This window comes from Pleuronectes platessa, chromosome 16, assembly GCF_947347685.1.
Source record: "Pleuronectes platessa chromosome 16, fPlePla1.1, whole genome shotgun sequence".
NCBI classification, from domain to species: Eukaryota; Metazoa; Chordata; class Actinopteri; order Pleuronectiformes; family Pleuronectidae; genus Pleuronectes; species Pleuronectes platessa.
The window spans coordinates 15,673,969-15,795,864 of record NC_070641.1 but is presented as its reverse complement, the minus strand read 5'-3'; the positions used below and the strand labels follow the sequence as shown (position 1 = coordinate 15,795,864).

Here is a 121,896-nt window from a genome sequence, read left to right as displayed (position 1 = left end):
GACGTCTGTTGTAACATATGGCATGTACTTTTCCATTTGTAGCCAAGCATGGTTAAATCTACACTTCCCTGGCGTCGTGCATTATCTCACCTGCTTCCCCACCGAACATTTCAATTAGTATGAGATAGTATGCCTACTTATATTTTGAGCGTATTTCTTTTAAAAGCATTTGAATTAATTAAAACTCAGCGTAAATGAACGACATGAAAATATGAATATAACAAATCTCCATGACTTCTCCAAAACTTTTGGGATTTTTTTCAAGCACTTTTCCAGGACTGGAAAATAAACATTTAACAATTCCATGACTTTTCCAGGTTTTTCATGACCGATGTCCTCGATCCTTCTCGTTACGTTTCGTCCGTAAGAGTCTCTCCGTGCTTTGTCTCGTAATGGCGGTTCAAATTGTAATCCTTAAAAATAGCGATCTTTTCTCCACAAACTAAGCACACGGCTTTCCCATTGACTTCAGTAAATAAATACTTAGCAGTCCATGTCTCGTTAAAAACTCTATCTTTCTTCTCTTAACGTGGGCTGACACTTTTGCGGACTTTAACAGCTAACTCACATCTCTTCTTAACTCCGTTCGCCAACACATCATCCGCTCGCGGCATTCAGGATGTACGTCAGGTAAATGTTAAAAAAGGCACCTTCAAAATAAAAGAAATGTTGTTGTATTCTCTGCATGATGTTCACTTATTTACATGTGATTCCTAATATTCCGTTGACCTCACGCGGGCCGGTCACAGACAGCCAAAGGGCCGGATGCGGCCCGGGGGCCGTACAATGCCCAGGTCTGCTGTACAGTGTTGTGCGGGCGAGTGTGTGCGTGTGTGTCCCCAGACATCACACACACACACACAGGCCCCGGGGCTCCGCCCTCTCACATTCGCTCAGAGACACAGAGATAAATAAGACGAGGCCCCCTGGTGGCCGAGGCCCTGGGCAACTGCCCGACTTGCCCAATGGGACGCGCCGAGCCTGGCAAAGTTCAGAGGTTGTCCAGTGTTATCCATTACCTATATATTTAACTACTTCAGGAGGGGTTGACAGTTCCTGTGTCTGACTTGTCATTAGTATCACAAGTGAAAGAATGGCTGCGATGGAAGAGCTCCTGCTGCACTTCACCAATACAACCACTCTAATCAGCACATTGCTGATCTTACTTATCCTCTATCTGGTCTCCTCAGGCTTCAGCCCTCAGGGGCAGAAGCCTCCAGGGCCCAGACCACTGCCTCTGCTGGGTAATCTGCTGCTTTTGGATCCCAAGTCACCTCACACAGCGCTGTATGAGGTAAGTGAACAAGATATAAAGCTGCAAGAATTTACATCAGTATATTGGCTAAAAATCACGAAGAAAAATAACTTTTTATTGAAGGTTTTATATGCATATTTAAGCTCTCCAAGAAGTATGGACCGGTTTACACCATGCACTTTGGACCTAAGAAAACCGTGGTGCTGGCAGGACACAAGACGATCAGACAGGCTCTGGTCCAGAATGATGCATTTGCAGATAGAGAAGCTTTGCCAATTATAAGTGACCTGAAATTAACACACGGTGAGGAGCAGCGACAAAATGTTTCATTTTGTATTTTAGAAATTATATTAAATACGTATTTTGTTGCATTGTATATATTTTATTTCCTTTTTTGGATCACTTATTGTCTTCTGTTAATTAGAAAACTAAAACCCTGTCTTGTGCAGGAATTGTGTTCTCCAATGGAGACACGTGGAAAGAGATGAGGCAGTTTGCTTTGTCCAGCCTGAAACAGTTTGGAATGGGAAAGAGGTCGAATGAAGAGAAGATTATAGAGGAGGCTCAGTACTTGATTGAGGTCTTTCAAAGAAACCAAGGTGATAAACCTCTGACACATGATCATTTGGTTTTGTTTGTCGGATTCAAGCATATTCAAATGTATCTAATCTTGGATATTATATATCTAAAGTTGTTAGTTATATGAGATTAAGCCAATATCTTTTTTTTCCTTTTCAGGTAGAGCCTTTGACACCTCCCAGCCAGTGAGCTACGCTGTCTCCAATATCATCTGTTCTTTAATTTACGGTCAGAGATATGAATATGATGACAAAGAGTTCAGATTGGTGGTGGATCAAGCTATAACCAACACTAAACTCATGGGCTCTCCGTCAGTCCAGGTACTGGAAGTTGTACTTTGGGCTTGTATTGGAAAAGTTAACTAAGAGTGGTTGAAACTTTTTGCAGACCTGTCTAAGACTCCATGACCTTAGATGTTTATGACCTGAAACCTGTATGACCTTCTATATACCTGTTTGACCTTTCAATTACTTATTGACTGTCCAAAGATCCCAATGGAAATGTATGTAAATCATTTATTACTGTGCTTTAGTTCCTGTCTTAAACTACCCTACAGAACCAGTCTGAACTGGCTCAGGCAAACTTCCTTGTCCTCCTATATAAGACCCTTGTATTTGACTGCTCTCCATCTTCACTCTGAGATCCTTAGGACTCTCGGTGTGTTGATCCTTTCTGCAGAAAGCCCCTTATTAAATACACGTAGATAACGTTGTTGTTTCCAGACTCTTGTATCTCCAGATTTCCGTCACAGGCTCTTGCATTAACCTATTAAGTGAATTTGCTCTTTTTTTTCGTTGAACAGTTGTACAACAGCTTTCCAAGGCTGTTCAGTTGGGTTGGAGCCCGAAAGAAACTGCTGGAGGGTGCATCTGCAAACAGGAAACGGGTGGCGGAGATTATCAAGAGGTTACAGGAGACTCTGAATCCACACATGTGCAGAGGTTTCGTGGATTCCTTTCTGACACACAAGATAAAACTCGAGGTATAAATTTGTTTCCCGTGTGAGTGTGGAAATAAAAAGTCTTGATATGTATCCATCTCTAGTAAAAATCTGAATTATCTAATTAATTAATCAAAGTAATAAATCGGTCAGTCAGAAACAAAATCTGTCGTTGTGACTGGTGGAGGCAGTCCTCAAAACAATACATTTTTTTCATTAGAAAATTGTAGTGAAGTAAAAGTACCACAATAACTTTTCTGCATCAGTAAAAGAAAGTTTATAACTGACACTTCTGTCACAAATTGGACAGCAGCACTGTCTGACAGCACATCATCGACACTAAGATATTCCTTACTGATCATGGCCAAGTACCCAGAAATCCAAGGTAAGGAAGGTTACACTTAGTTACAGACGGGTATTTCATTTAAGTCTTGTTTGAATAGACTTGGTTAATAATTCCTGCACGTACCCCTAACCCTAACCCTAACCCTCTGTGAGAAAACCATTCCCACAATGCTTCCCCCCACCAGTTGGTTAATTGGGACCTTCACCAGGGAGTTTGATTTCGTCTCGGCTTGTTAGTAAAATTACTCAAACTGCCAAACAGATAAACCTGAAACTCGATGAAGGGACATTTTTGGTGCGGATCCAGGATTTTTTCCTCTCACTTAAAAAATGCACGATAGAGGTCTTTCAAAATGTTTGTGTATTTCTAAAGAAATAACGATATTCATGAATAAACTTTGGCATATTTAAGGAACTCCATGTGTGTAATTTACTATGTCAGTTCAATTTAAGGGGACTGTTATACCTCTGCGGATGTGATTGAAGATAAATGTGTGCAGCTACTACTTTTCCTTAAAGAAAATATTGCATTTTATAACCCCCTTTATTTAGTTAGCAAAATAAAAAAAGAGTCTACAGGTTTGACAGGTAGCTTGTGTTAAAGTTTCCCATTGAATGTTAAAAAAAAAAACGTCATCCACTGCAGTCACCCATCACTGTCCTGTCATTCTTTGCAAAACATTATTCTGCTTTTGCTGTTCCCATCCCAGATCGGGTCCAGATGGAGCTGGCCAGGGTGATAGGAAGCCGTCAGCCCCGGGTAGAGGATAGAAAGGTCCTGCCATACATTGATGCTGTCATCCATGAAACACAGAGAATTGCCAACGCTGTGCCTTTGGTTGTACGTTCTGCCTCCAGAGACGTCACCTTCCAGGGCTACTTCATCAGGAAGGTAAAACAACCGTCAAAAACACAGTGTTGAACACCTTTTGAGTTTTTATGACAACTGAAGGCTACCACAGATTCTCTTTCATGTCTGGAAGGAGGGGGGTTGAGCTGCAACATGTAACTAGACCACTAGATGTCCCTCAATTCTACAAAGTGAACCTTGGTGGTGGAAGGATGGGACGCGGGTCAGGAAAGAACCCATTGCATTGGCTTTAGGCTTTAACATTGGTTTTAGCATTCTATACCTGTGATAAAAAATATTATTCTGTCACCAAACAAACTAATAAAGATGTATCAGGAACTAGGAATTGTAGTTGAACTGGTTAGATTAATTGTACTAAGGACAATTGAAGCTATTATTAAAGCAAAGTGTGGTCACTAAAAATATTGGTTTTAGTTACTTAGATTTGGTTTGAAGGTTTCTGGAACTGTGAAAAACATTTACAATGGAGCCTAAGCCTTTCCACCATCTCCTTCATGTTGTAGGACACCCCAGTGGTTATTCTACTGTCGTCTGCTCTTCAAGATGAAGCTGAGTGGGAAAAGACTTACTCCTTTAACCCAGGCCATTTCCTAGAGGACGATGGGAATTTTAAAAAGAGGGATGCATTTTTACCCTTCTCTGCAGGTACCTTTGATTTGGTTTAATTGAACTACGAAATGACAGAACACATTAACTTGTAGATGCAACATTGCTTCGTGTCTTCTTTTTTTTTCAGGCTCAAGAAATTGCTTAGGAGAGAGTCTGGCCAGGATGGAGATCTTCCTCTTCTTCACCTCCCTCCTCCAGCACTTTCGTTTCACTCCTCCACCTGGAGTTACAGAGGATGAACTGGATCTGACACCAGTTGTGGGCTTCACCCTCAACCCTGCAATGCACAAGCTCTGTGCTATCAGCAGACATCAGCAATAAAACAGTTATTGATTGGTCAGCTAAGCTTGAGTTGTACACCGTCAACATGCTAATCTCGTTATAACTTTATAACATGTATTAAAGCTATGATTAATATATAATGAAAAATTATTTAATGAAACACTCACTAACTCGTGTGTGCCTTCAATCATAACCGGCTCTTTATTCTTTTTTCAATCAACAAGCATAGAGGTTTGAACAGTAACAGTTCATGTCAATCATACTGATACAAAATAGGTTAATACAATATAAACAAGTTTTTTTACAAAAACGTGCCCGCACATAACTTATAAATAATCTAAATCCAGTCATGTCCACATTTTCCCTAAAACATTGTAATCCCCTCATTCTATTGCTGTATTTTCTTCTTAAAATGTACTTTACAATAAATGGAAAAATGCTACAACTACGCTTATTGTAAAAACATGTGCATCTTAAATTACTACACTAAAGTAACTCTTAAAAAGCAAATCCAAGCCCTTATGGTCCAAAAACATTGTTGAATCAGAGGCCCTCCACTTTGACGACATTGAGCCGCTGATCTTGTGCAGCGTGACTTGAGTTCACCAGCGGCTGCGTGGAAACGCTGCAGCTCTGGAGGCTCCTCGCTGAGCAGCTGCTCGGGAAATCAGATGACTTGCTCTCTGATATTCTGAAATTCTGGGAATGTGTCTGGGTGAATGTAGAGGGGTAGGATTGTGTGTAGGGTGGCATCAGATTTTGACTGGTTTGCTGTGTGTATGCAGCTGCGTATGGTTGCGTTTGAGGGGGAGTGTGAGTAAGTGGAAAGTTCTCAGCATTGCTACATGGCGGAAACCCATTCATACTTGTGGGGCTCAGTCCCGGCAGTTTAAAGGCCTCTACATTGTCCAAACTCTCTAAAGAGTTGTAGCTTGGCTGGGTTTGACTGCACTGTGTGTATGTGCCCCGACTAAAGCTGAAGTTGTCTTGGCTGAAGGAGGTAGATGCAGAAGCTGTTGGCAAAGCAGAGGGTGATGGGGTTTTGTTGTGCTGCTGTTGAGAACTGCTACACGGTCCCAGTTTGAGGGACAGGCTCTGCAGAGTGCTGAGAATCTGCTTCTGAATGTGGGTCTGCTGCACCTGCTCCCGCTCCAGGCGGTACTGCTGCTCCACAAGCATCTTCACTGCCAGGCCCAGGCCGTGCACCTCAGAACCCAGAGTCTGGATTTGATCCTGCAGACCACCTTTCCCCCCCGCGTCCTGAGCGGCCTGCTGAAGGTTTTGCTCACTATGAGTAGCAACTTGGCCACCAGGGGTCTGCAGGCGGATGACGGAACCCCCGGGAGCTGAGGATGTGAAAGGTGCTCCCAGGCGATTAGGAAGACGAATGCCAACCCGAGGAGGAGGGTGAGGAGAACGGACAGACAGACCTGGTCTCTGTGTCAGAAAGCGCTTGGGGGGACCACTTCCTCCAGACTGACCCTCCATAACAGTCTGTTCAACATGCAAAAGAAATGATTCAAGTTTAAATGTAATCCTTAGTTGGTCAGTCTCCCTTATTCAGATAAAAAAATCCACTATGAAAGATATATGCTGGAACACAGTTCTACCTGGAACCAGCTATAGGCGTAGAAGCAAAAAAACTCAAAATAAATGACAGTCTACTTTTATAAAGGAACAGGAACACACTTCAGATCTGAGATCAGTTATGCTGTTTGACGTTGGTGCTTTTCTCACCTTTTCAGTAGTCAGATCATATGTTTCAGGCAGCTGAGGCATTGCACTACTCATATTCGACCCCTGGACACTTGGGTGATCTCTTTTGAGCAACGACGCCACCTGCTGGAATGACTGTTGAGACACAATGTATGTAAGTTAGACTTTACCCGGACATCATGAGTGAAAACACCTAAAAAGAAAATTTGATAGTTATAGTATTAGGTAAATTACACAGCTTTTTGCAACTGGAAACAATAATTACAAAAGCTGTTGACACATGAGGGAACTTAGGTAGGTACCTTAATCCTATGTGACAGCGCTTTATCCAAAAGCCTCTTTCGGGCTGCCAAAACTGAGTTGGAGGCTGGAGAAGGTGCGACTCTCTTCCTCATGAAGGCTCCGGCGCCTGTGGGTGTGGAAGGCACAGCGCCCATCACTGCCTGTGGTGCATTGCACTGGGGACCTCTCTGTTGGCTGTTCTGTGCAAGGGAGGTGACGCTAACAATCTGGATGTCATTTTCTTCCTTATCTCCTACGCGTTGCTGTTCTGACCTGCTGCCGCCGCTCGACTCCCCGTACCCAGGTGGCTTTCCACAAGCCTCTGGATTTGTGGAGGTTTGTTTGGCAAAGTCCGCCACTGCTGTGAAGCCAGCGTGGTGAGATGCCTTCCGTAGGAGGTTTTGGAGATGAGCGTTACTCCAGCCCTCTTGTATTGTCGCAGCTTGAGCTTGCATGTGTGCTACATTTGTTGTGCTGCCTCCACCCTCCACAGGTCTGACCCGCCCCGGGGGCCTCCCTTGGAACTCCCTCAGGAACAGGTAGATGGCCTGGGCCGACACCTTGATGTTCTCCAGCTCCAGCACAGCTTTGATCTTACGGAAACTCAGACCAGCTTTCCTCAGCTCCACCACTTTGTGCTTGGCGGCGTCATCCAGCCGGCCCATGGTCTCTCAAAGGAGAACAGCCCTGGGAGTTAGGCTGTTTATCTTCTAGACAATTGAAATAACAAAACAAAAAACGTCATCAATACTCAATCAGCAATATATCTCTGCCACCATAACAAGAAGAGAAGGGATCAGTCCAGAGATCCTTTGCAGGTTTTGACAGTTTCATATAAAAATATTTCTCATTAGAGCAACATTTTGTACAACAACTGGAACCGATTAAAGTGTCTCTTGTACAATTTACCTTACACTAGTCATGTTAAAGCGAAGTTTATTCCAAATGATATATCACTGATCAAATCCATATTTAATCAAATCTCATACTCAAATGTCGCATTGAATTGGGACGTGGTGAATTCGAATTGAACAACGTGTCATTAGTTAATCAGCTGCTCGCTCTTTATATGGTCTGATTAAGCTTACATGGTATTTATGAGACACACCAATTATATAAGATTAAAATATAATGAAACAAATGAAAAAAATTGTATTTCGACTGTGTTTTTTCTCCAATCTGCCACAAGATATTACATTATTATTATATACAGTGTGAATTATTAGAAACTAGTTTTACTTTAAAGTGGGACAAATCAAACAATGCTCGGCGCCACTAGTTAACATTGGTATATCCTGGCTACACATTAATACACACGATACAAATATATATCCCCCCCCCCCCCCACGTCAGGTAAGGGACGCTAGCAGAGCTGGCTAATATCAACAGCTATCACTATGATCGGTCTATAAAGTGATGCGTTTACCTTGCTGTCAGGAGGTGCGCTGGATTATTGTCTCCTGTCAGATTTAAATCAATTCAAGTGTCGAGATGATACATTTCCACTTCGCGCAGCTACGATGCAACTACACGCGCAGAAACCGCACATTTCTCTTTTATTTTATCGATAAGAACTATTACAAACAAACCACTTCAGTGGGGGCGCTCAGTTTCTGACGTCACGTCCGCTCACTCGTCATCACCGAGCGACCAACGCGCCGTCGGTGTTTGAAGCGGATTCCCTCGTTTGAACGAAAATGTAAGTTCAGGCTTTTAAATGAATCAAAACGAAGCTCGGGTTATTTGAATAATGTCGATTATCACGAAGTGGAACCACGCGCCGTCTTTTCTGACACCGTGAACATCTCATTAGAGGAGAGTTGTCGACAAACGGGGACCAGGCTGCCTGCTTCTGGTCTAGAGTGGAAATCAATGGCGGCGCGTTTATTCTGTTGGTCGTAATGTTAATTTACGTGCGACGTTTCAGTGGTTTAAACGATGTAACTTTCTGTTTTTACCTAAGACAAGAAGTTTACATTGAATTTCTTCGGCCATTTGATTTCCCCCGTTTGGTTTAAATGCGATCTTTGACCCAAACACACAGCTGGTCCTGCGATGCAGGAGAAACGATTTACTTTGTTTTGTTCTTTGTTGTTTTGTTGTACATCAATTCACAGAAGTTTAGTGGTCAAACATTTTGGTTATCAATCAATTATTGAGTTATTTATCATCCCAGACTCAGTTGTTGTTTATTGTGGGTTACATCTTCTTATAAGCAAGGATTGGCCTGTTTTGTATCATTGTAGTTTTAATATTTTTGGCTTTTGTTCTGTAGCTCCGACCAAGTTTTAATTCAAAGACAATATTTTAAGGTTTTATGGCCTTTACAGATTGATTGACAATGAAAATGATTGACTGTTGCAGCCCTACATCTTTCACCATTCATAGGATCTCACTCACATTTTTCTCTCCTGACTTTAGGGCACCATCTCCCACGAAGCGGAAAGATGAGGAGAAAACTAAAGACCGAGGTAAAGACAAGAGTGAAAGGAAGGAAGGAGACAAGGAGAGAGGACGGGACAAAGTAAGGAAACGACGCAGTGCATCGAGTGGTACTAGCAGCAACAGGTTTGTTTTCTAAAACACACATTTGTAACCATGTCTGTGAAAACATTGTTCTTGACTTTATATACTTTGTACTAAAGCTTACCTATGTTTTGAATATGACCAGATCGAGCTCTGGATCAAGCAGCAGCTCTGGTTCTAGTTCAGGTTCCTCAAGTGGGTCCAGCTCATCTGGTACCAGTCGCTCTGGTTCCTCCAGCTCTCGCTCCTCCTCTTCCAGCTCCTCTGGCTCCCCGAGCCCCAGCCGCAGACGGCACGACAACCGCCGGCGCTCACGCTCAGAGTAAATCACCTCATCGAATTCAGCCGCACAGAGTTTTTGCAATATTTATTACATTGCTCCTTTAAATTGCTGTGAAGTTAATCCATGTTTGATTTGTGATTTCTGCAGGTCCAAAACACAGAAGAGGGGAGATGATAAGGAAAGAAGGAAAAGAAGCCCGAGCCCCAAACCAACTAAACTCCACCTGGGCCGGCTGACCAGGAATGTCACCAAGGTTAGCAAAAAATAAATTGTTACACATTTCCAACCCAAGCAAGTCACCAAGTGGTAGCTCTGCTGCTTTCAAGCTGCTACTCTTTATTTCAAGGTTTTCTAAAGGATTGAATATCATTTCAAATTAATACATTACCTCGGTCAGTGAAAATGAGGGAAAGAAAAAGTTCTGATATGCGCGATTATGTTTTAATAATATGAATGTTGTCCAATTTTAAACTGTCTATCTCATAGCATGATATGGACTATTTTCCGCGTCAATATTCCTCCACAGATGATCAAGGATGTTTGTTTCCACACTTGTAATAAGTATCTCTCTACCTTTTTTTGCACAGGACCACATCCAGGAGATCTTTTCCACTTATGGGAAAATAAAAATGGTCGACATGCCAGTGGATAGGGTCCACCCACACTTGTCCAGGGGCTACGCCTACGTGGAGTTTGAGACCCCCGAGGACACCCAAAAGGCCCTGAAACACATGGACGGAGGTGGGCTGGAGTGCTTGTTTCCGTGCTTCTGTCTCCCGAGATTACTTTGGGTATTCATTTCGATGACTTTTATAATCTACAGGTCAGATTGACGGGCAGGAAATCTCCGCATCTGCCGTGCTGGCTCAGCGAGTCCGCCCTCCACCTCGCAGACCCTCTCCCCCTCGCAGAATGCCCCCTCCACCACCTATGTGGCGTCGCAGCCCGCCACGCATGAGGAGAAGGTCAGTGTCCCAATCTAGTGAAATTTATTCAACGAGTGATTTCTTTCAGTCAGTGAAATGTCTGCCTGTACTCGCTTTGCACACATTTGCACTGTGTGATATTTTTCTATTGTATTTTTTTCCTTCTTGCTTTCAAAACACAACCGTTTTCTTCCTGTGTTCTGGCAGGTCCCGCTCACCGAGGAGGCGGTCCCCAGTACGCCGCCGCTCTCGCTCAAGATCTCCTGGTCGCAGGCGCCACCGCTCCCGCTCCAGCTCTAACTCCTCCAGATAGACAGGTTTCCGGCCTCCAGATGCCAAGTGATCACCCTCCTGCTTTGACTGATATTGTGGACTTACCAGAAATAGGTTCATCTGATTTGTAGCCAATATAAACATCTGCCTGCATGTAGGAAGTGGATTTCTTGTTTTGTTTTGTGTTTATTCGGAAAAGTTGGCACAAGGTTTCGTCAGGCCCACCTTGGTCTCTTTTTAAAGAGTTTCTTCTTTTTACCATGATCTGATTTTTTTTTTTTTTTTGATATTTTGACAAATAAAGGTTCTGAAACATGTACAGTCTGTCAGTTCTGTCTGTAACAGCCAGGGGGAGATTCGGCTTCAACTCCCTTGGCTTTGTGTTTGCCTTGCTCAACGCAGCTTTACACAGTCTTTAGAGAACACAGAAACATTTAATGTGTCTGCAACTGTTACAGCTGCTAAGGAGGTTATTTCTTCATCCCTCTCCTTTTGTTCTTTGGTTGGTTTGTTAGGTTGTTTTGAAGCAAGATTACACAGAAACAAATGAGTGGATTTCCTCAACATGAAGGAACAAGGGAAGAACACATTTCATTTTCGTGCATGTCCGGATCATCTTGCCTTATGTTGGTGCGAGCCTCTAGAATAAGTTGCATAGATGATTGATGGATTGATTTGGATCATATAGGGCATTATTCAACATTTTTACTGTTTGCCCAAGAAGTACTTCAGTGGAATAGATCATTTCAGGATACTTCAAAGTACTGTAAAAACACATTGCTCAAGAGACTGATATGCCTGTGTTCAGGATCTCTCTGACTACCTACATACTGAATATCAAATATTTTTTCCTTATAAATTTGGAGATTTTCCAAAGTAAAGTCCAAATCCATAACTCCAAATCTATACAGTAAATATGTTTGATATTCAGTATGTAGGTATTCAGAGAGGTCCTGAACACAGGCATATCAGTCTCACTCTTAACTTATTGAGCAATGTGTTTTTACAGTACTTTCAAGTATCCTGAAATTACCTACTTGAAGCTAAAAAAAATAATTGATATTGTCAAAATTCTATTCATAAAAATGACACGGGTAAAACAATATATACTTCTTGTGAATTTAAACCTAACTTCGAGTACTCCGTTGCCGTCCCCTTTCTGGGCAGTTTGGATGCGTTTACCATAAGTGTCAGTATATGAGTGCAGTAGAATTTCCGTGTCGGCTGATTTGACCACAGAGGTGCGAGTGTCGGCTGGCTTGACCGCAGTCCTTTGACCTACAGGTCTTATCAGCTGTAAAACACCAGTGTGCTGTCATATATCAGACAGATTCATTATACTATAATACAAAACGATACAATATTTTGTATTTATTTATCTATTGAATAAATTCTCAAATGTTTTTTCAGAGCTCGTTCTGTGGCCTGTTGTGTTTTTTGGCGCGTGCACGACATGTGTGCGTTTTCCGTGTCTGGAGAGTAGGGAGCGCGATCCTCCGCTGGGTGTCTCACTCCAGTCAAACACCACGGAGAGCAGGGTTAGATGAAGTCATGACAGGAGCACTGACATCACACGCCCACCCTGCACTCCCCTGTGTTCCGGCGCGTCATGGCGCACTCTGCCCACTGAGTCCAGCGCGTCCGGCCGGTATTTTAAAATCTGCTCTGTGTTGTAACTTTCGATCCACGAGAGTTTGACGTTTTAAGCCGCTGAGGATTTTTTTTTTTTTTTTTTTTTGTCTTAGAGCAAAGTCTGTGTCATCATGGCTTCGGATCCAGAAAATAACAGAGGGCGAATGAATCAGCTTCTGGGGAAACCCGGGAATGGAGAGTGTGCCGACTGCGGAGCTGCAGGTATGTTGGAGGACGGGGAGTTAACAGATGCTGGACATTCATTTGTCATCCACTGCGGGGTGTTATAAATTGTAAACTGCCTCTGGTACAAGGTCATTCGGTTTCTCTCCTCGGATAGTCCCGATGTGGTCTCAGCACTGTTATGAAATATACAACAGTTGACACAATCCTCACACAGGAGAGTGATCTAACTAACTTGAACCCAGCATTTAAATAAGAAACACTTGCTGAGCTGTAAAGCCTCTTCAACTTGGTGGAAATGTGTATCGAACTGTTGGCTGATTTCCTTCACGGACTTTTCGCACGTACCCTCGTGCTCACACCTCGGTTGGCCCTTGTCATATCTGCAGTTACTTACATGCAGACAGGTGTGGCTTGTTAAATAAGGCTTGTCCACTCGGAGTGGAAGTGAGAAAGATCTTGAAAAACTGTGTCCTTTTGGATTACTTGGCACAATTTTTCTGATTATTAAACATTTTGAGTAATTTGAGCTCTATTGTGAAATGTGATGACCGAACAAATACACCAGAGCATCCAATCAAACTTCAGTAAAATTAATCCTGCAGATCTCTTTGAAGGATTTGGTTCATATCTTGATGACAAACACTCACCCTGTTAAAATTCTCTTCCAAATGGGTCTGTTCACCCTCTACCTGCTAACTGTCTGTCTGGATCACACATAACACACACAGAACAAAGTGTTTAACCACATCATGCTTTTTTCTTTCGTACAGATGCTCGTGTGCATCTTTGAGATTATGCACAAGGAAGTCTTTTTTTTTTCTCATGGTGCTATTTTTGCCCTGAGCTGAGACCGTTTTCCTTCAGTCGTCATTAGCGGTTAAAGGGCTGCAGCCCACTGATAGTCTGCTTCACACTGAGCGTGAGATCTTGCGAGCTGTGTGTGCATGTGTGTGCAGCGGTTCACACGTTGCGTCTCTGTTTTTTCTTGACAGGCCTGAAGTGAAATGGATTCGTTTACTGCATCTTGTGATCTAAAAAAAAAGAAAGACACAAACATGTTCTATTGATCCAAGGAACCGATGTTTGCTATGATGCACTTTTCCCACACTTTGCAAACATTATTTAAGAGACACATGATATACCTGTGAATTGGTCTAGATGGAATATATGTGCTTACAGAATAGATAGATTAATAACGCAGTCTGAAAGGGTTAATATTAAACTTTATTTGACCCCCAATACTTTTTACTAGAATACTAGAAAGTAATTGTGGTCTATTGCTGCAACAGACACTGTATTAGTAGTAGTGTCAAACGCCTAAGGGTCATTCAAGGTAAAACGACCACTCTCGGGAATCTTGTTGTCTTTCCAAGTTGGCATCATCTTGAGACACACAGGAATACTCGCGTTTTACCCAAATATTGATCATCTGTGGAGCTAAGCTACGATATCATCACTCTGAGGAATTGGACTGTTTTACAATCCAGTTTAGTGTCAACCTTTGTGCACTAATATGCAACATTTGCAATGGGTTTCACGCATGTACAAACAAGTCTGTGTGTTGCTCTGCAGATCCGGAGTGGGCGTCCTATACCCTGGGTGTGTTCGTGTGTCAAAGCTGCTCAGGCCTCCATAGAAACATTGCTCAGATCAGCAAGGTGAAGTCTCTCCTGCTGGATCCCTGGAGCTCCTCAGAGGTGGAGGTGAGAACGATAACGTCTGGAGGATTTTGCTCATACACACACTGCCCTAGTTGTTTTATAAGAGAAGAGCAGGCATTGATTGTAATCTAAAACTTGGCTTGAACGTCTGCAGCCTTTGGCCTCAAGCACCCCGCCCTGTTCCGCTGTGAGCGTCACTCTCTGCCTGTCGCTGCAGCGGGAGAACGAAACAAGTCTCAATTCACCACGGCCTGAAAGCCATGAGCCAGCAGCTGGCAGATGAAACTAGTATCTCTGAATATGTGTTTGTGCTGCTGAATGCTGTGACTTTCAGACTTCAAGTCACAGGTTTATGTCATGCTGATGGTGAATTTGGCGCAAGGAAATTGGTTTGTGGTGTGTTTTTATCATCATTCTCTCCGTGCTTCCCCCTTTTTCTTTCTTGATTTGTGGTGTACGGTGGCCCTGAGAGCTCAAGAACAGCAACTTAAGAAAACACATGCAAGTTGACAAAAAACAAGCAAAGTAAGAAAACATCTTCATCAATTTCACAACACATTACAGAAACGCGCAGCAAATAGACAAACGCCCTGCAAATAGTCAAACGTGCTGCAAATAGACAAACGCGCTGCAAATAGAGAAACCAGAGCAAATAGACAAACGCGCAGCAAGTAGAGGAGAAAACACAACGGAAGTGTTTCCAGAGGACAGCTAAAAGTGATGGACACTGCTGCCACAAAAACGTCCAATACACCATACAAATTCGCAGCGCTTTTCTCTATTTGCAGCGCGTTTCTCTATTTGCAGCGCGTTTCTCTATTTGCAGCGCGTTTCTCTATTTGCAGCGCGTTTCTCTATTTGCGGCGCGTTTCTGTAATGTGTTGTGTTGGGAACTTGATGAAGATGTTTTTCTTAATTTGCTTGTGTTTTGTCAACTTGCATGTGTTTTCTTAACTTGCATGTGTTTTCTTAAGTTGCTGTTCGTTGAGCTCTCAGGGCTACCGTAGTACGGACCCCAAAGAAGCATCTTCATGGCAGCAGCATAAATGAGAGGAAAAGAGACTGACCCATAAACGCAAGCACCACATCCTACCTCCCTTTGTTTTCTTGTGTGTGGGAGAGTGGCTGTTGTAGGCATTGCTAATGTTGTGGGGACCTTCATCTGTTTATATGGGGACAAAAAGTGAGTTTCCATAAAGTTAATCAATACAAATCTGAAGGAAAGGACATTTCTTTTGGTAAGTATTAGGTTAGGGAAGTAGCAGCCATGGCTAAGATCTGAGCAAGTCTCCAGGAAATGAATTCAAAGTCAATGTAACTGTGAAGATGAAATCTCTCTCTCTCTCTCTCTCTCTCTCTCTCTCTCTCTCTCTCTCTCTCTCTCTCTCTCTCTCTCTCTCTCTCTCTCTCTCTCTCTCTCTCTGTCTGTGAGTTTGCAACCCGCCCTCATCAGAGCAATGTGCATTCATACACTCACCAGCCATTTGGCAACTTAAGTGTTTGTCTCTCGCCTCTGCAGTTCATGGACTCTGCTGGTAACAACGCTGCCAAGGCCAAATATGAGCAGATAGTTCCTGCCTTCTTTTACCAGCCCAAACACAAAGACTGCATGTAAGTGATGTGGTCCTCCACCCTCCTTAGATACCTTATAGAGGAGCTGCCTCCACTTCTCTACAGGTGGTCCCCCTCTAAAAGATGGATGAGTAAACATCTGCTGCTCAGGTGGACACTATAGAAACTGTTATCTTTGAATGACACATGACACCAACATGAAGGTTCAAATGGATAAAAGTAGTTCATGTTGATTGTGCTGAAGGACTTAATTCCTCATCTGTTAATTTCTATAGTAAAAAATGCTTCTTCTAACAACTACTAACAGGAGGCCACAGTTCAGTAGGATGGTTTCTCCTGAACTCTCTTGGGATATAAGTAGCAACATGCAACTCTTAAAACAGATTGTACTGCGTTGAGAAAAAGACAAATCCATGAAGGGCTTGGAGCTGAACAGAGCTACGCCATTAGAGAGTGATGCAGATGAAACATGTTGAAACGAGTTATCTTAGTTCAAAGCATCCTGAAGATGCTTTGTGAGTATTACGTGAAAAGTCTGGAGAAATAAATATGATAAAGATAGATATGAGATATAAAAGAGCTGTTTGATCAGAATAATCAAAGTATCCAACACCAACTGTTCTGCAGGCTCCTCAGGGAACAATGGATTCGAGCCAAGTACGAGAGGAAGGAGTTCATGTCAGTGGAGAGGCAGGAGCCCTACTCTGCAGGTGAGGAATATATGTGTGTCTGCACGGTCAAGACCCAAACACACAATGCTATGGCTTACTCGGGAAAACAAGTAATAGTCTGTGTCCTGCACAACACCTTCTGTTCAGCATTGACTGAATACTCAGCAGGAAAACAGCATCTTCCATTTATCATTGTCAACATTCTCAAAACAGCCGATCCCATCCGAGGTAATGATTGAAAGAGGGTGAGGAGGCCGCCACTCACCTCCTACTCAGCTGCCTTGCAAAAAAGGAAAAACATATATCGAGCTTTAAGCTACATTTAAAACCTGAAAATGTTTTCATTGCATTACAAAACAAATCCGAAGTCTCCGAAGTTCCTTCTCAAGTTTGACCAGTTAGTCGATCCTTTGAGAAAACAGCAGCATTGGTATCTGCTGGGGTTCGGTGTGTGTTGAAGATTGTGCTGTTTGGTCCTGTAATGGCATGATCCTTTCAAAGGGAGTAATGTCAAGCAACTGATTGCACAGTATGCACCATTGCTATTATAATCACCATTTCCCAGCCCAGTTATCCAGCCAGTCAGACTGCATGCCTGTTGTTACTGCTGGGATAGCTGCAGAGACAACGAAGGGCCTGTCACCAACGGATGAAGAAATTTAATTTCCGCTGTGTGTGTGTGTGTGTGTGTGTGTGTGTGTGTGTGTGTGTGTGTGTGTGTGTGTGTGTGTGTGTGTGTGTGTGTGTGTGTGTGTGTGTGTGTGTGTGTGTGTGTGTGTGTGTGTGTGTGTGTGTGTGTCCTCATTTCTTTCTGCTCCACATTGCCACAGTTGTCGTCTGTACCTCTACCCTTGTTTCTGCCCAACGGCAAAATATCCCACCCTCTTGTTGCTGTGGACTGTGTGAAATAATTTTGTCTTATCAGCGTTTATTACACATCACCATGTTATTATCATTACTACGTTTGTCCCTCATCACAGATTTGGGTTTTGCGAATTTCATCGTTTAATGCCACTTACTAGTCTTTAGCTCTGTTATAGAGGAAATGTGAAGCTGTCAGAAACGTCTCAATGTTGTGCTGATAAAACCTGATGGCCACTGACCACGCTCTCTATCAGCTCTTACTGTCTGTTTCCCTCTGTAACATCTGAGCCGGAAACAGGAAGTTGTGCAAAATGAAATCAGTTAAACCCAATAGAAGGCCTGGTTTGTGACACTGCTGTGTAACTTCTCCCCCACCTCTCTTGTGAGAGCAATTCTTGGGAGTGTCTTGATACATGAGAAGGAAAGCGACGTCATTGTCAGAGCCACATATTCAGGTTTACTTATTAGTATTCATGGAGACGAGGAAATAAATCGTAAGGTTAGAAATCAGCCCAGTTTCCTATTACTCACAGAAATTCTTGGTTACTGCTGTCAACACCTCATCAGGCACATTAAGAAGTGCCTTTACGGTGCATTTAAGGGATGAAATATGACCTGGGATTTCTCAAACACACTGATTTGTTTCAATTTTTTGTAAAACGAAGCAGTAAGAGTAAGACTAGTGGAATGCAAGAAATCCGAGAAAGTAAATTTCTTGTGTTTTCTCATGCAACAGATGATACCAACATAATAAAAATAAAACAACCACTATCTCCCTTTAAGGTGGAGAAGATGAAGCTCTATTATCAGAGTCTCATGACTGTCGAGCTCGTCCTCCGTCTCCCTCCCTCTCTTTCAAAGGCCTCTTGTGTTGTTCCGGGCTGAGGAGCATGTGGGTGCCTCGGCAGTGGAGGAAGAATGGTGCCTCTTGTGTGCAAATATTCAATATAACCTTGCTCAGAAGAAAAGCAGGAAAAACAAAACCCCAGCAGCGATCGGGAGGAAGACAAATGCTGTGGTCTGAAACTGACTCTGCTCTCCCGTGTGCTTGCAAATACTTTACAGCCTGTAGTTCCAGGGAATGACTCTTCTCCTCTGGTGTGGGCCGATGTGTGGACGGTCTGACCCCCGCTCCTCCGGGTGGTTAAACAAAACATTCCCACTCATAAATAATTGATGAAGCCAGTGCTGTGGCCCACAACACACCATGATAACTTTATACAGTACAGCAAATCTATAAACTGCAGGTGGACAAGCAAACAGTTAAATTGTCCAGTTTCATCTCCATTTTCCTGAGGAAAGTGATTAATCCAGAAATAAAGTTCATGCATTTGTTCTTCTCAAATTTCCTCTATTCTCTGCCGTTTATGGCGTTGCACTTAAAGCTTGATACTATATCAGCATCTGACGGAGACAGCTCCTGATGAACTCCTTATCTTGTTCAGTTACTTGCAGGGGAGGTGGTTTTATCAGAGGTTTCTACGTGTATTGGTGATTTGCATGTAATCCCGTGAAAACAAGTGCTGTTTATATGGGCAGCACCGAGGTTTGTTTTTGATCTATTTACCTTACCCGAGAGCAACGCCACTATTACAATTGTGGAACTGAGACCGCAGCTGAACGAAACGGAACAAGAAATGGAACAAGGCAAAAACCACCTCAGGAAACCATAAATAGGATGAAAAAGTACCTCGATGCTCTACGTTTTCTTGCAGCATTTGTTATTCGTGAATATTGCAGTGTCACAGTCTTGCTGGAATGATGAAAGCTATGGAACTCTGTTTAAAATTACTTCGTGACTTCAAAGAAGTTTTCGTATCAAACCAGCGAAACTTCTCCTTAAGACAATGTGACATTTGGACATAAAAACTAAAGAAACGTTCAAATCATGACTAATATGGTCGGTGTGAGTATGCAAGTGTGTGTCAAGGGGCAATGATAGTGCACTTCTTTCTGCAAGGCTGTTTCTGGTGGCTCTCGCTGAATATGTGCAGAGAAGCTGGTGTCAGGATCAGGCCAACAAGGGCTGTGTGTGTGTGTGTGTGTGCATGTGTATGTGTGTGTGTGTGTGTGTGTGTGTGTGTGTGTGTGTGTGTGTGTGTGTGAGAGAGAAAGAGAGACAGACTCTGCAGATTGTCGGAAGAATACAAGTCATGAAAATGAAGGTGCTGTGCTGGTTTTTGTTTACAAATGATTTGATATAGTGTATATATATATATATATATGTGTGTATATGCATAGGAGCTTGGTTTCAGTGATGTTCACACTCGCAGAGGAAGCTCATCTGATGGAGGTGAATTATCGATGTGCAGTCAAAGCAGAAGTACTTCCTACCACCCTTGCTGGGCGGCTTGGAGCAGTGACCACATAAGCTAAAAATGTGCACATACACTTATACACACACACACACACACACGCACACACAGTGTTACAGGACTTTGTAACGCAGGGGCTTTCAGGGATTTTCCAGCAACAGCATAGTTTCTGGTTACTTAGTTAAAGATCCCTCAGTAATCTGTGATGCATTATGTAAAGTAGAAAACAGATTTTTACTGCATGAGTTTGTCATAACCACTGCATAAACAACACACATGCAGTAATAAGTGGTTTCCTGCCTTGATAATATCATAAAAGAAGCACTTGCAAAATGGTTTTGAGGGAAAAGCTCTGATGGTGCACACGGCCTTCCCAGCACCTAATGGTGACCAGTGAAAGAAGTGGAGACCTAAATCCATCAAGTGGCCAGAAACACATCTCTAAATAAATGACAATGTTTTTGAATTTGTATATGAGCAACTGTTTTCTAACCCCTTCACCATATTACACAAAGCTTATAAGGAGATAATATGCCAGTGCTGTTTCCACACTGCTCTGCTGCCTCCAAATGGTTTGAACCTCTATATTATCTACATGATAATCATTATTAATATGACAGCTTTATTCTCCTCTCCTCATTATTTTTGGTTTTATTTCTGAAAATGCATGTTTGTCTTAGATTTTAAGGTATAGTATTTAATATTTCTTGTAAATGTCTGCTGTGTCATCTCTATATTTCCATCCCATGTCGATGAATTGGGACCCTCAGGCTACAGAGAGGGGTTCCTATGGAAACGAGGCAGAGACAATGGACAGTACCTGAGCCGAAAGTTCATCCTGTCAGAGCGGGAGGGGGTTCTGAAGTACTTCAACAAGCACGATGTGAGGGTTCTCTCTCTCTTTCTCCTCTGGAGCTGAAGTTCTGATCTCACTTCATTCATTCTGTTATTCTACCTCAAAATGTTCCAATTTCAAGATCTGCATGTTTCCCAAATGTGCTTTTTACTATCTGAAAACACCACAAATGGCTCTTATTGCCTGCATTGAGCACAATCAGGGTATTTTCTACATCTTTTTGATCTACCACATTATTATTAATGTCCTCATTTCAGGACATAAAGAAATAAGACTTTCTTCTCTCTCAAACATGCATTTCCTTGTTGCAGGCCAGGGAGCCCAAAGCGATAATGAAGATAAATACAGTGAATGCCACTTTCCAGCCGACTAAAATCGGAACACCTCATGGCCTGCAGATAACCTATCTGAAGGACAACAGCACCAGGAATGTCTTTGTCTACCACGAGGATGGAAGGGTGAGTGGTACTGAATGTCTGTTGGGAGGTTTAGACTGGAAATAAAGAGCAGGGGTGGGTCCAGGAAAAGCATGGTTGTGTGTGTGTGTGTGTGTGTGTGTGTCCATCTGGTGGAGATAGTTTGTCATTACAAATCCATGTGTACTGACGTGCGTCGTATTTGTAGAAAAGTCATCACCTACACAGCTTGATTTTTATGATAAGTGACCATTAGAGACTGTCTTATGATGAATACAACTGAGAAAACACGGGTTTAACTGCCCTTCCTGATGTTCTGTTTTCAAAGGAAATGGTGGACTGGTTCAACGCCATCCGAGCAGCCAGGTTTCACTACCTGCAGGTGGCCTTTCCTGTGTCCCCCCTGTCTGTTGTGAGTATATGCACTTTGCACCAATACGGGCACATACACACGGGGTGTACAGCTGCCACTGAGTACACCGACATTGAGTGGTTTGAATAGTTTATGAGTTTTTAAAAAGCTTTGGGATTAAATTGTGAAATCAAAAAAACATCAAATTCATATTTTATGACTTCTAAGTTAACAAAATAAAAGAAAACATAAAGTTCTGTATAAATTGAATAAAGGAAATATGAATCTTAATCAAGACTTTTCTCAAGGTGTGTGGTCACAACTTCTCAGATCAGCATGCACACTGTTAAAATCCACAGTTTAATCAGTGAGGTATTTGCTTGGTGTTTCTCTAGTTGTTGCCGATGCTAACCAGGAACTACGCAAGGGAGGGTTACATGGAGAAGACTGGTCCGAAGGTGAGGTTTACCACAGCAGAGAAATGTGTAGAGCTCATGATATCTGCGGTGAAAACATGAAAGCAGAAGGAACTTTTTTTCATTTGTAGCTCTGTGTCTGTCCCGCAGCACACGGAGGGCTTCAAGAAGAGGTGGTTCACTCTGGACGACAGGAGGCTCATGTACTTCAAAGATCCACTGGTATCTGAAACTGCCCCAGTTGCACACTTTGACTGGTGCATTCTATTTTTAGACACAGCCTAATACCTCAAAACTCAAAACATGCACCAGTACAGTGCACTCAGTAACATTTGGTCTGTCGTGAACAACATATAAAAACAGACAAAACAAAAAAATATGTCATATGTGTCGGTGTTCTCTGTTTAAATCAGTTAGACTGTTTCTCCCCCTGCTCTCAGGACGCTTACGCACGAGGCGAGGTGTTCGTGGGCAGTAAGGAGAACGGCTACAGTCTGCTGCCCGAGCTCCCGGCCAACACTCAGGGCTACCACTGGCAGTTTGGAATCACCATCGTGACCCCGGAGAGGAATTTCCTCTTTGCGTGCGAGACCGAAGAGAGTCAGAACGACTGGATGTTTGAATTTCAAACGGTTATCAACAGACCAATGCTGCCTCAGGAGTATGCAGGTAAAATGAAAAAAACAACAACAGCTAAGATAAGTCTTTTTTTTTTTTTTTTTAGGGTTTTTCTCTCTGAGTTGCTGATTGTTTTTATCTTCTCTCTGCAGTTGAGGCCTATTTTAAACACAAACCATGACTCTTGTAGTGTTTGAGGATCTTCTGGTGCAGGATGATGAGCAGGAAGTGGAGCCTGAAGAAGAAAAGGGCCGGACAGAGATATTTGTGCTCGACATCTCTTAATAGGTTTTATAAAATCCAGGGGGACAGTGAGATTATCATTCCCACAATTACGGCTTTTACTCAAAGCGTGGTCCTGCTTCGTTCCACTTACATTCGACCCATGTCTTAGTGAATCCAAATCTGAGCAGAATTGGCCTAAATCTCATTTGTCATTACCTGTAACTCACACACTTGAAACAGTCATCCTGACCTGAATGTGCCATACCCGATGCATGTGTAAATGTATGAATGTTTGCCTTTTGTGTACGAGTGAAAACTGTTGCTGCTCAGACTTGGAAGAGATTTAAATGTGGTGTTTTCCAGTCTTCTAATAATAGCACGAGTCATTGTCTTGAATTTCAACCAAGTGTACAAACTGTGCCATTCAGGTCAGTTACAGGCCGACTCAAACCAACCGGACGCAGGAATGAAATATGTCAGTAAGAAGAAATAATACTATTACACATGTTTATTTCCATATGTGGGTATAATATTTATTCAGTTATATTTATTTGTTTGTCTCATCTGCTATCTGCAAACCTTCAAGGTTGTGATGCCAGGCAATGCAGGTACAACATAACATGTTTACTTTTAATACACATTCAATCAGCTGCATGTCAATGTATGATATGTGGTTTATTTGGCCGGAATTCCCATTCCTTTTTTTCTAACAACAAATTAAAATCATTTCATGTCAAGGGTATTTATCCACTAGAGGGAGACAAAGGATGTTTAAACTTGTGATTTAACCCACAGCCACCACACTCTGTGACGTTAACCAGGTGTGCGTGTTAAATATATTTGATACAATGACTGAGGAGAAAGGCCTGAAGATGTTTTGGAGCAGCGATCCATTCATTCTAGTGTAAGAGGAGGATTTGGGTCAGTGAATCTGAAATATGCTCATGATTAAAAAGGCTCGAGGCCACGTTACCCGTTTTTTATTGTGTTTATTTTCCGTTACAAGAAAGAAGCTGCACATTGAAATCTAGTAAAACCATGTTAAGTAAATACTGTATATTTAAATTTTATGACAAAGGTGAAATCTACTAAATCAACTTACTGTTAAATAGAGGGTTACGATCCTTTATAAATAGGATTAATACTGTTAGCAGATGATAAGGGCAAAAAAAAATTTGTAGACTGTGGCACTATATATTTAATCTGTGTATATGAATGAATGCAAAACTAAAGCAGGAATTATTGAAGCAGTCTAGTAACATTCCCACCGGCTACAACTAAAGCAGTGAAATAAAAACAGAATTATCCATGTTTCATTTACAATACTTCAGGCAACATTGTCAACAGACTCCAGATCTTTATTCCCAAAATCCAACTCACAGCCATTATTCACCTAAAGTGCTACTTTTCTATCTACTTTTTTTCTAACGTGCAGAAATAAATGTGATAAGTTTTTACACATAAGGTGTTTGACCATCTGTTTTAGAATATTTCCAAAACAAAACATTGCATTATCATCAAGACCGGTTGAATTGGAGCTTGCCAGGACTCAGAACTGATCCTCTGTCATAGAAAATATTACGATAATGAAAACTGTTGGAGGTCGTGGAACCCATGCACTGTCATGTTTCTTTAGATCCGCTTGAACTACTTTTTAATATTTGCACTTAGCACAAATCTATATCTACTAAAACAAGCGAATGCTGCTATACTCAGTATCTTTTGAATACAAAAACATTGATTTGCTTATATTCTGTTGACGTTATACATGATCCCAGATATCCACAGCTGAATCCTGGAAATACTTAGACTGAGTTTATGCTGGTGAGCTAAACCTGGCTCCGCGGAGCTTAAAATCCAGATGTGAACACTGAACCGATAGGCAGAAGACAAATCGCTACACATCTGTTACATGGACACTCATCCGTACATGGAGCAAGAAGAGAACTTTTTCCGCAAATAGTTTAACTTAATCCTCTTCACAATAAAACCACTACACACTTTGATGCAGAGATTTTGGCAACGTGTCACATTCTACGTCCGGGGGTTAAAAGAAAATGACAGACGTACGAGATGGAGGAGGACAGGACAACAGACCGACGCTGTGACAACTGAGAGGTTTGACAGTAGAGAATCAGAAGGACAAACAGGTTAATGCCTCGCTGGAGCTGACTCCTCACATCTGATCATGTCAGGCATAAACACACACTTTATGAAGATGAGTGATACACACACACAGACACACACACCAACACACATATCCAGAGAGTGAGTGCAGCAGGCTTTAAGATCTGCAGCACCCAGTGCCCTTCATCTCCTGGTTGACGTACTCCTGCAGCTTGAACTTCTCACTGGGATCCTTCAGGGACCTGTGCTTCAGCTCCCTGAGACAAAAGGAAGAGGAGGAGATGAGGCTAATAACAAAGGAGCCCCCCCGACATAAGCAAAACAAATGCTCAGGTTTGACTCCATTATTATTACTTTACCCGGATGTTTGACCTTCGCTGTGCAGAATCATGTGCGTCCACTGTGTGAGACTAGAGGACTGTTTTCATATTCCTCCGCTGCAGGAGGAAAGTTTCTCGGCGCTCACCTTGAGTATCACCCTATGTGTATGTATGAGAGCAGGACTTTTTGACAACTAGTTTGGAGGCCAATCGTGATCCAGCTCCTGTCTGAGATTCAGTGCACGTTGAGACCATGGTGCCGACAAATAAATAAAAAAAGAAGCGACATTTGATGAATTTCGATGGGGGTTTGGATGATTTGTGGTTAAGGTGCAACCTGCACATCCTTTCAACCCAGAGAGGCTGTCGTGGAAACCTGCCGTCAACCCACGGTGTTCATGAAATTGTTCCAGGGAAAGAACAGAGGAAGTGCGACGTCATTCTCCACTCAGGATGCTTTTACTCCAAATAGTTAGTGGCTGCTTTATTAATGACTAAAATCTTATTTGTATAACCTTTAACCTTCAGTTAAGATGGTTTAGGTCCTAATTTATCTTCAACATTAATTCATTCGTCAAACACAATATCTCAAGAACATCTCGAGGGTTTAAATTTGGTTCAAATGTTCACTTGGATGCCAGGATGACCTGATAAGAATTTTGTGGTCAAAGGCCAAACCTCAAAAGACACATTTTGTGTTCTGAACCAATATCTCAGGAACGTTTAAAATTTCTCACAAATGTTTTTATGGTTTTGTGAACGCAAATTTCTGGGATCATCTCGAGTGAATTTCCTTAATTTTGGTACAAACATTAAATTGTTGGAATTTAATTAAACTGATTAGATATTTAAATAAATTCTCAGATGAATTCCTTCAAATTTTGGCTATAGTTGTCACTTGGACTCAATGTAAGTGGTTGGATTTCATGTCAAATGTCTTGCTGACGTCATGAGTCTGGATTTTTCTTATTGTATGACTCAAACCACATTGGTTTGCAGAGGCATTCAACAGCAGGGTGGAAATCCTAATGATAAAAAATTGTTGTTTTATTATATTGACCTTTAGGTAGATATTTAGTCGATTTAACTTCAGAAAACCTTTCGTGATTGGACCAACAAACATTACCTACAGACAGGATGACACTCACCGAGCCACAGCAGTGAACGCCAGCTCCACGTTGAGACCCGACCTGGCGCTGGTCTCCATGAAGGGAACTCCAAACTCCTGCAGTGTCAGAGCGGTGACAGTTACAAGGGAACTTCACAGAAACATATGAAAACATAACTCATAATAACAGGTTGGCGTTTCTGCATTGAAAACAAATCACAAAAGAGATTCAATCAGAATTTCTCAGCTCAGTGCTCGAGCTCTGGAATTGTTTGTGTCGGATAAATTCTGCTCTGTAGTGATTCGTCTGGCTGATGATAACTGATGCTCTTTCTTCCCCTTTAGTTACTCACTGGCACTTAATTGCTCCCACTTCTGAAGACAATAACTGAGCTGTTTGCTGTTTGTTTTGTGGGCTGTGTAGCAACAGTCCAGCACATTAATAAAAATCGTTTTCTCCTGCTGTCAGTGTGCAGTGGTTTTATTTGTCGCTGAAATTGTCACTATTTGAAGAGTGTGTTGTTTCTTTGTCTCATCTTTTTAGTTTGCAGGCGATACACTTTCTTTAGAGCAGGAGAGTCTGGGATAAGGAGCCCGAGTGAAACGAAAAGCGATCAAGACAATTCAAACTGTTCTGTAATATTCACAATCTTCTAATCAGAAATCCAAAAGGTCCAATACAGGGAGTCTTGGATTTAACTGTAATTCAAATTCGTTTTTTTTTTTTTAATTCTCTATGCTGCTTGGTTACAGATTATCTTAGCTGTGGCCACTAGGGTGCGGAGGCTGTGGGTGCTTAACTTCTCAATTCCTCACCTTAGCAAGCCTTTCTCCGTCTTCCCTCTTCACCACCCTGTTGTGAGTGGCATCCGCCTGGAGAGACGTGGAGGAGGAAGATCAAATAGAACGACATCAGATGTAGACCCACAAACAAACAAACAAAAACGCGCACGCAAAATAACAAATAACTAACTAAAACCAAATTTACTGCAAAAATTTACACTGAAACATACATTGTGTGATAAGAACATTCAATTCACAATTATTTTTTACTAAAGTATGGGTCCATGTTCCTTCCACTGACATAGAGATGATTTAGCTTCACTTAAAAAGGAGCTTTCATGTCACACGTCCTTGTATTTCATCTACAGTGTATACCCACAGTCACAAATAATTCCCATAATGCCTTGCCTTGTTTCCGAGCAGCATGAGCACCACGTCCTGTTGGGCGTATTCATGGATCTCGGTCAGCCACGCCTGGTGACAGCACAGAGACAAAAGACATGTGGCTGTTAGGAAAGCAAAAAATAAATAAAATAAAGACATTGTGGAGAATGAAAGCTGTAAAAAAAGAACAACTCCAGTTAAAGGGACAAGAGGGGGGGGGGGGGGGGGGGGCACAGAGAGCGCTTCAGGAAAGGAAAAGGTTGTCTGAGACTTGACAAGGACGACACGCAGCATTAAATCTAATGACGGGAATAAACAGGAGGATTAAAGTGACAACGACTGCAGCGTTTAGATGAATATGTGGGAAGGTAGAAAAAAAGGGCAGACAGGAAAATAACGGAGGAAAGGACAGAGCGCTACAGTGACTAACAGCGAGAGAGATATAGAGTGGGAGCGTTAGTGTAGTGGACACAGGGACGGAGACTGGGTGAACTATGACAGCCCCTGACCCAGCGTCCACTGTTAATGAATGATCCATCAGTGCAGACGGACGCCTGCAGCATCTCCTGCTGCTGAAATAATAATCCTCATCTCGGCACAGGTTAATTGTACCAAACTACTCCACATTGGATTTCGGATTTCCTGGTCATTAATCCTGCTTTTTTTTCCAGAGTGGTCCTGCTCAAGAGGCGATGACCCCTCCGACAGCTTCCCGTTTTTTTCTCTAATTAATGCTGCTGATGACTCTGTGTTTGTGAAGGGATGTCAGTGGGGGGGAGGTCACCTCCAGCCAAAGTCTCCCGTTAATTAACAGGACATGAGATAGGCATAGTGTTGACACTGCTGCCCTGCACATAACAGAAATGATAAGTGTGTGAGAGTTACCTCCTCCACCGAAGGACGTTGTGAGTCTGATTGTGAGCGAGATGACACAAAGACTCCTGAACGGGTGATCAACAAACTTATCATTCAGGATTCCCCCCCCCCCCCCCGCCACTTTCTTTAACATTGCAAGATTTTCCCAGAGGATAATTCATAATAAGAAATTCTGGCATATTTGTTCAAGATTCAAGATTCAAGATTTTTATTGTCAAATGCACAACAATAACATTAAGCTGTCACTGGCAAGGAAATGCTTGAGTCACAGGCTCTCTTCTAGCAATGCTCAAGTAATTACAACCTTAAAAATTTAAATAGAATGAATATCAACATTTAAAATAGAAAATAATATATATATATATATATATATGCATATATATATATATATATACAGATGAAGAGAGAAATAAGATAAAACAACAATAGTGCAATTTGTGCAATAGTACAAATATGCCACGGTGCTAGTTTGGTGGAGTTATCGCAGTTCAGAGGAGTTTAAAAGTCTTATGGCCTGGGGGATGAAACTGTCTCTGGGTCTGGTGGTGCGGGCCCGGATGCTGCAGTACCGTTAGCCAGACGGCAGCAGGCAAAAATGTTTATTTCTCGGGTGAAAGGGGTCTTTAACAATTCGGCTGCTCTTCTTCCTGCACCGCTGGGTGTAATGGTCCTCCATGGAAGGTAGCGCCGTCCTGGTGATGTGCTGGGCGGACTTCACCACCCTCTGTAAAGCCTTACGGTTCAGGGCGGTGAAGCTGCCATACCTGGCGGTGATGCAGCCAGTCAGGATGCTCTCTATGGTGCACCTGTAGAAGCTGCAGAGAAGTCCATGTGGAGCTTCCGCAGCCTGCGGAGGAAGAAGAGTCTCTGTCTGGCCGTCTTCCTGATGGAGTCTGTGTGATGGGTCCAGGTCAGGTCATCACTGATGTGGACCCTGAGAAACTTGAAGCTGCTGACTCGCTCCACCGTGGTCCCGTTGATGGAGAGGGGGGGGGGTGTTCCACTCCTTGTCTCTTCCTGTAGTCCACGATCAGCTCCTTAGTTTTGCTGACACACTATGGAAGTGATATCTATGAGTGTATGAGACTTGATTGAATTTTAGGGGATCATTGGCGGTATGAGCTCTGCAGAGAGCCATTCTAGTCTTGGTAAATAATATATTGTCACATAAAATGTATGAGCACACTCATGGTTCTAATGTAATTTAATCTAACGACTTTGGTTTTCCCAAACTAAACTTCTCTGAACTTTTTAATAATACTGTATAAATTAACAGTCGAGCAGGACTGAATAATGAAAGCTTCGGTTTTATACTTTCACTCTTTACAGCTATTCCTTCTACCATGTTTTTCTCCCATTTAATGACAACATGTGGAAAACCCCTACAAGCCCCCTCATGCATCTCATGAATGTTAGAGGTTTGGTTGAAGACTTGGTTGAAGATAAAGAGCCCCCCCAAGTCCCCTTTTACCTGGAGTCCCACAAATCCCTTAAAACGCTCCTGCCTGTACATGCCTCTGTTGCCCTCTATCAAATGTATGTCGATTCTCTTCAAATCAATTCTGAATCACATTTGCGTTTTGATGTGATCCGGAGTCAATGAGGTCAGAAAGATCAGGAGATCCAAGCTCTGAACTTATTTATTCAGATAACTAGAACAGCAATCGGAGAGCATATATAACCCAGCCTGATTTATCACCATATATACACTACAATTTTTTATCCTTTCATAAAAATCTCAATCCCAAATCACACCTTTCCACCTAGTTTTCTACCAAGCTCAAGAAAGCTGGCTCAGAAACAGACAAACAGCAACATGAAAACTCAACCTCTCGAGTTTAGAGGAGCGTTTGGAGAAAGGAACTCAACCCTCTGCTATTCTGAGAAAACTGGTAAGGATTAGATCGAGTCGGGTCGTTTGAATTTGCATCTCCTTTGCTCTTCAACATTTGTGCTGACTGAGCGGGTGAAACTTTGCTGGAGAACATTTTGCATTTGGCTAATTGCTTCATACATAATTCAACTTTCAACAGTGTTTCCCATCATACACATGTTGCTTAGCGAGGCCGACTGCTGTTGTGGCTTCTCATTAAATCGTGTGCATCTTTCTCAAGAAAAGTTTTGTTAGTATGAGGTGACACCGACTGAAATATTAGCATATGTGCTCTTTATGATAGACAGGAGTTGTTCAACTACTTTTCCCCTCGCACAGGAAATCAAACGACAAATCCCCCCTGAGCTGAAATGTCGAGAATATTCAAAACACTGCTGCTGCTGCTTTTTACACTTTTCCTTTTTCTATAAGTGTCAGTGTATTTTACTGTGTCTGCCTTGACACTATAGGTAGCATCATACACTGTTTATAAAAAGGGATGTAGACTCTGGGTCCGGAAAGTGAAGCCAAAGCAGAAATGCCAGAAAGCTGTATTCTCTAGAATGACCAGTAGAGGGCGACTCAATAGTCTTCTGCCCTACAGCATGAGGTTCATTTAGTAAATCAGGATCTGACTGGGTGCAGGTTGCAGGTGTAGGTGGGCGTACAGTGACCTCAAGCTCCCAGTCAAGGCAGACCTGGTCGCCCAACCATCTCAAGTATATTATAGGTTAAACCAAGCAGATAAATAACGAATGTCCTCAGTGGCCATGGCTGTAGGAACTGGGCTTCATCCTTTAGCCTAATCAAAAAGCCAAATCGAATCAAGTCGCCCTGTTCCTATTTCCCAAAGAGCCACTTTACTTTCTGCTCTCTGATGAATTCAAATGTCAATTTAGAAGGTTTAATAAAACCTCCCAGTCGAGCTCCCTCTAAATATTAAACCATGGAAAATAACTGGTTGCTACTTGCTCTAAAATATCAAAACCCCAAAAAGCTTAAGCGCCAAACGTCCTGCTGACATTCACACTGCCTGCTCAGCTGTAGAAGTAGGAGATGACAATATGAAGGCACAGAGACGGATGTGATGGAGGCAGAGATGTGACAGAGACAGAGAGGGTGCCGAGAGGCAGCAAGATGGAGAGACAGACAGTGACACTGAAAGACACAGACTGAGGGATCTGTATCAGAGAGGAAGGAAGATAAAAGCCGGGCAGACAGCAGCTGGCGGCTGCATCCTGACATTGCAGAGACAAGATGTAACAGGCGGAGGTATGTGAGGCTACTTCTGATGTTGCCTCGTATCCCATCTCCCTTTGTTGTCTCTGAGAAGAAAAAACAGGGCACGACTCCAAACACAGCACGAGCCAGGTCAGCTGGAGCGGTTTGCTTGTTTGTGATTGGCCGGCAGGTGTCCTTTAAAACTGTCCTTGCTGATTACGTACAATTGAGGATTAAGCGCACTGCTTCATAAGTAAAGTTAGATATGTGAATGCATGTGTCAGGTGGAGCTCCTCTCAGACGGATTAATATCTGACACGGAGGTCACAGCAGTTCAAATTGAAGACAGAAGAACATGGAAATCACAACACAACAAATGCTGTTATTCCTAAATAACAATCCTCACCCTAAAGGGGAGAAGCAGGAAGAGGCAGGACATACTGCATTCATTCCACTGTGGAGAGCACGTGATTTTGTTTGCAGCACACAGACACCAGCATCCACTCTTACCACCACAAACCCTCTTCGACATCTTTGTTGGTCCATGAGTTTGGCTCAACCTTTTTCCTTTTTTTGTCTGTTGCATGTCATCTCGTGAGAGCAGCTCTCTTGTGAGGACACGTGAACCATCTCTCAGTTGCCTCAGATACATTAGTCTTTGTTCCCCAGTTCTGGGCATGAACAACAAATGATTTTGCTTCTTCCTCTTCACAGAATCGCTCCTCATCCTGTTGAAACTCACACTTTGCTGAATAGAGATAATGACTTTCCTCACGGAGCCCCGGGGCCTTTTCCACACGATCCAACTTTCCCTCTGTTGCACTTTCGTCTAAGCAGATTTGCTACGGGTGACGATGCTATTCTTGCCAAACTTTGATCAGAGTATTACAGCAGCTGACAGAGCGGAGACGTCTGCGCCTCCCGACAGCCGGCAGAGTCAGACTGAGCCGACCCGGAGTAGCGCGGGGGGGAAAGTAGGGCTTCTCCCCTGAGAGGAGGTTTAAGCTCCTCGAGGCAGCTGAGCTAAACGGAGTGACACCGTCGCTGTCTGACACGAGAAGACGAGGAGAACAGATGCAGAGGAATCCTCCCGCAGCTGTGTGTATTCACACATTCGAGCTGGTGGAAATCAATAAGCTATTTTTTATCATTTCAAAAACAAAAAAGGCTCTGTAATGCTTGCACCAGCATTTTTAGACTCCTGGGATCTTGTTTTTCCAGGTTTATATCAGCAGATTTTATAGGTGCACACATACACAGTCCTGTCCCATCAAAGAGAGATCAGTGAACGACCTCTTCACATCTTAAAAACAACACTAACAGCCTTGTAAGCTGATTTCCCTTTGACAGGGAAGAGGAAAAGGCTTTTATGTTTGTAGAAGAGCAGCTGACGGGTCTATCTGGCAGAAGACACGGGAGCGAGACCTGTGTGGATGACTGACGCGCTTTGTAAAGCTGCAGACAGAGTGAGCACGAGAGTGGGACGTGTAGAGAGGAACCATCACTTCTCTCAGCGCTCTCGTCCAGTTTGGTTCTGAGCACGAGGCCCGACCTTAACCTCTCTGTCAGGGACAAGTTTACTTAGTTGTTAGTGGTGTTAAATAAACCTGTGGGCTAAGGTGCCAGGGTCTGTTCTCAGAATTAAACCGGCACCTACAGCAACAAACTCTTTCCATTACTTGGCCTCAAGGTAAACTTTTTTTTTCCTATCCAATACAGGGATTACAGGTTTGGCCAAAGGAACATAAGTGCTAAAAGCTAAAAAGGTATTTTCTTTCCCTAATATTTTTGGCTTAATTTCTAAATAGTGGGAGGAATTGGAGACGCACCGTCCATCTTAATATACAGTCTATACATGAAACTGGGATAACCTACAGTCCACTATGACAGTGAAGTAAGCACAGGCAAACCACCAACTGTGCTGCATCACCTGCAAGTTGACAGGTCAGGGAGTAAATGAAATCAGATACACACACCCTGGCAGTGTGAGCCAGGATCTCCACCTGGTAAATAGATGGTTATTTTTTTATGAATAATGAAAGTGTGAATATACAAATTAATAATTCATGGTTTTCAATAAAGTGGGACGAGAAATATGAATGTGGAGGGAGGTGAAAACTCTCAAAGCTCCCGGGGGAATAACTGCTGCTGCTGTAGTACATTCTCATGATAAGGAAAATGAACGTGGCGTCTAGATGTGCATGCGGAGGTTGCACACCTCATTATCATGATATGCTCTGTGACATCCGTGTCAACAGTTTCCAGAGATGTGTTCTGCGTGTCGGGGGAGGGGGGGGCTCTGTGCCTTCCTGTCAATCAAGCTGATATCTTGTCAGTCCTCATGTCAGCCCTGGTAAACACAAGTCCCCTTTTTAAATGGGCTTTTACTTTGGTCTAAATGAGCTTCACTTAATATCAAGTACAGTCGTCGTGTCAAGAGAACGTGATTTCTTTGAAAAGCTCAAACAACAAATCAAAGTCCTGTTTAGAGTTTACTGACTTTGACAAACTGATGTCGAGTCAGAACATGATCCACGGCGGCTTCCACTGCTGTTACACATTCAATAATTTATAAGAAATTGGGGTGCAAAGTCTCTTGATCCCCTCTTGGTGTCTGGCTGCAGTATAGGTCAGAAACCCTGCCCCCTCCACGTTAGCAGATGGGACAAACCATAAAGTCAACAACCCTTTTTTTAAAGCTATAAAAGTAAGCTAAAAATATGGAGCAAGGACAAAGAATGAGGAAAATTAGGCAGTTTTTGCCTGGTTTGAAATTAATATATTTCTGTAGAGACGGTCTAATTTCTTATTTATGTCTCCCTTATGTACAACCAGAGATATGTCAGTTTCAAATGATGCAACCATGACTGCCCACTTACGTCGTAGTAAGATTTTCAGGAGTCATGCTCGGTTTCGTCTGTATCTGTAAGCTTTAACATTTTTCTGTGCATTTTACTTTATAGATTTATTTTCAGGTACTTTTCAACTTTATTGCAAATATCAGCAAATATCAGTTTTATTAAGTTCTCAATAATCTTATCAGGCCAGGCAGGTAATATATTAGCCCTGCCTCCTCCAATGAGAGCAAAGAGCTTCTGTAGCTGCAGCATCACTGGTGAAGAAACACCTTAAATCAGAAGACGTCAGTGCCGAGACTCAGCCATAGGGACTAAGCTATACTGAGTCATTACTTTTAATATTTGATGTATATTTAAAAGCTTGTCCATACTTCTGAAAAAAAAAGTTAATGAGGTACTTTTCTTTTACTTGAGTACACGTTTTCTCTCCTGCACATCCTCCACCGCTGCTCTTTGGAAAACGGATCCAACGACAGCAAAAAGCAGGTGATTTATGGGGCTATCCTCATTAATCTTGCTTGTGCTTGACTGCATGTTTGTGCACTGATAAGAACCCCATCCCCCTTTGCCACTTTGCAGCTGACATGAAAGTTAATGGAGACGTGAACAGAGAGTAGCCGCCTGAACACACAGGTGAATTGCTTTCCCTCCGACACTTTGCCTCTGCACAGCTCCGCTCCACTGCTGCACATAGAAGTCCAGGACAAGCCGTAAACTCGGTGCAGGAATCCAGCTGACATGCTAATAATGTTCCATGAGGGAGAGAAAATCAAAGGCGGTGTCTGAGTGACAGGTTTAATGGATGAGGTCTGCTGCACGCCCTGCCCTCAATAACTTGAACAGAACGTGTTGGTGCAGAATGATCCGTGAAATGTTTTTTTCAGACATCACTTGTGAAACGAGTCACTTCTAAAATGCCAGGGCCCCCGCTGATTATAACGAATGGTATTTGAATTTATATACTTGCATTATTTACCGACAGTTTCTCTCATCACCATCTGGCCCGGTGGTGCCATGACATTTAAGTAACAGCTGCGTGGTCGGTGGTTATTTGAAGCCGATCCGTGCCCCGGGGACCGACAGAGAGATGAATGAAGGCGCACTGATACAGCTTTATTCTTCTCTTTCTGCTATGTGCATCTAACCGCAGCACTATGACACGTCTCTGTGGGATGTCCCAGAGACCCTTGGCCTAGGGAAGCAAGTGCAGCTCAAGTAATGAGTGGGAAAAAAATTGAAAAAAGAAAAAGATGTGAGAGAAAGGTTTGACTTGTTCAAGTTAAAATAAAACAATAAGTAGGATATAAGTGTTTTTACCGACCACGGCCACATGCTCACTCTGACCACTGGTGCACTACACGGTCCATGTGCCAGGACTGGTGGGCGACCACAGAACATAATCCAATCCAAGTTATTGATCTGAAAAGAGTTGTTGTCTTATGAGGCTGCTTCACATGGATCACTGCCAGAGATCAATTCTAATGATATGAGGGATTTTATTTTGGCATGCGGTCAAAAGGGCAGCTTCAGCTACAACTATCATTGCCGCTAAAATGGTTACAAAAGATTTTTTATCCGATTTTTTTCCTGATCTGCCACGGCTATTTTATTTTACATGAACAATGTTGACATTATTGTAATTTTAAAGAGAGCAAACTGACTGAAAGTCGTGACCTGACTCTAGTTCTCTTTCAGTTCTACTGAGTAATTTAGTGTCATTAAGCTTATTATCTCCGCCAAGGACATGAGGCTTTCATCCGTGTCTGTTTGTGTATTTGTCAACAGGATTACACACAAAGCAATGAGCCGATGTAGGATGGGACATAGGCCAGTTAAGACTCTTGGTGTGAATTCAATGAGAGGATCTGATAAAATCATCTTTTTTATCAATTTCCTTAACATTGCATTTATGGACAGTAGCCCAGGAAATGCAAATAATGCAACTACTTGGTGAACATTGTGTGTATATATCTGCTAATTGTTCCTTACAGTTATATATTTTGTGTAATTGTGTTCTTGAATTATCCAAAATGTTTCCAACAATGTTCAAAAGGCAGAGAAATTCCCAGTTTTTTTCAATTTTCATTTTGGTCGCCTTTTATTTACTTTATCTGCTTTCCCCAGGGCTGTGTCCGTCTAACAGCCGGTTAGCGAGGTGATGACATGAGCATATAGGGGGTTTGCAGCTAAAAAAAGAAAATCACTTTTCAAGGTCCAGGAACAAAATCTGCCCCCGTTGTTGAACTCTGTGTTTCCAGGACCTGCAGGTTGATTCACAGAGAGGCAGCACTGAATCTCTGATTGGACAATGTTTCCGATAACCATCAACAGAAAACGATTCCTGCCTCTTAATGACAGCGCCACAGGAGTCCAGGCTGCTTTTGAACAGTAACCCAGACAAATGATTTGCAGCAGAGGCCTAAATGGACTCTTCTAGTCCCCCTGAAACACTACTTCTGACAAGAAGACATTCATCACATCGCTAAATGGCTTCTGTGTTTCTGCTGCAGTGAATTACACAAACAAAAGATTGATGATGATCATAAGAGCCCACAATAACTCTCCGAGTCTCTGACCCAGGAAGGAGCCTGAAATAATAATGGTGATATGCAGGATTCAAGAAATGACACTTTTATCGTCACACCACTTAAAACACAATCATCCTATCAAGGCGAAAGCAGCCGGTGTCTCAGATGTATCATGTCAGAGACTCTCCCGTCTTAATTTAAAGCCTCTCTCCCCGGGTGATGGACAGCTGTGATGGCGTTAATGCTTTGCTTGCCTGAAATGCCTCTGAGCCGGGGAGACGAGGGCACACTGCAGAGAGGTCTGAGGGCGGAAGAGGAGGAGGAGAAGGATTTCTCCCCTGATCCTCTCTCATTCCTCTTCATCTTCTTCAGAGGGGCATTCATCAGCATTAGCGTTCATTAACATGAATCAGGGCTTGTTAGGCAGCCGTGGGCCAGCAGGTATCTGTCGCTCGTGCCACAGGCTCATCTCCTCGCTGAGTAAATGTTAGTGTGGTGGTGAGGGAGGTGGATGTGATAAAGGAAGGAGGATAAAGATAAAACGGTAGAAACTAAAAACTGTTTAATAAAATATATAATCAACTTAAACAGTCTCAGTGGTAAAATGGCATCAATTCTGAAACAAGAGATCTCAGAACAGAATACAGAACAGAAAGAAGGGTCAATATAAGTCTTTTAGTGACCAGATATTAATAGTTTGAGATAATTTGACTGGATGTTAAAGAAAGTGATCCTGGAATTGCGTCTTTAACCGGATCTGCGCAGAAATTTAAGTTGTGTTCTTTTTTGGCCCATTGCCCTTTCATCAAGTTTAAAGAAAATATGTTCAGTAGTTTCTTCATAATCCTACAGAAAAGACAAACTCCTCTGCCAAGGGTCACCAGTCATTTCACAGACTCATTAGTCCCCTAAAAATGCTCGAATACTTTCATTGAGATCCATGAGTAATTACTTTAGAAATTCACAAAAATTTGAAAAAGGTTAAAGAAAACAATAATAAATTCTGACTTAATTGAACCAGCTCCAAAAGTTAAAGTATTCGTTCTTGGCCTATACGCCTCCACCTACACACCCTTTCAACAAGTTTCAAGAAAATCTGTTCAGTAGTTTTTGTGTAATCCTGCTAAAGGTCAAACAAACAGCCATGAAAACACAAGAGGTAACTGATCTTTTCAATAAGTGCCACGGAAAGCGATGCCAGTGCGACTGTGAGCCAGCATTCACGACAGTGGGGCGCTGAATCTAAAGCAGCTCAAATGAAACTCTGCCCTTTTATTCATATCCAATATTCCCACTTGTGCTTTCCCTCCCGTGACATGTTTAAATATCCGCTGAGAAAAAAGAGCTGTGGTCAGAAGAGTGTTTTTGGTGAGTGCAACAGTTTGGACATTTTTTAAAGGATCTAATGTTGAGTGAGGGGTACAAAACCAAGTCATGTAACTACAGGGAGTCAAAGGTGTAGCCCTCGGGCCAGACAGCTGACAGCACTCCTGAGAGACAGACCCAACCCAACAGTAAAACTCAGCTTTGAGTCATAGCAAGCTGCATACACAGATGACCTAAGGACATTTTCCACACTCATATTGAGGGTGTTTATAATGTCTGGTATTCCTACTGCAACACGTATATACTGTCAACAGCGAAAGCTCAACCACTGAGACAATGCAAGGACTGTGAACCAGTTGAGATTGAGGCTGTTTTTCAAATTAAAAGACTTCTTTAGAAAACAGAAGCTGAAGCATTGGACCACGTAGAGATAAGACAAGCTGAAAGGTCTGTAGCCGCAACGTCTCATTAGGAAACTTCCGTTTAAGATGACTGACCGTGCATTACTCATCCTCCCTTTCTGCTTGCAAAACCCGTCCACGTCCGTCTCCTCTGGTGCTTGTCCTTCCCTCCCTCCCTCCCTCCCTCTCTCTCTCTCTCTCCTTGAGCTGCTGTTCAAACCTGGAGCTTTAGAGTCACTTTTCCCCTCTTTAATGATCTCTCAGGGTAGATCGTCATATTTCTCTGGCAGAGGCTGCTTATGACTAACCTCTCCTTCCCCTAACAGCCCCTTTGCTGCACGGAAAGAGACATTTTATCTGATGACCATCATCATCTAGAGAAGTTGAGAGTTGCCACCCCGTCTGCTGCAGGGTACATTCACTACACAGTGGGAAACAGAAGGTAGGATGACCCAGTGACACCAGCTGGCACAACCTTTAGTCCCTCAGACAGCTGTGGCATGATGAAGGATGGCACCGGAGGAGATAGACGCCATTTTATAATCTTATCTAATTTATACAGGTGGCAAAACAATAATTCCCCACAACCTCAAGGGAGATGGTGATATTTGTTCAGTTTAGTAGAAATTCATCTTCCTTCTTGATTAAGATGTGAATTGTTAATTTCTCTATGTTTTTTCAATTCCTACCCGTGTTGATTTCCCCCCTTGAGCTTCAAGATGTTGCCCGTTTCTGTTTATAGCTTGTTTAAGAATTTCAACTAAAGTTAATTTATATGCAGAAAGGTAGGTAAAGGTACTCAAGTGTTATCTTAGTGGCAAACTTATTATATGCAGAAAGAAGAAGATTATTTGACCAACTTCAAACAATTACTTCAATTGGTAAGAAGCAAATTATTCAAATTTGTTTAACTTAAAGTCAATTAATTTTATATAATTATTTTCTAAGTAGATTTGTAATCTATGACAAAACAACAAAATAACAGTTTTGCATTTGATTTTTCTTTTCTTTTATTCAGCTAAGTCAATTCAGGGAATATGTCTGACAGCCAGGATAAAATTGTGCTTTGATTTTTAAACTGCTGTGCAGGACTAAAATCCTTTTTTTCAATAAAAAATAAAACTATAGTGTTTCAACACACAGTGTCTGTTCCACCATCTCTCATGCTGATCTTCAGTTTATGAAGCCATGTATCCAGCCCATCTGCCTGAGTAGGTAAAACAATCATCTGGTCTAAAGTAAATGGTTTCCTTTGCATGAGCGCTCAGGCAATTCTTCCCAGTCTCATCCTTCATCTTCTAATCAGTTTTACCTGTTCCCCGTGTCATAAAGCATAAAGCACAAACATTTCACAGCCTGTGCTAACAAGCAGGACATGGCGCCGCAGTGGCTCAGTGGTACGGGCGGTTCAAACCCCGCCAGAGTTCACTGGCGGCCTCTCCGTGTTGACTTTGCAGGTTCACTCCATGATGGTTTCTCTTCACACTGCATAAACATGCCTATTAAAGGTTCAGTGAGAGGAATTTAGTGACATCTAGTGGTGAAGTTGCATGTTGCAACTGAACACCACTCACCTCACCCCTTTTCCTTCCAAACATGAATGAGAACCTGTGGTAGCCTTCAGTTGTCATACATCTCAAAAAGTGTTTACTTTGTCCAGTCTGGGCCACTGTTAATAAACATGGCGGCCTCCGTAAAGACCTTGCAGAGCAGAGAAAAGGGGGGGAATGAAGAAAGGCAGTGGGGGTCTGCCATGATGAATGGACAGAAACAAAATTTGGACTTAAGGCTAAACTGTGCCATCACACACCAAATCTCTTCAAGCTCTGCTCCTATTTGATTGTCTTTTTGTCCTCTCCAGTTTCCCCTGTGGTCCTCGATAAAGTCTCTGCCTGTTGGACTGGTTTCAATCAACATGTGGGATAAATAATGACACAGGCGCAGACGTGTCACAAAGCTGCATCATCCAGTCATTCAGGCATCAATAATGAATGACATAGCAGATGCTGCGGAGCCTTCTGTGACAACATGTGTGGTCGGGATCCAACCATGGCCTTTCAATCTATAAGATCAATCTGATGGGCACAAATTGAAATGAGCAACTTTGAATTACAAAGTGGAGCATGACAGCTGGAAAATGTCAGTTCATGGAGAAAGGATGAAAAAGAAGTGATAGAATGAAACTGGAGGTTGTTCGCTCTCACACAAAATCAAACAGAGGTTTCTCATTCAAGCAACTTTGCAGTTTCTAAATACAGACCCACAATTATACAAGGAACAGCCAACAAAAGAACAGCCCACCTGTATGTTGTCGAAGGATGTCTTGTTGGTGACGTCATACAACAGAAGGAGAGCTGGAAGAAACAGAGAAAAGAGCATCACTTTAAAGTTCCCTGTCCATAAATCACATTATAATGTAAAACAGTTTGCTGGATAGAAATGTGTGCAAACTGCTTAACGTAATCTTTAACTTAATCTTTGACTGATGTCTCAATTTCCTTTCAAATTAAATCATGAGAGTTCATTTCACTGCGAGCTCCAGGATGATTCATTTGAAAATAACAGTCCTGTGTGACATTTTGGAATTCAGAGAGACCGGAGTCAAGACTTGAGCTCTTTGACTAACATCATCCCTCCTGCATTTTGAATAAAAATACACAGCTTAATAAATGGGAAACTGAGATAAGAGATATTTAAAAGACCCCATCGATTTAGCGCGGCTCCCATATATCATTGTCTGACCAGACACCCTTTGGAAACTGGAACTGTATCACCAAAAGTTTGGTCAATGATTCTGATGTGTTACTCTAGTAGCTACCAAAGACTGCATATAAGGATGAACAACATCCAAAACGAGTGAAGCCCAAGTTTCTCAATCAGCCTCTTGTGGATGGCAGCAGTATCAGTAATAAACCCTGCTTCCTCCATGTTAGTGGATGGGACAGGGACCAAACAAAAAAGTAAATGTACACGTCAGAAAAAGGTATAAAAGCAGAACATGTAACGGTGGGTCCAGTTTATAAACATATGAATGTGAAATTGGTCTAATTCCCTTATGCACATTGGAATATAGTTTTCTCAAACTTCTCTGGTTACTGTGGTAACTACAACATATAGCCCAAGACGTTTTTTTATAGACTTCAAACTTCTCTTATTGTTCACACTGATGTTTGACGAACAGAATAAAAATACTGGAACCTACAATACATCTCCAACGCTGAAAATATGCGAAGTACTGAAAAAGTGCCCCAAGTAATTAAAAGGAAAACACCACATTTAACTTGCTTATATAACCAATGTGATATCTGATGTGCCAAAGATATAAATAAACAGTAGTATTTAATGGTGTGTATTTTAAAGGTGTTAGATTTTACAACAAGAACCAAGATTAAAAGAGTGAAAGGACCTCCGGAGCTGCACAGATGCCTCAGCACATGTCCTTCTGTTTCTGTGAGAGGGGCAGCGCAGGTATTAAAGAGGCAGTGAGAGGCTGTGCGGCTGAAACAGAGGCGGCCCAGTGGGGATGAGCATGATTCAGACTGACAGCTGTGTAATAAAGCCGAGCTCTGCTAAACTTGTCCTGGAGCTGCTTCTCACTCTTCTGCTCCCTCTCATCAATCCACGGTTGAAGTCAGGACATATGAAAATCGGTCACGGCTGCGGGTTCGCTTGTCGGGAGTGTGTATGCTCAAATCCATGCGTAACAAAGCGATTTGGAACTTGTGTACGGTGTAGAAACAATGGATGCAATCAAGACGTCTCACGATACGCAAGACTTACTGGCAAATGGAACGGTGAAGTCGAGGTTTGGATTAGGGAATAAACGGAAAATGCGGGAGGGAGAGAGAGTTGATGGGTAAAGTAAGAGCAGCAGGGAATAAAAAGTGTTGCGACAACAAAAGAGGAAAAGTTAAATCGGTCTGACACTTAAAACAGGTGAAAACAAGGACAAGCATAAAGAGGAAAGAGAGCAAGACAAAGATGGAGGTACAGCAGTGGGAATTAGTGAAACACTTGTGATGAATACTTAAGTGTGCGTCTCTTTTTTCTCCATAACAGCTCATTTAAACCGTAAATGGACTCTATTGATATTGCAAGTTTTCTTGTCTTATGGTCCCCTCTGTGCATTTGACAGTAGAAGTCACATTCACCCATTCATGCACACTTTCCTCTTTATGAAGCTCTTACTCATTCAATGCCAGCACAGCCCTCAGGAGCCATTTGTAGTTCATCTCGCCCAAGGACACGCTCTTCACACCGAGTTTCTTAAGCCTTGTAAGACAGAGCATTTGTTTTTTACATTTTTAATGATTTCACAGGGAATAATTCACGGATATTGATGGAAAATTTATATATGACCGGGACTGATACTGTATCTATAAACGTGTGCAGCTTGATTGATTGTGAGGGGACTGTTAGAGTTTGGCAGAAGTAGTTAAAAAAATAAACAATCTAAACCCTTTGAATGCATTTTTTGTGCTGAACTATTTCCCCCTGATTCCAGTCTTATGGCTTCGCTCCTCCAACGAGGCTGTGTGCGCTCTATTGAGTGACATTGTAATTAGATATTTCCCTCATGCATCCTGGATTGTATGACTCTTCTCTTGATTATGCATAATGAAGGCTAAACATAACTAAAGGGTTAATAGAGCAAAACATTTATTCTTTCTTAGACTCTACTAAACAGGCCGACTACAGCGAATATGAATCAAGAGAACTTAATCATGATCGAATTGTTTCATTCAGGACATTGCTTTTGTTCAGTTGGAGATTGTTTTTCTTATCAAACAATATCCCTGAGTGAAACTGTAATTTACATTTACTTTGTGCTTTTCCTGATAAATTGTCTTGTTTATTGCCAAATCTCTTTTTCCCTATGTGCTTAAAACCTTTTCCCCCCCATTTTATCACACTATACACAAATAACTGAGACAATCCAAAAAAATCCTCTTCTATCTCACAGCCCCACATCCCACACCCTGACTGCAGCCCTGACCCCCCCCCCCCCCCAATAAAGTTATTGTAATAACTCCCATCCATGCATGAGTGTGTTTGAAAGTTGCATGTAAAAGAGTTTAAGGACATTAAAGCAGTTCCCTCAGGCCTCTGTAAACTAAACGACCTCCACGTCCTTCATTGCACCATAATGTCTCTGTCAGCCTGAAATATTCATTTTTTTTGGCACATAAATATTACAACAACAAAAACATAAAATGTTTACAGTAACTCACAGCTCTAAGTCTTCTCGGGGCTTTTGGCATTTAACACTGCAGCTTCCTTCCTTCAATGATCATCAATTATTCTTAAAATCTATCGGCGTTGCCAGACTCGGCTGTTAACGCAGCAATGTTCACTGGGTTCGGTAACGGTAACAAAAGGCTGCAGGACTCTGGTAGAGTTCTGCGCAATTATTAATGTGTGTATTAATGAGTATACGAGAAAAATGTAGTAATTAAACATCACAGCACAGATGATTGCGGGGAGGCAGGTAACAGAGATGACGTGATGTCTGAAATCCTGTGACAGCTGATGTGATGTGATCATAGACTGTTTATAAAGATGGACGACATGACCACTCCCCAAGAGTGAAGCCACTTGCCTCCTGGTGGCTGCCTGCAGTAAAGACCGTAAACCCCACCTACTCCATATTTGTGAATGGGACATAAACCAAAAAATCAAACACATGGCAGATAAGGTGCAACATGGCATCGTTCATATCTGGTCGTCCATCTTTATATACGGACTTTGGCAACGATCAGAGTTGGAAGATACTTGCAAGACTCAATATCTTAGTTTCCATGCAAATTTAGCACAATTTGAGAATGAAGTTCTAGAATATACAGCCTATCATTTTGCACGTGCATGTGGGCATCTTCAGTTAGATCATACTGTTAGTTTCATGCTGGTTTACAGTTGAGGGCAGTAACGCACTAAAAATAAACATCAATGTGCCAACAAAGGCGTCGGAGAGAAAGACCATAAAAACCAAATGAGTGTTGACCATGGAACTTATGTTTGTTTACAAGAAACCTTACAAGGACGACTCTAATTGGAATTGATCGATGACCTTATCACATCGTGGTGATTTCGTTATAAATGACGTGTGAAGGAACATTAAGATGATTACTTATTGGACCTTTAATCACAGCTCGGGCGCATCATTTTCAGATTGTAAAGAATAATGAGAACCATTATCAACGGCGATTTACTGGCTCATATTTTTTACCCTCTGCCAAACAAAGCATTTGAAGATTCAGATAGAATTCAATCAGGGGCTCTTGCAGGAGGCGTGTGCACAGATGAAGACAGATCTGAACGGTGAAGAAAAATCACAGAGGCTTACAACTGCTCGTACTAGATGATTAGTAAACTGCTGGGAAACAAAGAAGGAAAAGAATATGCTTTACACACTGAAACTTGTGTTCTCAGTGGTTTGGGTCTTTCTGGTTCTTCGTCTCATTCTTCTCTCACATCAGCACTTACAACAGAGCAGTGATAAGATGATCAGCATTTTAAAAAAGGTCACATCTCTGATATTTATGATGCACCCTTGATAGATATAGTTCTAGACACAGAGCACCAGGCTGATCCCCTGTGTTATACTTCACTGTTGTAGAGGACAAGTACAAGTTTAAGTCTATATCTAGATTTGAAATGTGGTTTTCAGAAGAAGGTACAAACTCCTCCAGGGTCCCGAACCTTCAGAAGACAGCCGCAGATAAATCCTGCTCTAATCCTGCAGACTGATTGTCAACCCCTGACATGCATAATTAGGATAACACAGAGACACAGATCATTTACACTTTCTAAATCATGCATGTAATGTGTCACAGTCGCACACAGACACACACACACACACACACACACACACACAACCCATTCCTTCTTAATTTGCATAAAACTTCCCGACTGCCTGGAGATTAAAAGTCAAACCAGGTTATGCATTGTCCAATACGCACGAGGTGACAAAATGACAAACACACACTGCGACACTGTGTGAATATCAAGAGGCGGAAAGTGAACAGCCAACATCCCCCCCCCCCCTTAGGCCAAAGAAGCTGTGCTGCTCTGTAAAGGTTGTCAAAAGCATTTTCGGATCTGGGGATGTGATCAATGTCACACAATCCTTGAAGCCGTATGAGTGTTGTTAATTTTAAACTCAGCAGGATAGTAAAAAGTAAACGATGACCAAACAGAGAATACTATGTCCTTTTAATGCAATTGATATCTCATGTTAAGGAACCCCCAAAAATATCTGAAACAGTTTGAAATTGACCTTTGACCACCAAAACATAATCAGCTGATCTGTGAGTCTAAGTGAACATGGGTGTCCAATTTGAAAGGATCTTTACCCGTTCACAAGGCAAAAAAAATGTTTTCTGAGGCCACCACGACCTTGACAGTTGACCTTTGACCACCAAAATTGAATCAGTTCAGCCGTGAGTCCAACTGAGCGTTTGAATCAAAGTGTTCCTGAGATATCGTGTTGACCAGAATAAAACAGACGGACGTGCAACTGCATGAGGCCACTGGCAGCCATCTGCACGGAGGCATAAAAAAAGACACACATTCACACTTGCACACAAACACACGTCTGAATCACAGATCAATAAATGGTGCCATGAATCCTGAGGGTGTTGTCTTTTCATCTCAGGAGAGGAGTTGAAAAACTTCATCGCCTGATAATATTGCACAGTGAAAAGAAACAATCTCACCTACAGCGACACTAACATGGCTGTGAATTATACAATTATATAATTTACTGCAAAGCAAAGCATACAAAATGGCCTAAGACTCATTTTCACCATATCTTCATACACACAAAAGGAGGAGTGAAATGTGGATGGATACACACACACCCCAACAGTACAATCTAGTGGATATGCATTAGATAACAATATAATAATAATAGACTTCATTTATATAGCACTTTTTAAATACAGAGTTTACAAAGTGCTTTGACAACAAAGCAAGAAAAGTAAATGAAAACTTTAAGAAGAAGTAATCTAAAGTTGAAAAGAAAACAATAAAAACCCAGTGAAAACACAACATCCCGTGAAAGCAAGTCTATAACAATGCGATTTAAGAAGTGATTTAAAAGAAGTCATGGACTCGGTGAGCCTCAACTCCTCACGTGGGCCGTTCCGAAGCCGAGGGGCCCTGATGGCAAATGAACGGTCGCCTTTAGATTTAACCTCCACTTTGGAACAGCGAGCAGGGCTCCACCCGAGGCTCTAAGGCTGCGGCCAGGCCCACAGGGGGTCAATAACTCTGGGATATAGCTTGGGGCCAGACCCTGGCGTGCTTTAAAAGTGATCAGTAAAATCTTAAAAACAATTCTAAAACTGACAGGGAGCCAATGGAGCGAAGCAGGGATCGGGGTGATGTGAAGTTGCCTTTTAAAGACCAGTGAGAAGCTGAGCTGCTGCGTTCTGAACTGGTTAGAGGTGATGGTGAAAACACGCTAACTTGTAACTCTAAACCCGAGAGGCCATAATCTGCATATCATGAGACTGGCCTAGAGCGGCATGTTATGAGCTTTCTTCATGTTCATTTGCTTTCACAATAATCACAAAGGAGTATTCTGGTGTGTAACCAGTGGGGGTGTCTCACCGTTGGCGTCGCGGTAGTAGGCATGAGTGACACTGCGGAAGCGCTCCTGTCCGGCGGTGTCCCATATCTGCAGAGAGGGAGAGAGAAAGGAAATCACTGCAGAGACGTTTCTATCTGTTTAATGACTCTCCTGTTTCTTCTGAGCCAATTCATTCAACTCCTGTGGTACTGGATAATTCAGGAGTATGGAAATTAGCCCTGGTGAACATTCTGGGTGGTGTAAAACTGCATCTTTTGGTCACTCGGAGGCAACAACGCAAGCACAACACTGAGATGCATGGCAAAACGCTTGTTATGTGCGCAAAGGGTCGCTCTGTTTTGGTCTCCACCGAGTCCTAATGAAAGAACCGGGTATTGAGCTGAGCCGAGCAGAGCTGCAGGGTTTTTTCATACCGCACAATAAAGTCTGATCTATTGTTAATATAAAAACATAGAGTTGAGGTCACAGCTTATATTCCATATGGTAAATCCAGTGTAGTATTTGTCCAACAGCAGTGGAATAAGGCAATTTAAGTTCTGCTCTTTCCCATCAGGCAACACTGCTTTTCAAGGCAGTTGAGCTCCAGTGCCAATTACACGTTCTCCTGCCTTGGAGCCGACCTGTGCAGGTGGACAGCAGCCCTCATTTGGTTTATGTATAAACTACATTTCCTGGATTTTGTTCTGGCTTGTCACCTGCTGGATCATTATCATTCCCTGTGCATACCTGCCCAATTTACCCTCACTCCCTCTTCCTCCCCGCTCTCTGTGACATGTCCATGTTGGATGCTGGCTCTGTCTCCTCGCTGCACCCTGGGGCAGCCGTCCTCCCAGGATCCATGTGGCAGCAGTGACGGATGGCAATTACACGAGGAGAAATAACTCTCCCCTGTCTCTGTTTGGAAAGTCGCAGGGTGCTCTGCAAACGGACTCTCAGCCAATTAACCCCAAATAGATTAATCACAGGGCAGGAGTCCTCTCCACCAGCCTCCGTCAGCCCCTAAATAAGATCATTATGGCGCGTTCACGTAATTACTGGCAGTGATTGAATATCAAACATACAACAATGCAGAGTTGTTCCGACGTCAGTTCTCACAGTTGTGAATGAAGAGTGTCAGTGCCCTGTGGAAAGTACTCATGGAGACAAATGAAGCCAAATTATTTCTCAGCGGATTTTTGTGGATCATTGATTGTCGTCACAAAATAAGGCGACAGACACTGGGTTTCTTCATTATACGGCATAAGCATTAAAGCTTAATGTAAAGACCTAAAACATATAGTGGCCCCAAAGCACCGAGTAGAAGCAATAGAGAAAACAGGGACATTAAGGGAAATGTGCTCGGAATCCAGAATGCAGCAATAAAACCCATACAAATGGGGAAAACACAGTGCCCTGGGACTCTGGTGGTGGTGGTGGGCTTGACTTAGATAAACTGCAGCATTATAGAGCTCTTTGTTTGTGTGCTGAAGTGAAAGAGAAAGTATCTGTTTGGATCCAAATATGTGTCTTGATGTCAGGGTTGTGAGGGTCCGCCTGCTGGGTGACACCAGGGCTCATCTCAGGTCAGCGTTTCCCCCTTTTTGAATGTATGCACTTCTAGATTTGCAGAACTTAAACAAACTGTACGTATCTGCTTTGGTCCTAAAACCAATAAAAACTTGTTCTATCGTCTGTGTGGTCTATTAGGAGACAGTAAAACCTCATTTTTATATGGGTGACGCCTTTCATTTGACATCTATTACAGACATTTTGCTTGAGTCTGTTTTGAAATTGATTGTCAGGATGAAATAAAACTTACCTGGAGCTTCACCTTGACTCCGTCAATGTTCAGGACTTTATTCTGGGAAAGAAAGGAAGATATTATAAGTGACAGAGCCTAAATTAAAGCACTTTTCCAACCAGGAACGTTTTTTGTCTGTGGAAGAAACAATCTCAGCAGTGTGTGTGTGTGTGTGTTATTGTGTACACCTGTCTGAACAGTCTCTTCCTCTCATCTACCAGCCCTACTCTCCTCTTTTCTTTCTATCAATACTGCATGGTTCCACCTGACCCGGCCTCTTTTGATGAGGCCTCGCTGGTTTCCTCCAGAGGTTAAACCCGCCCTGCTCTCCATGCCTCGCTCCTCGTACCTTCATTCTTAAGGGGACATTGATCGGAGCCTCGATCTGCTCCACAACACAGACGAGCAGTTTGTCAGGTCAGAAGATGACTCTGTCTTGAGAGCTGCGTGGAAAAAGGTTAAACAACCTGCCATCACATTAACTTCAGTCTAAATGATGACTGAGCTTTAAGTAAAAAATATCTGGCCTGTGGAGAGGAGCCCTTCACCTCATTGATCCAACATCATTCATGTTCTCACAGCTGGAGGGGCTGGAAATCCCAGTGGATCTACACGATAACACCATCAATGATTCCCCTCTTTGTGGACAAAATTAAGAATCTTCTTTCAAAATGAATCTATATCTCGATTAACAGACTGATCGTTTTGTTCAATCATGAAACCATTTCCTTCTAATTTCTCTGAGCCCTTCAAAATCTTTGATTCAGCAAATCCTGACTTTTGAATTGAACTGTTTTAACAATCTAAGCACATGAATCTAAAGCTCATTGAGCAAATGTGAACGCATTTTGTTTAATGTCCAAAAAAAAAAATGGTTTGCAGCAGCGTGCACGTGGCTGAAAAGGATTGTACTCAGTCTTTTAATTAATCATTGCAGTGTCTTGGGAACAACAAGCAATAAACCAATCAGAGTAAAATCTCACACTACCTCTAAAAGCCAAGTGCTCTTGCACACTGCCTGATTGCGACTGCCATTGCAGATTTGCCGGTAGTAAGAATGAACGGTTCTTTGAAGAGGAAATGAAGCCCCTTGTGCACAAGGTGAAAGTTTGCGAGTTGACCATAAAGCAACAGCAGGATTTCACCAAAGCTTCCTGAGGCGCAGCAGGTGTGAGAGGAGGCCAGTTCTGGCAAATCCATTCAATATTTATTGAGATGATTCAGCCTGGACCCCTGCTGGTGATGCAACAGCAGGGGTAGGAGCATATATAGGCTGTATAAGGATGGATGATTACTTCCTCCGACTGGAGCTAACGAGGCAAAAAAAATCCAGAAAATAAAAACCATTGAACAAACATCAGTGTGATAAGAACTTGACATGTACTTAGAATGTTCTGGTTTAGTCCATGTCCTATCCACTAACATGGAGGAGTCAGGATTTATGATCAGGTTTCATTAATGGAGGGCAATCATATCGTCCATCTTCTTATGCAGTCCATGGCTACTACAGTGGTACATGCTGAATCTAGCAAAGGTAAATTATTATTCAATTGTTGAAACAATTCCTTATAAACTAATGGGTTATTACTAATTGAAGATTAAAAATCAATACTGGCCCTGAAGAAAAAAATTAAATCTGTATATTGAATATGTGCTACACATGTGCTACCTATTTGTGTCTCTTGGAAATGCTCATTCTCATCAATACATTTATTTCACCACATGGATTCCCCGGTATTCTGAGTCGCTGCTGCAGAAAAGAGGAGGTGAAGACGTCCCCTCAGTGACTCACACACCAGCCTCCCAACAGACGTGTGGGTTACCTTACCTGGTGCCACGGCAACGGTCAAAGCCTCCCTCTCCACCATCATCCCAGAGGAGCTGTTCCTGAAAGCCACTGCTGACCTTCTACCCCCTCCGATCCCAAAGGAGACACAGGAGATATTCAACCCCGGCAAGATGCTAATCTTCCCTCGGTGCATCGGAGAAAAAAAATAGATGCAGCCTTTGTTGACGTGTTCGGTTGATTTACCTCCTCACTGGTCACAAAGGAGAAAACTCGTAAATATTCACAGACCAGTCAAGCTGCACAATGTGTGTCTGTATGTGTGATAGGAATCAAGAGTCTCCAAAGACTTCCTTCATGTTCTTGTTATCACTGGAAACCACCATGGTGAGGATTGTGTGGTTAGTCAGGGGTGATTACTACTAGAATTATGCTGGAAGTATTTGAAACCAGACAGGACAGAGCATAGCGACGCAGATTTAATAATATCAGAGAGCGAGGACTGAGCAGGATTAATAAAGCATCTCAGCGGCTTATATAGAGAACGAGTCCACTGTGGAAGACGGGGAATTAAGGTGTCGATTAAATGACTGCCAGTCACACTTCCAGCAACACTTTACTTTCTCCACTTTATTTTAACAAACCCTCTCGAGCTTTAGTGTGTTTCAAGTGGACACAGCTGATACTCTGTGATATGCTGACAATGAATAGAGTGGTGGCTGAGAGGCTCGTACCACTCTCAGGTCAGTTTAATTCCCCCGAGCCGCAGCAGAAAAACATCTTCAAATACAAACTGCTCTACTTAGCAGCCAGACACCGGTGAGTGAGAAGATACAGTTGGCAGAGAAACAGCACTTCTCATGGGATCATAACTTATCATTTGAGGGTCATGGGAGGGTGGGGGGGGGGGGGGGGGGGGGGCAGCCAATCCATGCAGATATTGAGCGATAGATGTGTCTGTGTGTGTGTGTGTGAGCAAGTTTTCTAAAATCAACGAGAATATCCTTGTTTTTTTTTTATGTGTTAAGTTGGAGGAATGACTCCTTTATTTATTTGAGGAAGCCCTTGTACTAGTTGAGGTCAGATCATAATTACAGACATGGACTTTAAGGACAGTGAATTAAATCAACCACAAGCCGATGCTCTCAATTACAATTACTGGAGAAATAACTACTGCTATGGGTTAAATGCTTAGAACCTGCTGTCAGCCCAGTATTACCTGTTAAGTTACAGTTGTTCTGATCAGTATGTGTGAAGTGGGACCTGGCATGTATGTAGCAGACACCCCCCACCTCCATTATCTAAGAAGCTAATAATATTTTATTATCTCCTCTCCTCGATACAGTCGGCTCAGCATTTTCGAAACCCCTTTCTACAAATACGTTCAAATTAAGAAGCACTGCATATTCTCCTGGTGACAGAGAGAGAGCACAATAAATCGCATATACACCAGACACACAGATAATGCAAACAATGGAGTTCATTCATTCATTAAAAGGGCTGTACTTGCTGAGCCGGCACAGTTGGCAGAGATTGGGCCCTAGTTCATGTGGTCACCATGATTCCGGCTCCTGATTTCTATGTTGTTTTAGTCACGAGTTTTTTGAGGGTGTGCAGGACAGAGAGGGGGGGAAGTTCACTGCGTGTCACTGGCAAAAAGTCTCTTTTCCTCAAAACACATCTGACAGGGAAGTCGGTGTAATAGCCGGAACCTTCCTGTTATGGACTCTACCTCACTTGGGGGAAACAGAGACTAATTGAAAGCGCTGTGGACCTCTGGGCTCCTTCAGACAAGCAGACCTGCTCCCACAACAACTCAGGCTTCCTCATTTATTTCCACGGCTCAGAGGCACCGGCAGAGCTACAGTGCTGCTGCGGAAGACCACGGCAAATAAATGAAGAAATAAAATAAACTTGGATAGATCAAATTGATGATCTGGTACCACAACGCATAGGTTAACATGCACTTGTATCTATAAAAATTCACAAGCCAGAGCAATTCGTTACTTCCAAGCCTCACTTTTCTGATTTGTGCTGTAAAGCCTTGACAATGTGGTATCCAACCAGATGTAAACATGATTTAAGTGGTTAAACTTTGCTCTTTATACTTCAGCCCATGTTTCGGATTCCGCTCCTTCTTGGAAAAGCCTCTTCTAAGTATTTTGATCCATCACCTGTAACCTGCATCAGAGCACTCACACCAACGCAGGCACTTTTCTCTGATGCTGTATCACAAAGCCTTGACCTCTCTGGGGCTCCTTCCCCAGGCTCCTCTCACACGCTGGCCTGCTACAAATCAAAATGTGTGTATGTGTGTGTGTGTGTCTGTGTGTCTGTGTGTGTGTGTTGTGTGAACATGTGCGAAGATGAATAACGGCGGCTGGGGGCATGCCACTGAAACTCTTTTCTTCAGTTTTACCTGAATATATAAACAGACAGCATTTTGTGGGTTTTACACACACATCCAAACACCGCCACTACAAGCACAGACAAACTGAAAATGTCCCAGAGAAACAACTTTATTTATTGTGGTGCAGCATCATCACAGACGAATATCTGCCAACGCATATGATCTGCCCAGATTTTCTACACTGCTGAAACCCATTTCCTGCAATGATGCGTCACACTCTTGAGACTATTGTTGAAAACAAACCTCAAACATAAACTGTGTCAAAAATAAAATCTATTCAATCTTCAGATGCAAAACAAAAACCATCCAACACAAAGATTGGGCTCCGCGATGTGGCCTGTAGGGTCTAGACTTTGTACTGCTCATTGGCAAAAACAGGTTTGGGTGAAAACACAAGTTCTGGAACCAAGTAATAAAAGTACATTCACACTATTCCACTGAAATGTAATGTGATAAGACAAAGGCAAGGAAGACTGCAAGACACTAAACATGTAAACAAAGTGGATTTAAAAAACATCCTTGTTAATGTGTCAGGATGAAGGAAATAATTAATACGTTTGTTGGACCTCAAAGATTCAAGCTGAGTTTTGACACTGAATTGAAGCCGAAAATTGTGTTTGTTTACAAGAAAACCCAACGAGGGGAGATTTAATGAGCTCGTTGCGCCGCCTGTGAGGCTGTAATTTGACTTTTGAGCAAAAGACAAAAAGACGTCTTTCAAGAAAATTGTCCTTGTTTGAATCAGCTTGTTTATTTGTTTGAACACACAATTTCACGGATAAGAATTGGTTTGCGAGTTGATATTAGAATAAGTTATATAAAAGGAACTTGAATGCGCAAACTAATGCATGTCTTTTTGGATAAATGTCCCTCTCTCTTTTGCTTTGCCGTATATTTCCCATCTCTGTCTCTCATCTGCTTCATAGTGAAATGCTCCCACATTCCAACAGCTCAGCTCGCTGCTTCTTTCATGCCACGGTTAAATATTCATGATGCTCATCAGGGCTCTCCTCTCTACATCCCTGTGACATTAGGGCAGCATGTGGCAAAGCTGCTTTTCATTAATTACCATAGACTGGTTAATTACAAACATCTCCCTGGGCACAAGTGAACCCTAGCCCACTCTCACAGAAACAAACATGCACACACACACACACTTACACGTGGATGTTCATGTGTACATAAATAGAATTGGGAAGTAATTAAAGCGTAGCTGAACGCTTGACATTTTTCAATTTAATAAGGGCTGAGTCTTGTGCCTGAACAAAATAAAACAGCTTACCCCTGATTATAATACAACTAGGCCAACACACAGGACAATTAGTGACGATCAAAATGGCTTGAAAATGTTCATATAAGATAGATATAAATTGTAACTTCTTTTTCCATCTTAATTCAACTTCTTTTTCTTTCCCAAGCAGGAAAAAAACCATTACTGCCACTTGCTGGCTTGATTACGCCTGGCAGTTAAATTGCACCCACTCAGAGGAGGCAGGAGCTCTGACAGGCAGGCAGGAGAGTGGATAATGGAGAAATCAGTCGGTCAAGCATTCACCCTCTATAAGAAACATGCAGAAGCTGGAAACGAGTGAAAGAGAGATGCATAAAGACCATCATGAATGAGGAGACCGAGACATCCACAGTGACGGAGGAGAGTTTCAAGATGGGTCCATTATTGTCATTTCACCCCATCAGACCTGCCTCTCTCGCTGCAGTCTTATATTCCTCATAAAGCTGAATAATAAACACTTCCTGGCTCATATTACAGTTTCTGCTGGTTGCGATTCTTCAAACACTCAAAGTGGCGGTATGTCACTTTTATTATGCTCTAAGAGGCTTCTGGTCTGCTCCTCCAGCACCAAGGCTGCTTGACTTGGAGAAGAGCATGCTCCAGATTCCTGCATTAGCTGAGACAGAGTGAAGGGCTGCTAGCACAAAGCCTGATTTCCAGATTAATAATCCCGTCTACAGAACAACAGACGAGAGCGACAAACCGTTAAAGCAGCCTGCGTCCTCAAACATGACTCGTGAGCAGGTTGATGCAGTTTCATGGAGGTTTTGTGCCAATGATGACGTAAGAGCGAAAGCAGACAACACAGTCAGAAGAGAGAGACCGATGCAAAACAAGATCTGCATGCCTGGTTCTCCCACCGTTCCTTAACAGGTGCCCCATCTGTTGCTCCCATGTGATCAGTGTGAGTTTGTATACTGTGTGTGAATGTAGGTGTGTGTTTGTGTCGCTGGATGTGTGACCGAACGGAAACCACACCAGTATCTCACTTCATGATTGAGCGCGAGGGAGACAGATGCCCCCCCCCCCATCAATAATCTAATGACGGAGGGATGAATTTTTCATAAAAGGAATTTTAATGTTTAATGTCCTCACCTCGCTCAGGAAATATACACAAACCGATTCCGTCTGAACTATAACACACATATACTCTCACCTCATCAAAGTGAAATAACTTCTCATCCGCGTGCGACTGTGGGCTGAGCTCGGATCAGTTAAGTGACCGTCCGACACATTTTCAGCCCATTTAAGCACTAAGCTGTTATCAGTGCTATTGATCACACGACGAGGGGCTTGGTTTTCCACACCAGCCGTCAAGCACTGTTGACTGGGAGGTTGAGCAAACCACAGTAAATACAACCCCTTCTGATGAATTGCACGTCCACATGGGATGAATGGCTCTGCATTCTGGAGGTCAGAGGTCAGGTGAGAAATCTATATTTACAGATTCAATTTGAGGGGTTTGACAGAGAACATCAACAATGTCTGGTAGTTGTCGTTGGTTTAAGAAAAGGAAATCGCGCAGGAAACGTAAAGAATTAAAGACCTTTAGGGGCAGATGCCAATATACATCTATTTATATCAATTGTATCAATATAGTTTATAGAGAAACCTGTATTTATTTTAAGCATAAACACGTTACAAGAATATGACCAAGATTTTACTGAGAAGGAAATGTATAATGTATCAGCTTTAAATTACTGACCTCACAAATCAACAAGTCGAGATGAAAATAATGAACAAAGCCTACAAAATACAGCTTTTAATCTGAACTTAAAAAACCCTGAATCAAGCTCCTTTTGAATTATGAAAATATTGAGCTTTACTTAAGCTGTGATGAGTTCAAATCTGCCCCTGATAACCTATTGGATGGGCTCTATATTGGATAAGGATACTCCAATTTGTATAATAACTGTTTCATATCAGCTGCATGTAAATATTAGAAGTATCATCAATGCGATCCACGTGGCAAATTCACAGCTGACTAAAACCTCAAGTATATGAGATGCAGGAAAAAAGCCAGCGACTTTCTTCCAAATCCAAACTGTGTCTTTTTTTGAAATGGTGACTGGGTTCAGCACATTGAAAACAAGCTCGGTCTGAGCAGCAGAAAACGTCAGCTTGTGTTGACCCAGAGTGGAGGAGGGCGAGAGACTTGTTTTTCATGCATCTTTCAGTCTAATAGCTGCAAAGTTCTTAAATGCAGGAGCAGGAGTGCGGACATGCATCCACACTTCAAGTTCTGTTAAAATCAGACGACTGAAAGGTTTGAGCAAAAGAAGGTTGCAGTCGACTGATTCAGAGCCGCCTCCCCCCCCCCACGCCCACATACATACTAAGTACACCCAAAAATAACATCAGTGAAATCTGAATAGACGCTGCTGGTTAGGTGCAAAACTCGTCTGAGCCTCCACATGTAAACTGAATTTTACATGATGCCCCAGCTCCGTCAGCGAGGTGTGAAACCTCCCGTTGGACTTGTGACACACAGGACTGTCACTGGTGTAAATGGAAACGAGAAGGGTCAAGAGAGGGGTGGCGCCATGGAGGAGGCAGGACATCAACACCATCAACACCAGTCGGCCCTTAACGCCAAAAGCTCTCAAATCTTGTGATCTTTCCAAGCTGACATCTTTGTCAACATCTTCTACGTGTATGGATCTTCTTTATCCTCCTGAGATATTTGTATTATTCTGCTGTTTTTTTGTTTCACACTTTAGACACTTGCACCCACTTTGAGTGACACACTCTTTCCATTTGGGCAGGTGAAGAAAGTTCACCCTGTTGATATTTATATGCAAAATGCTCGGGTAACCTTGCCATCAAGACATTGTGTCGATCGTGAAGGACGGTCACAATTAACTGTTTCAATGTAGTGTGACTGACCGGGAGCTGCTCATCAGATCTGCGGGGATGAACTACGAGCCGTCAGCTGCTTATTCTCCGGTTACCTGCGCAACACTTTTGTGGATTCAGCTGCAACGTTTGTGGACATTGATGACAGCGTGTTGACCAAAGCATTTCTATTAACAATGAGATCATTCACTCCAACCGCCCACTCACAAGAACTGACGCTGGTGATCAAATGACAATGACAATATCTTTGCAGTAAATCATTGTAAAGGAAAGAATTGATGTGAGGTTTCATCTGGTATGGGCTGTACAGTGAAACTGGGACTCTAACTCCAGAATCTAACAAATGATAACATCCGTTTATCCACAAGGGGAAAAGTTGCCTGTGATTAGCTTATTGGGAAGTTGTTGTTATTGTAGTTGACAAAACAATCGGTTGAGCACATGTACCTGATGGTGGCGCTAGAGGAAAGATCAAGGAATATTCATCCTCTAGAACATAAAGGCCTGAGCAATCATTTTAACGACAATCCATTCACATAATTTGAGGTGTTTCAGTTTGTGCCAAACAACAGACTGACAATTTAGGATCTTGGTGAAGTTGTTCAAAGGTGTTTTGATGGTGAAACTTGTGGATGCATAAGAAGTCTCTTACACACACAGGCTCATGACTGGCAGCTGGGTGCTGCTCCCTTGTCTCAGTGGAGGCGAGTGCTGCTCGTCTCCTCACCACTGAATTTACATCCGTTAAGGTGACTGAGGGATTAACGTCTCTCCGGTGTCAGACAGTGAGGAGGAAAACATGAGGAAAGGGGTTTTTTCCCCCACTACATTGGAAATGAGGGGAAGGTTGTCGAAGTGAAACTATTAATAGGCCTCTCTGCTTCTCCTTGGAGTTAGTTGCTCCCCTATTGTCCCCAATTATCTGCCTCACTCCTAATGATCCCACAGTTCTCTGCCAAAGAAATTGCTTTTCAAGCATCGCTTCCAAACAAAGACATTTTGACCTTGTTCACGGAGACTGACTCTTCCCTCGAGCTGAAAACATTGTATTTCTGTCAGTTACATAGGTGACTCATCAAGTTTACAGCGAGAGATAGGCCTACCAACTCCCCTGCCGGTGTGTGGGATTAAAAAAGGGTTTTAAAGTGTTAATAAACGTTTGCATCCCGGCAACAATATTTAAAACAACAAACAACAACGATTAACTATTTTATTTTCTAGAGAGAATCTACCCAAATCCGCACCGTGGAGAAAAGTGACAGAAAAATGAAGGAAGTTTTAAGTATGATGGATCTAAACAATTACAGTATGGGGATTTGATATTGGACTATCAGTGTGTAATTGCGACAAAGTGGCTGACATGACAGTTATTAAAAGATATTGGAAACAGATTGGTAGAATGGCCTAATACACCGAACATGGTGGTGGAACCCCAGTCTGGAGTAGGGGTTCAGCACCAGGGACAGCTCCTACCACAGACTGTACCACAGCTCTGTAAAAGATTTGGACTTGGCACGGCCGTCTTCTGTTTATTTATTTTAATAAAAGGTAGTGAATTAAAGACCCCAAAGTGAACAAAACATAACCTTTTCAATAAAATATTGATCTGATGTAAAAAAACAAAACAGATCCATCCAAAACTAAGGGGGCACTCAGTGGACTGCATACCTCCGCCAAGGCCAAAGTGTCCCCTAATGAAACCACATAAACTCACTAGATACATTTTTTTTTTTTTGGATTAGCACCAAATTACACAGACACAGCTGATTTGCTTCATCAAGATCCATGATTTTACTGTCTGAAAAATCTATGTAAAGGTTGAAAACACGCCCAATCTTATCAAAACAGATGGTGAAACAGCATTCCTGGATCTGCCCACTGATATACACCAAATTTGTGTGGGTTCTCTCTTGACCCATATTGCTCACCTGGTTTGGTGGTAATCCGTTTAAGCGTAATCCTAATAACTAAAAGAAAAATAATCAGAAGAAAACATAATCTCCTCTGGAATAAAACCCTGTATGTTGTACAAACAAAATAGGTGAACATACAGCATATAATATAAAAAATATTCTAAACCCTGCAGAGAACTGATCCCACCAATACAGTAATTACTGCTTGTGTACCCTGATATAATGAAGCTTATTCCTCTGATCCGTAGAGCTCAATTAATGAGGCACATGAATGTATCACACTAGGTCACATATTGCTTACTTAAATTCAATAGTGTCTTTTGGGTCAATCCCACTCTCTGTGTGCTTCGAATACTCACTAGAGCCCCTAACCTGTTTTCATCCGCAGCTGAAACTATGGCAATATAAACTGTACTTCAGTTTGAGTAATGTTTGATATGAAAATGCAGTGCCAAGCCGTTTTTTAAACTTCTTAAAGCCTAAAGATGAATGAAACTAATACATCTGTGACCCGTTTGCAAAGATTTACACTATATCTCCAGTATGAATCAGTGGAGCGTGAGCCTCAGTGCCAGAGACAGGGCGGGGGAGCTGGAAGGTATTGTGAGAATGACTAATGCTTTGTTTTGGCCCTTTCTTCAGATTTGTTGACGGAGGGAAAAAGGCTGAATAACACCATGCATCTTAATAATTATCCCAGACCCAACAAAGAACGCCATTACAGAAAATTAATGAATGTGAAGTTACTGTTCTCTGATACCAACATAAAGCTTGAATATGTGAACTGACATCTGTGGACTCCCTTTGATTAACTCGTTTCGTTTAATGGCTTTTTAAAACTGAATTAAAACTGACACTGCTTCTCACAATTTAACGTCTTTAATGTGTCTAGTATTTAATTAAAAACTAAATGCAATACAGTCTCAGACAAAAAACTGAGCTTTTTCTCTTCTGCCGTCTGTTGAGATATGAATTCCAGCCGTGGAGGGCCTTGGTATGAAAGACAGGGTCAGTGGAGCCTCAAAAGGTTATTGTCCGTAAGTCCTTCTTCATTCTATGAAGGAAACTACATTTGTCCTCCACTGATAGAGTCTGATCCTCACATTGTATCTCAAGGAGCTGGAGGCGGGACAAGAGCTGTAAATTGGGATTAAAGAGAAAAGGAGAGAAGAAAATGTCCTCTATCCTGTGATTTGTGTTTGTGTGTCTATATGGATGATGCAAATCTTCACTTTCACGAGGGAGAACAAATCAGAGGTTCTTACTCAGTAGGAAAAAAACTGCTGCCTGAGCGACAGGGGTCATTGACACCAGACTGATGCCTTCCTCATTCCCTTCTGACTGAAGCAGCACGCCGACTCCTTCAAGCTCAAGCGTCAGAGGCCACACAGTCAAACCCAAAGCTCAGTTAGGACCTGCATTACCATGGCAACAGGTGGACGTGCTGCATCACAGTTGGCATGTGGATGTATGATCTGATCTTCTACTCCAAACTGTCTACAGATTTTTAATCCAAATAAAGTATTTCTTAATAAAATGAGACAACTTGTGCTGGTGAATAAAGATAGTAGAAGTAAAACACACAGATTGTACACATGAAAGTCTGTTCACAGCTCTGGGGAGTTGTATAAAGCTTCTGAGGGAGCTACAAACGCAATGCCTACAATCTTTTATCTTATAAAGCTGTGCATTTTAGTGAGGTTACAGGTACTATACACAATTTACATGGACTGATAGAAATCTATTTACCTTGGAGACACCCAAGCTTTATTGTTTCCTGTTTTTTTGTAACGTATTTAGTTGCTTACATCATATGATTGAGCTTTGTCTGTTTGTTTTTTTAAATTGTAGTTTTGTGCTTGTTTCTTGGAGAAGATTTTCATCTCAAGGCTTTGGTCCGTTTCCTTTGAATGTTTGGCAGCAATTATCTTTCAGAGTAAGATATAACAAGGTAAGACCTACAAGGAATTGATATGATTAAACACAATATTCTCCCTCTCCCTCTCTTTGAATTTATTGCCCTTCATAGGGAGATTCTCTAATAAAATCCATTATTACTTGTATTTCCTATTCGGACTGCCTGGATTTTAAGATTAACAAGGTACCAGTGCAGCTCAGTAATCCTGAGAACATGCTGAGGTTCAAACGAGATGAGATCACAATAAACAAGATGGGGAGGAAAACACAGCATCGCACTGCAGCTTTGAAGTGGAAGACGGATCAAATCCCCATACGGAGCAAGTTGCTTTTTTCTTTCCCAGCAAATAATGAGGATCAAAACTGTCTTTCCTAAAAATAACAATCACTCCCTGCCTCTCTGTGTCTCGGTGCATCCACCGTGGGAAGACAAACACAGAGGACCTTCTTGTTTTCCTTCTCAACAAAGTTCGCTTTCTCAACTTCGCAAAAAACAAATACATTGTTTATACGATTTGTGCAGTCGCATAAACGGTAAATTTGAATGTATGAATATGCAGGTTCTCTCAAAATGTTCATTATAATTTGGTTGATTTCGTTGAAAAATGGAAATGTCTCATTCCTATCCTACAGGATGATGTTTCAGTTGCGCTGAGAAACTGAGCCATTTAACCAGAAACCATGCAGAAGAGACTGGGAGCCTTGAGGATTGATAATGAAATTAGTCGTGTCACAAAGCTTGGTGCCACACTGCGATTAAACAAGTCAATATGAGGAAAGAGCCGACGGGGCACTAACTCTATGAGTTTTGCACTTTTTCCTCCCCGAGTGGTAAATTCAGCAAAGAGAAAAAGCTGATGAAGGTCTCTGCTTTGAAAAGCTAGGCCCGTACATTGGGGCTACAGACACGGTGTTGTAAGAGAAGTTACATAAGTAAATAAATCAACTGCTAATCCGCCCACTAACTCCTCCAAACCCACACACGGTGCTATAGAATGGTTGGATAATTTAGTTGAACACACGCACACAGAGGCAGCCCATGTGAATATGCCTCGCAGGGGTTTAATGAGTCTAATGCTGCACCTGCTCTTTATGTAATGGTGATAACATGGTAACTTTAAAAAAGCTTCTTAAACTAAATTACCATGATAGGTGGAGGAACAAGTAAAAGGTAAACTTGCATGTAGCGTTTCCATCATGGTATAGAGACAAAAGCTGGGGTCATATTATCAGCCCGATTAAACTCCGACCTGGAAGGTGTCGATGTCAGGTGGGTTCGTAAATGATCAATGGAGATTGGCCGCGACAATCTATCATCTAATATCATGTAATGTGTCGTAATGGACGACAACTGACGCCGCATCAGGGACACTTCGGGACATCTAAAATCGACAGACAAGCATGTTGGACTGATTTCACCTTTAACAATAGGTTTCATCACCTCTGTGATGAGCGAGTGTGTGAAGACACGCAGCAAAAAGACACCCAGGAGGGCTCCAGCCTCCCTGAATGGGGCACTCACTCTTCCACGTGCACCAGCCGGCTCCCCAATAGGATCTCAGTTCACAGAGAGCCAGTAGGGATGAAGCTGCTCACAAATGCAAATCAGCGAAGGGAGAGATGAACGATGTTGTAGATGTCTCAAAGGATTGCGAGCACACGCCTGCCAGTACTGTACAAACCCCTTTGGACGCCATATTTGTTTACACCCTTGTGCTCTGGAGTCAGTTTGGTCTCCTCCCTATCTGGTGAAGTCATGGACGGCGTAGAAGATGGCAAGCTGTGATCGGTCGGGAGAGGAACTGGAAGTAGTCAGTCATGTCTATAATCACCTAATCTGACAAAGCGACACTGTGTGTGTGAGTGTGTGTGTGCTTGTGTGTGAGTGGGTTTGAATGAACCTGAGCCACTGAGTGTAAAGGGATCATTTTAAACTGACAATGAGTGTGTGGAAAAAAACTATTGGAGGAAACTGGCCGGATGAAGCCTTTAAGTGATTAGAACTAATAACAGTATTGGCCCTGATAAGTACTGGAAGGAGGCAACTGTCTCTTTCTGCCGCCCTGGGTCTTAGTGCCCACCCGACTACCTCTCATGGACGGACAGACAGACAGAGAAGTCGGACACGGTTTATTCCTGGACGTCCATGTGGGACCACAAATCTGGCACATAAGAGACATTGTTATCACTCAGGGAGCCCAAAAAAAAAAACTAAAGCATGTCAAACTAATTTAAGAAATCAATATATCTTGTGAGACTTCCAACATTAGAAATACTCACAGCTCCCGGCAATAGAATACATGACATGAACGGCTTTAAAAAAAAAAAATCCCACTTGTGCTTATGGCCTCATTTTGATAGAAGGCACTAAGGGGAGTATGTGGTGGATCGTGCACGTCTGTTTTGTTTTTGTTAAACTCACCCTGAAGTCAATGCCAACAGTGGAGATGAAGCTGCCCGCCAGGAACGCTCCGTCCTTAAAGCGGACCAGTAGACAGGTTTTCCCAACACCAGAGTCCCCAACCAGCATCACCTGTTTGGAAAAAAACAAAGAGGGAAAAGCTCAGGCAGGAACAACTGGAAGGGTAAACAAAGAAACACACACACACACACACACACACACACACACACACACACACACACACACACACACACACACACACACACACACACACACACACACACACACACACACACACACACACACACACACACACACACACACACACACACACACACACACACACACACACACACACACACACGTTATAAATATTCAGACTGTCTTACTGCTGGATGAGGGCAAGTATCAGACAACACTGAAATAACTCACAACATATACAAACAAACATAAACAAACAGGGAGATGCGGCAATTTTATATTTGAATATTACTGATATTTTGGTTCTTGGCCAGGGAAGATGTATGAGGGTATATGTGAGCGAGTATGAGGCTGCTCATTATAGCCGGCAGTGGATTTCTGCAGCTCCTGGTCTGTATGTGAGACTCTGTATGGTTCATTCCCACTGAAAAGACAGTTTCTCATATTTTCTCTTTATATTCTCAGCTGTGATGAAGTTACATGTTTGATCTGATCACTGGTATCAGGTTGGCTGAAGGACTGGTGGGCCCCCAGACCACGGAAATCATAAAGTCAGTGCCCCTCGGGTGCAGAGAGGAGATGAAAGACCGAGGTGGAAGAGCCAAGTGATGTAGTAACAGGTATAAGAGAAAGACGTCTGAGGCTCGAGCCCTCTCTGCTCTCTACTCCTCTGCATTCACTCTCATTCTCTTGTCCTGGTTCCCTGTCCCTCCTTTATGCAGCTCTGCAGGAGGAGCCACCTGGTCTTTCTAAATGAAATGCATCTCCTCAGTGAAGATGAATGCTCTTTCAGAAAACACAGGATATGATTACATGTTGCACAATGGACAACAAATGACAATCGCTTATCTTTACAGGGAATGGAGTAGAGGTCGAATTCTGCAAAGCTTCACCTGATAAAAAAAAATACTCTAAAAGAAACAAGTGAGATTTTGACCCAGTCATGCAAACAGATCAAAAAAAAATCTGCCTTAAACTGTATGTTACTACTCACACTGATTAATTGAATATAAGAACAGGAGATGTATTATAAATATTCAAGGAAAGAAACTTGGAGACCAGAGGATTCAATTTTTTCCCTGTAATCGTTCATTTGCTGGCTACAAGAATAGAGTTATCGTCCATGCATTTAAAAAATAGCAAACAATTTAAATAATATCCACAGCTGACAGAGTGACGTGGCCTCGATGGAACAATCGATTCAAAACAAAAGCTGTGTTTCGTTGCACTTGCACCCAAACAGCTGCTTCAAAAACCCAAGTGTAGGTGGCACGAGTCCCATTGAAGCGGTGCTGGGAGTGCACGCTGAGGGTCTGTGGGAGTGAGTCTGTGTTTGTGTTGCGATTAAGTGACAGTTCCCTTCATACAAAGCGAGATAACAATTGCACACAGTGAATACAAACCCAGCGACCTGTGCTGCTGACACGAACACGCACTTGATCCTAAGTCGCACAGCGTTAGCAAACGGTTTGTTTACTGGCTGTTCAAGTCCCGTTGTGTGTTTCTGTGTGTGTGTGTGCGTGTGTGTGTACTTGAACATATATCTTTGTGTTGACCATTTAGAGCAGACACCTTATGGGGACATTTTGGATGGTGCACACTTTTTATAGGGCATTTAAAGGCTTAAAGTTTGCTTTTAGGGTTAGAATTAGGTTTAGGTAATTGGCTAAAGGGAATATATTATGCCAATGATAAATAAATACAAGGTGTGTGTGTGTACGCCGTTTTTTTTGGTGCTTCTTTAGGACCTTTTCCAGCATAGACACTGATTTTTTCAGGACCAGTGGACCTCATGGGGACCAATGCCTGGTCTTAATGAGGCAAAACTTTAGTTCTGAGGTCCTGTTAAGGTTAGAGATTTGAATGAATCAGTTATTGTTAAGGATATGGTTTTTAGTGAAAGGATTCTATTCTTCTATCTTTGTGCATAGAGCCTTCAGAGTGAGGACATTTTGATGGGATGTGTGAGGGTTAAGGTAAGGGGCTGGGGAAAGTATTATCTCAGTGTCCCCACTAAGATAGAGGTACAAAGGTGTGTGTGTGTGTATGATTGTGTACCTTCCCAGGTTATCAATCGTATTGACACAGCTGGTGTCAGCTCACTGCTGGTTCCAGGTTGTAAAAGACAGTGGAAGCTTCACAAGACAGAAACACTGGCAACAAATAAATGAAATAAAATAAAGTGTTTTTTTTTTCATCTCATTCTGCAGAGATAAATAAAAACAGAAAGAAGTGTCTATGTGATTTGACATGAGAGATTATTTAATTTCCTCTGTGGTTAGTGTCTAGTGACCTCTGTGTGTGTGGGTTGCAGCCTCCGCACCTCTGAGGTGGAAACACTGGATTAAAGCTCACTTCTCGTTGTGTTGCAGCAGCAGTAGCCTGTGTCTTACCTTGAAGGCGATGTCATAGAACTCGCTGCTGTTGCTGATGGACGGTCTGCTGGGATGGACCACTCCGTTCATCTGAACAATGGCCGGGCTGCTCCGCGCTGCTTTCCCGGTGGGGCTGCCCGTGGACGGGCTGCTGGACGCGGCTTTGCCCCTGGCAGACTTCTTGCGAGACATATCTCAAGATTTTTTTTTTTAATCCGCGTGAATTTCAGGTGGAGCAAAAACGATAAAGATAGGAAAGGAAAGCAAAACAAACCAGGCGGGATTGAAAAGTTTGCACAGCGAGGAAGTTGAAGTGGCAAAAAATAAATTCACCTGCGCGTCAAACGCATGCTCCCCCAGACACCTCGCGACTCAAGAGCAAGTGGGAAATGATCCCGACAAACTGAAGGCGGTGGCTTCCGCTGTGGTGGAGTCGCTTCCTGCCGCGGACAGGCTTCTCTCTTCAGGGCAGCAGCCTCGGATCTGAGCGTCGATGGGATGTGGCACCAAACTGAGACTGGAGCGCAGCGCGGTCAGGACGCAGGAGCGCAGCACTTTGCACTGAGCAGGAGCGAGAGCCTTTGTTTTCACTGTGTTAACTGAGAATAATGTCCACCACGTGACTTGGTAGTGTCGATTGTGTGCTGAGGTGTACGTGGTATCATCACATGTGATTATGAGGGTGACACATTATATAGTCTATGTGGGGGGGGGGGGGGGGGGGGGGGCATAGAGACATAGGACGCTATCCGTGGTGCTGAAAAATAACCAGTGTTGTGCATGAACGAACGCAAAAGAAACGCGTTCAATGAACACGTTCACTTTTTTGAGAACGATGAACTGAACGCAACTCAATGACAGTGAACACGTTCATATTGTAGAGTCCTCGCGTATAGACGACAGGAAACTTCTCTCTTTATGTGTAACTTTATTAAAGTCCAGCGAACACGACACGCTTCTTGTTCGTAACTCTGACACTCCTCTCATCCACCACTGTATTCTTCACTCCCCTTCCTCATTCACCCTTGATACGCCAACTCATCAGCCAATGAGAGCCTGGCATCCCACAAAACCCTACAGCCATTGGCCTAGAACTTTCACGTGCCCCACCCCTACCTGTTCACTGACCCTCGGGACATTTCAATACTTTCTCCTCAGGAGAGACGCTGTCTAAATCGAATGCTTTCACCATGTCGTTGCTCAGTGCCCGTAAAATGTCCGCGATTTAGTCTAACCGAAACCAACTAACTCTACTTCGCACTACGTTACCCATCTCTCATGGCACACATATGCAGACCAAACAAGCAACGTATTCCAAGTGTTTTCTTCTCTGGCCAGTGTCTCGGCTCCGTACCACACAACTTGGTAGAAGGAAGCTTCATGGATCTGAGACTATACGGCTCTATTGAGCCGTATAGTGAATGAATCTGGAATCTTCTCTCAAAAAATATCTACGGTGCGTCCCCGGGGTTAGAGGATGATGGTATGACGTTAATGTATTGTTTTACATTGCATGTGTCACGTCATGATAAATCAGTCTCCTATGTCGCCTGTACCAGGAGCCGCCCCTGTCACTGGTTATCTTGGCTCGCTGTCTGGTCGGTAACCAGCCGTCCGGACCGCTCCGTGAAGAAGGAGGAGGAGATGTTTCTTTACTTGGAATGCGGCCACTTTATTTCTCGGATATACAGCAGGAGCAACACTCGCATCACCTCTAGGTGCTCCACTTCTCCTTATAAACACACTTTTAGCGTATTTTCCCACAATACCCTGGTGCACTACGTCACACACTACAAACTTTCCTTAAAGGGGCAGGCCATACCTGCAACACAACAGCTCTCGGTCTCATGTACAGATGGCAAGAGAAAGCAGAGACGCAGACTCAGCAACTACATCCGAGATCCGATGCACCTTATTATTATCTGAGGGATTTTTACACACTGTCTGATAAACATTCCGACAGTAAAGGCAAGGGGTAGTGATGGATAAGGTTTTCTTTAACAAGTTAAGTCTTTCATTCTCACTTTCCACCTTAAAACTATGAAATGAACAGAAATATGAACTAGTTCAGAATTTAAATGGTGAACTATGAACGTGAACTATTCATGTTCACTTGTATGAACTGAACTTTGAACTTGTTCATGAGAGTAGTGAACTTGCACAACACTGAAAATAACTGCATCTGTACAAATACTGTGTGATCAGGCTTCCACCTAAAACTGATCCTTTTTCATCGAATTCTTATGGGTTCAAAACGTTATGATACTGTTGTGGATTAAAATGTTCTCCTCTCTGAAAGGAATTTTTTTTAATATTTTGCATGAATCTGGAATATTAAACAGTCCAAACCTCTAAAGTAAGGTGCATATACTACAGTACACTAGAGTAAAACAAAGATGATGTGTGAGCAACCTGTCTTTCAATCAGACACTTAATGCTGTATAGGAATCTACTAAAGCCAACCTGAGTACTTTTAATGTTTTGGTGCAGGCTTAGTCACTATTTGTGTGGATATATGCTCCACTCTATTTCTTGTAATAGAATATTCCTGGTTTTCATATTTTAAAATGTAAGCATTCATGAGGTGTAACTATTACATAAAATATAATATAATATGAATATGATGTATTGTCCTTTGCTTGAATTGAAACCAGTAATTGGCCAAATCAAAATAAACAGACCTAGTTAATGTAAGATACCTGGTTCCATATAAGCAGGGACTTTACTTATATAAGTTAAGGAAAAATTAAGTGGTGAAATAAATCAAATCAAATGACACCCAGCCACCTGTGGAGCGAACATGATGTGATTGCAGTTATTCACCACAAGAGGGAAACATGGGAACATGAAATAGGAAGTCAGGTTAAAGTGACTCTTGATGGTTGCTGCCGCATTCAATTTATGTTTTCTACTAAAGGAATGCGATCATGACAACATTGTATTCTTTTTAATATGGCAAGATTACCTATCAGATCAATGTTTGAAATAGGCAGAATCTGGATGCATGTCACGTAATTATATCTGAAGTGATACACAGTATGTGGTAGTTTAGCTTTCGGCATCCTTCATCGACAATCTGTAGTTGAAATCAGGAGAAACCAGTCAACAAGTTTGTCACTGGCCTTTCTGTGACTCTTCCCCAGAACGGTTTTAATTCATAACATCACTCAAACCCTGAGTCTCTCTATAACCTGGTGGACGTCACTCTGAACTCCACATATTGTCCACATTTGCAACAAAGAACAGCAGCACATTCTGATTAGACCCCGGCCTTCTTGTGGCCAGTAATGAGACGCTGCCCCCCCCCCCCCCCCCCCCCCCCCGCCCCCCCCATGTCCGTAATCTAGTTTGTTAAGCAATATGAAATTTGTGTATCTTGTAACTGCCCTCTGATCAAGTGCCAGGCTGTCCAGGCTCATTAGAATACGCTCAGAGATCATAGCCCGGAGGCCTCATTTGCTCCAGGCGACTGAAATGGGCTCGTACGACCTCCGACCTTTACAACGTGTGGCACGGACAACGCCGGGTCAAACTCTCAAAGAGGCCGATCTGTTTAACACAAACCATTTTGGAAGATTTTGAGATCGATCCAGGGCAATAAACCGGTTGTGAGTCATGTACGTGTGTATGTTGAGTGTCTGTGCAAGTGGATGAACGGCGACAATATGTTCGCCTCTTTCTGGATTTGGCAACGGCTGAGGCATTTTTTCAGCAAATCCCTATGTGGTGAATATTCATTGTTGGAAACCGTTTGATGTCAAAATTAGATTTGAGCATAATCTAATATTCGAGCACATTTCTCTATTTTCCATCCAGAGTCGTATCGAGCTGGGGTTACAGTACGTCGATTTCTTGGGGACATCTCATGGTTGACCCCCGGTTCAGTCGGGTTGTAAACACACAGACAGCTGTAGCCCCTGGTTTCTGTCTTTAAATCTGCCGTCTGTCAGCGTTTTTTTTTTTCTTTCTTTCCACGCTCCACCCATCTCGCTGGGCCGTGCGGAGAGGGAAGTGGAGTGTCATTGGTTTTAGGGGAGCACAAACCCCAAAATCCACCAACCCCCCCCACCCAACAAACGACTCTGCTCGACAGCTGAGATTCGTTCTGCCCCTAAAGCAGCTGTCTACTGTGGCAACAGCTGGGCATTTTGGAGGGAAGAGGGGACGTGGATAGAGAGGGTTGCTGGAATCCGTCCCTGCTTTCAGAGAAATTAACAGCCTTGTCAAGATGAGTTAAATGTGGCCCGCGAGTGTACTGTACATTGTGCGTCTGCGATGTGTCTTCGTGTTCCGTATGCTTGTGTTTGTGGGTTAATACATGTGTGAATACAAACTGGAGGCGGGTTTGAGAAATCTAATCAAACCTTTTGTCCCTTTTTGCAAAGCAACTCTGTGATTCAGCCGTTAAGAATGTATCAGATCTCATGATTTCAACATGTTCATTAGGAGCAAATTACGACCCTTTCCTCCGGCGTCTATAAAGCTTGTGCCATCTCCGTGACAATAAGTCAAACATCCTGAAACTTGTGTGTGAGCAGTGTTCTTGGTCAGGTGCTTAAAAAAAAGCATTGGGACATTAACCACGAGGCAGACAGAGGGTGTAGTGCAAGCGTTCATACGTGTGTGTGTGTGTGTGGGCCCGCTGCAGCAGGGTCATGACACCCAACGTCCATCTGCAGGCGCACCCACGGGCCAGGCATTTGTCAGTTTACCCATGGTCAGGTGCCCCGAGCGTGGACTGGGTGGCGTGCAGCAGCCCGGCCAGTCGCTCAACCAAAGTCCCAGCAACTGTTGATCTGTTGGCCGCTCTTCCTCCCAGCTGCCTGTGGCCTGAGCGCTGTGAGGAGGGGCGGGGGGGCGGGGGGTGGGGGATGGCATCATGCCAGCCGACACCCCCTGTTTGTCAGGCTTTGGCGAGAGCAAGCATCAGTGGACTGGCACTGCCTGGCACTTATTCGCTCCCCGAGGCATCTTAAACGAGAGAAACAGAGACAGTGTGTGTGTGAGAGAGAGAGAGAGAGAGGAGAACGGGTGGCATGGGGGCCGCTTGCGTACACAAAATGGATTTGTATAGGACATGATTTAATGAACAAGAAAATCTGGAGTTTACACTGGTTTGACATAAAAATACTTATCCTTTATGGAAGGTACTTACTCGGCTTGAAGCTTACTTTGACTTTAAATCCATAATCCTGTTTATTTCCACGTGTAACTCCACAGGAGTTATCACACGGTGAAGAGAATGATTGACAACAAGTCTGTTTCAAAATACAGCACATGTATAATTAACTAAAACCATCATTGGACCATAACAGTGCTTTAACAACCTCCTAAAGATTAGACAGGGTGTGCAAACCAAACCCTGATCCCTGTTAGCTGCTACCAGCTACATCCCTCCCACAGGCTGATTGGAAAAATAAATGAATAAATAAAAATAATATTACTGCATCCAGAGATGTGACAGGTAATCAAACATTTGTATTAAGCTGCAGCATACACTCTGCAATCCAAAGCTCAGAACTGCCCAACCTTCACACGTAATATAGAACAATATACTTCTTATTATGTTCTTATTATAAACTATATAAATGCTGTGTCACTCGGAACCCTGGATGTCAGTGGTCCTGACGTTTTACACATTTTCCAGAAGTAAAACTGTCACAAATTTGACAAGAACTAAACAAAAATACTGAACAATAACAGTAATAAGCTTACACCTTGATGGGAATATTGCTGCTGTGCTTTCCACTTACATTGTACTGCATTGAGACATGATTTTTATTTCTTTGTGCTAAGGGAAGGGTGACATTCAGTTCCACTTTGAGCTAGCTCATATCGTATCGTAAAAATAATCTGACTTTGTGAAGTAGAACTATGTTTCAAACTTTCCTCTATGATAAACCTGATCAAAGTTACGGCTGAATCAGGTCATCGCCGAACCATATTGAAGTTGTTCTGCTGTAAGCGCAGAATGTTGGGAAACCTCCCAAGATGCACTGTGCTCTCTCTTTCTGTCCCTCTCTCTCTTTCTCTAATCCATTTATGTGAAACTACTGCATGTCATTAACTTAGCAGTAGTTGTCTGTGCTAGAAAAAAGCACTGTGTAAAGAAGCTCTGTATAAATGTGTGTGCATATTGATGGATCTAAATGGAATGACTTGTACTGTTAAGTGTTTAGACTGGTAAATGAGACAAAGAAATACTATTCATATCCATATTTTATTAGTAAATACCTTAAATTCCTCTCGTTAACTTTTCCAAGACAGCAGATGATGGGTTAATTATCACAATAGGATTTTTAATGTCTCAATGCAGGAGCTCAACACAAGTAAAAGGAGAAAAAAGAAGGAGGGAAATGAGCCTTTGCAGAAACAATTTCTTCTGGTGGTTTGAAATCACCTTGGCAGGACTGTTTCACTCAGTCTGGCCACGTTTTAATGTGCTAATCCAGTGAAGCCAAACCCCGACTTCAAATCTGTCAAACTAAATTTTTTAATCCTCTTTCCTCTACGTCGTAAAAAAGGTGACACCGTTAATTGTTACCTTTCCAGAGACGTCACCGCAGCATCTCAGTGTCACACTTGGAATTTCCACCTCTGTTTTAACACCGTTTTTTCACAGAGCTTTTTATTTGCTTTTTTTGGGGGGCATTTTTCTTTTTGCTGCAATCCAGCAGGGGGTCTGCAATAGTAAGGCCCCGGAGAGCCGTAGCAGGGTTTAATCTGAAGTGTTGAAAATAATACATGCACAACTCCCCCAGGACCCTGTAAAAGATCCAGACGCATAAGAGTCTGAGCCAGGGTAACCAGGATGGAAAAACTGTATGACAGCAATAATCACTACCAGGGGCCCAATTTCCCTCAATATCTGCTCCTTCTTCCAGCAACCTTATTTATTTGGATATAGGCCCTTTAAGTTAAATTTAATTTGAATTTGCTCAGCGCTTTTATGGATTTATTTAAGGTGCCAAACGCTTGGGTTTCTGGTTGCAGAGATCTCAAGTAAGAGGGGGTGCCCGGTGCACTCACCGAGGAGGGGTGTGTTATCCGAGGCCCCGGCAATAAATCCTCGCTAATCCGGGGAGCTTCCTGCGAGTGTCAGTGTCACTGGTTTCTGTTGCTCTGGTGATCAGATTTATGACCTCACACATGGCGTTCCAGCAGGAAGCGCTTGGTGTTGTGTGCGCTGACATGCCAAAACATGCAGAGTAAGCACAGGAGGGATTTCACACACTGATCATGAGATTCAGAGGCCCAACGCTACGTGGGATCGAGTTGGACGGTTGGAGCAAAAAGAAAAAAATGGGCGAGAAGAAGAGGAAAAGCATCAAATCGCCCGATTTCATTTTTAGGCCTCGTTTACAACAGGGGGTTAAAATGCATTGTGAATGTTTCCTGTGACCACATCAGATCTCACTTCCCCGCTCTACATGCAAATAAACCCCAATGTCATATCTGTTCCAGACGACCAAATGGTGTTGTTTTTTACGCACTCTCGAGTGTACAGATGTGTCCGTTGTCAGCGGGTCTGTGGGAAGACGCTGAACAGATTGAGTTTTAGGCGGCTGCAACTTTTCACAGCTCAAAGGTGTTCGGAATAAAACGCAAGCCGCGGTCCACTTTCTCTCTCAGGCTGCAAGACCAGAGGTGGCTACTCCGTGACTGAGCTCAGCTGGAACCACGGCAATAAAAGACACACACACAGACACACACACACACACACACACACACACACACACACACACACACACACACACACACACACACACACACACACACACACACACTTGACATACAAGCTGCGGCAGAGAGTGGGCACACAAGCACCAACTGGAGAGAGCCATGGTGAGCGGGAAAAGGTGTGAGCAGGAGAAGTGGTGTGTGTGGGTGAGTGTGAATATGCGAGAGTGTGCGTGTGTATTTGTAGAGTTTTTGCAGTTGTGACAGCTGGGATGAAGGAGTGGAGGCGGCGTGTGTGATCGGAGGAGGTGCCAACAGAGCAAGTGTCTCTTTATTTTCATCACACACACGTGTTATTTTCATCACGCGCACGCACAAGTGAGTCCCTGTGCGTGGATATATATGTTTCACGGAGAGTATGTACATCTGTGTTTGTTCCCGTTAATATCTGCACCCTGCAGGTTGATTTGGTTTGTATGTGTGGACCGGTCTGATCGCGCTCGACGCGAGTGCAACATGGAACCAATTATACATACATGCGTTTACCAGTGTCTGAATGAGCCTCATGTTTACATCATGCACTGTGTTAAGGCAGCTTTCAAGTGTCAATATGCCCATATCACATGGAACAGTTTTTATCTGTGAATTATAGCATTGGTTCCATTTGCAGAGGTTTTGAGCGAAAGTCTGTTCATTGGTCTGTAATTGTGCTTTCATGTGGTGAAGGGATAATCGGAAAAATAAGATGCCGACTGAGAAAATCCACGTAAACGTCATCTCAAGTTGGAACAACAACTTGGAGAGTCGATGGAAATTTTGGTAAACAAGTTTCTTATAAACCAATTTCAGTCACACCACAGCCCATTCATGTTTGACATGTTTTTTGCATCAGTAGAGTTTTAAAGTCTAAAGGCTCCGATTTCATCACCTCCTCAGATATGATATAATGGGGAGTGATGTGCAATTATGTTTAACTCTGCGGTTGGAGCCGACAGGTGGAGGCTGGGTGGTTGAGGAGCAGATTGAACAGGCAGCCATTCGGACTCAGGGCAGCAGAGGCATTGAGGTAGAGATTGGGAAATCTTAAACTTAAATAAACGACCAAAGTGGCCGAGTGTGTAGAGGATTGTTGAAAGTGAGGCATATCACAGGATTAGAGCAACTTGAGTCGGTCGATTATGACTATTCAACAAAAACAAAACTTACTTTAACGAAGATGCACAAACATTATTCTCAGTTCTTTGATGTCAATTGTTTTCCCAAAAAATTGAAATGCTACATTCTCAGCCACGATCCCAACTTCAAAGTATGGAGCTTCTTCCAATAAAATAATAAATTGTCCAATAAAATAATTCCAAGTTTACTGTGCCGGCTTTGAGATATTCACCCTCTGAAAACCACTCCTGGCAGCCCAGCACAATAAGAGGTGATTGGAAGTTTGATGATCAAAGCATTGAAAAATAACCTTTGAAAACTGGAATAGCAATGTGTTACAGAAACAATGGCCTGGTTGCTCTGAACTATCCAAAGAACACGTCATGAACAGTTTTCGTCGGGACTACTTATATACATATGTTGCCCACAGTGAGGTCTGGGGTTTCTCCAAAGTAACTGGGACATTACTCCTGGAACGATACGCTGCTGTCAAAAATGGTAATAGTCGCGGTTCAATGCTTGAGCAACACCGACACTTTCACCTCGACTTGTAAAAAGATCTTTTGGGGAAGGCGTGTGGAGACAGAATCTGAAGAAACTGGGACACATAGCACACGTACACATCTGCCTTTGGACTCATCCTTTCAGGTTTTGCATATTTTGAATGCTGCAGCACTTTGCATGTGATTGTGAGGTGAAGTCACTCAGTCGCAGTAACGAACCACGGCAGCCGCTGCAGAGAGGCGGGCGGGCGGGCGGGCAATGATGAGGTCATTGGGCAGGCAGGATTAAGGCCGTGACAACTGGTGCTGCGGCCAGTGCCAGCGTCCACCGGGGCAGTTGTGCAGTGGGCACGGTGCTGCGGCCCCCGGCTCCACACCAGCATTACCCCCACTGTTGTTTTTTCATTAGCCCGGTGCTGGCGCAGGACGCTGCGAGTCTTGCCAGAGCCACAGCGTGAACCCACAGTTGTTGCGGGGCTTTGGGGCCTTCTCTTTCTCTCTCTCCCCCCCCCCCCCCTCACTCTCTCTGTCACTCTCCTCAAGGATCGGGTTACGAACCAAACACACTCGTTAACTCAATTATGCGAGCCCCTTGACGCTTTGATGTGTCGCGATAACGCCGGGATTACCGAGGGGACAGATGCCGTCCGACCTCAGCGGAGCTTTGTTGCCACATGCCTCAGCCGGGGGCCGATGAGAGATGGACAAAATGGAGTGGTGAGGGTCCGGGGAGGGACCACTTATAACCTGAGCGGGTTGAAAGACGGGGGGGGGGAGGGGAAGGGAAGATATCAAACTGGATGAAAGCCTCTCGCTGATCTTTAGATATCAACCTGGCATTTGGATGGAACTGCTCCAAACTCACTACCTCACATCTGTGTCAGGTGATGTCCGACTCCGTTTTAAATGTTCTTCTTCGTCACAAACAGATGAAAAAGCCTAAAACACAGCAGCTATAGTTCTTCACTACATGTATCTCTCTTCCTTTTTCACAGGCCTGGAGATGAGTCTAAAACCATTAGCTGCACCACTGAGACCAATTAGCAAAATGTGGCCAAACAAACATTCCCTTGCTTTTACAACATGTTCTCTCTTATCCGCCCGGCCCTTCATTTTTCTCTCTTTCCATTAAAGACAGAAGGTTTAAGTGCATCTTTGGCCTTTGGATCTATTCATAATGTGTTGTTCTTAATGCTTTGCAATGGTAGGGATGCTCTAAGACCCCAAGGCCTGATATCTCGATGTCTATCTCTCACATAAGCTCCAGATGTGACCTGACTGCGCTGGATGGAGTCACTCAGGCGGAACATGTTACAGTCACCGACCGACAGGCTGCTGACACCGAGCTGCTGGTTTCAACGACCTTCTGGGCTCAGGGATCCAATATTCACTGCCTCTGTTTAATGAACACACTTTTATTGAAACCACAGACCTCTATGGACGGTAAACCTCATTTCCCACTAGGGGGCAATGCAGCTGCAAACTGAGAGAGACAGAGAGAGGAGAGGAACACCTGTGGGATCAGAGCATCTCACTTCTCACTTCTCTCTCTCTCTCTCTCTCTCACTGCTGCCGTCCTGCCGTGTGTCCCGAGTCTTCTGGAATGTGTTGATTTGGCATTTTGACGAGAAAGAACTGGATCCACTTTAGACAGCAGAAATTATTCGATTCATCCAAACTCAGGGGACGAGGAGAATGAGGCCATGTAATTATGTATTTCATTTTATGTACTTTTTAAAATATCTTGGTTAGTTTCGAAAATCATACTGAGCCTCATTAACATTTATGATTTAGGAATCATCAATGGTCAATATGCTAAAATTGGATTTTAGATTGATGATTTTACTCCAGATCCCACTATGAACATATCTAATTTACATTATTTCTACCTTTGCAAAATAGACCCTAAAGACATACAGCTCAATGCAATTACAACAATTATATATATGATTTTTAACATTATTACATTTTTTTACTTACATTACTATAGTTAGGATTCTCAAAGCTGCATTCTCCTTTGTTTACAAGACAGAACCAGTTAACACATGCAGCCGAGAAACAGTTAAATGTACAACAACGTAAATCTGGACCCATAACGTCGTCATATCTGGCGCCAGCATTGATCAGGACCAATAAACCACCTGCTGTCTGCAGCATTACATCCAGCGGAGAGTGGGACCACGTTCCCGATGTCGTATGTTCACGTTACCAAGACAGAAAACCCGGATAAGCACTAAATACCCACTGGATGCACATTGTTGTTATCCCTCTTCACAGCTACATGTGACAGCAAATGCAGCTGAGCAGTACGCAAAGTTTCTTCGTGACCTTCTCACCTCCTTTTTGGGGTTTGAGTTCCTGCTCTTAAGCTTCAGCCAGAAGAACAACAAAAACAGCGTTTGATGTTGTTAGCAAAGTCTTTTTCTCTGTCTGCCTGGAAGTCCCCTTCTCTTCCTAACTACCACCAAATGGTGTCCTGTAATTCACAGCGTGCATGTGCATCATTTGAGAGCAGACTAAACCCAGAAGCCTGACCTTGGGCTTTCTCCGCCACATGAAATGACTGCCATATTTGATGTGAACGTATGGACACTAAAAAATCAATAACACACCCAAACAAATCAGCGTCAGATATAAATAAAATTAAGTCTATAAATCTACGGGCGTTGTTAGCCCCAAGAGTGTGATCGACCGGGGCTGGAGACGTTGCGGTTTGCCGGTGTCCACAGTGTTTACTCACATCTCACAGCGGCAGAGAATAGATGACACAAAGAAGAAAGAAATGATGTGAAAATAGGAAGAAGTGGCTGAATGAGACGAGGGAATAGATGACGAGAAATAGAAGAGACAAAAAGAAGGATTTTTAAAGAATGAAAAAAAAAAAAACGTGAGCCCGAGGAGAGATGAGGCCTGGAATCAATGATCTGGTTTCTCTCGTCAGGCTGAGGAGGGGAGAGAGTGAATGGCGCCTGAGGACAACAGACCGCATCCTTCCTTCCTGCGAGGCAACATGGGGACAGGAAGGGCCACCAGGGGAGGTCACTTGGCTGAGGACTCACTTCCTGTCAGGGGTCACCAGGGATCAGGGTCTAAGTACATCCGGGTCGCAGGAGAAGCCGCCCGTCTCTGATTGTCTCCCTGTGATGTTAACCTCAATGGCAGCCAGGTGGGAATACAGGGAGTGTGTGGGGGGGGGGGGGGGGGGGCGGATGCAGGAGCAGGAGGGAGTCAAGGTCCGCGAGAGGAGGTGAGGTGGCATCACTCTGTGGCTTCTCCCTCCAGCTGGGAGCGTCGAGCATTATACCGACAGATGATGAAGAAGATTGGAGATAATCCCACAAGTTCATCGGACAAAAACTAAAAGAATGTAGTCTCCTGCTTTGTCCTTCTGCCCGTTAATCGTCATTTAGACAAAAGAAATCCAGTTTTGGCCATTTTGGAATAGGCAGCTTACTCTTTAAATCGGGATTTTTGAAAGGTTAATGAAGCTTTTTGAGCGTGACCTTCCAGAAGGCATCTTTTTCGCCACAAATCGAGGCCTGCTTGGTATCAGAATGATCACTCGAACATGCCTCAGGAAGCACACGGGGGGGGGGGGGGGGGGGGGGGGGTTCCCAGACGGGGAGCACACCGCTGATGTTGAGACAAAGGGAATATACTGTACATTGAAAGAATGTGCAGTGGATGGAAACACCCACAGAAAGGACTGTGGCACCCGGCGCTAGGGAAGTGGACAGACTTTGCCACTGTGACGGTGAGAAAGGGTGACTTAAGCTACAGTAGAGGAGAGTGTGTGTGTGTGTGTGTGTGTGTGTGTGTGTGTGTGTCTGCGCTAGTGTTTGTGTGAGAATGTGTTTGAGAGTGTGCCAAGCCGACCAGAAAGCACTGGCAATTTCCTTGAGATGCAAAGCTTCACCGCACTCCCCAGGGGGAGGCCAAATAAACCTCAGATGTGCAGAAGGAACCGTCCCCCCCACCGTCCCCCCCCCACCTCCGCCACCACCACTCCACAGACTACAGAAACACATGGGAGTGAGGAAGACGAGAGGGATAAGAGGACAGGGAAGGGGTGAGGGAGGTAGAGAGGAAAGGGGAGAATTATTTTTTACTCCGTTGCTGCAAGTTGTCCTCAGCTCGGGGGAGGCTTGCAGATGGAGAGAAGAGACAAAACAAAACAAACAAAAAAAATAAATCCTAAATTGTTCCACGATGCATTCGAGGTCACAAGTTCAGACACATAAAGTACAGGAATAACCCGGCAGTTCTAACCCCAGAACCCTGACGATTGAGAAGGGCCCGTTTTAAAGATAGCACATTGGGCCTCGAGCGAAAAACTATTTACGAGGGAAGCAGCCAGAAAATCGCAGTCACGCGTGTTTTGCGTAATTGACCATCATGTGGTCAAAGGCGGACCTCTGTATCGGCCTCTGATTTCACCACCTGGAATGGATCTGTGAATATTATCAGTGACACATTCAGTTTGGATTCATCTGATAAACAGTTTCCACGGATGTTGTTTTCAGAATGTGAAGAGAAAGTAGTGTAATCAGCCGTGGTTATCAGGACAGGGTCATTTCCCTTACATTATTTAAAGGGGCCTCCTGTCCCACCCCCTTTTTCTAACCACAATGTGTTCTCTTTAAGGATTCTGGGAATCCACGCCACTACACACACATTGATGCACAAGCCTCTGACACCCCGCCCTGTCCTGAGAGTCCCTCGACATTATAAACACTAATGGGTAAACAAATACACGTGCCACCACAGCGATTACCCTCCCCCCGTCCCATGGGAGCTTCTGACTGTGAAGTTTTACGGCTAAAAGCTTTTTCATGAACTATATAACTGTAACCTAAAATATGTAAATAAGGTAAAGGTGAAGAGTAATAATGTTTTCTGAATTAAATCAAACTTGAATTCAAGCATTCTACAACCGTCCCCTTATGAAACCATATTTCATCTTACTCGATCATGGTTTTTCATGGATCTGCATCAAATTGCACACAGTGATAAGAATCAGTTGCCTTAACAAGCCCACTTTTTTTTCATCAATATATAGAAAATAGAAATATAATAATTCTAGAAAACAAACAAACCCTGGATCCGCCCTCTGATCCAGATCCTCACCAAATTTCACGATAATCATTTGTGTGATTTTTTGTGTATTCCTGCAGACCAACAAAGAAATGCACACACAGGACGCAAAAACAAGGGGAATCCTGTAAGTGTCAATACAAAAAACTGTACGTGAAACCCACTGATGCACATAAATGAAAGAAAACGTGTATTGTTTTCACACAAACAAACCCTCAAACAGACGTATACTGTCAATAGACGTAAAGTGTTGAAGGACGCCTTAGATATTGTTCCAAGATGGAGGAAATCCTTCCAAGACAGACGGCACATAGAATCTATAGAAAACACATATGGATTCTCATCTGCTCACAGTATCACTACATTGTGTGTCACGTGTGCTGTCGCGTGTCCAGAGATACGCAGATCGTAACATGTAGTCAGAGAGAATTGTCATGTTGGAGATGTGGCCAGTGATTCAGAGGTCACCTGCATCGTCCTCTTTTCTTTGCACCTTTGTTTTTTTGAATACAAAGAGAGGCCAGTAACTGAGGATCCACAACACTGCTGGGATGAAGATGCTGTCACATATCTTACTTCCTTTCACCGATTTAGCCCATAAAGAATATGTTTTTTTTCTACATCTACTTCCATCTGGTTTCCAAGCTCAGCCCCTCAACACTGCCAACCCTTCCCGACAATTTGATTATCCTCTTGCATTCGCAGTCTTTGACCAGTCCTGGCCGGTAAACCCTGCATATGCGGTTCTATGAAAGTCCAGTTTGTTTTTTTAAAGGTGATTTTAAAGCGATTATACCACGTCAAGTCATTCTCTGAGCCGAGCTACAGGAGACTAAACAGACTCCCCACATAGCTGAAAACCAACTTACAAAACCACACCAGCACCTCAACCCCACTGGCACCACCTTCATTTTCCGTTTTTTTAACATTTGTTTCTCTTTTTTCGCAATCCCAATTTAACAAGCCTGTAAGCTGCAGGCCACAGCCAGGCTTGTGGCTAAGATACGAGCGCGTGATGGACATGGGGTTTGCCTTTGCCATGTACCCAGACTGCTGGGCTCACAGTGGGGAAGTATCCGTTTACCCGGGGTCTCCCCCACTCGTTCTGGTCTGGAAGGATGCCTGTAAAGCCAACGGGAGGGTGTGTGGGGTGAGGGGGGGGGGGGGGGTGGGCGGTGGGAGTATACGCGTTTCCATTACGACTGCTGCGCCTCTGAAACACTAGAAGTCTCATTTTGCGGATCCAATTTTATTAAATCAACCGTGCGACAACGTCAGGCTGTCTCCACAGCACGAGCAGGTACGGCGGGTGGGAGGTGTGCAGACAAAGTGCTCTTTGAGTAGTGCGGTCAGGCGCCACGCCAGACACCTCTCCACACCTAGCACTTGGGGAGCCCTGTTGAGAGCATGAGCTGAGCCTTTACCATTATTGCACTCAACACATGGCCAAGAGGCTGCGCTAGCCGTAACACTGTTGCTACCAAGGACTCATTTCAAGTGTGTCCATGCGTGTGTGTGTTTTTTAAGATTGAATGTTTTTTTTGCTTCTGTCGGTTTCATGAATTGAAGAACCCTGCCGCTGCGTAAATGTTCTGACGACGACTTATACACGATACCGCGCTGCAATTACTTAATGATGAAATACCCAGACAGAAACATAAACGGTAAAAACAGGTGACAGGCGTGTGTCTGGGAATCAGCCGTGACATGTGTGTATGTGTGTATCCAGGGAAAGGCCGAGTGTGTCAACAGCGCGAGCAAGTCCTCTTGCCCCCCGACAGAATAAATGATAGCCTGCAAATCAAAATGAAAGCCTAAGTAAATAAATAAGGCCGAGATTATTTATTTGATTTCGGGGAAGCTGGAGCTATAACTCACGTCTCATTGGAGTTGGCGCCGGTGGTGCTGTGGTTTCCAACACGCCGGGAGCCTCCTCCCCACCAAGCTCCGCTCTGCTCAGACTCAAGACTCAGCTTACAACAAAACATACAACTGCTAACACCCTGCAAGGCACGGCAAAGACAGGTCAGGCGTGCACGCGGATAGGTTTGGCTCACAGCGTTAGTGAAACCACCTGGAGGCAGGGGGGGTCATATAACAGTTGATAAAACCAAAGGTCACAATTTGTTATATACATTTGAGGTCTAGATTCAGGAGAGAGGATCTAAGCTGTACAGATGGTTTTATTCACACATAAATGCAGAAAACAGCACAATGCATCAAAGCAGGATAATGAAGAGAAGGGATTGGATGGTGCAGTTAAGCCTCTTCACACTCCGCACCTCACATTCCTACATGCTGTCGCTCTGCAACAGGAGGTCGGGGAGAAAAGCAGTCTTACTTTTGCTTGGATTCATCCCTCCTTCTTTGGCTGCCGATTTGCCAGCTGAACAGCGCACAGGGCGGCTGCCATCTTGGCAGGATGAGTCTTTTCCCTTTACAAAATTATTAAAGGCTGATTTTCCTGCTCGGCACAGGCTTTCTCAAACAAGGTGTGCTCGTTCACTGCACAGGCCTCAAACAAGCCGGGGCCTAATTTGAGGGAAATAGATTTCCTGCGATGGCGATGTATGAAAAAGAGCTGGCCGCAAATCAATGTCGTGTCACAGCCAGATATAATTACTGTGATCTGTTTTAATGTGACCACAAATGCATGAAAACAGGTCAGGACAAGGCATCTGTGGTGAACGCACTCATCAACCCACACATAAGTGTCGTATACAAACTCTGTGGGCCACACAGAGACGGTAACATGCGGAAGTACCTTTCGAGGAAACAGTTATGATACGTAACGGAAGACAATGTGTTTGTGACGAGCTTCACACGCTTGTGCCAGGCTCCGTGACAATCGCAGGCTAGGTAGAGACGGACCACTGAGAAGAGCACGCACGGCAACGCTACACACACCTGCGACAAACATTCAGAGACCAACAGACAAACACACGCACAGGAGCAAACACTCGCACGCACAGAGCACACTCAGTCCGAGTGGCGACACTTCCACGGGCGAGCCGGCCCCCTCTGGCCCCGCGTGGATAACAATAGGATCCATTCTGCACTGTCCCCTCTGCACTGCTCGCCATCCTCCCTCCCTTCACTCCATGCTTATGACTAATGACCTCGGGGTAGGGGTGAAGTAGGGGTGAAGGTGGGGATGGGGGGGAGTGGGTTGACGTCACCAAAAAGACACCATCCAACCCTCTGTCAAAAACCATGAACTCAATATCTCACAGAATGATGTATTCCACTCTTACCAAATTAAAAGTATCCCCCTATTAAAGCTTCTGGGCAACAGAAGGCTGTAAGTTGTGTCACGTCGATGTCTGTAAACAACGCGTTCGCCCAATGCCAGCCTCAGTGTCGTGTCATGTGATGTCCGTCCGTGAGGAACTCGCCGAGGAAAGTCACATTTTTCGACAGATGACGGATCGTTCGCCCGGGCGACATTTGCCGCTTCAGTGAGCGCGCCAGCAAAGCTTTGAACATGTGTCACCGTGAAAAAGACATTCCACATTAGGGCCATTAGAGGCACAGTTAGGCAGTTGCCACATCTCCCTCTCAATCAAAAAGTACGTTTCAAATCAAATCCACTGTATCACGTTCCCTTTCGGAATACTTTAAATAGGCCAACGGGACCGTATAGCTGTCTGAGGTTAGCGCATGTATCACTCAGCTGGAGGACCGCGGGGGGGTGGCACGGGGCCAAGCCCATGTTGAGGGGAACATGTGCAGGGTGTGGGGGCCGCAGTGAAAAGCTGGAGCTGGAGCTCACAGATGTGGAGGCACTGACGGATGTATCTGGGACAGATGCTGCCTCCGCTCAAGCATGTGCAGCTGTGCGGACGTGCACAGACGTGTGTCTTTGTGCTCTTGTGTACAGTGTGCGTGTTTGTGTACACAGTCGTCTGTACAGTACGTTTGCTGGTGGGTGCAGAAATACTCGGTGTGGTTACATAACACACTTCTTGACCTCATACCTGATTTCTGGCTCCTCGGTTCCATGACAAGGCAGGACGACTCATGACGACCTCAGTGCTCCCTCACTATTTATCTGCTACGTCACGCAAAGTAAACTGGAACAGATGAGAAGCTCCTGCTCGCTGCCTTTTGTTGCAGCCGGCGATCAGCTCCTCGTGGCACAGGAAGACAACAAAGCTCCAGAGTGAATCAGAGAGTGTGATCACGTGTGATTGGTGGGACTGTAATCCCAGTTTGTGTGGGTTCCTGCGCTCACACGTACGTCGGAGCAACGTTTGCATCCATGTGTGGTTGGAGATGATGCAAGCCTTGCTAATGCAAGCTGCTGCAGCTCATGGTTGGGCCCTAATTGAACCTGCCCCCTTCTGCTGCCTGATCGCAAACAGACCCACACGAGTGTGTGACAGCGCCCCGGCTCTCTCCTTTGCTTTTCCTTCTCTTTCACTCTGCCCCCCTTTCCAGTCGTCTCATTCTAATGAGTTTTGAGACCCGTGTCGTGAACTTTGCTCGCCACGGTTCTAATGATTACAATTTGTACAGCCGTCTGATTAAGGAAGTGGCTATTCCAGCGCCGTCCCACACCTGAAGTCCTCCCCCCACTGGTAAGAGTTTTATGGGCTCAGGCAATGGAGTGTCACTGAGGAATAGCTCTGCACCATCAAAGCTCTAATGATCCTTAGTAGCACATGCATTCATTTTACAGCTGGGCAGCGCAGAGAAAACCCTCAATTAAACGTAATATCATTCTCCAAGCGTAGTAAAGTACATATACATTTTGGGAGGCGGAGCTCCGGTTTTGGCATCAGGCTCCCGGACAGGAAACAAAACAGATTTTTTTTACAGGGCAGGGGCACCCGAAAGTTATTAGTAATAACACAAGTTGAGCCCTGTAATAAACATTTACTTGGATTACACCAGCACAGTGCCCAATAAACACGGCTGCTCCAAACTACACCTGAGTTTTCAGCCTGCACACTGAGCCAAAGCAAGATGTCATAGCCGTATTTGAACGCCTCCTCCGGCCAAGAAAACACAAGCTTCCTCAAAGGCTTTCATCACGTTATACTTGATTTGATTGAGATTATCCCAATAGGAAGCTAAGATAAGTAAAGGAATCGGGGGGGGGGCGGGGGGGGCAGTCTGTTCCTGAGAGTAAAGAGAAGCGACAGGTTGGGGCAGAAACAAATGAACCAGCGAACTGGTGCGACAGTCGGAGACAGAGGTCTGTGACTCATGATGCTTGTTCAAAGAGCAGAGGATCATCCGCAAATAAAGTGCAGGCCGTGCGGTTCCTTGTACTCAGCACAAATGTTCTGCACCCCCCCCCCCCCCCAAGGCCAATAAAGCAAACAGCATGGACTCCACAGTGAAATAACTCTGATAGCCTGAGGAGAACACTCAAATGAACTACGCCACTCGCCATCACTCTTCTTGTTTTCAACACTTTCCTTGACTGGTTCCTCTGTTCTCGTCTTAGTCTTTCTACATCAGGAAACTCAAATGACGGAACAGCAAATGAGGTAAGAAAGAGATTTTTTATCTTTTTTAAAAAACAACTTTTCCTCTGTCCCCCCCGCCCCCCCCCCCCCCCCCCCTTTCGTTCCTTCCCTGGCCTCCTTCCCGGGCCTCTGCCAGTAGGCGTAGAGCTGGAACGCTCTGCTCCTCTCTGCGTAGTCTCTGCTCGCCTGCGAGTCGGCACCCCCGACACTGAGCTGGGCGGGGTGAGATTAACTTTAGCCTGAGTCATTATGCTGTTCATGAGCCGTGTCCAAAGCAACAACTTTTACAGCACCTGTAACACGGCAGCTAATCTGTCTGACACCCCTGACCAAATAAACACAGGGAATGCCACTCCAAACACACACACACACACACACACACACACACACACACACACACACACACACACACACACACACACACACACACACACACACACACACACACACACACACACACACACACACACACACACGCCGGATTAATGCGGGCTTTGCCCATAAGCAGCCGCTGCTCGCACAGAGGGAAAGCAGGTATTGGATTTGCACGCATGAAAGCAAGCTTCCCTCGGTGTTTGTTTTAAGTGCAGTTGATTACAGGTTTGCTGACCTTTGACTTTCGGGGATGGCTGCGCAAAAAACAGGTTTCACAGGATTGCATGCACACTCATAATGCCAGGCCCCTCTCTGTCTCCGCCAACACACCACCACCTCTGTCTTGCCCATCAGTCAATGCCATGGGCTAATCAGTTAGGATAAATCCAATAAACCAAAACACAGACCCCTACATTTAATTACAAGAATTGGGATGTTGGAGGAGAGCACACTGCCAGCACATATACTGGTCCCTTTATCAAGGAGCATTCTGCACTAATTGCAGCCTCTGTGATTATATCATTTAACTGTATTTAACCGTATTAGCAGAATGGTGTGCACGACCGGGAGTGAACATAATCTTCGAGGAACAGGACATGTATATAATTGGATAATGTTTGGATTCACAGACTGATAAGGAGCCAGAGTTAAGGAAGCTAACTTCTGCACGTTGGTGGCAATACCGTACCATGGTCCCCTCATTAGGCGCAGTCAAAGGAGGCCTTGTGGTGGGTTTGCCGTGAGCCGGTGACTGCTGCTCTGTGAGTGAGAGGACAGGAATGATGGTGTTCCCAGGAAGCCGTGGGGTTAAAAGGTCAAGAGTGATAAAAGGCACTCAGGGGGCGGGTGGTGTGAATCCTTGTAAAAATGCAGTTCGGGGTCAGACGTTTTGGAAGAAAAGGACAAATTTATACAGATACTGAAATTAGAATTTATTTCTGCAAAAAAAATCACATATATTTCCTAAATGTGTGTTTTGACTTGTGGATTTTAAAATGTGATCCCCAAAAAACGTTATTTTTCTAGACCTGAATTTGTTTCAACAACAACATTGGCATGTGAGAGGTTAAGTTGCAGTCAGTGGGTGACAGCTGACGGAGGAGCCCACTGACGGTTTTGGATGGATCATGTTGTCATGCTTGTAATGTGAAGTTTTCTAGATGGAAACAAATGAACAGGTGCCGAGTCTCTTTACATAATCCTGGGCATCTGATCAATTACACTGATTACAGTTGTCAGGAGGTGATCTCTGTTCGCACTGCAGACACACACATCTGGCAACTTTGTGTTTTTATGCAAACGTTGGGAATTGGCTGCCATCTCGCACTAGAATCATTTTTTTGTTGGCTGCTGGCTCAACGGATCAAAAAGTGGCATGGGGTGAAAGTAGAATTACAACTCTGATGTTATATACCTCAGCCAAGCAGGGCAGTTTCATCGTCCATTTTCTTTTTTTCTCAGATTCATATAAGATCACTGGGACCTTTACCTTTGACCACTTAAATGTAATCACTTCATCTTTGACTCCAAATTACAACTGATCAAAATTTGAAGAAATTCCCCGAAGTCTGCGTTATACAACATGTTTCTGAGACCACCGTGACCTTGACTTTTGACGACTGAAATCAAATCAGTCCAAGTGAACATGCGTGTCAAATTGGAAAGAATTCCCTCGAGCTGTTCCTGAGATATTACGTCCACAAGGCAAAACATGTGTCTGAGAGGTAACAGTGACCTTTGACCACCAGAGTCTAAACGGGTCGTCCATGACTCATGTCGCATTCACAAGAGCGTGAGGTCACTGTGACATTGCCCTTTGACCTTCAGGCACCAAAATCGAATCAGTCATCCTTTCATGAAATTCTTAAAAGGCATAATAACAGATATATATACATGGGCTATTATTGGTTGTCGGTGTCAGGGTCAAAATGTCACTGTTAAAGCTGTTATGACTTTGTGGAAGTATTGTTTTCGATGTCAGTGCTGCACGCACATCCTCCATTGTTTGTAAATGAGAAACCCGTCTATAAGGTGGAACAAACCCAGCACAGGCTGCACACGAACTGCTGAGGGCTCAGAAAGGACTGCGATGATGAACCAACCTTAATGTCTGTTGAAATGAGAAGGGAATAGAGGCTACAGTGAAAAGTAGTCTGGACAGCACAGTTAAGAACAGTGTATAGGCAGTGTTGTGTGGGCTTTGCTGAAGAAGTGGGAAAAAGACTAATATCAACTTTTTTACAGGGGAACAATGTGTCCCATCTTTCAGCCACGGGACGATAGAGCATATTTTGGGGAGCCCCTTAATGTATAAACCCCATGAAAAGTACAATCCTGGTGATGATGTTGCAATGGGACTACAGTGCTGACGGACTGGGAGATTTCTCAGTCCCAGTGAGAGGAGCAGAGAGGCCCTGCAGCCGGAAGTGTGGGTGATCGGCCAGAGGACCAGGACATTTGGTCGGGGTCGAGGGTCATCTCACCCCCATCTCCGCTCCCCCGCACCGCTGCACACAGGAAGCCGGAATCAACACACACACACACACACACACAAACACAGAAGCGAGCGTGCACACACGTGTTCAGACATGCACAGCACGAGGAGAAAACAAATCCTGGTCGCTCTTCCAGGGCTGACCCGGTAACAGTCCCCCTGCAGCAGCCGTGTTCCTGGCACTGGGATGACCTGCTCCTGGATCTCGTAAACACAGGCCACCCAGAGAGGGAGAGAGAGAGGTAGGCGTGGGGTGTCGGCGGTGGAGGTGGGGGGGGGGGGGCTCGCACTAGCCTAGAGGCTGCTCTCCACTGACCAACTGTCATGTCCTGTGACCTGACCTGCCAGAGCCAGAGCTGTAATAACAGACACACACATGCACACACTAGGAAGTTTTCTGTAACTGATGCTCTCAACGTTTCCTGAAGGTTTTTTTTTTTCAGCGGGACAATAATAGGAGCACTTCTGGTAATGAGACACGGGTAAGGCTTCATTTCACAGGTTATGGGGAAGTGGTTCAACGTCAAACGTGCTACAAACTTTGCTGACTGATCAGCATGACAGGCGGCCCAGACCCTAGTTCCTCCTTGGATGATCATGGAAATATCCAGTCAGGTGAATGAGGAAGTGCACTTAATACCTGGGCTGCATTTGCACACCATGATTCTGCTAATAGGGCAAGGCTGGCGATCGCACACACACACACTTTCCTGACATTTGCATAGAACTTTGCACATATCGGGACTTTGCTTATTTTATCCGTGTGCACAGCAAAATGGCCCCATGTTCCAAATTTGCAGCTGAACAGGAAGCTACAGGGCCGAGCCACACGTGAACGACTGCGACTGGTGCCGCTGGGTTTTCAGAAGTTACCAAATGAATCACAAATGTTCCCTCAGCTTACGAAAACAGCTATAAATGGCTCCTTTCAACCAAACTTTCTTGCTTGTCCAGAGTTGGAAAACAGAGGTTGCTATGGGACAGAGCATTGATTATGTGCAGGATGTGTTTGGTACCGAAAGATGTTTGGGGGTGGGGGGGGGGGGCTGTTAGAAGAAATAACAGTGTGATGACTGTTCAGAATCCCACCCCAGACACAGACCTTCATTAATGACTAGAGGTCTGGTCATGAACTTGTGGCCTGGTCAAAGAATGAAGTCATTGGTGGCGCAAAAAAAAGTGAGAGAAAAAGTCACTTAATAACTTCTCTCACTTCTCAAAGAAGCCACTGAATGCAATTTATTCTGTTCCGGTTGATTGTGTTGGTTTGCTCCTTTGAGGACCATCTTCGTTTAACTCATTAGAGCCTCAGTCAATGTGTGAGTGTGTGCATTTGGTTGTGAGGAGCGCCAGATGTGTTGGGCACCTGTAGCGTGCTGTCAACGTCGAAGAGAGGACCCAGCGGCAAGCAGGACAGTGGAGCTTGTCTGGGTGGACACAGATGCACAGGGTCACACAGGGCGGCCATTGTGCAGACACCATTTATGCACAGACACTCACACACATGCACGGACACACCTGGGATGGGAGGCTGCAGCAAAGTGCCACTGTGTGTTGAACTGAATCAGAGAGACAGCTGCTGTCTTGCTGGCGGGTCCAGCAGCATAGCGGTCAACACTGGCTGCGAGACCGGAGAGGTCAGGCAGCGGCTCAGACGACTGTCCGGCCCGTGTGCCCCCACAGCAGATTCTCAATACGACGGAAAATATTGTCATCCGATAAGAAAGGACACAAAATGAAGAGGAAGCAATCGCTGCATCTTCTGCAACAAGCCAAACAGACAACAATTACTACTTGTGTCATAAGCATGTATCAGAAGTGTGGACTTGAGACTCAACCCCGACTTTATCAAAAAGACCAATAACTCTGTGGTAAAAATCCCCATGAACCAGTCCGATAGCAGCCGATCACATTGCTCGAGCTGGAGACACAAACTCTCACAGTGCACACAACAGCAGAAAACAGACAAGAAACGACTTGTTTAGGATGTGGAATGCAAAGTTTAGGACTTGGACTTGCCTTGGGAGTTAAATGTATTGATTTGAAACTTGACATATGATACAGCCCAGTGCAGTCACTGGATCCATGTCCCCACTCGCAGACTTCAGCCATAGCGTTCCAGCCATCTCATTTCCACGGGCAACAGTCCTTGTCTCTTAGAAAGTATGTTTAAATTGTTTTCCCAATTACGTTGTGGTTGGAAATGAAATCTTCGCCTGGATCATGTTCAGAGGGAATGTTTTCTTCAGACGCTGCATTTATGTAACTCTGCAGAGTCACAGGAAGGTGACGAGGCAGATGGGGGGAACGCAGCGTGCAGGACTTTGATAAAAAAGAGGCCAACTTTTAAGGTTATATAAATATAGTAGTTAATGTTAATTGATAAAGAAAAAGAGAGTGACATACCAAGCCATGAGCTCTCCATAAGTTTAGCCAACTGCAAATGTAACCATAAAACATTTAATAATGCTTTTGTCTCTCAGTGCAGACATTTTATTGCACTTTGTTATTTCGGTGGAAAACCAATGAAATACATAACATATATTTGCATACATGTCATTTCTAAGAAACGGGGTTATGGACAACGTTTTCCAACGTAGACTCATGTATATAAAGATGGACGACATGACGGATCCCCTAAAGTGAAGCCAAAGCATCTCTATCACTACCTGGTGGCTGGCAGCAGTATCTCTGATAAATATCGCCTCCTCCATGTTAGTGGATGGGGCATGGGCCGAAGTTGAAAGTCAAAATACATGTGAGATCATTTCTTCTCCAAGAGGCTTTCTGTCATTTTAGGTAGTTCTCACAATGATGTTTGTTTAAGTGCTTTTTTGGCTTTAAGTTTGGTTCCCCCAATCGCTACTGCAGAGTCTGTCTTCACAAGGGCAAGATGGCAACGTTCAAATCTGGGATATTTGGGCTTAATTCCTGGGTAGTGGGAGGAAGTGGAGACGAATCATCCATCTTTATTCACAGTGGTTTCCAAAGACTGTTTCCTCTGCCATGTTCATCTTTTGATCATTTGACAGGAACATCCCATTGCTTAAGATTATATTTTGTCAGTTGAATGCTGCTGATTATACTAGAAGGGATTTTATTAGATCTTATGCGTTTCTTATTTTATCTATATTCGATGGAGGCCTGTTTACCCAAATCACCTAAAGCTATTTATGAACAGTCTTTGACAAATGCCGCTTCAGCAAACTCCAGAATCGTAAAGGCATCACATCATTAACCTGTTACGGAAGAAAAGATAATTTAGCTAAGCATGCTGAACACTTTAGGCAGGATTTACACTAACTCTATATTAATCCCATTCAAAACCAGAAGCCATTTTCTCTTCTTTGTAAACTGATCAGCAAGTTTAACTAATCAAATGATGCTACAAAATAAAACTGAAAGATAATTAATGTATAGCAAAAGGTCAATGAATTGTTATGATACAAATCTGATGATAGATAAGCAGGGATATTTGCTTGTTGGAGGGATGATGTAGATGACGTGCAGGCGAGATCTGATCAGCAGTCAGATTATGACAAATGCTAAATTCTTCCCGATCGTAGCAGTTGAGGCTGGATGATAACAACATTCCTCCAGAGCTCAATGCCCAGTTTAAAAATGCAGATGTCAGATAGTCCCCCCCCGATCCCTCCAACCCTTCCTGTCCTCCGCTCTTGATGTCTCCTCTTTGATTTATTCATTTTCATGTTGTCGAGCTACACAGGACAATGGTGTCTTTCATAACCGGGACTGTGTTCCCACTACCAGCACCCTGCAGCCCCCCAGAGTCCTTCATCCACCAGGCCTCTCTGATGTGACCTGGTCATGGAGAACCGGTTCTACTTGGGAAGGAAACGCAGAGAGAGAAATTCTATAGGGTCAGAGTCATTAGATACTGTAGATATCCCACTATATACATGTTAATCCAGCATTCAAAACAGCAACAGTGTAGATAACTTCCGAAAGACTGTAGCTCTTGATATCCAAAATATCCTAAACTGGGCCAAGTAATAAAAATAAATCCACAAAAACCCCAACATCCGTGCTGTTATTTCTTTCATTTTGCTGCGAATATTAACTGTACTGTATTTAAGAACAAGCTCTTAAAAGCAGGTAGATGTTGCGCATGGATGTCAGAAGTAGAAGGGACTGTTTCAGCAAAAGTTGAAAGAGATGTTAGAGGTCCCCCGGGTGTGGTCATGTTTCGTCCGTAAACAAAAGAAGATGAAACCCCCCCAAAGAGCACAAAAAGACTTGAGCGCTTAAGATTTCTGTATATTTCAGATGAAGCCACTGGTGTGGGAGGAAAATGTGGAATGAGAAAAGAGGGACAAGAGCTGGAGGGAATGAAGGAGGAGAGGGGAGTGCAGGCAAAAGAGGAGGAGGGGTGAGCAGGGGTCACGCTGCCTCCCCCTGAACTTGCCCTCCAAGGTGCAGGGAGGCTGACTGCATGGAGAAGGTTCCTGCTCAGAAGAGACAGCCTTTCTGTTCTCCAGGCCCTCACTAATGCAATTGAAAGAAATTAGTATAATTGTGCTCCATATTGCAGATTGAGGAGGCAATGTGGCCCGTGGGACGGGAGCAGGGAGGGCAAGCCAGCGTGGGTATTTGCTGACGGGAATAACTAATTCATCAGCTACTTTTGCCATTTATCAGAGGACATTCTTGCATTGACGACATTATGGCTAATCAAATAAAGAGGTCCTGGAATGCGGCATCTTTTCTCAAAATGCGATTCTGCTAATGCGAAAATGACTCCTCCTCCGTCCGGCCCTGCAGCGCCTCCTCCTCCTATCCACCGCGCTGCAGCTGCCTTGCCCACTCGCTCCCCGCCGCGCCGCGCCGGGCAGAGGAGCTTCTCCTAAGCGTCTGAGTCATCTCGCCTTGCCCCAGCGTCCCGTGGAGTCAGTGCCAATTCCAGTGCCATTGTCTTCCATTGAGAAACAGCTGCACATACGCCGAAACACATGTGCGAGCGCTGCGGAGGTCAGATCAATCAGACGAGTCCCCCTCCGAGACAGACGTCCCCGAGTTTGACACATTTTTGGAAGAAAGCTGTCGAAAAGAGATTATACAAAACCGATCCTTGTCAATAACTTATTTCCGTACTCGACGTTGGCTCGGGACTTCTGAGAAAAGGCGCAAGGGGTTCTTCCAAGTCCCAAACCAGAAGTATGCGTTCGGTTTCCGCAGTTTGACTGAACATGGTTTCAGGGCCTCGATCCACCATTGAATATGCAACTGTGACGGAGTTGCTGTATCAAGGGGTCGAAATAAGGTGCAGCATGACAGGAAAACAAATCTTGGGGTATGAATATGAATTAGATGGACATATAACGATATCCAGATGATTTGCAGGAACTGATGAGGTCAGAGCAAGTGTGATAATGTGACCTTGAAACACACTTGAGGGAGACCTCCTCTTCCTCGGGCCGTCCGTCCGGGCCCCGCCCTGAAGAGATGGAGGGAGCGGTGGGGGGTGGAAGAACCCGGTTTGATCCTTTGCTCCTGAGAGCATCAGGCCTTAACATCATCTATATCCTGTTTGAGGAAAGCAGCCTTTTGAAACCCATCTGTTCATAGCTCCCAGTGGCATCATCAAAGAGAAGAGACAAGAGCAAGCGAGAGGAAGAGTCCAGAAACCAGCAGCTGCTTTTTAACATCAGAGATTCTGAATTTGTAACTAAGATCATCAGGAACAAAGTTATAGAGGATGAAAAGCTGAATCATGTATAAATATCTGCAATGGGGGAGAAAATAAACAAATGAAGGGGAATTCTTAGGCAGCCACAGAGCTGATGTCCACCCACTTATCATGCATTCATTATTTTCCTTCGGGGAGTTAAGAGGTCAAACACCAGATGATGCCTGGCTTTGGTCTGTTATTATATGCTTACATCATGTGTGTTGTATGGATGTCACAAGAGTCAACCCACGCATGAACCCACACACGGAAGAGAGGACGTCGGCATTCAATCTGTTGAAAGTTATCGCCTCAAACAAGTGGTTTTAAAGTTAGAACATAATTACTTTCAGAAAAGCAGGATAAAAGGCCAGAGGGAAGAACAAGCAACAAATCAGACTATGAACAAAAAAATATTCTATTGAGTCTGAATGACCCAGATTGGTCCTGGAAAAAAGAAACAAACCAATTGTGACAGAGGATATTCAAAACTGATCTCCTTTTCTTTTCTGGTTTCAGACACATTCTCAAAAAGGACACAGTGAAACTGGCATTTTGACGTTTTCTTATGCAATGTGATGCATTAATACATCATCATCATTTGAATATTGCTCATTGTGTTACATTGATGCAGTAAAGAAATAGAAATGACAGGAAAAATATTACTGATTCATCATTTCTACTGTGGAAAAGTATATTTTTAAATAACTTAATAACTTCAATTTCAATGTCAATCAATCATGTTACAAATATAGCAAAGCCATGACTTTTAGTTTTAAAAACATCGCTAACAATAATCATTAAATCATTCCAATAAACATTAATTGCAACAAAAAGTTTCAGAATGCTTTAACTGCTCGTCAGTGAAAAACTGATTCGTGAGGAGATTTGCACTGGAGATTTGTGGCAGTGCAAGTGTAATAAAAAGTTTTGTGACCATAGAGGAAAAGAAAAAAAAGATTGTCAAGGTTGTCGAGACACATAATGTGGGCCGTTAATCAGCCACCGAGCGGGGGGAGGCGACTCCCTCAGGAAGCAATTAGCTATGTTGGACCAGTTGCTAATAAAACACTTGGGTTACAAGCTACCCACAGCCCTGCCAGGCCAGGAGACCCTCGGTGGTGTGTGTCTGTCTGTCTATGTGTCTGTGTGTGTATGTGTGTGTGTGTGTGTGTGTGTGTGTGTGTGTGTGTGTGTGTGTGTGTGTGGTGCTTGAGGCCCAACAGGTAGAGAAAGCTACAGTAGCAGCAGCTGGCACGGCTATGTCACCTTCATACGCTGTCAAAGCAATTCTTTATCCCATAATCTATATCTTGAGCATCAGACACAGCCTCTGAAGACTTGTAGCTGTAAAAAGTTTGTCAATTTGACGGCTTGAATTTGTTTTGACAGAGAAAAACAACATTGACAGAAATGTCTCACACCTCCAATTGACTAGAAGTGCACCTTCGCCAAGGTTAATCTCACAATTCTTTCCCATTAATTATCTAGACTGTGGTGGCCCACCATATTCAAATTTATTCCATATTACACTTCTAATAATAGCGTAGGAGATCTGTAACTAGGTGTTTTGATGCATTGTATAACTGTGTGCATTCAAAGTTAATGGATCCGCCATTCGGATCTGCACCTACATTTATTCTAGATCCCTAATCCCAGCCATGATGTATTGCAGTCCATCTGGTATTTTTTGCATAATCCCTCAAATTAAACACACAGACAGACAAACTAAGTGAAAATCTAACCAGCCTGGTGGACGTAATAAGAACATTGTTCAGAACAAATATTTTCTTGACCTCAATAAAAGTCAAATTTCATCGCATTTCTTCACTTCCATCGCAAAACAAACCAAAATCTAACTAAGTCAAAGGCATAAAATGAGAATAAGCTGAATTTGAGGAGGAGTTAATGGAAGGCAATGAACCGTGTCTCCATGATGGGAAGCAGCCATTGTCCCCATTGTCCAGAATAAGGCAGCCAGCAGCCACTAAGAGGATCCCAGAAACCTCCTCCTGTGGTGGGACGACCGCATCGTTACATTAGGTTTCAGCTCAGCATCCGCGGCACTGCCAAAGCCCAGATACTAGACACAACAAAACCAGCCAGTTGGAGGAAACAAAGCCCGAGAAAAAACGCCACTTCAAACTCTTCCCCCGGAGGGAGAGACGGAGTGAGAGGGGAACGGGAGAGAGAGAGAGGGGAGAAAGAGAAGAGAGAACAGGAGGAGGAGGTGGTGGTGGATATAAGTGGAAGCACATTGACAAGCTGTAGACAGCAGACACTTCGCTGCATGTTTATTGTCCAGTCCAGCTTCCAATGTTTAGGAAGGATCTGTTGAAAAGATTGGTTACTGACTATACTCTGGGGACGCTTGACTCCACTTGATGGCTTTTCGGAGGGATTAGTCTCCACCGAAAAGGTCCCATTATTCAGATGTTTGCGAAAAGTGTTAACTCGTGAGCATCGTAAACAAAAGCCCATTCGGCGATGAAACGCTGCTTCTCCGCAGCGGCCACGCAGCTTGAATGACAAGTCGGCTACTGTAAGAGGTTCAACATTAACGGCGTCTAATACTTAAACTGTATTCGATGACATATCACACGCTTGTTATCACAGTTTATCATTTCACCAGCTCCATTACACTGGAAGCCTGCGCGCTTTCAGAGAGAAAGATCTGAGGTGAAACATTGAGCCATGGGGATTTAATTTAAACTGTGATTTTATGTCAAGGAATTAAAAACCAGAGATTCCCCAACTGCGTCTGGAGCTTTAAAAAAAAATAAAAAGCTGGATTAAGTTTGTCTTGAAACATCGAAGGTCTATTATTTTGGGGTGATGCACAAATTAGGCTGCTTCGGGAGTCGGGGCACTCCGGAGGAAATAAGCGATGTGGAAATCGTGAATGCATTAGTGCAATGAAATCAAGGGTTTGACGTCTCAAGGAAGTCCCAGTGGTCAATTCAAATGATTACCGACAAACATAAAGCGTTTCAGAAGTGCCCGGCCAAATAACATTTGTCATAGCAGACACACACGAGTACTAAGGGGAGTGTACACAAATCAGAGGGCTCCAACTCAGTGCAAATTAAATCTGGAGTCCTCCAGGAACTGATAATAATTCAAAATAAAAAGAAGCATAACTGAAAGAACCAGGGTTCACAGGAGTAATCATAATTCAAGTAGTTCAGACGTTCACAAGGGACTTGGCAGACTGACAGAGCGACAGGCTACTGCTGGACAACAAACACCAGTGACCCTGAGTCCCTGCTCCTGCCCCACAGGGAGCATCTCTCTAACTGTGGTGTGAAGCAGTTTGTTGTGTAGCTCATGTATGTTTTACTGCACATGGAAACCGAGGTGTGTCCGCGCGGCCAGATTTTCACACGCACTGTGTGGTCCTGCCTCGAGAGGTGAGGAGAAGAAGAACCTCACCCTTCGTCAACAGAACCGGAGAGCGTGATCTCGGCGGAGCGCTGATCCGCTTTTCCCATGAATGACTCAACATAGAGGGAGAGACGAGCGAGGGGGAGAGGGAGGGAGAGAGGGAGATGGAGTCTCGGCTCTATCAGACCTGAGGGAGCCAATGGCGGGCGAGATATTCCCAAGAAGGCGGGTTTCAAAGAACAGATGAGTCAGGGAATCTGAGCAAGGATGCAATCCCTCTGTCAATAGGCGGATGATTTACGATGGAAAAACAGTGAAACGGTGTGATGTCCCGAGGATGACAGGAGTGTGAGTGTGAGGGGAAGAACCGAGGAGCGGCGAGAGCAGAGGGGGAGGCGCGGGGGGGGGGGGGGGGGGGGGGGGGGGGGATCCGGGGGAATTCTCCGTCCACATGTAGTCCTTTTCTCTTCTTTTTTTTTTTGGTTCATCACCGAAGCAATTTAGGTCAGGCATGCCCTCCTCCTTTCCTCCCCCCCCCCCCCCCCCCCCCCCCCCCCCCCCCCCTCCCTCCTCCTCTCCTGGCCTGAGGGTCTCCCCAGTGCACATGTTCACTCCGCGGACAGCTTACAGCGATTAGCGAGGCCTTCCTCTGTGACAGGTGCACCGTCACGCTCTCACAAGCTCAACCCACACTACACACACCACTCCACCACAACAGATACACGACTTACTTCCCTCAGACAACTTTGTGTTTCCATTAAGACAACCCCCCCCCAAAAACCGGAGCTTTCATTCATACAAAGTGATAGATAAGGCAGTTAATCAATCAAGGTTGATTAGGGCGAGAGGCAGATGTTAGAGACTAGGTATTACTGTCCATTTCATTTCAGATGATGGTTTTGAATATAAGTTTTGATAAAACAACTCAATACATCTTCCACAATTTATAGTTTTTGGGTTAACCACAGTCAGTGGCGTTTCCTCCAGAGGACTCGCACATGGCCAAACGTAAATTACCAACTCGAAAGTGAAAACATTCAAATAAAGCAGATATTAGACAGACCACATGATGTTTTTTAGAGTTCTGCGAAAAACTTCAAGAACTCGCTGCTTTGTCTTTTGCTTCGATTGGATCGGGCTGTAATTACTTTCAGTCACAGGGAATCAACTTTTGGTTTTTACAGTTGTAAGCACTTAGGGGAAATTATGCTCCTGGCACCTGAATTCCACTGTGGCACATGCTCCGCTTCCCAGGTCCACACCAGTCTGATCGAAAAAACACAGGCAGCAGTGGCGGCGGCAGCAGCGTGGCAGCCTCAGTGTTTGGCAGGCAAACGCTAAGCAGCAAATGCCGAGAAAAGTCATAAGAACTGTAAAAAAAAAAAAAAAAAGTCCAGACATGTCGTCTTGTCTGCTTTTCCTATTTATTTCCTAGATTTAGGGAGTAATGTAGTATTTCTCACAGGGGAGGTGGGTGTAAAATCTTTATGGGTCAGAAATTAAAAAAGGAATCACAGTGATTTTAAATAGAAAGAATAATAGTGTTAAACTCAAAACGATGGAAAGAAAAAAGAGTGCAAACCAGAAAGAAATAACTCAGTAAACTCTTACTGGTATTTAGTGAGCTTGTGGTATTGGCTTCTCTGTGTGTGGAGTACAGATTAAGACTGACAAGCAAAGACAGGTTACCTTGGTCTATGAAACACTGAATGGTTTGGGGGCTGAAGCACATTTCTTATCTTCTGCTATGTGATGAACCATCCAGACCAATCAGGTCGTCCGGGAAGAAGCTTCTCTCGGGTTCCCCAGAGTCAGAACGAAACATGGAGAAACAACGTTCAGTTTTTAAGTCCCCACTGCAGGTCTGCTGCAACAATTGTGTCTTTTAATGCTGGACACTTTCCTGTTTGCCTTTAATTATATTAAATAATCAATGATCATGCACTTTATCTCTTTTTACAAATATTATTTTATTTTATTTATACAGTTATGCAGTTTTTGTCCTACTACCTTTTATATGTTATGTAAAGCACTTTGAATTGCCACTACCTTGTTGTTGAAATGTGCTGAATAAACTTGCCGTGCAACTGCCCAGGCCTAATTGTGTGTGTGTGTGTGTGTGTGTGTGTGTGTGTGTGTGTGTGTGTGTGTGTGAGGTGGGGATCCCTTGGATACAGCTCATCACAAAAGTTGGTCGCAATATCGTCCTATTCCACATGAACCCAAGCCAGTAAAAGCCAGTTGTCAACTTGACTTTTCTTACAGTATAATTTGCATATTTATATACTTTACATATATTCTTCTTCCATTTACATTATATGTAATTTACAAACAATAAGCCCATAGATACGAGGAGAGGAAACGATTCACTTGTCCAGAATTGCTCTGATCAGTGAGCTGAGCGTGTCGCACTTCAAAATGCTCAAAGGCCCTGAGCTAAATAGCGTCCAGGTGCAACACGTGAGGGCTTCGATGCCTCTGGATGCAAATGTTCACTTTTGCATCTTATTTTTGCATCACAAAGTTTCCCAGTTTGCTGTGACAGCTGAAGAAATGTGCTGCATGTGTACAAGGATTAAGGGCAGAAAGGAGAGAGCGGCAGCTTTGAATAACCAAATAAGTCCGGTTCAGCTCCGTGCATCTTTAATACGGCCCAGGCCCTCTTTCAATGCAAAGTAGCTCCCATGTTATGTGACTGCTGAAAAATAGGGAAATGAACGGTGCAGATATGACAGTTAGCTGCGCCTGACTTTGACGCTTTACTTCCCTGTTCTGCTCCGAGTTCAGTTTAGCTGTTTGCATGATGTTTGTTTTTTTTCTCTCACACAACATTCAAGTGGAGACATGGTCACAAAACTCATGAACAAGAATTAGGCGATAATAATATGATAGAAAGACAACTTCATGTCAAATGTTGCGCGCTTTTCTGTCTCATGCACACACTTAAACGCACACAAAGTAAATATTATAACTTAAACAAGATATTCTATCTTGTTTGTGTTGTTGTGTAAACACCCCCTTCCTCGGCTCTGAGCCCGAACCCCCCCCCCCCCCTCCCAGCTGTGTCCCAGGGAGGCAAAACCCCAAACCAGAGTGCAGAGAGCCCTCTCAACTCCTCACCCTCTCAACACATCCTCAGCATTACCCTTTGAAAATAAACCACGCCGGCAAGCCCCCCCCCCCCCCCATCTCAAACTCGCGCCTCATGTGTGTGCACACATGCCCCAACACTCCACTGGGAGCTCTTCAGGGAGAGACTTCTCTGCCGCTGTTCCAGGAAGCAGATGTGAGAATGGCGGCAGCCGGGCTCGATGCTTCACGAGGCAATGTGGAGACCATTACTCTCTCGCAGCGAGGATGTGGAGGAGGTGAGAGGTGCTGCGTCTCCTGCAGTCGCCCAGATTCGGTTCAGATGACGCAGCGCAAAGCTGAAAGCATCTGCTCGGTGCCTTATCAACAGCATATGGCTTCGTTTTGTCAAAACTTCAGAAACGTGGGTTGGACGCAGATTGCGGGGCTTAGACAAATCTAACATGACAAATAAACTGATGTAAATGTATGTAAATGACAGTGATGGGAGTTTAATTGGCCACAAGACAAAAAAACAGGAAAACCACTGAAACAATAACATCCACCCGCCCACGAGCGAGCACCGAGTTGATGAATTTTTTTTTGTGTGATTTGATATAGACCAGTGACACGTCTTCGCAACTTTCCCCACTCTGAAACACGTGGAGGGATGCGGCTCCAGATGGCTGGAAGTCAGTGTTTTCTGAGATCCACCTCCTAATGATGATCTCTCTCGCACTTCCACACAAACTGTAATTTGAGCAAGAGAGGAGCCCAGACTGAGCCAGAACGTGTTGTTTCCACTATATATCACATGAGCCACGGGGTGACAGAGAAAATGAACAACAACCTGGAGAGTGGGAGCCGTGTCTTCCCCTCTGGCTCGGGGGGGCAGCGAGTGACAGAGCTGTGATGGAAGCGATATCAAGTCACTGCACTGCAAGATTCAGCCACACGAATGGAAGACAACCACTAACCTATGAAAAGAGCTGAAGTCAATGACAGATTGATAATTCCAGTGACATATTGTCTTGCTTTGAGATGCGTGCCGGGGGGGAAATGAACACGTTACGCGATCGAAGGCCAACAGAGTCGAGAAATAAAATATCAGATGATCGGAAGCTTAAATCTACGTTCCTGGGAAAACACTGATGGTGGTGGCATCATTCTATGACTCAGCGCTGACTGTCTGTCACACCACAAGTCTTTACGAGTGACAGCGATGTCCGCAAGCATCTCAGGGCAGGAATACTAAGCGCGCGAGACAGTGGGCCCTTTCATGGTACAGCCCCGTAGGGCACAGTGTGTATGAAATGACATTCACGCGTTTTCGGGGAGGGACAGACGGACTTATTATCAACATGGAGGAATTATCGCACATGAAGGGAGACGGGTATGCCGAGGTGTGGGGGAGGGAGACGATGTGCGTCAAAACTCTCATTAAGGACACAGAGAGACTTCAGTAACAGAGGCATGTTTTAAAAAGCCGAAGAGTGGTTCACAAAGCCCACAGTTTCCCATACTGCCCGTACTCCTTCGCAATCCCATCTGCATATTGCTTTTATGATTATCAAAAAGCTTGTTTTATAGGACATGACGGCGGAGGGAGAGAACATATGGGACAAGCATCCATAGTTTAGTTTCCATGCAGAGAAACAAAAAGCAGCTTGTTTGGAGATGAAGCGAAGTGGGAACATTGTTTCTCATTTTTTTAACTTCAACTCTACATTTCCTTTCTATTTCAAATTTTAGGAAAACGTTTGCTTGTGTGCATTTGGCGTCCCCTTGGTCGGGCATCGTGTCCTCTGCAGAGGGGACGACGCCGTGACATGTGATCCACCTCAACCAGAACAAGATCACATGATCTCCTGCCTGACTTCCTCTCCTTTCTTTCATTCCTCGCCCCTCTCCATCTCCCACCACCTCTCTGAGCTGCGCAAAGCCGGATGAGGGTCGTCTTACCGGCGTTTTGGCAGCACGCTGACCTGTTAACAATCTCAACTTGGCAAAGCTGACAGGAGCGTCCTCTCCGCCGCGGCTGTCGAAACCACAGAACGAGACTTCTCGGAATCATCAGAGAGACTCAGCGAGGCAGCACTCGAGGCTATGTTTGTGTGTAATTTTAATTACTTGTGCTGCTTTTCTAACTTCTTGCCAACAATCTCCCAGCGTATGAATGATTCCAGTGATGCGCGCTTGATTGAGTGGGCAGTATCACCACTGAGGCAGTCGTTTGACATGTGCATATGGCTGTATTGCTGTTTTGTGGGTGTTACTGTGTTTGTATTTTGACATGGTATAATGTTTGTTTGTGTGTGTGCTCGACTGAGGTGGGGCAACTCTCGTGTTTGTGTGTGTGTGTGTGTGTGTGTGTGTGTGGGTGGGGGGAGGGAGGCACAGCTCTGCAGCCTGATATTCTGGGAACGGCAGGGTAGCGTTGTTGACCCACCTGCTCCCTTCTCTCTTCAGCTGGATCTAGTCGGATTTCAGCAGCTGCATCCCCTCACAAAGCACCTCTTTGTAATCTTCCCAAGGCGCACGAATACAACTGCAACCAGGAGAGGAGAGAGGAAGGAGGAGGGAAGATGGACAGTGGAGACAAAGAGAGGAAAAGGGCGGTAACTCTGCCGCTCGGTGTGCGACAGCTTCACTGGCAGATCGTCGGCTACTGTATCTTTAAGTAAAGTTACACACGGTAGCAGGAGTCCGGCCTTGGTGCCAGAAAATCCTCTCACACGCAGGGACAAAAAAATTGACATGACTGCACACTCACACCTGTGCACAAACACGTATATGCATCATGCACGGTTTAACAAGGCAACTGTTATTTCAATCGGCGGCTTGAAAGATGTACAAGCACATGTCGAGCATATTTGCAAATTAATTAAACAAGCTGCGTCACGGAGAGAAAGTGACAACAGCTGAGAAGAAGTGAGGCCCATTTGTTTCCAATCAGTGAAATGTCTCCAGCGATCAGTCCCTGTGGCCCGGACCCAGACTCACTGGTGGCAGAGGAATGTCATTAGGAGATTAACTACAGCGGGCCACTTTACTGCCGTCATAAATAAATCCATACATATACCTGAGTTTGGGGCCATAAATGCACCCGTGGAGCAGAAATTGGGCATTTGGGTGAACAGGCGGGGGGGCGAGGTCATTGGTTCCGATTAAATTTGTTGCAATTTTATCCAATGGCACATGCCACTTGCTTATACACGTACAAACACAGAATACAGACAACCTCTCCAATTAAGAATATGCAATTCCCCTTAACGTTAGACATGAGAGTCATATTGTTGATTGAGGATGAATCAATCTGCAAAAAAACAAAATAGGACCATTGATTTTGGCAATGGAATCTTTTTTTATTTGTTTTAATGAGAGACCCTATGGCTCAGTAGATTTACATTCTGCGTTAAATTTAGCCAAATCTGTCCCAGGAGGCTGCCATTAGTCCACAAGAGGTGGATGGAGGCTTAATTGAGCTCAAATAAGCAGAAAAGCTGGGTTGAATATGTTTGGTGAAGGTGACTCAACCAAAACACACAGAGAACAGACACATACACACATACACACACACACACACACACACACACACATACACACAGGCTACAAAGGTGAGTGGAATCGAATGTTGTTGATCTGACGATTGATTCCAGCATCCTCAGCCTAGATATGTAATTTCATCTCAGCACTGATCGTCCTCGGAGCTGAGTCACCCGTCAGTGGAGGTTAAACACTGAACTTCACCACTGGTCTGAGTCTGTTTGTGCCACAGCAGGTTTTCACTTATCGTGCAGAAAACAAGAAAAACCCGAATCTTTTGCATCAACATTGATCCAAATTAGAGAACATGCACTGCAGAAGGTGGAGAGGGGAGAGAACTTTCCAAAACAAGCAACTTCCAGGGAAAGTTAAATTCCACTGTGAATGAAAAGGTCAGACTCTGTGGTCCGCTGAAAAGACTCTTTATATCCTTCGTGCCACACAAGTACTTCCGTGCACTCCTTTGTCCCCATGCTAGAGCGCTGCACCTCTTTAAAAAGGGAACAGGAAGTGACCTCGTGACCTTGCACTCCCACACCATGTGACCTGAAGCTGTGCACAACCAAACAGCTGCGGCCAAAAACTTCCCACAACAGCCCAATAAACTCAACACAAACAAACAGCTTTTAACCCTGTTGGACCTGCCTGTCCGTAAATATTGAGTTGACCATCTTTCCCTTTGCTGCTTTGCATGTCTACACCAGTCAGGTAAACAGGTGGAAATAGTGAAGTGACTGGACCAGGAAATACCCTAACTACAACCAGTGGAAACAGTTTTCGAGTGCTTCCCTCTTTTCCCCACGTGAGTCCGGTGAGGTCCGTGTGGCAGAGAAACCAAACAGCATGCTGTGGAAGACAAGCCAAACTGAAGGAAGACATATTCATTTAGACATCAAAACAAAAGATCGCAATATTTCGGAAACACAACAATGCTTTCGAAATGTTCTGCTATTTTCTTTGTGTCTACGTTTGTTTGATCGTCTGTCTGGTAGTTAGCGGGATTATGCAAAAACTTCTGGATGGATTACCCCCGAAACTTGGGTCGGAAAAGGAACCATTACATTTTTGTGCGGATCCGGATCACGGGGGGGGGGGGGGGGGGGGGGGGGGGGGGACTTTTCACTTTCTTAGACAGTCAACATTCGCAGAACTAACAATTTCCCCAGGAGGAGTGCAAATCTTTTTAACCTTTCATTGCTTAGCATCATCATAACCACTGTCAGCCAACTAAGAGAAATTGTATCTATACAGTTTTTAAAATGGTGGGTTGAGAATGAGTCACACAACCTGATTCATTTGAGCCTTTTTGACGACAGATGCCGAGGCTCTGTGATGTAGTCCACTGTGTATGGTGCTCATCTCTCTACACAGTGTTAATGTCGTTTGGTCTGCTCAGTAGAAAGGTACAAAAATTTGCTCTGGCTACATGGAAATGTACATGAACATCTATATAAATACACAGGTGTAGTACTTTTCTGCAGCTTTAAACAATACTTCAGGCAGAGATGCACATTTACAATATGTGCTAAACTGATGCTATACTCTTTACAGCCATCCCCCGGGGTCTTTGACCAGATGCCGAAGCACTAACCAGCTTTCAGTTAGGCAGTAGACCAACCCACATCGAGCAATGGCAACGACTACAGAGCAGTAATATAATATAAAACATTACAATGTGCATTCAGATGATCACAACGCACACAGCTTCTTCATGTGGCTTCGCAGTAGGTGTGCTGATGGGTTCCTCAGTGTAGTGTTTCTTTTGGAGGTTACAGACAGGCTGGAGACAGACGGACTAACTGCGGCTCATAAACATTGAAAGTCTTGGCTGCTACACCGAACGTCTAATTGGAGAATTTGATCCACTCCACCAATAATCATTTTAATGGCTTATAAATTATCCTGCAATGTATGAATTGTACACAAGAGATTTAGGTTCCACGCTGCGCTGGTCTGTGTGTGTGCCGCGCTGTCTGCGTGCACACACGTGTGTACGCACCCGCACGGCTCTTGTGCTCATAAAAATAGGGGACATAAAACAGTGCAAATGGCTTTTTTTTATTGTTATTATTATTCTTGTTTTAATTATCTGTAAATAAAAACAATCCACCACAGTTGTCTCAGCGCTGTGAGGCGAAGTCCCCGCAGCCAGAGGAGTCCTCGAAATAGTCTCCCTTTTGTGGAGCAGCCGCCCATTTCCCGTAAAGTCAAGGGGTGGGCTCTCTGTACTCCCGCCGCCCCTGAGCCCTGTCCTAAATGTCTGCGTGTCCCACACCATCTCATTCACAGGCAAATTGGAGAGATGATTTATGTGAATCGAGGATATAAAGAAAAAGAAAAAGGAGACAATGTGGAAGACTGAGCGCACCGCAGGTTTTATTCGGAACATATGCCGTGAAGATGAGAGGGAAGAAAGATGGGAAGAGGGGGGTGTAGATCAGAAAATGTAAAAAAAAGAACCCACATACACACAAACACACACACACACACACACACACAGAAACACACTCTTGGGATAACTGGAAGAGAAGATCCACCATGAGAAGAGTCACCCCTCCTGAACATCTTAGCATTCATCCCATACTGTCTGAGGAAAAAATAAAATACAAGGGATGGATTTCCACTGTGCATGGAAAACGAAAATGGACGTTAACTGCTCTGGAAGAGTCGACCCTGCTCTTCAGCCCTGGGCTTCAGACAGAAACTTTATGTCAACAGCTCAAACTATTACACACTTTACAAATGTGCGCAGTCAGTGTCCTTGCACTTGTTCTCATGCGTGTTGCTGTAACAGACACCTACTGACAGGCTGGTGATCAAAGCTCTGCGGAGAAGCTGGAGGGGAAACTGCCTTGTTTGGGGGTTTTGTTTTTTTCAAACCTGCTACTACAACAGCTTTCAAAACCTCTCTCTCCATAATGTCTAACTCATATGAACACACAGAACGACACAAGCAAAACCGCTGCCTCGAAAAACTCTTATGAGTCAGGGAGAAAACACAGCGAATAATCTGGAAACACTTGAGTTCTTTTTATACTCCTGACATTAAAAATGAATGTGGCTGAAGGCCAAACACACCCTGAGACGGGTTTTTTTTGGGACTAATTGTTTCCTTCAGTCTCGAACACTCCCCCTTCAATCTACTCAATACTCCTTTCCTTCCCTCCCTCGCCGTGCAACCCCTCCCCTATACGTACACTAATAGGTTTAAATAAAACCTGCAATTGGTCCAGTAAACCCCTCATTATGGTGTTTTAATAGAATGAATTTAGGATAGTGTGGGGTCAGGGGGGTCAATGGGAGGTCCTAACACGGAGCAGCTGTCCTGAGGGTTGGATTTGTGATTAGAACCAGTGCAGTCAAACATCCCCAGGTCCTCGACCTCGCTAAGTAGACAACCTGGGAAATACATTTGGCCTCACACCAAAATGGAAAACATCCATGTTTCAGAGGGGGTGGGATGAGTAGAGATGGAACAGAAAGAGGACAAGGTACATCCATCACTGAGCGTTTAATGTGTGTGTGTGTGTGTTTGTGTGTGTGGGTGTGTGTGTGTGTGTGTGTGAACCTGACTGGAAACCCCACTGAAACAAACCTGGAGATGTTACAACTCCGGCTCCAATAACTTCAGAGTTGGGGAAATACACGTTTTGGATTCAAGCACCATCGTTCGTAGTGGGGCTTTTTTTCACTTTCCTCCCAGTTTCAATTGCTACAACTGTAAATTATGCACTAATTACTTTCGACCCGAGTGTGTGAAAACGACGACAGAAGTGGTCTGGTTGATGTGGTACAGGGGAGAAATACGGCTTGTTAGCAGCCCAGGAGCTGGTTCCACATGTGGTCAGGCCGTGGTTGGGATAGTCTGGGTGAGCGGGAGGGCATGCCAGTCTCCGCAGTTCAGCAAGTTTCTACTGACTCTGTGTGCAATCGCTGAGATTATTTAACAGAATGGAGGCCTGCTGGTTGGTGTTAGGTGTTAAGACACTGGGGGCGGTTTCCACAGTTGTTTCTCATGTGGAAATGTTTGCATAAATCCTATCAGACGTCTTGTGGTGCAGAAATTCTCTCATGCACCAAAATGGAGACTTATATATCAAATATATGGTTTGCATGCAGTATTTTGTTGGAAGCAAGTAACAGACGTGTCTGCATTAGGTGTTTTATTAACTTTGTTCCCCTTGTGAACATCATTCTACATCTGAGGCTCGTTTCTATTCTGTACAATCCTGTGGCACTTCAACTGCTGAACACATCCCTTCAAATAACTTGGTTGGAGTAGAGAAATGGGCCTAAGTGTATTAAAACGCAGAAGCAGACACCAAAGGGGGCGAGATTCCTGCGGGTGACTGTGTAATTTAATTTTGTATGCACATTAGAAGCCAGAGAGCGTAATTTACATGTGGGTTAGAAGTGACTAGGGTGCAGGAGAAAAGAGCAAACATGCTCTGCTAAGGCCCTGAAGGAATCTGAAAGTCTTTACCCGCTTCTTTCCCTTTGAGATGCCTGTTACAAAAAAAAAAAATTATAATCGGAAAATGAAAACCTTCCTTCGTTCTCCGGGACACTTAAGGTTCATGCGTGGTTACCTCTCCTCTGTTGCTCCTTCCTTTTCTAATCAAGAGGCTGCAGAACCCACAAATTCTGACCAGAGTTTCTCGCCACAATACAGGGAGGCATGGAGGGGGAAGGCTGGAGTCTTTTTTATGTCTGTCTCTTTCTCTCCACCCAGAAAACAGGACTGTTTCACTGTTTTTTGCACAGGACGTGACACAGAGCTGTCATTCATCCGGATTGTTCCTCAGTGTCACTCTAACTTACATTAGAATTCCCAATAAATAATCCACAAATTAAGCCACAAATTAAGCCCTTTTGGAACTTTGACACATCAGTCTCATTAAGTGTCTTGTTTGTCAGTCTGTCGGCAGGATGCCTCGACCCTGACTAAAGGATATCCATGAAATGTGTTGAGTGGAGCAGGACTCGGGCCAGGGACACTCGATTCATGTTCAATAGAGTGATTAAGAGCAGGGACTTCCATCATCACATGGGACACAAACAGAGAACAAGATTTAATCTTCTTTAATCTAGTGAGTACTCCCTTCGGAATATTAACAGGATTAGGGAAATCGATTTAATTTGTGTGTAAATGACGGTAATTACGTCTCCTGTGTTACAGCAAACTGATAAATTATTAAGTATTAACGTTTTCTCATGGAGATTTACACTGAAGCCTCATGTCAGGGCGAGCAAGAGGTGCATTAAGTAACTTTCCTAGAACCAAAGAGATTGACATGTAATACGTCCAAGTAAAAGTCAAATATTTCATTTTTTTAAACGTTAGCGCCAAGCGTGTCAAGTTCACACATGCTCAGGCACTGACACAAAGAGACCTACAACTCCACATGTCTGAGATTTAAATGCATACATGCATGTAGAGTAAAAACTTTTTCCATGTGCGGAGCAGAACGAGAATGAAGCCAGACTTGTTCATGTTTGACAACTCTGCGCTGGCTATTCTCTCCAGCCTTACACGCGCACTCACACACATGCACTCGCCAGACACACAGACACATGCACACACAGACACACACACTGAACTTGACCCAAAAGAGCGCTTCGACAGCAGCTGCAGGAAAGGAAGAGAGGACTGACCAAACCAACACTCTGATAGACGGTCAAAATTATTGGTTGTAACTTAGTTTGTGTTAAATTATAGAGGAATAGGAGCCAGATGATCCTTTGACATTAAATAAAATGTTATTTTTCCTAAAACCGTTAATCAAAGTAAAAACATCTTACCTTACTGTGCAAACCATTACATCCTCTGGAGAAATTCTGTTCTCTACCCACAGATTCTATCATTTTCTCGTCTCCCCTCAGCCACATGCAGCGCACATTGAGCAAGGCAAACTGGCGTCCAGCACAAACACACCTTGTCTTTTCATGGGGAGGCCGGTGCTAACAATCATCTGACAATACATCAACACAAAGAGAGCATTAACAAAGCCGCTGATTCAATCTATACCCTCTTATCTCTTCTGCTATTTCTATCTTTAACATCATGAAAACAATGGTTCACTGATGGTGACAAGTGTCTGGTGGATCCCACATACACACAGACTGTTCGGGGCAAATCAACTTCCTCTTCTAAATGCAGACGATTTACCGAGGCTGTAATCGAGCTCATACGGGGCCGACAGGTCGGAGCATTTAGTTGTGATGGCAAAACTGTTGGTTGAGGTGTTTCCGAGTTATTATCATATTTCTTGTATATTTAGTACTTTGCAGTTATTAACACATGCAGAGTGAAGATCAGATATATACAGTCATGGAGGACTTAATATGCTTTATTACCTTTATCACGACATGTTTGTCAATAGATCAGACAGGGATTATATTGTTAAACTTTGCTTTTAACACATTTGTTAGTCTTTACAAAACCTTAATACTTTACACTATTGTTAATTTTCTGATTCTATTATGTAATGCACCAACTCTATCTAATGACGAGTGTTTATTTAAAGGTCAGATATTAAACCTCGGTCTTCATGTCACTAAGAAATAGTCAAAATATGTGTCTTTAATATTGAATTGTGACATTTGATATATGATTTTATATATATACATATATATTGGGATCAATAAGTATATGTCAATTCATGCACTAATAAAACAATAAAACATAGAAGGAATCATTTCTGAGCTCATATATATATTCAGCTTTAGAGAAAGCAGCATCTTGTCACAATTCTACAACTAGAATTAAAAGCAGACCTTTGTCACCGATGGAAGCAAGAAAAAACAAAAAAGGGAGAGAAAATTAAATGAAAGATAATGAAGCCCATTTAAAAACCGGAACCAATGGGGGGAGAGGTGACCTGTTCCAGCCAATCCCACGCGGAAGGTGGGGTGACGATTTTTAAACTCCCAACTCAAGTCGCTGGAACGCGTCGCTCCCAGCTCACAGTGTGGAGCGCGACTTTCACGACCGCACCTCTCATGACAGCCTCGGAAAACAAGACAGACGAAGACAAACAAACAGGGGAGCGGAGGGGAAACAGCGGACTCCTGCCTACTGACATTATTAAAGGGATTTACTGCTGTGCGTAAAAAGGCGCACGGGGCTCTCCGCTGCGCGCCTCCATCCAGCGGTAACATTTGATTTTCTATTTGTTTTAAAATTGGCCATTGCAGCTTGTTCTCGGATCGTCATCCCCCACCCGCAACAAGATGTTAAAAATGACGGAGGAGCATGACAAGTGTGGGAGCGACCAGCCCTGCAGTCCGTCAGGCACCAACAGCTCCATGTCTCAGGACGAGTCCGACTCCGACGCGCCGTTCTCCCCGACGGGATCCGACGGCCAGGGGTCCCTGCTCGCCGGACTGGGCAAGAAGCTGGACTCCGAGGATGACGACCGGTTTCCGGCGTGCATACGGGACGCGGTTTCTCAGGTGCTCAAGGGATACGACTGGTCCCTGGTGCCGATGCCCGTGCGAGGGAACGGATCTCTGAAGAGCAAGCCCCACGTCAAGAGACCCATGAACGCGTTCATGGTTTGGGCGCAGGCGGCCCGCAGGAAGCTGGCGGACCAGTACCCGCACCTGCACAACGCCGAGCTCAGCAAGACGCTGGGGAAACTGTGGCGGTAAGGACACATAGGATACTGTCACTTATTACCTGGAGAAAACAACTGTTTGTCCAAAGCTTCAGATTTCTACATGTCTCCGTGTATTACATCAAAAAGAAATAAACAATATTTCACTTAATCAGCATTGGCAATTACAGCAAAATATAACATTAATTTGAACAAAGTTTGGGATTTATGGTTAATGAGCTAGAAGAAGAAATCAATAAAAGAAAATCTGCATTTTTTTCCAGTTGATAATGAGTAAAAAGCTCCAAAGTTAGTTGGTCCATGTAAGAATAAGTGTATCTGAATTAATTGTCATGTTTGTTTTTATATTTCTTCCCCCCCCCCCCCCGTGCAGCTTGCTCTCAGAGAGTGAAAAGAGGCCGTTTGTAGACGAGGCAGAGAGGCTCCGGGTTCAGCACAAGAAAGATCATCCAGACTACAAGTACCAGCCTCGGAGACGGAAGAATGTGAAACCGGGCCAGAGCGACTCGGACTCAGGAGCAGAGCTGGCACATCACATGTACAAAGCTGAACCGGGGATGGGAGGACTGGCAGGGATGACCGACGGGCACCACCCCCCTGAGCATGCAGGTGTGTTTTCAAATTTAACGCAAAAAAATATATATCACACACATTATTTATTTAAAAATGGTTTCAGGCCACTTGTTTGAATCATCTGTGTGTTAACATGCTTTATTTCTGATACTGTTTTTTTCCCAGGGCAGCCCCACGGTCCCCCAACACCGCCCACTACTCCCAAGACAGATCTGCACCACGGGCTGAAGCAGGATCTGAAGCACGAGGGCCGACGCCATGTCGACAGCAGCAGGCAAAACATCGACTTCAGCAACGTGGACATCTCTGAGCTCAGCACCGACGTCATCAGCAACATGGAGACCTTCGACGTGCACGAGTTCGACCAGTACCTCCTGCTCAACGGCCACACCTCGGGCTCCTCCGGCCTGCCCGCAGACCACAGCCACGGGCAGGCCCCGGCACCCGGCAGCTCTTACACTTCCTCATACAGCCACGCAGGCGCCAACGGGTCCGCGTGGAGCCGCAAGAGCGCCATGTCCTCCTCCTCCACCACCAGCGAGGTGGGCCAGCACCGACTCCATATTAAAACGGAGCAACTGAGCCCCAGCCACTACAGCGAGCACTCCCACGGGTCCCCCTCACACGCCGAGTACGGCTCCTACAGCAGCCAGGCCTGTGTCACTTCAGCCGCGTCAGCTGCCTCGGCCGCGGCCTCTTTCTCCAGCTCCCAGTGTGACTATACCGACCTCCAGAGCTCCAACTATTACAACCCTTACTCCGGCTACCCCTCCAGCCTCTACCAGTACCCGTACTTCCACTCCTCCAGGCGGCCCTACGGCAGCCCCATCCTCAACAGTCTGACCATGGCTCCCGCCCACAGCCCCACCGCCTCCAGCTGGGACCAGCCCGTCTACACCACGCTGTCGCGGCCTTAAGGAAACGAGAGGCCGTTCGGTTCGCACACGCAACTCGTTCAGATTGATGCACTACTAATGGAGGACGCGAGGTGCAGGTGGAGGAGTGTGCTTGGTGGGTAGTGAGTGACCTGTGACCCTTTTGAACGTGAAGCAAACAAATGACAAAAAAAAAAAAGTGCCTGCTGATTTTATACAAAGTTATATTGTTGCGGTGAAAAAGACACTTAAGACTTTTTACAGGAGACAAATTGTGTTGTTGGTGAGCCAAACTCCTCCGTGAGGACATGTCACCTACGCCTACATCCTGTACACCCCTCATCTTTCCAGTTAAAGATTGCACGTGTGCGCACACTCGAGGTGAAGCAAAGGCCTGCCCCCCCCGAGTCGTGTAGGAGAGGAACGGTTTGGGCCAAAATTGTGATGTGGAGCAGATGGAGAAGCAGACATGTTATTGGAGAATATACACGGGACCAATTATGTAAATTTGCAGTTAAATTTACATTAATGGCCAGAGCTATATCGCAGCACACTTGTCCATTTGCATTAGTGGATCTGTCTTAACTCGATTTGCTCGTATGAATCTTATAGTGTCATTTTGGCATAAAAGTCTTATATGTATTTATGTTCATGCATTATTGGTTTTATTTTATTGTTTTGTTCTCAAGTAGATAACACGTGTAATGTGGGTTTGGTTATTTACAGTACTGTTTTGGCTTGTATTGAAAACGCAGTAAGTGAAGTGAAGGACAGTTCAGTGCATTCGTTATATCATTCCATTGAAGAAGAATTCCCGGTCCAATTTTCCAGCCTCTCCTGCGTCTCCGCTCCCGATTGCAAGGCCGACGGGCCCAGGATAGAACAGGTGTCTGGAAGCAATGCTTGGCAAATCGCGATTAGTCATGATCCAGGGTTAAAGGAAATGGGGTAAGATAACACCAGGCACTCTGAGTGACGTGTCAGCTGGACCTCCTGTATGCACGGATGGACAACGCACGCACATGTGTACATACGTGCCTTCATGTGTGTGTGTGTGTGTGCGTCAGGGAGATAAAGTGCAGCTCTACCAATGAGAGGGGAGATACACATCCCGTGATATATTACACACAAGTGGTACTTATGACCACTCTTATCATTTCGACTTTTTCCGTTATTTAGAGTCGGGTTTAAAGAGGAAATTATGTGTTTGCCAAAATTGATCCGAGCCATCACTCACTGCTGCAGTGTCTCGTGAGAAACAACAAAGACGTCTTTGTGCCTTCTAATGCTTATCGTCCGTGTTTCAGTATAACACATTGAATTATTAACAAACACCCGGCAGCACACAATCAGTAATCCACACCAGAAAGTCCCACAGTTAACCCGCTCCTCTTTATATCCTTAATTTGACTATATCCTGAATTTGAAATCATTCCTTGGTTTGTCATATGCTGTGAGGCGCTGTATGAGAAACACATACGGTGCATCGCGGTGCAAGTTGTGTCCACAGAACCGTGTTTTTGAATATTATCCTGGTGCATAATTTGACATCATTCCCTCCAGCCTTGGTTTTGTCGTGTTCGGCGAGAAGCACACAGAGCGTCACGTTCCAGGTTCTGACCACAGAGCCGTGTTTTTGTATATTATTCTGGTGTATAATTTTGAGAGAGGCTGTCAAAACTATTGTTCTGTTAACTAGAGTTTCATTCACACATGCACAGCTAACCCATGCGCTGGCTATTTCTGGTTCAAAATAAAAAATTCTGTTCTTTATATTTGTCAACGTCTCTTATTTGCATTCATGATTACGTTTTTACTTGGAAAGAATTTGTAAAATAATAATAAATATTTGACTTTTGCTGAATACCAGCTGTTCATATGAGCCGGGTTGTTTAACATCTGTACCGTGGGCCACAGCTGTGAGGGGAGACCAGTGAGACCTGTATTATTCGCAGCTCTCAATCCTCCGATCGTCTTTTTCCAATTTAACTTTAACCGTAAATTTAACTGAGGTGTATTTGGCAAAATACCCTTTACATTATCCCATTGCTGTAGAGCTGAAACGCTTTTCCTCAGAGAAATAAATAGGTCTCTAAAACCAAAATTACAAGTTGCTGCTGCAAACGGGCTAAACTCCAGGTCTGGTGCTGCCTCGCAAAAACTTTCTGACCTTAAGGTGCCCTGCGCTTGACACTTCTTATGTGCCCTTAAACCCCAAATAATAAAGTTAAGATGTTTTTCGCCAAACCACTGAAAGGAGGGGAATTCGGGGAGAGCGATCATATCTGCTCTGGTCTGAGAGTGGATTGCTCAAGTTGGCCCTGGCATGCATGCCAAGCAGCCGTCCCTAACCAGCCCAGGGAGAAGCCAAGTGCCAGGGCCGCGCTGCTGAATTTTAATGATTCATTATGCTGTGGAGGGGCCCCATTGTGTCCTTTTATCCGGAGAGCTAGAAAGGAATTAATTGGACAGAAAATGGAAGGGCAAGGGGAACTGACAAGCCATTAAGAGGGTCCTGAATGGACGATTAGATGCACAAGGGGGAGGATTTTTTTTTTTACCCCCCTCCATCCTCACTGTCTCATATCACAACGCTCCACAAACACAAAAACAACAAGAACAACCACCACCACAATGACCAGCAGACCGAACTGTAGAAATCATATCAGTGCACATAATCTGTAGATAATAAACGAAGATAATACCACAGCAGATGGGGTGTGGGTGGCTCAAGAACGACTTGTTGTTTTTCTTCCCTCAAAGTCTTTTCTCTTTTTTTTTTTTTTCTTCACCAGTGTTTGCCAAATACTTTCAGGAGGAACTCTTGAGAAAGAACAGGAGTGAATAAAAGTGAGTTAAAAAGGCTCTTCAGGGTGCTCGGGTCCCGTTGCCCCTGGAACTTGTCCACAGTTTCTGATTGGGCGTCCCGAGAGCCCTACTGTAAATAGCTGGCGACGGTGAGTACATTATACTGAATGAAGGGATGAAAGGATGAATGAACGAAGGAGGAGAGGGGCATTTTTACACGAGAGTCGCAATTTCGCCGGTGGAAAACATTTTCGTCTAGGGAGCCATATGCTCAAATCAGGTGCAAGAAAAAGGCTCACTCTTTGTCTGCCCCCCCCGCATTCGAGCACGACTTGGATATGAAAATTAAACATGTAATTTACAATAATTCCAGCTGTAACGTTTATCGTTGACGGAGGGACGGGCGTTACTGGGACCAGGAGAGAGAGTCGCGGTCTTGGAAACCGGGGGCATTTGGGGGGGGGGGGGGGGGGGGGTAGGGGGAGGCACGACACATCCCACATCCCATTGTTAGGAGCGGGATAACTCGCCTGGTAATAGTCTCATCCTGTCTAATGAGCCTGGCTGACTCAGGGCATGTTTCGGGGGGAAAAGAGGGGAGCTGGGAACTGTGAAAACTCGGGGAGAATGCGAGGGCTGATTTGCAAAGGAAATGAAGTGGACATAAAGAGACTGGTTATTGCCCGTCACTGGATCGGCCCGGCCTGATCCCGCCTTTGATGCGCTGAGGCTTCATCCAGGGTTCAGCTGGTGTCTCATCACTGACGGCTGCTTTCCAGTTAACTGACTTGTAACGATGAATTCACACTTTATCTGAAAAATAGAGAATAATAACAGTTCCCAGTCCCCAAAATAGACTTTGGTGATGCCTAGATACTTTAATTTACCGAAAATATGGCCTTTCTCACGATATTTTCACATTTTAGAACGAAATATCCATCTTGCAGATAAAGCTTTGGCTTCATTCAAATCAAAAGGGCATTCATTCTTGAAAGCTGCTCTTGTTTGCGACCGTATCTCCCACAGCTTCCAGTGAAAATACATTCACCTACAACTTAGCCGCTCCGCCCAACCAAACGACTTCCTGAGGCCTGTTTCTGCCTCGAGGCCCCGTTCTTCTCACTAAATGAAGCCGTTCCATTTTATTATTGGTGTCTCCTGTGTTTGCTGGCACGCGGGCCAAGCAAAACAGGGGGGGGGGCAGACAGAACCAACATTGACTTGCCCGATTCCACACGGACGGGCCCGCACAGAGGAGGAGGACTGCCAACACTCCCGTCTTTCAAAAGCGCCACTAAATTGATGCTGGCTCCACCAAGGTCACCTACGACTGGCCAGCAGCACTTCCATCAACCAGTTCATTCGAGGACCTGATTCCAGCTTTGAATACGTTTGCAGCTAATAGGAGAGAAGGAAATATGACTTCAAAACCAAAACCAAAGCATAACAGTTAGAGTTTCACTGTTTGTTTGTACTTCTGAAGATTGAAATCGATTACGTTAAATCTGGAAGGATCATTAAATAAATCTTTGTTAAAACTTTGTTGTCGTGGAATTAAAAAATCTGCTGCTTCAATCAGGCAGAAAAGAGACAAACCTGATAAATCACTGATTATGGTTGTTTACTGAAAAGATATTCAGACCTGGGTGTAAAACTATTTGTCAATAACTCGTAGTGTCTGTTTTAACCTGTTTGCAGCTCCAGTGGGGGAAGGATCACTGCACCAGAGAGTCAGGGACTCACAGGTTATTTCACTGCTTCGGATTAATGATTCGTTTCTGGTAATTAGAAGATGGACATTTGGTAAAATGATATATGAAACCTATAATTTAATCAAAATTCATCAGCATTGTAGAATGATGATAGTAATTGTGTTTCCGAGAAACCTTCACACAAGGTGGAGCGTTCCCAAGTCTTTCTTTTAAAGGCTGGAAATAAATAAATAAAACAGCAACAATCTGACATCTGGTCTGTTCTCTGAACAGTTGTCCACAGTCTTTCACTCTCTTTTTTCATTTGTTCTCTCCTTTTCACTTTTTCTTGGCACTTCTCAATTGTGAATGTGGTGGCAGCATAGCTGCTCATCTTCTTTCCACAGCTCCAGGACTTGTTGATGAGTAACTATGGCTGTGTTTTCATTGTCACAGCTTTGTGCTTTTGTTGAACTGTGGCTCCGCTCCAGTACTCGTCTCCATCCTTTACTTGAAGTTGTCTCATCTCAACCTTTTTCCCTTCACACTTTATGTCTCACACAACTGCGCTCAGACTTTTAAGGATCGACAGCAGTTAACATACTTCTTGTCCTCTTTGAAATCCATCATGTAGAATCAGTGAACAGTTGTAAAAGAATGTACAATGATCAAGTTCAGCATATGTTTGAAAATCTTCTAATCACTGATTACGAAAAACCATTCAGATTTTAAGAATGAGGGAATCTCTGGTTGATGAAATTAAGAATGATAAATTTGCATATTCCCCCCCCTCCTTACAAATATACACACACAGACAGTGAACCTACGCCACAACCCCCCCCCAGCACCCCAGAGAGGGACTGAGCCACCAGCATGTGCATCCTGTGAGACCCTGGAATGTGGAGTGTGGGCGGAGCGTTTGCCACAAATGAGTCGTGCTACTGATGCAGAGGCAGTAGAGGTAGAGACAAAGAAGAACCAGAAGAGAAAAGGAACATTGTCAGAATACGAAGAAGCGACAGGAAATGGACAGAAAGGCTGGAGAGTCTCAGGTAGAAAAAAAAACAAAAACCCAGAAAGAAAAGTCTCCCTCCCTGGTTTCTCTTGTGTGTGGAGCTGCTTGGCAGAAGGTGCGGCAGGGACAGCAGGAGCAGAGTTTTGTAAATGCAGCTCAGCGCTGGCACCGGGCGTGTGTGAGTGCACTCGGTGGGAGCACCAGATCCCGTCGCCCGGTGCAACATGGCGATTCAGACTCAACAGCAGAGCCCATGACAACCCGTTTAACCACCGCGCTTGGTTTTTTTTTCTATCCCCACCAGCTCAATTCTCACAAATCCGATATGGTGCAGTGCCATGAGGAATGCGTTTATACAAAAAATACATAATAGTACATGTCTGGGTTGCCACGCTTTCTCTGGTTCCTGGAACGGCCGAAAAACGGACAGAACACCGCAACATATTAGGTGACCATCGCGATATTGGTTTAATGTGCGTATGATCAGCAACACATGTCCATTCTCTCACACTTGATATCTTTGGTGGTATGACAAAGAGCAGGGTAGTGGGGGGGGGGGGGATAGGGAAGAGTTTGTTCTCCCATGTGGTTTTGGCCCGTTCTGAGGGGCTTGGAGCCACGCCACGTCTATCCCTGGTCCAGCCTTTGATATGGATGGGGTTCATTATGTAACTGAATCTGTTGTCAAAAAATAAAACAATATGCATGGGGCCAGCAGGAGAGGTGCGTGCGTGCGTGCGTGTGCGTGTGTGTGCGTGTGTGTGTGTGTGCGGACCTGACACAGTGGATGAAGGAGCACAGCCCTCTCTCACCTTTCCACAGTCCACTGCTCCTCCTCCCTGTACTTTGAAATGAGCTTCACACAGTGTGATAACAACCACGGCCCCCTGACAGGTTTTTCACTTTGCAATTTCTGTGTTAGACAATTAAGCAGCAAATCTTTTCATCCGCTTCCCCTTTTTTTTTTGGCCCTCACACAACTGCGATGAATAAGTTCACAGCCTGAGGTGAATCGCAGCAGTCGTGTCCAAACTCCCAGAACTGAAAATGGGAAGCATCCAACCGATTCTCTCCGATGCGTGAACCTGCTCACCTCCTCCGCACTTCTTCCTCTTACGCAACGCAAAACTAGTCACTTTTCAGACTCGACATTCCAACCTGAGAGCTTGATCAGCTGCGCAGTCGATCTCAACAGGCCTGAAACAAATACAAATACAAATAGAGGTAAAGCGAACTTCACACCATTTTTTCATTCCCGCCCTCTGTCTTGCTCGTCTCCTGCAGCAGCTGAAAACCCTTTTTCCCGTGAGCCGGGACCGAGCATGGATGGTGAGAGTTTGCCTCAGCCTTCAAGTGGTCGGCTGAGTTCACTGCTCGCTGAGCTGTAGTGAAAGCAGCTAACCTCAGCGCGGTTGCGGACATCGCCCGCTGCAGAACGCTCTGGCGCCTGCAGCCCCACACATGGGTCCCTGACCGCTGCTTGCTCTCGCAGTCTGAGAGACACAGCGGGGGGACATATCGGGAATGACACAGGGGCTTAAAGGAACTGGAACTGTGTCTGCAAACTGTCTGCTGCTGTGCCGGAGATGAGCGGATTGATTTGCCTGCAGCAGCTGAATGCCGCACCATGCAAATGCAAAAGTTATATTCGGAGCAGCAGGAGCTTATGAGGATTTGAATAAATGAAAACGAGAGCAGCGTGTTTGCTGCTTGACAGCGAGATATTAGAAGGTGAAAGATAAAGTGTACGATAAGTTTACGAGCGTTGTTGCCAGCATGCCACTCCAAACGTCCAATGACGCAAGATGGAAGGCATGACTCGGAGAAGGTAAACGCTGGAAGGTGGACTTTGTGTCTGGGAGGATCAGCCCTGACCACAAAACAGTAAGTAATGGAATAAAACTGGAGTCTGTGGTTTTCTCTTCCCCTCTTATTCCTTAAGGTAATGTTTGATTTGGTTCTGCTCCACCATTTTCTCCCGTGTCAAGCATCAGCGGGACAACAGTCAGCGCTCAGCGACCATTATATTCATGAAACTTCAGCGAGAAGCAACAACGATGTTTGACAGCGGCGTGTTGACTTTTCAGGAAGGCCAGGAATAAGCATTACGCTAACAATCAGTGAGGACACCCGCGGCCAGAAACCCACAACGTATACGGCCTGGTTTAGGTTCAAAACCAACACAAACTGGAGATCACATGTCTGCTGGTTTGAATCGTCAGGCCAGCGGCTTACTGGTCATGTATTCATAACAAGGAACACTCAACAAAAAGACACAAGATACAACGTCTGGAGAATTGCACATCGGACGCACCAAGATTTGTTTTTTCAAAAGTTAAATTCCCACATGACCAGAGATAAAAGTCTCCCTCACAAGTCTCTCCTATGTTCTTCAGCCAAAAGAGTCAACAGAAGGGACCTGCCCCCCCCACCCTCCTCCACCCGAACACTCCATCATCCAAATCGTCCTTTAAAAGCCCACTTCCAGTCACATGTCGTAACCCCTCACTCTTCAGAAGAAGAAAAAAAACGCTATTTGTCTTTGTGACAGAGCCATGATGTCACGTGGTTATGAAGTAATGGTGTCAGACTTTAAAAAGGTCTGAGACATCCGTGAAAAGAGGAGGACAGAGAGAAGACCGACTGCCAGGGTGCAGGAAGGGTGACGTAGTCAGACCTGGCTTGTGCCAGCAAGATGAACCATTCACTGTAGCAGCTAATGAGCTTGACCTCTGACCCCGTACAGGCAGGGGGCCTGGTGCTGCCTCTGCTACTGCCTAACTGCTTTTATGGTTTCGTGGAGGAGGAGTGGGGTTGGATGGGGAAACGGTAACAAGCTCCGAGGAACAAGAG

General features: G+C 44.1%; 5 protein-coding genes and 1 pseudogene across 6 annotated transcripts; 4 read left to right on the top strand and 2 right to left on the bottom strand.

Moving 5' to 3' along the window:
• The first annotated feature begins 1,093 nt into the window (after positions 1–1,093).
• Positions 1,094–5,286, top strand: LOC128458232 (cytochrome P450 2K1-like; annotated as a pseudogene).
• On the bottom strand, positions 5,060–8,489 carry LOC128458229 (uncharacterized). 2 transcript variants are annotated; one of them, XM_053442996.1, is made up of 4 exons: positions 8,306–8,489; positions 6,900–7,589; positions 6,619–6,732; positions 5,060–6,375 (listed from the first exon to the last, which is right to left on the bottom strand). In XM_053442996.1, exons 2-4 carry the CDS (start codon positions 7,542–7,544, stop codon positions 5,425–5,427), a joined length of 1,710 nt encoding a protein of 569 aa, XP_053298971.1. In that variant the 5' UTR covers positions 7,545–7,589; positions 8,306–8,489; the 3' UTR covers positions 5,060–5,424. The 2 variants fall into 2 exon arrangements, with proteins under 2 accessions (XP_053298971.1, XP_053298972.1); XM_053442997.1 differs by having other exon boundaries at positions 6,900–7,586.
• A 15-nt stretch (positions 8,490–8,504) lies between these two features.
• Positions 8,505–11,151, top strand: LOC128458226 (RNA-binding protein with serine-rich domain 1). The gene is made up of 7 exons (XM_053442993.1): positions 8,505–8,578; positions 9,301–9,447; positions 9,551–9,727; positions 9,836–9,941; positions 10,276–10,429; positions 10,512–10,653; positions 10,822–11,151. Coding segments are annotated over exons 1-7 (834 nt in total). The 5' UTR covers positions 8,505–8,576; the 3' UTR covers positions 10,928–11,151.
• Positions 11,152–12,405: 1,254 nt separating this feature from the next.
• Positions 12,406–23,643, top strand: LOC128458224 (arf-GAP with dual PH domain-containing protein 1). The gene is made up of 12 exons (XM_053442991.1): positions 12,406–12,535; positions 12,633–12,741; positions 14,278–14,408; positions 15,886–15,977; positions 16,566–16,648; positions 20,559–20,671; positions 20,956–21,102; positions 21,389–21,472; positions 21,808–21,870; positions 21,979–22,050; positions 22,269–22,497; positions 22,599–23,643. The coding sequence occupies exons 2-12, from the start codon at positions 12,651–12,653 to the stop codon at positions 22,625–22,627; spliced, it is 1,134 nt and encodes a 377-aa protein (XP_053298966.1). The 5' UTR covers positions 12,406–12,535; positions 12,633–12,650; the 3' UTR covers positions 22,628–23,643.
• LOC128458225 (ras-related protein Rab-26) lies at positions 22,639–66,446 on the bottom strand. Its single transcript, XM_053442992.1, has 9 exons — positions 66,018–66,446; positions 63,445–63,555; positions 48,868–48,909; positions 47,090–47,156; positions 40,778–40,830; positions 27,418–27,483; positions 27,043–27,099; positions 26,267–26,343; positions 22,639–25,055 (listed from the first exon to the last, which is right to left on the bottom strand). Exons 1-9 carry the CDS (start codon positions 66,189–66,191, stop codon positions 24,956–24,958), a joined length of 747 nt encoding a protein of 248 aa, XP_053298967.1. The 5' UTR covers positions 66,192–66,446; the 3' UTR covers positions 22,639–24,955.
• A 44,964-nt stretch (positions 66,447–111,410) lies between these two features.
• LOC128459077 (transcription factor Sox-8) lies at positions 111,411–115,302 on the top strand. The gene is made up of 3 exons (XM_053444187.1): positions 111,411–112,111; positions 112,455–112,690; positions 112,820–115,302. Exons 1-3 carry the CDS (start codon positions 111,696–111,698, stop codon positions 113,569–113,571), a joined length of 1,404 nt encoding a protein of 467 aa, XP_053300162.1. The 5' UTR covers positions 111,411–111,695; the 3' UTR covers positions 113,572–115,302.
• The last annotated feature ends 6,594 nt before the right edge of the window (positions 115,303–121,896 follow it).

What these genes read in the sequence shown, in the direction of transcription:
- LOC128458229 (XM_053442996.1), bottom strand. Translation starts at nt 7,544, where the DNA reads ATGGGCCGGCTGGATGACGCCGCCAAGCACAAAGTGGTGGAGCTGAGG. An exon ending in CGCTGTCACATAGGATTAAG is followed by an intron (nt 6,733 to 6,899) that starts GTACCTACCTAA and finishes GTGTCTCAACAG; the next exon opens with TCATTCCAGCAGGTGGCGTC. An exon ending in ATGATCTGACTACTGAAAAG is followed by an intron (nt 6,376 to 6,618) that starts GTGAGAAAAGCA and finishes CATGTTGAACAG; the next exon opens with ACTGTTATGGAGGGTCAGTC.
- LOC128458226 (XM_053442993.1), top strand. An exon ending in CGCCGGCGCTCACGCTCAGA is followed by an intron (nt 9,728 to 9,835) that starts GTAAATCACCTC and finishes TGATTTCTGCAG; the next exon opens with GTCCAAAACACAGAAGAGGG. An exon ending in TGACCAGGAATGTCACCAAG is followed by an intron (nt 9,942 to 10,275) that starts GTTAGCAAAAAA and finishes TTTTTTGCACAG; the next exon opens with GACCACATCCAGGAGATCTT.
- LOC128458224 (XM_053442991.1), top strand. Translation starts at nt 12,651, where the DNA reads ATGGCTTCGGATCCAGAAAATAACAGAGGGCGAATGAATCAGCTTCTG. An exon ending in TGCCGACTGCGGAGCTGCAG is followed by an intron (nt 12,742 to 14,277) that starts GTATGTTGGAGG and finishes GTTGCTCTGCAG; the next exon opens with ATCCGGAGTGGGCGTCCTAT. An exon ending in GCTGCCTCAGGAGTATGCAG is followed by an intron (nt 22,498 to 22,598) that starts GTAAAATGAAAA and finishes TTCTCTCTGCAG; the next exon opens with TTGAGGCCTATTTTAAACAC.
- LOC128458225 (XM_053442992.1), bottom strand. Translation starts at nt 66,191, where the DNA reads ATGTCTCGCAAGAAGTCTGCCAGGGGCAAAGCCGCGTCCAGCAGCCCG. An exon ending in CTACTACCGCGACGCCAACG is followed by an intron (nt 40,831 to 47,089) that starts GTGAGACACCCC and finishes TGTTTCTTCCAG; the next exon opens with CTCTCCTTCTGTTGTATGAC. An exon ending in CATCCTTCGACAACATACAG is followed by an intron (nt 27,484 to 40,777) that starts GTGGGCTGTTCT and finishes TGCTGTCACCAG; the next exon opens with GCGTGGCTGACCGAGATCCA.
- LOC128459077 (XM_053444187.1), top strand. Translation starts at nt 111,696, where the DNA reads ATGTTAAAAATGACGGAGGAGCATGACAAGTGTGGGAGCGACCAGCCC. An exon ending in ACGCTGGGGAAACTGTGGCG is followed by an intron (nt 112,112 to 112,454) that starts GTAAGGACACAT and finishes CCCCCCGTGCAG; the next exon opens with CTTGCTCTCAGAGAGTGAAA. An exon ending in CCACCCCCCTGAGCATGCAG is followed by an intron (nt 112,691 to 112,819) that starts GTGTGTTTTCAA and finishes TTTTTTTCCCAG; the next exon opens with GGCAGCCCCACGGTCCCCCA.